This window comes from Camelus ferus, chromosome 4, assembly GCF_009834535.1.
Source record: "Camelus ferus isolate YT-003-E chromosome 4, BCGSAC_Cfer_1.0, whole genome shotgun sequence".
NCBI lineage: Eukaryota > Metazoa > Chordata > Mammalia > Artiodactyla > Camelidae > Camelus > Camelus ferus.
The window spans coordinates 55551052-55672947 of NC_045699.1; the positions used below are offsets into that span (position 1 = coordinate 55551052).

The following is a 121896-nucleotide window of genomic DNA, read 5'->3' on the forward strand; positions in this document are numbered from 1 at the left end:
GCTGCCTCCCCACCTCCACTTTTGTGACGATAATGCTGCTAAAGCTGTTCCATGCCTATTGGCCGAATACCCCAAGCTTGTACTTTACCCTATAAAACCTCATGTGCACGTCTTGGAGGTGCTCAGAGCTTCGGAGCAGAAGCCCCTCTGAGCCCGCCGGCGTAATACATCTGAGTACTCCAACCCTCCGAGTGGTGCTTGTTTGTTGACTGGCCTGTCGTTTCCGTAACAATCATGCAAAGATGTTTAAAGGACACTTCCCCTTCATCTTTTGAATTATCCTCTCTGTAATGTGACCAGTCCAGTATTTACCCTTTCCCTCTGGTCACCACAATCATTCGGACATACACTTAGAAGATTCCCCACTCTCGTTTTCACAAAACTGGATTCATTCTAAAGATGGTACTCTTCACAATTTTTCAGACTGCAAATCTTAGGCGTGCGTTATCTAAACCAGTCGTGTTATCTAGGATAGGATTCCTTTTTTTCTCCTTGCTTGGCTTTCAGTGAACAAGGCAGTGAGTGAAGGATTCAGAACTCCAAGAGACAGACTTGGTTTTCCACATAAGATAGCACTGGAAAGCATTAAGTACTAATCAGATGTTAGCTATGCAGTATTGCCAGTTTCATGGAAAAGACTTTGTTGGCTTCAAAAGCTTTCCACAAAGAGTTGAAAGAAATCTGGGTGTCTCTGAGAGAGTATATATTGGATTGTTAGGGCTGTCATAACAAAATACCATAGACGGGATGGCTTAAACAACGGATTTTCTCATGGTTATGGAGATGGAAGTCTGAGATCAAAGTTTTGGCATGTTTGGTTTCCCCTGAGCCCTCGCTCCTTGCCTTGATGAGGGCGGCTGTCTCTGGGTACTTGCATGGCCTTTTCTCAGTGCACATACATCCCTGGTGTCTCTCTTCTTTAGGGACACCAATCATATTGAATTAGGACCCCACCTAACAGTCTCAGTTGAATTAATCATCTCTTTGAAGGTCCTGTCTCCAAATACATGGATTAGAGGCCACTCACATGCTCTCATTTAAACTTAATTACCTTGGTAAAGACCTATATCCAAAAAACAATTACATTCTGAGACACTGGGGTTGGAACTCCTACATATGAATTTTGGGAGAACACTATTCAGCTCACAACAGAACGTATGGGTAACATGTGGGGGACGCATCCTGGGAGGTATTACACCGCAGTCAGAAGCACTGGGTTAGATGGACCTAAAGCAACCTGGGTGGGTCCTAAAAACGATGCTGCATGAGGAAAGGAACAGAATGAAGCATGTGACCCCATACCATTTCTATAAATTGAAACTATGTGCCCTTGGTGCACATTATGCAAGAACATTTACGAGAAAGACAAAGCACATGAAATACATCCCAGTAGCTGCCTATGGTGTCAAGGAGAAAAGAGTAGAGAATTGGGATTTTTTTTTTTTTAAAAAGGCGCATAACTAAATGCAAGAGAGAGTGGATTTAGTGGACCAGTGGTGATAATATACCATAAACTTCATGAGTATGAAGAACTCAACTCTCTGGCCCTGAGGATCAAAATAGGAAAAGAGGCAACCAGGACGCCCCTCCCCCATCCTCTTAGCAGAGGGTAGACAGATTTTGCCATGGTCCAGCTCCCTGGACACAAGACAGCCTGCTTCCCTCTTTTTTATCTGAGACATTTGGCCCAAGAAGTGACACCCTCTGCAACATATCCTTTCCCATTTGGGGCACAGAGAATTTATGATTTCCTCTATTCTCTAATGGAAATATTCCAAAGTAACAAGTATGTAACCTTAACAGCAGAGAACCAGTTATAAAGACTTTGAAAAACATTTCATGTCTGCTATGTCCCGTGGCAGAGCATATTGGTTGTCTGTACTATATCCAATCTCCCCTTCCTGTTTCCTATATACATACTGTTACGGGACACTTGGCGGGGCTGGTGATGCGGGTTGGTAAAAAGAATTTACCCAAAAGGGAGAAGTTTTAAGAACAAAGGAAAGTTTAATAGTGATGATGCCATAGGCAACAGCGGGCCACACAGACAAGAGGTGCCTGCGTGACCACCGAGCGTGAATGCGCAGGGTCTTTCATTGCGGAAAGAGCTGTGAACACAAAGGGACGGGGAAGAGATATCTGATTGGCGTTAAGTGAGGTAAGGGGCTTTGGTATATGTGTGGATAGTGGATTTACAACTCCAGTGAGATGGAGCCACAGGCTGACACGGCAAGGCAGCGGAATTTATGATTCCGAGGAGGAGGAGACATGGGCTGAGACAAGTCAGCCTGAGCTACTGGCGAGGCTGGTCATTTCCCAGGGCTGTTCATTCTGCTGAGGCCAACGCCTGGCTCTGCTGGGGAGTTTATCTCCCCAAGAGGAGCAGGCAGACGTCTAAGGGCTGGAAGTTTGGGGGCCAAAGGGCTTAGGCTGGCACCAGTTGGCACTGCACATACCCCAATTCTGTTCAGGGTAGCAGTGTGCCCAGTTAAAGAATGCTGCTTTCCAGGCTCCTTTGTAGCTGGAGTTTTAACACAGCTCTGGTCAATAAGACGTAAGCAGAAGTCTAATCGGTAGGGCTTTCAGGAAAGTTATAGTTTCCAACTAAAATAAGAAGGGCCAAACTCAATAGACATGCATCTTTTGTCCTTTGACTTTCTGCCTGCCTGGAATACTGAGATGCTACCCGGTGTTGCAACAAACGTTTTGTGTCCATGGAGCCACTCACTACAGATGGCAGCAGAGGGAGAGAAAAGAAGTCTGGTTTCATGAGCCCTGGACGTCCTATTTTGGACTCTTTGTCACATGGGGAAAAAAAGTGCTTTTTAAGCCAGTGTGGTTTTGGTTTCTGAAACCAATGAATCCAGCCCTGACCTGTGGGAATGGAGCAGGTTCAGCCTTTGACACCGTGTTTCCCTGGTGAGGATTTACCAAGTTATCTCTCTTCTAGAAGAAGAGAGGACTGTCATGGCAATTGGTCAAGAAGTCCCCTCTGCCTCTGGGGTGTGCTGCCAAAGCTTACCTGCCCTGTTTGGAGTGGATTTTAGGGAAACATCCGTCACATCCACTATACTATTGAACAGGATTGTTGTAAAGCTTAAGTGTGACATGGGGTATGAAGTACTGGCAAGTAACGAGCACCCCCCAGACATCTTCATTTCTGTCCCTTCTTCTCTATTTTGGTTTTTAAATTAAACATTTTAAAATATACTTACTGAGTTGTGAACAGAGCGTATTACAGGTATATCAGAGAATCAAAGACAAGAAAGACACTTTTCGCTGTTTGATGTTGGAAGAGCTAACAAAATCACAGGCGTGGGAAGTCTTTGCAAAGCAATAAAGAATCATAGGGGCAAAGTGCTTGGTACAAAGCATCTCTCAAATATTTACTCACTTGATACCAAACAGAAGGTATGAATAAGATTTGGCCATGCCAGGTCAAGCAGGCTCCCAGCTGTGACTCGGTCAGGCTAAATGCTGAAATTTGCCAAGTCATGGTGATTAAACGAGGTCACACTTGTTTCACCATCCATGATGTGGGGCAACAGTCAAGGAAAAAGATTTTCCCTGACTTTGCTCTGAGACAAAACCTTATTCAATTCAGTCCTCTGACCTTAGGTTTCACAGAGCTCTGATCTAGCTAGCTGTTTTAAAACAATTCAATCACCCAAGTCATAAGAGAATGCATCTCATCAAACAGTTCAGACAATACAGATGTGTACAGTGTAAGAAGCAATAGTCATTGTAATCTGTTTTGGGGGATTCCTTCTGATGTTTTTCTGTGGCAATGCCCTTTTAAGATAGACATTCATCTCTTCTCCATTCTCTACCACTTCCATTTCATTGGCCTGGTAAGATAACCCTGTGAAATAATTATAAAACTGGGTAGAAATACTATTCTCATCATGGAAAGCCTCCCTTAGTACAGGTAGGACACTGCATCTGGGGAGAGGTTGCCCTAGGAGATGCTCTGGTGCAGCACCAACTGTGAGCCTTATGCTCATGAGAAGCCCTTCGTACCTAGTATTTCTAGTCGTTACAACAGTCCAGGGAAGCACGTGTTACTGTGATCTTCCTCACAGCCTAAGGAAACTGAAGTTCTAAGAGGTAAAATAACTTAGACACAATCACCTAGCTAGTCAGTAGCAGGGCTGAGATTTGAATCTGAGTTAGCGAGCTCCAAAGCCCTGCACTTTCCACTGTTTGATTTTACCTCCCAGTACAGGTGAGACGGCTTCCCTTTTGTAGTTAAGGACACGTTCAGGAAAGGCCATCTGTAAACAACTATTAGGAATGTTATTTTGGACATGCAAATATACTGAACGCCTTGGAATGTCACTCTCCCATCCTGGCTCCCCTTCTAGTCCTTCTCCCACCATCCTGTTCACTTGGCTGGTGTCTGATAAAGTTCTGTGTAAGGGCTCCTCTCTGCCTTGTGATGGCTGGTGTTGGGACTGGCGCAGAGAAAATACAAGATGAACCTGAAACACCGTTTTGTACCAGTAAGTAAGAAAGTGCATAAAAAAGTCTACCAGAAAGTAAAAAAGCGATGGGGACAAAAAAAAAAGATGTGGACTATGTCAAAAAGACATAGAGACTCTCTTAAAGGAGCTTCCAGTGGCTGAATCTAAGACAATTTGGACATTAAAACGAATTCTGAAATTAACATAATAGCATCCACATGATTGATAATAAGAATTATACGTTAATAGAATTAACATAGTTTATCACCCTTAAAATAAGTTACTGTGAGTACATAAATGTAGAGATAAGGAGATATCTTCCTTACAGTACAATATCAACTAATAAATGTGAATGGAATGATGGAATTAGAATGTCACTGTTTTGCAACCAGTGTATTAATAATTGATTCAGGCAAAAATCATGGAAGCTAAAATAAACAGGTGAAATTGATGAACAGAATAAGTCTAAAAGTATTTCTTCACAAATTACTTATTAAAGGGGAAAAAGGTTAATGACAAAGAATATAAAAAGGAATATATATTTATATATAATATATATGTAATTGAGTCACTATGTACACCAGAAACTAACACGACATTGTAAATTGACTATACTCCAATTTAAAAAAAAAATTATTTTAAGAAGGGGAAAAGGTGGAAAAACCAGACAGATAAGTGGTCAAAGTCAACATTACCAACTATGAGACAAACAGACATTATCTTGTGCTTTTGATACGGAAACGACAGGCCAGCCAAGAAACAAGCACCACTCGGAGGGTTGGAGTACTCAGATTTATTACGCCGGCGGGCTCAGAGGGGCTTCTGCTCCGAAGCTCTGAGCACCTCCAAGATGAGTACATGAGGTTTTTTATAGGGTAAAGTACAAGCTTGGGGTATTTGGCCAACAGGCATGGAACAGCTTTAGCAGCATCATTATCACAAAGCAGAGGCAGGGAGGCAGCAAACCAACATTCCAAGGCCAGACATGTGTCTTTGAAAATCTAGCTGGCTAGCAAAAAACATGATCAGGGAGTCAGCAAACCGCCACTTATTAACTTAGATTTACGAGTTAGCCCAGCAGAACTCAGGTCAGTAATCCAACACTTGTTACACTTAGATTTACTGAGTAGGCCCAGCCTGGGTTTTCCTTCACACTTTCTGATAGGATGCATTGATAAGGACACAAGTTCTGTGGTCCTGACAGAAATGCATAACCTGGATTCCATTGTGAGGAGCTGTCAGACGAACTCCAGTTGCAGGATCTTCTACACAATAACTAGCTGGTAATCTTCAAAAGTGTCCAGGTCATGGAAGTCAAGGAAAGACTGAAGAATTGATTTTCTAGATTATGGGAGACTAAAGGGACAGGACAATTAAATGCAGTGCAGGATTCTGGATTGGACTGGGGGCAAAAGGAGCTATAAAAGGGCATGATTGAAACAACTGTGAAATTCTTCTGAATATGCCCAGTAGATCAGATCAGGAGTTGGCAAACTACGTATGGCTCTCCGGTCAAACCCAGCCTTACTCTTTTTGTGTGGCTTGCAAGCTAAGAATATTTTTTACATTAAAAAAAAAATTTATGGTGAAAAGCATCACATAAAATTTACCATTCTAGTCATTTGTAAGCGTACTGTTCAGTAGCATTCACAGAATTATTGTGTCTAGAACTTCATCTTGGAAAACTGAAACTCTGCACCCACTGCACAACAACTCCCTATTCTCTTCTCCCCACAGCCCCTGGGACCACAATTCTATTTGCCCTTTCTGTGCGTTTGACTACTTTATATAAGTGAAATCATCTAGTATTTGTCTTTGTGTACAATAAGCACCATATGAGTGTAGCTACTATTATCTTTGTTGGGAGACAATTCTCCATATTTCTGCATGTGTTGGGAGCAGGGGCACTGACCACCTTTGTTCTGAACTAGCTTCTCCAGGATGTTTACATAGCAAACAGCCTGGGGCCATATAGGGTCTCCCTCCAGAGCAGGGGGACAGGTTTTATTTTCTATCTAGGGTAAGAATGTCTCCCTTTGGGGCAAATGTCTGCTATAAGAGACTTGGGCTCCCTAAGCTCAGAGCTCCTCAGCTCTGATGCAGGTTCACTGCCAGCAGGGCGTTCACCTGGGCCCCTCTGTCTGCCCCGGTGGCCTTGGGAGTACAAGAGGAAACCTACATGAACAGGAACCTCAAGCTGCTTGCTGTGCCGTAAGTAATAAAGTCCTTCATCTCTGACCCCGGAGAGTCTTGTGTCTTCTGCCAGCAAACATAAAACTGTGGCAGGCTAACTTGTTAGCTTGCAAAGGAAGGTAAGAATCGTAGCCCCTTTGCAGTTCTCGACAATTACAGAACATGCAGCTATGTTTAAAGAAGCACAACTTGGCATCCAAAAGTAATTAAAAAGTAATTTCATTTTCACTGCCATCTCTAAGTTAATTTAAAGGGATTCAGTTAAAAATTATCTTATTGCACAACCATGGCACCATCCAGCCTCTCCCACGTGCAACCCATGGTCCCCATGTGATCGTCTAGTTTACAGGATACTGTGACCTTTGGAATCTAAATCCACATGGCCATTGTCCAAAACCACTAATCAGTGGCCAAATGGTAGCGTGGCAGAGGGTTTCCATTTCTGAACTTTCTCCAGGATTTTAATTGACCCCTTCCTCACCCTCCCAGCATGTGATGCAGATCATCTCATTGCATAGCAACTGTCGTCTTGTCCCTGTTACTTCCTCAACTCCCAGGATCACTGACACCCTGACTCGCTCCTAAGAGAATACAAGCCACCAAAGAGGACCTCTGGGAAACCCTCTGGAGGGGCAAACACTATTAGAAGAATGATGACTGGTACTCTTCCCAGAGAGAAACTCCAAGTGGTGTACCCCGCCTGGTTCTCCCACCAGGATTTACATATGGCCGAGCCTGAAGCTGGAGGACAGTGACTCAGGTTCTTTCCAAGGATGCAAGTTGTCAGGCCAAGGCCCTTTGGGCCCCAGTGTATCTACTCTGCCTTTTACCATTCTTTGGCATGCCAAATTCTATGAGGGCACAGGATAGATAACTAGAGGATGCTGTTCAGGAGAAGCTGGGCTCAGCGTAAGTCCCAGCACACAGAGGACTGGTCATGGGGATGGATCACCGTTCAACGTATTGGACCCCTGCTCCTCCACGAGTGGTCCCTGGACCAGCAGCGTGGCATCAGCTGTGAGCTCGTTAGGAGTGCAGGACCTCCGGTCTCGCTTTAGACCTACTGATTCAGAAATTACATTTTAAACAAGATCCTCAGGTGATTCAGATGTACATGTTACAGTTTGAGAAGCATAGTGTTAAAGCTTTCAATGTGGGGAACCCAGGAAAACACTAGTTCTGCTTTGTTAATGGTGATCTGGGTGTGAGTGTGGATATATGTGTGTGTGCGTGTGTGCGTGTGTGTGCGTGTGTACATGCGTGTGTGTGTGTGTGCGTGTGTGTGTGCGTGTGTGTGCGTGTGTGTGTGTAATCTAAATGGCCTTGTGCCCCCTAGTGTTCTCTTCATTACACATCATTTGGGGCTGCACTCCAGCATCCCAGGAAATGTCTCCCGGCCACTGCCTGGCATTCTGAAGCCATGAAATTTGTCCTGGGGTCTCTGCTTGTCATCTCATTATCCTGTCCCTGATGCTTAATATAATAAGCGCCACATAATTCCATCCTTGCATTTCCTCATTCTGCCTGTGTTCCACAAGCTCCACGTTGGCCCTCCCACATTCGTCTTGTGGGGTTTAGTAACAAACACCCAATTCTCTGCTAGATTACTCCGTGCCCAGCTGGAAGCTTTTGGCCGGGGAAAAAGTGGGTCAGTAAGAAAGTGGTCTGTGTTCTTTGATCTTTCTGAAAGGCTCAGGAGAAGAGACATTGCTTCATTCGGTCCTCAGAGCAGAGGCTGAGGGTTCTGCCTGGACACTTCTGGGCATGCGTGTTTTGGCTGAGACTGGAATGCGATGCTGGCGTTTTTTGCTCAAGGCCTCGCTGCACTTACCAGGCCTGTTGAGAAGCCTCTTGCCTGGAAAGGAACAAGCAGTGAGGAGCTGGCAGAGCACAAAGCTCAACTTTAATATCCTTATTGAGGATCCTTTATGGGTCTTTATTTATGTACTCTTCTGTCCCTGGTTTTGACTTTTGGGCCCTTCATCACCATTAACATGGTAGGTATTAATTTTTAGTCTAATTTAGTTCAGATAAGATTCCAAAGTGCTTCATTATAATTACTCCCTGGCCAATGCCTTCAGCTCCTTGCTTCTCTCTTCCTCCATCAGTCACCTTGGCACGATCCTAACCCTGAATAAAACCCACCATTACCTTTTCCGCTCCTTCCCATGAACAGCTGAACATTGTAGAAAATCACACAACCAGACTGACTGGTTTTCCTTTAATTGTCACAGGCAACGTGCAGGCACACTCAGCGCTGCCCAGCAGCTCCAGGATTCACCAACTTGCTCTCTCACACAGTGCGGTAACAGTCTCGTACTTCCACTTCTGTGCCCAAACCTCAGCCCTCAAGAGATACTCTTACCTTCATTGAGAAAATAGAAGCCATTGGACCAGAGACCTTGTCTTTTTCGTGGTTAAAGTCACCAACTTCTCTGCATCTGCACCCATCTTTTCTTTTCTTCCTGCGATGCCAGAGGAATTCTTTCTCCTCCTACGAAAGTGTGTTGACCTAACGGGAGCACATCTCTTCTAACCTTCTTAAGCTTACTTGGGTTATTTCTTCTCTCCTGCAAAACCAGCCTCTGCTGTATCTGCTGGATGATTTTCACTGCAAATGAAAAGACAAAAAGCACTGGTAGACTAAAGGCTCCAAAACGTCTCCCTCCTGCCCACAGTCTGGAGCCGGACACCTGAGTGGGCATCATGTTAGTAGGTTCACATCCTTAAACTTCCCTTATAAAGCCTCATTGTAGAGAGCACTTCTGAAATGACTGTTTATCTAATTTCACAGATTATTTAGACAAAAGGTACATAGGTGTTAGCCTGCACATCGGAGACTTCTCTTTGCAAATGTTTTTCTTCCCTTTAAAAATAAAGCTAAATGTGTTCATGTTGTGTTTGGCTCAGAATCCTCTTAAACACCATCCTGCTGTGAAGCACGCCAGGGGGCTATTCACTGGAGCTATGTTTAGCTTTCTCCTTTTGTCTAGGCAACCAATCAGACAGGTTTATCTTCTCTTTGCAGATGCTTGGTTTTAAAGAGCATTTCATTCATGAATTTTGAAGGAAGGCTAAGAAAAATTGGAACCGTTGTAAGTTATGGAATTTAGCCATTAGACACCTGTAACAGACTGTGTAGGAATGGGCAGCATTCTTTGGTGGATGATTTTGGAACTGGCAGTCTCTGCTGGGTGCATTGAATCTGGTCAGAGAGATGGGGCCAGGATGAGTTCTTTCCAGAATTTAGGCTCAACCAGATTTTATCTGTGGCTCTCTGGGGGTCAGCAAGTAAGAAGCTGGCTTCTGTCTCCCTGACCACCTAGTGGGTCCAGGATATAAACCCACCAGGAGTGGGCCGTGTGGGTTGTGATGTTTTCCACTTACTCTAAATAAGAATGCTGGAGGAATGGGAGAACTGTACAGTGAGGTTCTCACAGAGTGACTGAACGGGCTGGACAATGAAGGGCAAGTGGATGTGAATAAAACCTGGAACGACTACAGCCAGAACCCCGTCCCCGCTCCATTCTTCAAGTGGATGGCTGATAGGAGAGGTAAGGTTGGGGCAGATATTAACTCTTTTTTTTTTTTTTTTTAAAGGCATATATCAAGAAAGCAGAAGAGAGGTTATATACAACCAAGTCTGACAAAATTAAAAAATGGGGTTGCCAATGAAATTCATGGCATTTCCACTGCATAAACCACCTCACTCACACAAGCAGACCTCTGGGTTAAAAATATGACCAAAAGGAAGTTCAAGAGCAGTGCTGGCTTTGAGTTAGCTTTCTCCACCCCCCTCTACCCCTACACCTCCGTTTTAAAATATTCTCTATTTTAATAAACTGATCTTGTAACACCAATTCCTTGCCATGTAAGTGTAGTGAATTTAAAAATACTATAATATCCCAAAGTCATATGTGGAATGGTGGTTTTTCAGTGATTGATTTGTGGGTATGTAGGTGTAACTTTTGCTCACTTACTACAAATCAGCCTTTAGGCCAAGCAAGTCAATGGAAGTATGAACAAAGTACACTCAGTTTGAATGGAAAGTCCTTTTAAAAGTCTTGTACCCTGAAATTATAGCAAGAGGTCTTCTCTCATTTCAGGTAAATGAGATTATAGATACATCTGCATTAGTCTATGAATTTTGCCTAACCAATTAGTAGTCACCGGGCACAGTGGTACAAATGTCAGCTACCTGGGACTGTAAACTATGACAACCCTACTGCTCTAGCTGGACAGCGTAGAACCATTATGTTAAAAATTTATAATTAGAGCAGGGTCTTATATTCACTGTTTTGCCATTGGGTATGTAGACAAAGCCCAATGACTCCAAGTTATTCTACCCAGATCATTCACCGGGTAGATGAGTCAATGTATTCATCATTCAGAAAATACTTATGCAATGCTAATTATGTACAAGGCATTATGCGAGTACAAAGGACTGCAAGTCATGGCCTTAGTGTTTATTTACAGACTTAATTTTGTTAGAGCAGTTTTAGGTTCACAACAAAATGGAGGGGAAGGTACCGATCCTTCCCATATGCTCCTTTCCCCCATGTGTGCATGGCCTCCCCCATCATCAACGTCCCCCACCAAATGGTACATTTGTTACAACTGATGAAGCTACAGTAACACAACATAATCAACCGAAGTCCATAGTTTATAATTAGGGCTCACTCTTGGTGTTGTACGTTCTATGTGTTTGGATGAATGTCTAATGCCATGTATCCACCATTATAATATCATACAGAGTGTTTTCGCTGTCCTAAAAATCCTCTGTGCTTTGTCTAACCATCTCTCCCTCCCCCCACCCCTGGCAACCACTGATCTTTTTACTGGCTCCATAGTTTTGCCTTTTCCAGAATGCCATATGGTTGGAATCATACAGTATGTAGTCTTTTCAAATTGGTTTCTTTCACTTAGTAATATGCATGTAAGCTTCCCCCATGTCTTTTCATGGCTTGGTAGCTCATTTCTTTTTAACCCTGAAAAACAAACTGTTGCCTGGTGGTACCATATTTATCCATTCACTTACTGAAGGACAACTTGGTACTTTCAAGTTTTGGCAATTATGAATAAAGCTGTTATAAACATCCGTGTGCGGGCTTTTGTGTGGACACATTTTCAACCCCTTTGGGTAAATACCAAGGAGTGCAATTGCTGGATTGTATAGTAAGGGTATGTTTAGTTTTGTAAGAAAATGTCAAGCTATCTTCCAAAGCGACTGTACCATGCTGCATTTCCACTAGCAGTGAACGAGAGCTCCTCTCACTCCACACCCTTGCCAGCATTTGGTGTTGTGAGGGTTCCAGATTTTGGCCATTCTTATAGATGTGTAGTGGTATCTCATTGTTGTTCTAATTTGCATTTCCCTGATGACGTATGATGTGGAGCATCTTTGTATATGTTTATTTGCTATCTCTATATCTTCTTTTAAGAGGTATCTCTTAAGATCTTTGGCCCACCTCTTAATTAGGTCGTTCATTTTCTCACTGCTGAGCTTTAGGAGTTCTCTGTATGTCTTGGCTAACAGTCCTTTATCATATGTGTCTTTTGCAAGTATTTTCTCCCCCGTTTGTGGCATGTCTTCTCATTCTCTTGACATTGTCTTTCACAGAGCAGAAGTTTTTAAATTTTAGCGAAGTTCAGCTGATCGATGATTTCTTTTGTGGACTGTGCTTTTGGTGCTGTAGCCTTAAAGTCACTGCCATACACGAATTAGGTTTTTAAACTGTAATTTTATTTTTAAAATATATATGCATTGGAGCATTTTTTTTCTCTACTTGGAAAAGAATGATTTTTTATACTTTCTGAAATGTGTGTGAATTAATGAGAGTGTGCTTGCAAATTTGAAAATGGTACTATTAATAGAGACTTCTATTTTGGAATAAGTATGTGTGCTTGGTCTGTGACAAGTTAAAATCAAATGAAACAAAATTCAGTTCATGGAAGTCTTAAGTCCATGTTGATACTAGAAAATTAATAATATTCCATATGATGTCCCAGTCACCAGAATCCAGAATCAGCTGTGATCAAGTTGCTAGTCACAAACTCTATAAGCTTGTATCTACTAACTTGCTGAGGTCATTTGACAAGAGGTTATCTGTGAAGAAATCACTGTTTACTATGCTAATTGCTTCTCCTTTTATATCCCTGATAAGAAATTCAAGGTACGAATAGATAATTAAGGAACAGAATGTAGAGGCTACATCTCAAAATTCCATGCGTGATCATCTAATCTTGAACTTTGGGCTAAAAGAAATAGAGTCAAAGGGTAGAGATTAGGTTACAGGGATGTTTTGGCTTCAGACGTTCTTACTCAATAATTTAATACTGGACAACACAACCCACCCAGGAGATTGTTCTGATTTATTGTTCCAATTTCTTGAACACATTTTTGCCTCATGAGTTGAGCCACAGGGGTAATAGCGCTCAGACCCCAGTCCTTGCCTGGGTTCTCATACAAAATGAACCAGTGAGTGATAAGCCTCCCTGCTTCCTCCTGTACTGGCTTGGGAAAGAAAGCCAGGAAGGAAGAAGCTCTGCTCTGTGGTCAGGGCTTGTGGGGAAAACATTACAAGTCGGGCAGCCCTGCAGCTACAGTAAGTGGTACATCCATTTCTACAGGAGTAAGATGTAGGGCTTTTTACAAACACTGCTAGATTCAATGAGCTGTTATTATTTTCTTGTATTGCTCTTTTCTGGTTTTGGAATCTATGTAACATTAACCTCAGAAAACCAGTAGGCAGGTTTTGAAAGTCTTCTTTTTTTTTTGTAACAACTTATTCTTTTCAGGAGAGACAGTCTGATGACTTTTCCAGTTTCCTTAATATTTATTACAAGCACCACTTTGGGCATTTTATATATTTCAAGGAACTTTTGCATCCCATCCAAGTTTTTCAACGTACTGTGTATTTGGTAGTTTTCCTAATATTTTGTTCCAGATTCTGTTTCATAGAGTTCTCTACAACGAGAGATCAAACGAAACTTGGACTTTTCAAGCACATGGTCTGCTTCTCTGAGTAGGGTAATTCTGTCCAGGATGTAGCCCCGGTGACTAGTCTATCATCTGACCCCGCCTGGCTTGGCCCTTCTCTGGTCCTCCCTGGCTGCCCTCTAGTTTATCTTCCCTTAGAGTTCTAAGCCCAGCTTAGGCATCCTCTTTGATGGTGCTGGCCATGGTTAACAACTAAAAGGGGTAAAAGAGAACTCTAAGGGGTACAGAGCAAAGGTAGTAGTAAATGCTTGCTTAATAGGTACAGGATTTCCTCATGGGATGATGAACTAGATCTTGGTGATGGCTGCACAACATTGTGAAGGAACTTTATTATATGAATTAATATGAATTTGTTACGGAAATGACAGGCCAGCAAGAAACAAGCACCACTCGTAGGGTTGGAATACTCAGATTTATTACCCCTGCAGGCTCAGAGGGGCTTCTGCTCGGAAGCTCTGAGAACCTCCAAGACGTGTGCATGAGGTTTTAAAAACATGAGCAGGGAATCAGCAAACCGATACTTATTAACTTAAATTTAGGAGTTAGCCCAGCGGAACTCAGATCAGTAATCCAACACTTGTTACACTTAGACTTACGAGTTAGCTTGTTAGCCCAGCCTGGCTTTTCCTTCTCAAACTCACTGAATTATGTGATTTAAAATGCTACGCCTGACACTGATATAATATTGTAAGTCAATTACATATGAATATAAAATAAAAAAAACAAAATGGTTCAGATGGTATGTCTTGTGATGTGTATTTTGCCACACAAGAAAATTAATCTCAGACTTGGGGCAAGAGCTTCCTCTGAGTTTTTAAATTCCTTGTTTACTTTTCCGTCAGTCGCAAGAGTAGTAGCTACACTTTGCATTGACCATTTCTTTTAGATTTTTTGTTGTGTACAAACATAGCTTAAAATCCACCATCTTGGCCATTTTGAAGTGCACACTCACTTTTGTCTCACAGTTCTAGGGGTTATAAGTCTGTAATCAAGGTGTTGGCCTGGTTGGTTCCTTCTGGGGCCCCTGAGGGAGAATCTATTTCATGCCTCTCTCCTAGCTTTTGATGGTTTCTGGCAGTCCTTGGCGTTTCCTGCCCTGTGGCAGCATAACTCCAGTTTCTACTTCTGCTTCCCTGTGTGCACATCTCTATTTTCTTAGAAGGACACAAGTCATTAGACTCAGTGATTTTCATTTTAACTGATTACATCTGCAAAGACCCTATTTCCAAATAAAGTCATATTCACAGGTACCAGAGGTTAGGACTTGAACATATCTTCTTGGGGAAACACAATTCAACTCACAACAGGAGCCATCACTGATATGATGGCAAAGAAAATCAACAGGGAACAGGGAAACCTACACGTTGATCTGTTTACATCTAGGTAAAAAAAAAAAAGTCCTCTTTTCCTTTTCCAGATTTGCAGTGTGCTTCAAGCGCCCTCTATTGGCAGAGTTTAACATCCAGCCAGCAGGCAACAGGGAAATGCAGTCTGCAGAGTACTTATCCTCGGGGATGATGGCCTCTGCAGCTCAGAGGCAATAAATCAATAACAGCCACAGACCAAAGTTCTGTCTGCTTTGAAGTGAGCTTTTCAAACTTTAGTTTTATCTTGACTATGGAGCTCTAAATCAGCTCTGGGGCCATGACCTGCGAAGGGAAGAGTCCAAATAGAGGAGACGCTTAGGCTAGGTCGGGTAGGAAGGCCTTGAAGTGGGAGATGGATGGTATTTTAGGCAGAGGGACTAGCATGAGCAAAAGCAGAGCATGTGAGACTCTAGGATGTCACAGAATCCTGAAAGCCAAGCTAAGGTATCTAAACTCTGAGAGTGAAGTTGGGTAAGAATAACATGACCAAATCTGTGATGTAGAAAATTTCCTTTATCTCAAGGCAGCATGGGAATTCCCTCCATTAGGGAAGGAGAGCCCTGAAGTGGTAGCAATGAGCTGCCATGGGAGGAGACTGCATGAAGGAAGTGGACTGGGAAACATAGCTGAAGAGCCTCCTGGGAGGTAAGGTTCAAACAAAATCATCAAATGTTTCAAATATGGAAACAACATGATCCAATGTGGAGATGGCTGGCATCTCAAACACAGCATGTCTCAAAAGAATGCCTCATCTTACAACGTAAGTTTACTTTCCTTGGGGGCAGGTATAGCTCAAGTGGTAAGAGAGCATGCTTAGCAAACACAAGGTCCTGGGTTCAACCCCCAGTACCTCCTCCAAAAGTAAATAAACCTAATCACTTCCCTCCACCAAAAAAAAAAAAAAAAAAAAGTTTACTTTCCTTCTGTGTTCCGTATTTCAGGAATGGCACATGGTTTCCTAATCCGGAAACCTGAGCGTTGATTGTCATGATTGGGGTGCTGGTGCTAATGGCATCTAGTGTGGAGAGGCCAGGGATGCTGCTAAACATCTTACAATGCATAGGACGCCCCTACAAGGCAAAGAATTATCCAGTCCAAATAGTGTGACGGCTGAGAAACCTGAAACTAGATGGCCATGAACTTTAAGGTGGATGGAGCCTAGAATGCCTAAGTTCAGCTTCCTCTTGGAAAGGCAGGATGGGGTCAGTGAGAGGGAATCTGGGGCTGGAGACCCGGCTTTAACACCCTGGGCACACAACCAGATGACAAGAGAGCCAGACTAACCAGTCGCAGCAGGTGAAGTCACGATGCTGGAAAGTCCACGATGCCTGGGAAGGGCATTGTGGATCCTAATGCGCTCTGCACCCACTGGATAAGTGCGCCTCAGACACAGAGACATCCTTTAGGTATGTCGGCCTGAGAACAAATCCTCAGGCCGCTGAGACCCGAAACGCGTTCAAAGACATGCCGGAAGCGGCCGGGCGGCTGAAGCGTCCTGCTCCCCTAGCAACGGTCGCGAAGGAAGTGGTTGCCGCAGCCCCACGCGATGCGCCTGCGCGGAGGCGCAGCCTGCTGATGTGGAGCTGGGCGGGGCCGCCGAGCCGGGCGCGCCGCGGTGTGCGGGAGTGCGGGAGCGCGGCTCGGGTGGCGGAGCCGCGGCCGAGCCGGGATGGCGGCGCCGCTCGCCCCGCGCTGGGGAGCCGGGGCTGCCCGCCGGCGCTGGTTGGTGCTGCTGCCGCCCCTGCTGCTGGCGCTGCTGCTGGCGCGGCCCGCGGGGGCCCTGGTGGAGGGGCTCTACTGCGGCACGCGGGACTGCTACGAGGTGCTGGGCGTGAGCCGCACGGCGAGCAAGGCGGAGATCGCGCGGGCTTACCGCCAGCTGGCCCGGCGCTACCACCCCGACCGCTACCGGCCCGAGCCCCGGCGACGAGGGCCCCGGACGCACGCCGCAGAGCGCCGAGGAGGCTTTCCTGCTCGTGGCCACCGCCTACGAGACTCTCAAGGTGAGGCCTGGGGGCGTGGATGGGCTGCGAGGACCCTCCCGGGAAGCGCGTGGCGCGGCTCCTCCGGCCCTGGCCCGAGAAGCGAGGTTCCCCGTGATTCCCGCGCCGGGTGCGGCCCCCACCACCCCTAGGACGCTCGCACTTTCCCACGTAGCCCGTGGGAGAGCCCATTCGGGCCACTTACAGAGAGGGAACCCCATCGATCTTGGGGTCACAGCCAGCCCCTTCCTTTTTGTGACAGTCTTTGTTGTGCACAGGTTTGGGCTTCTTACGATTTAGTGAAAGCGTTTTAATAACGTGCAGCTCACACTTGGAAAGCAGGGTGATTATCATTAGCAGAATCTGTGATAGAACGCAGGGTTGGTCTCCAGTGACAGTGCGATCGCGCCAATTTGACATGACAGAATGGGGATGGTGTCAATTGTGACATTTAGCTTGGGTTTAAGCATATTAAAAAACAAAACAAAACACTAAGAACACCGGATGTTTGACTCTTGGCTCTGACACCCCTGTATGACCTTGGATGGTGACTTAATATGTCAGAGTACCTGTGTCTTCACATGCACAATTAAGGCCATGATACCTGCTCCCAGGGTTGTTATGAGGATTAAATGCTAAACGAGAAACCCCCCATATAGGACCTGCAAATAGGTGCTTAATGACTTGGGTTTCACGACTGAGAATTGCTAGTAGGAAATACTTTGTGAATATATGTGCGGTCATTTGACAAAGGTTTTATTGAGTTCTGTGGGGATGGGGAGATTTAGCCTGATCCTGTTTTCTTCTACTACTGCAGAAAATGGAACCACAAGAAATCACAAAGTATAAATCGTATTTGGTGGAAGTGCTCCTGCTTCAAGAGCCCCATCATGCTAATGGAACAGCAGCTGCAGTTGTAGAGTTTTTCCCTAGCATTTCTTTTTTTTTCTTTTTGAGATAGCGTTTTCCATGTCTGCTTTTAATGACTACTTTGGGCATACTATAATTTAACCATGGATTATTTTTCCAGGTTAGATTTCCAGAGCTGAAAATACTGAGTCAGGGAGTTAATGGCTCGTCATTCTTGCTTTCCAGAGCAGTTTGGATAAAATGGAGTTATAAAATTCACTAAGTTCTCACCAGCATTGGTGAGATTGTAATTTTTATTGGCAAGTAACTGAGGAATGGGAAAGTGCTGAGGCCAGAGAGCTTAGTTGCCTGTTACTTAGGATAAAGAGTAATTGAGGAAAGACTTCAGAAAAATGGGAAAGAACTTCTCCATCCAGGGAGCCCGGCATCTAAAGCTCCAACCTGGGTTTTTCTGCAGTGAGGAAAGACAGTAGTGCAGACAAGTAGCCAGAAGGCCTGCTGCTCCAAAGCCCCAGTGGCACATGAGGGAGCAGTGGGCCGGCGGGGAAGCAGCAGAGACACTGGCGACTGTTGCCTTATGCTGGGGTTGGAGATGGGTAGATTTGGCATGAAAATGGTGAGCACGATAGTAAGAACTTTGAAAACAAGTGCCAAGAGATAGAGGCAGTACAGAAAGTCTTTCCAGGGGGAACCCCAGGACTCTATTCTTGCCAGTTTCTCGAAGAGACAAATTCAGAGGCTGATCTAGTGGATCTGTAATGGTTGCCTCTAAAGGTTTCTGCAAGTTTAGCACTGATTTGTCAGCTAATAAAAAGCTCGATAAAATAAGCTGTCCACTCAAGAACACAGAACTTTGAGGCAGTTAAAAACTAGTATGTCTGGAGAAAGGAACACTCTTACTCTTGACTGGGACAGACTCGCGGTAGCTGCACATGCCTCCAGACAGGAAGCTGGAATTGGAGTTGCACTGATGGAGGAAGGAAAGACCGAGTTGTGTAGTTTCCCAGCCCCACTTAGTACTGCTCAAGAGAATGGAAGTCATCTGTGAGAGAAGAGGGGTATCGGAGTAGTTCAGATGCTCGAAAATCAGACCTGGCTGGGCTCTATGAAAAGTCCCACTTTAAATTTATAGTGATTGATATGGATTCCAATTCCATATGGAACACCTCCAGAAACTTGAAAAAAAAATTCATTGCAGATGCCCTCTCCTGGAATAAGGAAAAGGACTTGGACTTGCTGTGTGTGGAAGAAGCTATAAGAAACAAACAGGGTGGTCTGATTTTATTTCTGCCATAGTGGAGAATTGGGAGAAAGTTGCCAGAAGGTATCATTTCTGTCTAAGGCAAAGATCTGATACACTGGGGTCATCCCCTTGAGGCAACAGGGTTGTAACCACTGTTTTGCTTAGATTGTATCCGCGGCCTGGAAAGAGGCCTTGTGAGGGTTAAGCTGTCCATATGACTCTTACTACGAGTAGGTCAGACAGAATAGTGGGGAAGTTGATGAGTTCCAGTGGCTCTGGAAAAGGACGAGATGCAGAAGCCGGCTGGAGTTCTCACATAGCATCTCACAGAGGCAGCAACTGCAGACCTGGGACCACATTTCATTTCTGTTTGCTTATTTTGTTACACGCCATATCTTTCTCCGTGAAGAGTAACAGTGAACCCTGTGAGAGTCGAGCAGGGGGAGGGACCTGGGAAGACTGTCCTCCTTCACAGTCATGTTCAGTCATTGCTGGCGTATGGACGGAAAAGTTGATTCTATATTTGCTTTGTAGGATGTCCAGGTAGATTCCGTCTCTGGAATAGTTTATCAAACAGAAATTGTTTCTTTGGTGAAATCTGAAATAATATAGTTGTAAATTCACTGGAGTCAGGAGCCTTTTTTCTCCCCTCCTAATTTTTTGATAACCTTAATTTCTCTTATTCTTGGTCTATTCAAGTCTCTTAATGTTTTTAATATGTATGGTACAAGAAGCTATATTATATCCTTATTATAATCTTCCAATGGTATTCCATTGAAACTTCTCTAACAACCAGGCATCTCTGAATCACCAAAATGAGAACTGTATTTGTGGAAGATATAGTGGCTTTATGACTCTGAGTTTGTCTTGGTTAAATAAGTGCCTCTTTGAGAGGTTATTTTTAGGTGATGGTTGTTAAAAAAAAATGACGCTAACATGATTTAAATGCAATTGGTCAGACAAGGAGGTGCTATCACACTTGGTCATTGATTTCATCGCCACAACGATTCTACCTGTGAATAGAGAGACTGAGAAAAACCAGAAAAAGAAGGATGGGTAACAATGGAAGGCAGAGGCACGGCCAGATGCTTTTACTAAATCATGCTTAGGTCACGTCCTCAAATAACTTAAAATTCCAGATCTCAGCAGGACTTGAAACCATTATGACTTCACACACTGCTTTATATTTGTTTCATAACATGAATTAAGACAGGGAAATAGTATTTGTGTATTTGACCACTGGGGATTCAGGGAAGCTCGTGGACTTTGGAAGTGAAGTAAACGGACTCTCACTCGCTGTGTCAACAATGGATCTTTTTACGTGGCTATAGCACTTATCACACTGCGCTGCAAACACTGAGTAGCCCTTCTCCCCTCTCCACTAAACGGTGCTCCTCATTTTTGTGTGTATATCCGTGGTGGCACCTAGCACAGTGTCTGGCACATAGATAATGAATACTTGTGAAATGAAAACTGCTGTCTGGAGATAGAGTCATAGTGGATGGAAATCGAAAGTGGATTTCTGGCATTTTGACACTGTTAGGTGAAGCCTGCTTTGGCATTTTACTCCAAATTAATTGTAGCTTTAAAGAGTGGTACAGATGAAGTAGATTGGATGGGTATGAATGAAAAACTTCTGTATGAGAAAAAAAAATCGTACTTCTATTTTTAGGGAGAAATTATGTTCTGAGGGTTTTTAAGTGAGACCACTAATCATTTCTGAATATAGATAAGAACTGGATGAATTAGAAGCAGATGAGGGAAAGGATGCATTTAGACCAACTGTGATTGGTAGACAATGGAAAAACAGTAGAGTCTGACAGCATTTTGCAAGGTCACAAGAGAAGAAAAAGTCTTGGCGGTACTACTGGTGTGCAGGTTATCTGAGAAGTTGAGGGATGTGCAGCGATACGCTGCTCCAGCCTTGTGTTGGCAGGGAAGTCACAGAACATTTCAGTTTCTTTTATTAATCTGATTGCTGTGGCAGGGCTTTCGTCCTTAGGAATAATTTGGCAAAAAGGAGATTCTGAACAGCCTGTCCTGTAATGTTACTGTTCTCCCTTTGTATATTCTTAATCAACGCTTTCTCTAACTGGTACGGACGAAGGTGCCGGGGGAGGAGACCGTAACAGTGGAAAAGGCACAGTTCCTGCCTTTAAGCTTTAATGTAACAAGGAGACAGATACGTATTGTTCGGCTGCTGCTTATCTAAGTTATATAATAACGTGTAGATTACACTGCAGCACAAGAGGACACGATTGTATCTTCCTGGGGGGCTGGAGAAGAATGCACTCTTTGATCTGGATCTAGAACCGTCCCCACATTTGGCTGTGAAGGGGCATTTCGGGTAGAGAAGAAACTTGATCAAGAAAACGTGGAGCCACGAGCGTGCAAGGCTTGCTCCAGGAATGAGATGCAGGGTCCCCTTTTATTATGTTTTTCCCAGAGACTCTTTGTTTTGGGGGGAAAAAATGAACTGCACTTACTGGTACTGCTGTTTTCCTTTTCCAGCATCGATCCAGATTTTAGTCATTTATTCATTCATAATAATTTGAGTGTTCATAAAGCTAATAGAAATGATGTAAATTTCTGTTGCAGTTGTAATGCTGATAAACAGCCAAATTAAGTAAGCTTGATGGCAGATAGTTTTCATTTCAGATGCCACCTCTGATTGGTCAAGACTCTGTGAAACGCTTGTAAATTCGGGGGGGGGGGGCTTGTCCGGGTTCAGTTGAAAGGATGACATGGTAAACAGTTCTCCCATGGGCCCAGAAGAAGGGTGTGGCACCATATGTGCCGCATTCGCTGTTTCTGCTGTGAACCCGTGGGTGTCACTTATTTTTTCTCATCCCTGAATGTCACCTGTTACTCCTTACCTAAGGCCAAGGCTGATGACACACCAGCTGTGCCAATGCTCGTGCTGTGACCACCTGACACATGCTGTCGTTCACAGCCCGTCAGAGCCTCTGAGTAGCACAGAAACTACTGAGATGATATAATTCTACCCAGTAGCTGAGCACTTGACACTTCAATTTTGCTGATGCAGATCTGTCGTGCATGGACTGAACACTCTGAGATATTCACGGCACCAAGACCCTTACTGCATTTTTCATTGACTGTAGGGGATGTACTGTTTCCAGGTTAGAAGCCTGTCAGGTGCGTGGTAGGGAGAATGTCTGAGGAGACTGGAACATAGGTTAGGATCGCTCCTTTAAGCTGTGTTCAGGAATGTGAACTCCATGTATTGAATAGTTACTAGAGGTTTTAAAGTGGAGAAATAACACAATCTGATGTTTGTTTCAGAAAGTTCTGGGAACAGTATTGAGGATGGGTTGGGGAAGGCAGGAAGGTATTCTTGACTGAACTCATTTTATAGCCACCTTAGTCTTCTGGAATCTCATCATTCCTCTCCGGTAACCTGAGAATCTCTTGGTTCATTTCTCATTCCTTAATTTTTCTTCTTTTAAAGCTACAGTCACACTTTTTCTTTCTTCACTGCTGGCTCTCCTTACTTCCTCATCCCCCTTTCATTTAAACTGTAGTAGAGCGACATGTGCACCGGCACGTGTTCTGGAACGGTTCTTCCTGAGATGAACAGTGATGCTCTAAGCGTCAGGTCGGAGGGCCACTCTTCCTTTTGGAATTAATTGTGGTATTGATTCTGACCATGTAGTTCTTTAAGCTCTTCTCCCTTGATGCAGTTCTCTCCCCTTTCTCCTAGCTTCCCAGCCATTTCTTTCAGTCTGTATAGTCTTCCTTTCCTCTGGCTACAGCTTAAACATTGCTTTTCCTTAGAATTCTGTCCTTTGGGTATTCTTTTCTTTTAATTTTTTATTTTAAGCTCTTCCTGATGAAAGTCAACTACATCCTTGACAACCCTGAAATCTATGCATTCTCTAGGCTCATATTTTTCAGTCGTCTCTCATTTGCAGCACAAGTACCCAAAATTAAACATGAAACCCATCTTAGTATCTTTGTTAAAGCATAAATTTTAAAAGGGGATATAATTATGACTCTCATACAAATACAAAATGACCATATGTCAGATTTTATTTAACTCATTAATGAGGGAACTAGTAAGATATTAAAACTGGTGCAAAAGAGAAAAAGTGTTAACACACTTAACAGTCAAGACAAGGAGTGCTGAAGTGCCTGTAGGACCAGTCAGTGTGACAAGGCAGTTATCAGTTGCCTTCATCCCACTGGACACAATTTGTCTTTCTGTGAACAAGAATTATTTGCATCACTTCCAGTTTCCCACAAGTTACTTCTTTACAAAGTTAAATTAGACTTTTCAGAGACAAAAAGGCGCACCCCTTCCTACAGGAATAGCTAATCCCTGGGGCTCCAGGCATTGAAAAGATACCCGGTGATTTTTTTTCTCTCGCCTTTTCAAAATCTTCCACAGTTTTCCGCTGCATCTTTTCCAAATGTGCTGTCCTCTTTCTTTATTCTTAGAATAACATGGTCCACAGAGTAACTATAGTTAGAAGCACCACCGCCACGCTCAGCATGGTTGATTCTTGTACCCTTCAGTAAGTCCCATTTATGAATCCTCTCAGTCTGTTTTCCCTCTCTCCGTTCTTCACAACACTGTCAGAGTTATCGTCCAGAAATAGGCCCTTCTACTCAGTGCTATTATTCTCATACTTTAAAACATTTTATTGTTGAGTAGCAGAGGCAGTGACACACTGACACTTAGCATAGCAAATAAGGTCCCCACGGTTCTTGTCCAGACCTATCTTCTTGGGGCCACATTTACTACTCCTGTCTTCCTGAACTTCCCCAGTGCCTCAGTTTCCCTGAATCCATTCTGTTCACTGATGCTTCTGTACCTTAACACGTGCAGTTTTCCTCACCTGCAACAAATGTTACCGCACCTTACTGGCTCTTCCAGCTCCAGCCCTCATTTCATGTCTTCTGTGAATCCCATTACCAGTGGTCCCAGGCAGTGAGTCGGTCCTTAGCATGTCAAAGTGTGTTTTTCATGCTTGCTAGATTCTCCTTCCAGATGGGAGAGTTCTTGAGGCCAGCACCTTATTTTATTTGTCTTTTTATCCTCCTCTGTGTTCAGCACATGGCTTAATGCCCTGCATAGCTATTTGCTGAACCGAAAAGAACTGAGGGTTTTAGAAACTCAGGTAACCAGGTGGATGGTGATACTGTTAACTGAAACACAGAAACAGATTTGGGTCTTGAGTATGTTGAATGAGATATTTATGTTACGTTTAAAAAATGTTCAAGAGATGTCTGAAAATTGGATACAGGAAAAACAGATCTGAGTGTCACTGTACATAGTATATAAGTGATACTGCCAGTCATGGAAGTTGTGACCACATGCAGGCTGAGAAGAGAGGACATATGAGAAGACAGTTGCACAAGTGGCTGGTGGGCAGGGAACAGGAAAAGAAGTGAAACTCAGAGCAGTTAACTTTCTTTTTCTTTAGTAGGATGTGATGGCCTGGGAAAAAATTCAGGGGAACCGATGTTATTTTTTTAAAAGATCATTTGTGTGTTGTGTATTTCTCTTAAAAATAGGATTAATATATATATTTTTAAGAGTGAACAAACTATTACCACTTTTCCATATTTTATTGATTCTTGGCCATTACCATCCTAAATGGTTTCTATTATTAGTGTAATAGGAAATTTTTAATGTGAAAACTGGCTGCAATATCAGATTATTGCAATTCATGTTTATTGAGCTCAAACAATTCATTATTTCTTTCTAGGGCGAGAACATAATATATTTTTACCTCTGGGGAGGGGGGGAGGATCATTTGCATAAGAGAAGGAAGGATCCAGTGCTCTCTTTGCTTGTGGGTTTCCTCTTGTTCACTTTTGCTCTAGATATTGGTGGTTATGTTCCAGTCCTCCTGCATATGCCCAAGAGGATTGGGAGTGGAGTGGACACCAGCAGAAGCACCATTTTTTCCTGTAGAGATTAGAAACAAGGAGCTAAATGCCCTGCTTGTCAAGGCTCAGGACAGAGAGGAGGAAGAAACAAGTATAAAGGTTTTGGTTTTGGAAAGAAGTTGGAATCTCCTGACCCTGGGACCTTAAGATCCACAAAATTGCTGAAAGAAAAAGTCCTACCTTATTGAAAGGTAAGATATTACACTGTTTTAAGGTTTAAGCTATTTTAGCCACATGAGCATATTTTCATGAGCTGTGAAATCAAGCAGTCATCGCTTCTACCAGGCTGAAGTTTTTGTGACATAATCACGCATCCTGCCTTCCTGGTGAGATGGAGATCTGTGTGGCTGGAGAGGTGTTCACAGTGAGGGAGAGCCTTCACAAACTTTCGCTCAGTTCTGAAATGACATTCATTGAATGCCAGGCACTGTGCTAGGCCTTGGATATACAGAGATGAATGAATCTCCCTACCTGCCTTCCAGAAGTTCTCTTTCAAGGAGAAGAAAAAACTGATGATTACAATGTGATAAGTGCTATAATAAATAGGTCATAAGTGTAATAAGAGTGGTCTAACTCTGTCTACTAATGTTTACGTCCTAAAGGATTAATAGGAGCTCATGAGGTTGGAAGAAAGGGTTGGGCACATGAGTTAAAGAGAATCATATGTTCAGGCATAGATACAAAAGAGCATGCTGTGCTGGAAGAACACATCAAATTCCAGAAATTGCTATCTGAATGTCTGCTGTGGGCACAATGAGGGAGAGTGATAAGATGTTGCGAAGTAGGTAAGTTGGGGCCGGTCGCGGGGGCCTTGGTGCATGCCCGGGGAAGCCCTGGAGATAACAATTAAAACGCCTGTGAGGCTACTTCCCCAAAACGGGTAGGAGAGAAAATAAATATATGTGGTAAAATAAGAACGTGCCTGCAGCTCTCTGACTGGGTCCCTGCCTCTGTCTTTTTCTCTTTCGCTAACATTCCTGGTATCCTTTCTTCTTATTAGGTTGATTTGAAACCTGGTAGGTTACTAAAGGGTAGGAAATTGATCTAGACTGTTGAGAATTCCTAAGTTTTCAATTCGTGCCAGCCTTGAACACCTTGTAAAGTGTATTTCATGCCTCAGCCAAAAATCCATTTTCTTCATTCTAGAGAGAAAGCTGTAAACCCATTAATGAAGGACGACTTTGGCTGAATAAATGCTACAGGGAAGTGGCTGACTTTGTCTCTAATCATGACCAAAACAGGGTCATGAAATCATGGTGCCCCAAGAAAAGAAAACCACACTAAAGAAGTCACCCTTGACTCTGAAACTGTTGACAGGAGTGAGGGAGTCTGAAGACTCATCACAGGGGCCCCGAGTGGACCCACAGGCTCTGGCTGCAGCAGAGAGGCCAGACAGAAGGGACGTGTTTTGGAGCTGCTGGTGCTGGAGCATTCGTTGGCCATCCTGTTAGGGGGCTCTGTACTTGATGATGTCACAAATTAGGGACCAGTGAGAAGACGGTGACCGTGGGGGAGGCTCTGGGTGAAGTGCTGGAAGAGGGACATCTGCATTCCATGGGCTGTGACCTTCACTAAGAGGAGGGAATATCCCCCGGTCACTGACAGAGCAGTTTCAGAGCCGCTCACAGAGCCTGCCGTGCACTCCCCCAAGAGGAGCGCAGTCAGTCAGGCTGGCCGGAGGGCTCCGCAGACATGCTCAGGCTGCGGGATGGCAGGAATCTGATCTCGGTGGCAGTTAGTTTCAAAGTTATGTGTAATCTAGTTGGAGCAAGGAGAGGAATCATGTTTGAAGGAATACATTTCAAAAAGCCTCTGCGAAGATTGGGAGGCTGAGTTTAAAAGGCAACAGTTTCAGGCCAGAAGCAGAGCATACCTATAAAGTTAGCCTGGAAAGCAAAAAATGGACGGAGAATAGAAAAATACTCAAAGGATGTCTTGAAGTACTCAAAATGAGATACATCAAGGGATGTTACTGGCTTTAGTCTTCAGGGCTAGCTGTATACCTACAAGGTTTTACCTTCGGGTTAGCATCTGAGAATATGATGGCTTATAGGAGGGATGGTGGACTGACAGCTGAGGCGTGTGGCAGTTGCCGTAAGAAAATCTTTTCTGATAGAAGAGAACATACAAGTGAATCTGAAAACAATGTCAACCTGAGCTCAGCTTTCCTTATGTAACAGATGATTCTCATACTGGCTCTCCATAAAGTGCATGGAATATACTTTAAATGTATTTACATCTAATTAAACTAGATACCACTGCCTCTAGTTTCAAATTCTAGTCGGAGGTAAAAACTATTCTGAATGTATTGAATGTAAGAACTGTCACAGAGAATGTGCTCATTCAAGTTCAGAATTCGTAATAGAAAATACATGATTTTAATGGACTGGGAGGGTTTTGTCAATTAGCAAACTTTTCACTTTAAATCTAAGAAACTGCTTATTGGAAGAGTCAGGAGACCATGCACTGACCCCAGAGACCCCAGGCAGCAAAGCACTAAGTGGAGATCTTGAAAGGGTTTAGCTAATAATCTGCATCTTTATGAACAGTGGACAATTAATTCATCCTAGAAAGAAATCCTCTAGGTTAAAAAAAGATTTTTGTTTTCATGATGGTTTCTGTTGTACTCACTTATAGAAAGTAAAGAATTTGTTATGGTTTTAGACTTCAACAGTTTTTGGAAACAAGACAAGTTGAAAAAAAAAAAAGAGAATATCATAACCTAGTTTAATAGCTTTTCAACCTATGTAGCTCAATAAAAGACTGGTATTTATACCTGTTAGAGTCTGAATAAAATTAGAGGAGGTTTTAAGAAATGTTTTATTTGTGAACATTTGAGCAACATTTCAAAATGCTATAATTTTTTCAACATGTTTGCATGATTAAGAAAGACCTATATATTACCTTATTTATGAACTGGGCTGTGACGGCGTGTTATAATAGTAAAGCACTGCATATTTTTAACATGTTTTTGTATAATGTCATTTGATATTCAAAACAACCCTGTAAAATTAGTAGGGCAGCTATTAATATCTCTGTTTTACAAGTGAAGAAGAGTGAGGCTCAGAGAGGCTAAACACTTTGCCTGATATCACAAAGCTAGACTTTGACGATTAGACTACCTTGGTGTCTCAGTGTTGCCTTGAGATGAGCATAATTCAGTTTTGAGGGCACAGATTGGTTTTGTCTACTTTTTGTCGTCTTAATTGTTGCTTTCAAAAATAAACTTTCTATACAAGGTTGGGAAATGAACAGAGATAAACATTTTGTTCTATAAACAGTCATTGAGAGTAGGCGTCAACACGCTCTTAAGTTACGAGAACAAGATGACATCCTCATTAGCACCCCAGCACTGGCTAAAAAGGCATGGTTCATTGCTGTTAAAGTGTTTTTTATTTTTCCGGGAGGACCAATAATACTTAAGAATTCGAGGACATTTTTTCATTATGCTTTACACCTAACATTAAAGTTCTGGAAACAAATTTATGTGTGCCTTTGAGGAGTTATGGGAAATTCTTCGATTCCAGTTCCTTTACTCAGATTGATTACATAATTCTAAAATTCTAGATATGACTTAACAGATTATTAACTGTTTATAGCCATTTTATGAACTATCCTATGAAATGGGGTATTTTGTCATTTTACAGGATGAAGAAACTCGAAAAGATTATGACTACATGCTGGACCACCCGGAGGAGTACTACAGCCATTACTACCACTACTACAGCCGGCGCCTGGCCCCCAAAGTGGACGTCAGGGTTGTGATTTTGGTCAGTGTGTGCGCCATTTCAGTGTTCCAGGTGTGTACTGATGGACGTTATCTACGTGCATGTGCCGGAGAGCACACTGCCTACTGCTGGTCACTAAACCTGAACTAGAAGTGCCTTTTTGTAGAATTTTGCTGCCAGTTGAGATTAATTTTTTACATTAGAAAAATATTCATTTATTTAGCCAATTGATAGCATTGGAACCTTTGTCGGCAGGAAATCTAAGAAATTGATCACGAATGTCATTAGGACCAAAACCAAACACCCCCGATCTTTTTTTCATTGCCCTGTCTGGGGTATTCTCCATGTAACAGCCAGAGTGAATGTCACCTAGAGCGTATCATTTACAGGCGACCCTTGAACAATGTGGGTTTGAACTGCACGGATCTGCTTACACGTGGGTTCTTTTCAGCAAATGTGGGACTGTGCAGTAGTTAACACAAAATACAAGGATAGCTGAATCTGAGGATAGGGAAGAACCACTATGTGGAGGGCCAGCTGTAAGTTACACTCAGATTTGGCGGAGGGTGGGCGCCTCCGCATTGTTCAAGGATCAGCTGTACTTTAGTAGGGCTTTTCAGTGATTTCCCATTACACTTGGGGAAAAATCCAGACTCCTTAACAGAGCCTGACAAGTCGTGGCACCCAGCCACCAACTGCCAGGAGCGTAGCACTTGCCTTCGTAACAAACAGAATGTCTCACGCACTTCCCTGTAGCTCATCGCACCCCTGCTCAGGCTGAAAACCACTGAAATGGATGAAAAGTGCTATGGTAACTTTTTATATTGTCTTAAAATATCACAAAAATATAAGTTCAGCCTGAAATGGGTTTTCCCCACTGTTATTCCTAACCTAGTCACACGCATCATATCCTCCTCTAGAGTTTAAAAAAAAAAAAAAGTGGCCAGAATGAAGCAATTTGCTAGTTTGAAAATTACTTCTCCAGTTTAATTCCCAGAAATGAAATTCTGTTTATATGACAAAAGAATTCCTATTGAAAACTAAGCTATATGTTTTATTTAAAAAAAAAGGGGGGGGGAGATTAGGGTTTTTTTTTTTTTTTTAATTTACTTATTTTTTTTTTAATGGAGGTACTGGGGATTGAACCTGGGACCTCATGTATGCTAAGCACTCACTCTGCCACTGAGCTACACCCTCCTCCGAGGCTGTACATATTAAATGTATCAGCTTTTGTAGTACTACTTTTGAACAGGGAGAGGAAGGGCATTTTACTTTTCTGTTTTGGATAATGTAATAACCTAGTCAGTTTTTTTCTTGCTGTTCCTAATGGATTTTGCTAGCGCAGCATTTCAGGTTATTAGTGGTTTTGCTGCTGTATTTATTCTGTACAACAGCAGCTGAAATATGTGGCGATACTCTGAGGAGCAGGACTTTTTCTCACAATAAAACCCTTTGTGGCTGAATATATTTATGAAGCAAGTTAATGTTTTCCTGTCCAGATAAGTAAAGAGTTCAACCATATTTGAATCTTTCAGTTCAGAATATGATGAGCATTACTATGGTATGTGTAGATGGTTTAGGAAAGAGATGAATTTAGTTGTCTTAGTCTATATCCTGTGATTTTTTTAAAAAATAAATTCCTGACCAGCTAGTTTTGCCATTAAACTCTTCTTCCAGTAAGTAGATTGCAATCTTTAAAAAAAAGAAGAAACTTCTTAATTGTGATCTCAGAAAGAGCCAAATGGTAAAGAGGTGAAATCAGCAGGTGTGGTGTGATCCCACTGATCCCTCCTTGGATCCCGGGCGTCTCTGGTCTGAGTCAGTGGCTTTCTGGCTCAGCTCAGGGCTTACCCGACCTGCCCGTCCTGGGGCTCTTATGTCCACGTGGGCATCATTCAACTGTATCTTTAACTTACAGAGTAAGATTTCTGAGGTCCTTGTTTTTCATCAGAATGGGTTTGGGGTGGGGGCAGGATTGTGTTCACCAAGATGAATTTTGGTGATAAAAATGACCCGTTTTTCTTTGTTAAATATTCCAGTTTTTCAGCTGGTGGAATAGCTACGACAAGGCAATCAGCTACCTGGCCACGGTGCCCAAGTACCGCATCCAGGCCATGGAGATTGCCAAGCAGCAGGGACTGCTCAGAAAAGCCAAAGAGAAGGGCAGAAACAAGAAGTCCAAAGAGGAGATTCGTGACGAGGAGGAGAGCATCATAAAGAACATCATAAAGAGTAAAATCGACATAAAGGGAGGCTACCAGAAGCCCCAGATATGTGACCTTCTCCTCTTCCAAATTCTCTTAGCTCCTTTCCACCTGTGCTCATACATAGTCTGGTATTGCCGGTGGGTCTATAATTTTAACATCAAAGGCAAAGAATACGGGGAAGAAGAAAGACTGTATATCATCCGTAAATCTATGAAGATGTCAAAGTCTCAGTTTGATAGTCTAGAAGATCATCAGAAAGAAACTTTTCTTAAACGGGAGCTTTGGATAAAGGAGAACTATGAGGTGAGTAGTAGCCGTCACAACTCTGCTGGGGTTTTACTGGCATCTTCCCTGCCAGGTTAAAGCCAGGTGTGTGACAAGGGGTCAGAGAAGTGTGCTCAAGTAATAAACATCTTATTTTTATTGAGAGTATGACTTTACTTATAGTGGAACAGTGGTTTTTAACCTGTAGTTTGTCTTTTAAAAAATGAACTTCAAATACTGTATTAATGCTAAAAATTTTAAGAATGGTCTAATTTGTTGTGCTAAGCTGCAGTGAGATGATACGTATGTTTGCAGGGGTGTCATAACTTTTATGTTAATTGCAGCATCCAAACTTTGGTCTTCTCACAATTTTCTGCCAGTCATGTTTTGTTTTTTAAATTCTGTGGTTCTTAAGAATTCTGAGAGATACATGTATCTTATTTTCAATTTCATAGACATTTCTCTTTATAAGTGGTGTCCGAAATAGATTTTACTGAAAGTAAAGTTTAATCTGAACTTAAGTAACTTAACTTACTATGAATTGCCAGGATGGTTTGGCAAGTAGCTATATTCAGCCTGCTTATAAAGACATAAAAGTGGACGGTAACGTGGTAGCTCCTAAATTACTTGAGAAGTTTTCACTTTTAAGTAGTTTAAGCGGCCCGCTCTACAGTAAACTGTGTCTGTCATAGAGCGCTATCCTGGGCTGATACCATGTTATTACGTGAGGTCGTCTTAGTTATTACTTCCTCAAATTTGGAAGTGAAATAATTTCTTTCTAAAATTTCATGCAGCTATCAAATTGGTTATGAAAAGCTTGTCCATTTAGCTTCAGCTGACATCCCCTAATGGTTACAGAAATGAAAGATGTTCTTTGTTCTTAACCTTTGTGGTTTATTTAATCATCTTTGGTAACTTTAAAAATATTTTGAAAAACCAATAATTATCTTTGAAGATAAAAGTAGTTGTAAGTTCAGTTTGGAGATAAATGTATCTATAAGGTCACTTTGTTCTTTGGTTAGGATCAACAAAGACTGAAAGGCATCAGTTAAATTTAGAGTATCATGTTAAAAAAATAAAGTGTTGATTCTTTAGTACTGGGCAATTTGTTGTAAGAGGAAATGTTTAAACACTTTAAACTCAGCTTATATATGATTTCAAGAGGGAGGCGAATGTTTTCTGGGTGACAGAAATCAGTGAAAAAATTACTAGTCCTTGTACAAGTTGTTCTTTTTTGTTTAACACTGAATGTTGAAGTGCTTAATTTCTTAGTGTTTTTAGGTGCATGGTCTTCAGGAGACAAACCAATACATTCGTTGGAAACTTTTACCTAAAGTTACGTTTGAAAAATGTAGACGTGCCGTAAAGCTAATGACAAATGTTTCTCTCTGGATTGTAAAGTCAGTTTGTGTTATTTATATTTATAGGTCTACAAACAAGAACAAGAAGAAGAACTAAAGAAAAAACTGGCAAATGACCCTAGATGGAAGAGATACAGGAGGTGGATGAAGAACGAAGGGCCTGGACGGCTGACGTTTGTGGATGACTGAAGACTGCTGGAACGCTACTGTGCCAAACCTCAATTGTGACGTTATTTTCATAACTGAATTATTCTAGCAATGTATCGGCTGCTCTTTAGCAGTAACTAAAATTCCTCAAATATCTGATTAAACAGAATAATGTAGAAATGTAAACCTTCCCTTAAACCTTTATACCTAAGACATTTATGATTGTTCGATTTTTATAATCAATTTGTGGATTTTGTTAAAAGATTTGACATGGAGATTTATTAGTTGCCATTTAAAAATTTTATATGTTTAGCTAAAAAATTTGACATGCAAATTTATTAGATACCATTTAAAATTTTTACGTGTTAAGTGTTTATTCTTCAAAAGTGTTTCCTTATTCTTTGTTACAGTGCTACATTTTTCTGCTTTCATGGCCTCTAATGCTTTCACAAAACATAAAAAATTGTAACAGCATTTAATTACATTAGTGAGAGTGTCTTTCTAGACACAAATTTCTTCAGCAAAACGATTCAAGTATCATGTCACCTTTATGACGGTCATTATAGGATTGAAATATGTTCCAAATATCTCTCTAGGAGAGTCTTCTGCCAGACTGTCTTTCTAATATCTCCCCCCAGTCATAATATTCTTAATAAGATCAGCAACTCTCCAGGAGAGTGAATCTACCTTCATATCCTTGTAGGATGATCTTGATTGCAGTCATTATAGGACTATAACTGTATTCGCAAACCTCTCTCCAGAAGGGACCTTGCAAAAAAGGTCTTTTGTACCACAATACTGCTTTTTAACCTCCCTTCAATTAAAATATGACAGAGCAGAGAGGTTCATATATTATGAAGTCCTTGAGTGGTGAAAAATCCATTGTATGTGAGCCCATTTACACGCATTTAAACCAGAATGAGGTGCGTGGCTGTGTGCTGTTCTGTCCAACAATGAAATATAAATGTTTTATACACGTGGAAGGGAAAGTAATGCACACCTCATCTGACCGAATCGAGTACAATACCGCTGCAAAGTATCGGAACACATTCTTGGTAGTGAATCAATACTCCTGTTAAAAGATTTATCCCAGTCCATCATATTAATAAAATGGTTGCAATGTATCACAAGCTTGTTGGTATGACATTTAAAGTCAAAGATTAACCTATTGCTTTTGAATTATATAATTTTAAGAGATTAGTATAACGTAATAGATACGTAGTCTGTTTCTACTCAGAGCAAACTAGTTCTTTCAAGAGTCAGACCAAAAATGTGATGCATACAGAGAGGCTGGAGGGAAGAGTACCATCCTTGCTAACATAGCAACAGACCCGAGGCGGGTTATTTGATCTGTGAGTGATGGCCTCAGTTACTTCATTAGACAATTAGAGGAGTTTGACCAGATTATCACTCAGGCCCTTTTGCAGCTCTAGAATTGTGAAATGATATAACATTTATATTTTTGTAAACTTTAGATGAAAGTGTTTTATGCATCCATCCTTTTTTTGGAGGGTGCAGAAGTTACAGAGCTAAATTATAGGGAGCTATGTTTTAAGCCTCAAACGCCCAACTCTTAACCAGAGATAAATGCCTTTGCTAGGTGCTGTGGTCGCTACAGTCAGCAGTCCCTGTCTCAGTGAGTGCGTTATCACACATTTAACACACAGCAGTATGTACCATCTAAGAACAGACGTACGTACCATTTGTTATGATGACCAGAAAGAAGTGTAGACCCTTGCCCCTCTTAAAATTTCAAATAGATTTATGATTAACTGTATTTCTAACCTAGTGATAAGGAAAAATAAGAGGACTGGATATGTTAGCATCATAAAGTTTGGGTGATAAAAACACTGTATCTTTGGATATTATTTTGCATGTATGCTAGAGTGCTGTATTTCCTTCTGTCTTTATATAGAACTCTCATTTCTGGAATTGCTCCTGGCAGCCTGCTGACTTGGTAAAAGTTTGGTCGGGCTCTTGGAATCGTGGTCATGGCATGGGTGAGATGAGTGGACTCTCCTTAATGGAAGGACAGTGACTCTTCCCTTCCTTCAACAAAGTGGCTTATGCTTCAGAATCCTGGAGCAAAGGGAGGGCAGTTAGTCATCACAGTGTCATTCAAGTATTCTGGGTATTTTTACTGTCTCCTTGCGCTGCCCATCCCCCACAAAAAACCAAAAGCTCCATGTTAGAAACATCTGGAGAAGAATCCTGGGTAGAGGGTCCCAGAACCCCACTAGTTAGAACATTTTTCTTGTGCTTCATTTTAGGACTATCACCATTTCCTTTTTGCGTGGTATTCGGGGGTTTATAGAGCATAGCTGCTCATTGCTTTCTATTTATTATCACTTCATATGAGTGAGGTCAGTGCTAAAATTACTCTTAGGACAATATTCATGTCAGATATCCTCATTGCAGATTCCACTACTGACTCTTCCCTCACTGGTCTTATTTCCTTATGAATTCTCCAAGTGCTACAAATCGCAGGTTGTAGTTTCATAGCACATCTGTCAGCGTGGGCCATGCCTAGAATTTTAAACGTTACGTGAAAAAATGGTTGAGTTTACAGAATTAACAACTATTTCAGTACTACTGAATTTATGTTTAGAAAATCATAGTTCATTTCCTTTGAGATTCTTTTTTGGAGGGGGAGGGACTGAAAAGTCAGTAAACTTTTAACACCCACACCTTGGAAATATTTTGCTTGAGTGGAAGGCAACTTCTCAGCTAACTTTCAGCAGGTGTTTTGAACCAGTGTGCTAGCACCAAGCTGAAAGTTCTGTGGAAGCTGAAGAGAAATGGCTTTTATTAGACACTAGTATAAACAGATCCAGCTACTTAAAGACTTTAAATCAGACATGGTCTCTGTTGAGTTATAATTGTGCACTTGAGGCAGGTAAATGTTGGTATTGATACAAAATAGTTGTATACATATGAATTATAATTCATTTTATTTACAAAATGTGGTACTCTTCACATTTAAATACGGGTTAAGGCTAAATCTAGAAACCAATAACTAAATAAAATTTGCTAAACAAATTGAACCTTTCTGGTTTCCTCATCTGTGAAATGAGGGGATCTATTTAGAGACTCAGGACTTAAAAATCTATAAGCCTGCAGATGTACACAGATTTAGGCAGGTTAGGCTGCCTGCGATTGAGAAATGTTATGAATATTTCAGTAAAAAGGCTCATAATTTGTCATAAACTTTAATCAGCTTCTTAAAGGATTCAGACAGTTGTGTATGGAGTGGATCACATGGTCTTAGGTCAGTGACATTTGGGATTTCCTACAGACTGCTTCTCCCCAGTTTCATCAGGGGATGGAGAAACTTCCTCCCATTTGACAGTGTCTCCTTTTATAACCTCAAGGGTGGAACGGCTCAGCCAGATAGACCAAGGTTTGGTTCCTGGCCCTGTAACTGACTAATAGCTTGACTCCGGGCAAGTTAGCCTCTGAACCCCATTTTTTCATCTCTAATTGTGGGGATACTAACTACATCACAGGATTATTATGGAGAATTAAACAAGATGGGGTGAGATGCCTGGCATATATTAAATACTCAAAAAATGAGTTCTCTTGCCTTCAGAGGAACAGGAAGGAGTCTCGGTAAAAATCCATGGTAATAGAGTGTTTAGTAATGATTACAAACCTGTTGTTTCTTTATTCTTTTAGTAGGTATTTAAACCCCTCACCTTGTGCAGAGTACTGTGCTAGACTGAAAACGTGATGCTCCTTGGGGCTGGAATCGTGTGTTTTAAAAGCAGCTGGCTGCCTCTTGTCTCCCCTGGGGTACAAGGTGAAGCATCGGAGATGACAGCTCAGGGAAGAACGAACTTTCAGAAAGAGTAATCTGCTACTCACGAGTTCAAGGCCTACATTTACTGAAGGGACACTTTCAGTGAGATGCAGAGGCATGCCTGGAACGGTTGCTCAAAAGGAGATCAAGTATCCCTGAGGTGCACTGCCTCCCAAACTCTCGAGAAGCCTGTAAAACTCTCTCCAGAGAATGGAATCTACCAACCTGCTGGTGAACCTTTCACTCCTGATCCATTATTCTAAGTTCCAACAATAATGCAATGGGTGTAAGCAAGTGAAACGATTTTGGTACATTCTTCTGCATTACATTAAATATAGTTGTGAATGTCTTTTCCTGTTTCTTCCTTAGAAAAGCAAAGGCAGCACCTTCCCATTATGGCATTACCTTTATGGGGAAGAGTGATTTAAAGCCCCCTTTCTGGGAAAATAACCCACTGTTGGTAAAAAGGTGACGGAATACACATCAGGAGTGAAGAATTATAGATTGTAACAGGGAAACAAATGAAATGTTTGTCTTTACAAGGACACTGACATTTCTAAAAAGTACTGAGATTCTTAGAAATAGTTGAAATATATAAGATTTTGTCTTAACCAAGAAAAAAATGTGTAACAAATTCTTTAAAATAATACACTAGTGGTCTGTGCATTTTAGCTGGGGTGAGGAAGAAAGGATACTGTGTCCCCACGTCTCAGCTTTCAGAGCTCTGAAAATTGTATCTGCGGGGACAGGCCCTCGTCCTCCCGCGGAGCAGTGACTTCAAGCTAAAATGGAAGCTCTCTCCCTGACTCCCACTGCATGTGATATACCAGGCAAGTCACTTCCTGTGTGGGTCTTGGTTCCCTCTTCTCTAAAATCTGCAGGTCTCTTCCCACTCTGAAGTTCCTGATGCAAAGATCAAGGGTGAGAAGGCATTCTGGTAAAGCATAAAGCGAAGCACAGATGGTCTGCCCTCCTCAGTCACAAGCAGCACCCAGGCTGCTCGTTCATGGCTCGCTGCGGGAGGCTGGAAGCCCAGACCCGGCTGTTTCTTTCAAAGCCAGACCACACCTCTCCAAGAACAGCACAGTCAATCATACAGAAGTGGGCAGGGTGGTGAGTGTGAACGGGCAGGAAGGAGGGAGTGGGGGCGCACCCCTAGACCTTTTCTGCTACCTCATGGCTGACACACAAGAATTACTGAGTGTTCCCTCGCTGTGGTCACTCCCCACGGCAGCCTTTTCTAACTAGAGATAATCTCCTTTCTTCAGCTGTCATTGCGCTGTGCAGATGTCTCCCGCATCGCCGTCCGCCACTAAACATTTTCAGCAGCCTAGAGGCACGAGGCAGTTAGTTAGCCTCCTAAGCCAAACTCATTCTTCACTCCTCCCTTCTAACCCAGTCCTGTTTCCTAATTTCTGTGACAGGAAGCAGATCTGGCCTATGCTCTGCCTCAGAAGACTTTGCCCCCTTCCTCTGCATTTCACAACCACAGTGAAGTCCTGACTGACTTAGTCTTTCGAATTTGTTCTCCAGCTCCCCCTTCACAGTCCTAACCAGGGCCTCATTCCAGCCACCCTCTCCACCAAAAGGACAAAACTATTATTAAAGTCATCTTGTCTCCCCAACTTCAGTTCCTTTTGTATCCTCATCCCAAACTAACATTCCTAAAACGTCTTACCATGTGGTTACCGCACTGTTTGCCACAAACTGCTCTGTTCCTTTTGAGGTTTTCTGTGACTTGTCGTCCTAACAGCTTTGTATCTTCTGTTACTCACTGGAACCTTCTTTATTCATTAATTCATTCCATGTGTTCTCTGTGCTGGAATGCCTTCCCCTTCCTCTCTGCCGTCTGCAGACACATATTTCCAAAGTTTAGGTCTCACCATCTACGATGAACTTTTCCTAATCCTTCCATTCTATAATCTTTGCCCAGAGTCCTTTGCCACATCTTTTTGACATTCAACTATTCTATTCTGTCGCCAATTTTGTAATGTTTCCAACATATACTTCCATTTTTTGATTACAATACATATTAAGTTCTTTGGGGTGAGGGAACTTGCCACTAGAGAGGACTTTAAAATTTGCAAATCTGCTCTTATTACGAGATAAGAAAAACTCTTTAACAACCCAAAGACTGAACACATAGCTCACAAAGTTAATAGAAGAAATGTCCAGGCTCAACAGTTAAGACTTTTAAAAGACCTAAGACACCATTTTTCATCGAAGAGATTGGTAGAGATAAAGAGCCACAATGTAGAATTGTGCAGGTGCAGAGAAAAAGGCAGCCTTCTGGTGGGAAGAGCAATTGCTATCACCTTCTGGAGGACAAAAGTAGGGAAAAGTTTGGGAAAGTTTATATTCTTTGTTCCATCAATTCCACTTTTAGGAGTACATCCTAAAGATAAAACAGACATGGCACAAAGCTGTTAGTTTAAGGCAGTCATCATGGTGGTAAATAATAGGGCAGTAGGTAAATAAACTATGATCCAGTTGTACAATGGAATACCATGCAGCCATTAAAAATAAGAGATGTAGAGAATATCTTTTTTTTTTTTTACTGTTCCTGGCTCCTTTCTAGTACCAGCATCCTGGTTTTCCTTTGGGGAACCTGTCTTTCTCTTTCAATCCACATGGTTTGGGTGAGTGTCTTAGTTTGGGTTCCCCAGAGAAACAGATTCTGAGATGGAGATTTTTGTGCAGAAAGTTTGTTGGGGAGTGTGAAAATCAGCACTTGTCGGGGAATCCAGAAACTGGAGATTAGGCAGAGGGAAGAGCTAAAATGTGAAGTGGTTGCTCTAAAGGCCTCAGATGACCCTGTGGGGGTGGGGGCAGGGAGCTGGGATCATTCTTCAGCCATTGTGCCAACTTGAGGCAAGGGGGTTGGGAGTTCGGATCCTATACAACCCACATCAATCACTGGGTGACAGCTGACACCGGGAGGGGTGGCTCTGGCTATGGGGAGTTTCCAGAGGGACTCAGCTGAGAGGCGTTAGCTGCTGCTGCTCCCAGCAGGTGGGGGAAGGGGTGCCTCAGTCCTAAATGGGGAAGTTGGGCCGTATACCACCCCTCATCCTGCTCTTGGCCAGCTGCACTAATCTGAGCATTCCAACACCACACAACCCCACCTTCAAGTAGTGATTGGTTCAGGGGTCGGCACATGACTCAACAAGGGCAATGAGATTCATTATGGGGCTTTTTGCCAGAACAATTAGAAAAGAGGTTTTTATTGCTCCCGGGTTTGGTAGGCTGGGACAATGCAAGCATGGAACCTTCCTTCACAGCACTAGAGGGAGTCTATTTACCACTGAAGAAAACAAGGCCAACACTCAGAAAAAAGCAGAGCCAAGAGGAGAATGAGCCATGTGGGCCATTAAATCCACTACTTTAAAGTCCCTGGGCTTTTCAGTTACACAAGCCAGTATATTACCTTTTAGCATCAAGTTAAGTGGGTTCTCAAAATACAATGGCATACAAGAATAATAAGGATATGCTCAAAATACATGAAGTGAAAAACATCAACAACAAAAAACACACATTTTACATAGAGTAATGATGCCAGTCTTGAAAAACAAACTAATGTACACAATAAAAAAAAATCGCAGCGCAAGAGAAACAATGGTTATAGTTAAATGGCGAGATAGGAGCGAGGGGACTGAATTTAACTTTCTTCCATATGGATCTCCCTACCTTGCTTACCCTACAAGTCAGCCGGTAGCGTTCCCGTCAAACAGTAACAGGCCAATAACGTTATGAACCCGTTTCTGTACCACGGAAATCCCACCAGTGGTCCCTCATCTCCCTGAGGACAGCACCTGCGCAGGGCTTAGAGGCCTGCACACCTGGCCCCTTCCTTCTCCAGCTCACCTCACACCTCGCGCCAGCCGCCCAGTCACAGTTCTGAGGCACGAGGAACGCGACTTCGCCGCCTCCGCCCCACAGCCCCTCCTGCCCCTTCTAGAAGCTTCGATGAGGAGGTGGGCGCCTCTGTGTGGTGGGGGGTGGTCCCTACACCTCCAGGGACAGGTGTAGCCGCCAGTGTCCTCTCGGTTTAGAACGCAGAGCCAGGTGTCAGTCAACCCGGGACCGCAGAGGGTCGCTCACCTGCGGCGTCCGCAGCAGCACCTCGAGGCGCGGCCGCTCGGCGGGACCGGGCGGGCGGGGGGCGCAGCAGCTTCCCCGCCCCGGGGCGGCGCCGGGGCCTCGGGCCCTCGCGGCTCCCGCGCCCGCCCGTCCGCCCGTCAGTCCGCCCGGAGCCCAGGCCGCCGCCATGTCGTCCGGGGCCAGTGTGAGCGCGCTGCAGCGCCTGGTGGAGCAGCTCAAGCTGGAGGCTAGCGTGGAGAGGATCAAGGTGAGGCCCGCGCCGGCGCCTGGCCCGGGGAGCCGACACCCCCCGCCCCGCCCCGCCCCGCCCCGCCCCGCCTCGCCCCGCGGCCCGCCAGCCCGAGAGAGGAGGCCGCCGCCCGGGCGCGAGCCCGGCGGCCGGACGCGGTGGGCCGCCCGCCTGGGGACGGTCCCCGGCCCGGCCCGCGGCTCGGCCTCGGCCTCGGCGGGTGCGGGTCCGCGCGGGGCCGGGCCCGGACCCGGGCGCCCGGGGGAGGCGGGGACGCGGGCCCGAGCCGGGGAGGCCCGGGCTGGGGGGGCCGGGGAGACGCGCCTGTGCCCGCGAGGGCGGTCCCGGGCCGCGGGAGGATGGGGTCCGGAGCTGCGGAGGCGACCGAGAGGACGGGCTTTGGTGACCGTTGACAGGATGAGGGAGGAGGAAGGCGCTGCTCGGGTCTCCGGCCTGGTGACAGGATGGATGGCGTTGGAGAGGAGAGGAGAGATGATGCGTTCAGTTTTGGATACGTGGACTTTGAGGGGATGCCCGGGAGGTGCTTGGCTACCTGGGCCGAAGCTCGGAGAACAAGGCTGAAAGAACATACGGGAGTGAAAACTGTATGAAGGGACCGGAGCATGGAACCCTGGAACCAGTCGAAAGAGGTGGCCGAGAGGGGAAGCAAGAGAAAGCAAGGTTACCGAAGCGAGGAAGGAGGGGTTTTCAGAACTTTGGGGCTTAGTCAACATGTCCAATGTTTAGTCAGTTGATTAAAAAGCATCTGTTGTGTAATTGTGTTTAGCAGCTGGGATATAGTATTATTTGTAGAATGTATGTATGAATGAATGAACACTGCTCTGATAGTCCGCGGACTTCAGTGGTGGCTTTTCTCTGTACCAGGCCCTATTCTAGGTACTGAGAGTACGGAGATTCTAGTTGGGAGGATAAACAATAAACACATTAACCGATAAATAAAATGACTGAAGAGAGTAAATGATGTGACGATTGTAAAACAAGATCAAGAGAGAGCTGTGAAATGCAGAAGAGGTTTCGGTGACATGTAGCAGTAGGAGCAGAATCTAGGTTACAAGAGGGTAGGCAGACTTTTTTGAATAAAAGAAATCTGGTTTTAAAGAGGATTTTTTAAAAACATTTTTTATTGATTTATAATCATTTTACAATGTGTCAAATTCAAGTGTAGAGCACAATTTTTCAGTTATACATGAACATATATATATATTCATTGTCACATTTTTTTCTCTCTGAGCTACCGTACGATCTTGTGTATATTTCCCTGTGCTATACAGTATAATCTTGTTTATCTATTCTACAATTTTGAAATCCCGTCTATCCCTTCCCACCCTCCACTCCCTTGGCAACCTCAAGTTTGTATTCCATGTCTATGAGTCTGTTTCTGTTTTATATTTATGCTTTGTTTGTTTGTTTGTTTTTTTAGATTCCACATATGAGCGATCTCATATGGTATTTTTCTTTCTCTTTCTGGCTTACTTCACTTAGAATGACATTCTCCAGGAGCATCTATGTTGCATCAAATGGCGTTATGTTGTCTGTTTTTATGGCTGAGTAGTATTCCATTGTATAAATGTACCACATCTTCTTTATCCAGTCATCCGTTGATGGACATTTAGGCTGTCTCCATGTCTTGGCTATTGTAAATAGTGCTGCTATGAACATTGGGTGCAGGTGTCATCCTGAAGTAGGGTTCCTTCTGGGTATATGCCCAGGAGTGGGATTTTTTTTCTTAATTTAGGAAATGAAAAGCTGTATTTTGAGGTTGAAAGGAAGGAACAAACTGTTTTTTTAGGTTAAGGGGGAGAAACAAATGGAGAAGGAGAACTGGAAGTAGAGACAGGAAAAAGGAGGAAGGATATGTGTAAACATAGATGTTTCCAGATACGGGCTTGAGGACTTGTATGACGACAGTTTTCTTTGTGAAACAGGAGGCCAAGTTTTCTTCCAGGGCAGGAGAAAGGGAACTAATGGGGTCACAAGAGCTGAGGATGGAGGCGAGCGCTGTTGGGAAGGGGAGAGGACTCTCCGATAGGCATCTCCCTAGGCACTGTGATTGTGATATTGGAGACTGACTGTCCTGTTATTTTCATTTTTTCTCCAGCAGCATTTGGCCGCCCAGGAATCTGAGTGCCCAGAGTGAATGGTAGTTGATCCAAGTAGTGGGTTAGCAGGAGAGGTAATGCCGGAGAGATGGAAATGAAGGCGGAGAGCAAGGAGTTTGTGGTTCTGGCCAGAAAGAGGCTGAACCGAGGCTGGATAGAGAAGGAACAGAGCCAGCCTCCCAGGGATGGGCAGACAGAAAATGGGGAGGTGTCCCCCTGAGGTCCAAAGAGCAGGTGTAGTGAGAAGAAAGGAAGCACCCTGAATGGGAAGGAGAGATTGTGATTGGAAGGTAGGAAGATGGAGTGTGAAATTTTAGATGTGGAGCAGTTAGGAGTGTTGGCTGTAACTCTTGGCATTGAGGAGAAGTTTATTTGAGGAGAGGAGGTCAGGGAACTGAAACTAGGGTTATTGAAAATGTTCTCGACAATGTTGGGATCCGAGGTGGAAAGAAAAACTGTGAGCCAGATGCTGGCCTACCAGAAGGGCTGGGGAATATGTTCTTACCTACATTTAAAAAATAATTACCAGTGGGATCCCAAGACTCTTGCCGCATTTCTGTGCCGCTGTTTTACACGAGGCTGAAGGCGTCCCAGACATCTGACCTGTTATCCTGTGAGAATATCATTATAAAGCACATTCATATAATTTGTGAGCTTTTCTTTTACTTGAGTGGGCAGGAGCACCCGTAGCACTGAACTCATTTTGTATCAAAGCAATTTTGCTTGCAGAAAGCTATGAAATAAAACATGTCCCTTAAGTTAAAAAAAAAATTACGGTTGATAAAACTGAGACTCAGAGAATTCAAGTGAATTGCTCAAAGTCACACAGATGAGCTTATTTGCGGGGTGTCCTCATAGGAGTATGGTTTAGGGTGCTTGGCTGAGCTTTTCTCAGGCAACCCCTTAGGGAGTCACAATATTCCAGGGTCTGGCCTGCCTCATTTCAGGGCTCAGTGATGGATGTTCCCAGCACACCCAGACATGCCTTCTTTTTTAGCAGACTTGCTAACTGGTAAATTAACCAGAATATGTTTCCTAGCATATGTTGGAGGCCACCTCTTCCTAGTGATTAAAATACTCAGTATCCTTCCAAGGACCCCTTCTTTGCTTTGGGGAAGTCTCTCAGAAGTTGGTGGGTCAGCCTGGCTCAAACCAAGGAAAGTCATATAATTTGAGTGGGGACTATCCCACCTCCGCTGGCAGGATACAGCTTCTAAGTGTTGGGTCCGCATCTCTCTCCCTTGAAAGGGCTAGAGATATGCTGACCACTTTTAGTCTTCTCTTCTTTTCTTTACATATCCCACACCTTAACTTTTTGACCATGTTCTTCAGGTGATAGCGGTCTTAGGGTTCCAACCACAGTAAGGGAAGTAGCTGCAGAGACTTTTGAGGCCTAGGCTTGGAACTTGACCATCATTTCTGCCACATGGTCCTGATGAAAGCAAGCCACAAGGCCAGCCTAGATTCAAGCAGTGGATCAAGACTCTACTTCCTGGTGGTAGGAGCTGCAAAGTACGGTGACCATTTTTGCAATCTGCCACAAATGATTGCTGACTGTATGTCAGAGCTATTCCAAGTGCTTTACATGCATTAACTCATTTAATCATTACATCAACTCAGTGAGGTAGGCACTGTTAGTAAATACATTTCACAGATGAGAAAACAGTACTGAGAAATTAAGTAACTTGCCCAGAGGCTACATTCTTAACCAATAAGCTATCCTGCTTCAAAAGCATGGTGGAGGAACCTTGTCACTTATCTTAAGCAGACTAGATAAAGCTCCATCCAGCCCTGTAAATATTAAGACAGTTTGTTCACATGGCAAACCTGGATGTATCAACACATACTTTATAAGTGAAAAATGTGTAAAGGGCACACTACAATAAGCTAATTCTTTACCAATTCAGTGGCAAAAACTAGGATTCTAATTGGATCAAAGATACGGCTTTATCTTTCCTTTATTGAATTAAGCCACTAAGCCAAAAATACCCTAAATCACAGTACATTGAAATTATAACCTTTCCTCTTTAGAATTCAGTTATTAGAACTTTTGCACAGACATAGAAAACGAACTTATGATTACCAGGGCGGGGAGGGGGATGGGAAGGGATAAATTGGGAGTTCAAGCTTTGCAGATACTAACTACCATATATAAAATAGATAAACAAGTTCATACTGTATAGCACAGGGAACTATATTCAATATCTTACAGTAACGTATGGTGAAAAAGAATATGAAAACAAATACATGTATGTTCCTGTATGACTGAAGCGTTGTGCTGTACACCAGACATTGACACAGAACATTGTAAATTGACTGTATTTCAATTAAAAAAAAAGAAACTTTTAGCAAAAGAGAGACTTTCAGAGGTTGTAGGAAGTGTGACCTTTCTCAGGTTCTATGATCATTTTTCAGTCTCAAGTAGCTGCTGGATGGATCTGGCTGTGAGCAGCACATCAGCTCTTGTCCCTGTGTTCCAGGTCTCTCAGGCGGCTGCAGAGCTCCAACAGTACTGCATGCAAAATGCCTGCAAGGATGCCCTGCTGGTGGGTGTTCCAGCTGGGAGCAACCCCTTCCGGGAGCCCAGATCCTGTGCTTTACTCTGAAGACTGGTGAGTAATGATATACCAGGCCGTCTTGGGGCCACGGCATCACCACAGGCCTTCCCAAAGGATTTGGGCAACTGGGGTTTAAATATCAACGATTCTTGGGGGAATTAAAATAAAACTCAGCCAAATGCACAACTTTCCCTGAAGGGTGACTTTAGTTTGTCTGCCTGTGGAATGCATTTAATGCGGAGAGTCTCAGCCCTCTTAGCACTAACTCATGAGATGATGATATCCTTACGTGCTTGAGCGCTTGAGTCTAGTTGGCCAGCAGTAGTTTCTTGACCTTAATCCCACCTTCTCTGTCCTTACACCGTCCCAGAGATGTGATTTGCTGCTTGGTGGTATCAACTGCCTTGTTACTCTTAGGGCTAAGGGTTCCCCAGAGGAGGAGACTTGTTCCTACTACCAGCTGTGATCTCTTTCCTCGAGGTCTTCAGAATGTATTTCTGTGTTTTAGTAAAGAAATATAGCTACTGGGGAAAAGTGTGAGTTAGGTTAAAAGAGCCTTAAAAATTGATTGCGGAAATGAAAACACCTCTTTGGTAGCTTACGATAGATTTCCTGAGGCCTTAATGCATTGTATGGGATCTCACTCACATTTTCACTTTTTTTTTTTTTGGAAGAGTTCAGGGCATAGATGGTTGGAGTCTTTGGGGCCAGTATATTTCAAATTATGTGTTCTAAGGATTGTTCATACAAGAAGTTATCATCTTAGGTTTTTTCCCACATACTTGAAAAGGAAATTATTCACATTAACAAGAAGGAAGTAATCATACTATCAGGTACTATTGTACCTTTTAATGGAAAATGTCCACATTTATTGTATTAAAATAATAGTCTTAAGCTCGCATAGCATTTTTCTTTTTACAGAGCACTTTCATGGGTGCTACGCACTCAGTGGTATAGTTTGGAATTTTTGGTATTAACCTGTTACTTCCTACTTTGAGAACCTTAAAGTGACCTATGAAATGATGACTAGTTAATTTTATGCATAAATCTTACTAAGTGAAAACTTACCAAATTCTCTGTCTGGTAGGGAAGAAGTTCGCTGAGGAATGCTTTCAAGCACAAAGTGATGAATGACTGCCTCCAAATCTCAAGAAAACACTCCTCTAGCCAAATGACTTTTAGATATTTCAGACCTTTCCTGTGGCCTGGTCTTTTAGCCAAATTCTATGGAAACTGATGAGTTTCTACTCAAGGAAACTGGGTGAGGAGTAGATTTTAAATAATAATGACCTGGTTCTTTTGTTGAAGTGCTTTATGCTTAAGACAAACAAAAACCTTACCACCAAATATACCAAAATACACCTCTTTTATTAAGTGAATTACTAATGTTTCTATACCTGTAATGTTATGTATGTTTTATTTACTGGATGTTTATATATCAGGAAGGAAAACAGTTTTGTTGGTTAAAAAATCGAATATTTGTAATTTGCTGTTCTTAAGGTTTTTTGGTAATGTAACAAAATTTGTTTTCTCATGAATTTACAATTTCTAAATGAGGACAAGCAAGCATAAAATTAGGGGAAAAAATAGCCTTTGTTAATCAAATGATGTCTTGATTTTTCTAAATGAGAATATGGTTTTATTTTTCACACTAAGCATCTCACACTAAGCATGTTTCTTAGCAAACCCTTTTGGAAAGATTAATGTTGTATTGTGTATTAGATTGCCCCACCCTGTATATGAAGTAGATTTCATCTTTGTCTTCTTAAGTTGCTCTACTTTATAGTTGTGGTTATACTTAAAAAACAAACAAAGAAACAAACCACATTGTTTCATGTCTTTAAAACAGTATATAAATGTGATTTACAGAACATTGCAAATGAGTAAAAAGAAAGTAGTGTGAAAATATTACAACCTAAAGGAATTCTTAATGTCACAAGTGTTTTACTTTGATGATGTGCCTTTGATTTAATTTGGGACATTTTTGAAAGGATACTTTGTGTTTGTAATAATCTTTGAGGAACTTGGAAATAAAATTTCTGCTTAATTCATCATTTTCTATGACAGCAACCCTTCGTGTCTGATTTTGTTTTAAGGCTTCATAGATTTTTCTTTGCTTGTGAGATTGAGTGCTGGAAGTGAAAGGTAAAATTTTTGTTTACAAACCCTTGTAGAATTTTGTCAAAATAGATATATTTATAATATGCAGAAATATCTCAGTTAGTGGCAAAATTTGCTCTTTGAAATAGCTATGTATAAATCTAAAAATAAATAAATGAAAATATCTTTGAACATAAGTGGTATTACAGTAGAGAAAATAGAAGCCATTAGATGGGAACTCCCTTAACTTCTGACCGCTACACTTCCAAATTAAGTGATCTGAATCCCTTCCATTCGATCAGAATTTAGGTGTCCCCCCCACCCCAAATTTAGGTGTCCCTTTTCTAACCCTCTTATTCTGTGGATCTGTTTTACCTTCTCTGAAATGACACACTCTCAATTATCCTTTCTCTCCTTTATCTTCAACTTCTCTATTGGATCCTTTCTGCCAGCATTTGAACATGTTCCATTCTCCATCTTAACAATAAGCATTAAAAAAACTCCATTAAAAAACAAATTTTCAGTTATAAAAGGTGAAGAGATCTGTACAGCACAGTGCCTGTAGTTAACAGTGCTGATTGTATACTTAAAAATTTGCTAAGAGGGTAGATTTTATGCTAATTGTTTTATGACACAAAATAATTAGTAAGAAAGCAGGAGGAAATTTTTGGAGGTCATGGGTAAGTTTGTAGCATAGACTGTGGTAGTGGTTTCATAGGTATATACTTATCTCCAAACTCATTCAGTTGTATACGTTAATTATTTACTTACAGCTTTTTATGTGTCAAAAAAACCCTCTTGATTTCCCTTTGCCCTTTGGCAAAAACTTGATGGGATATTACAAGAAAACTAGACATCTCAGTTATGAATATAGATGTAACTGTCTTAAATATAAGCAATCAAATTCAGCAGTATATCAAGAGAAGATACAATCTGACAAGCTAGTTTGGTAGAAGGAAATCTATCAATGTCATTCATTACATGAAGGTTTTAAAGAAGAAAATCTACGCCAAGTCATTTGATAAAATTCAATAACTGTTCTGAATAAAAACTAAGTGGATTAGTGAAATAAGAAGAGAAAGAAATTAAAGACAGTAGAGACAGTTTATCAAAGCCAACAGCAAATTTCATATTATATGGTGAAATGTGGAAGCATTCATCATTCTAGGAACAAACAAGATACTTTTTATCACCACTGTTATGAAACCACTTTGGAAGTCTTAGCTAATGCAGTAAGATGAAAAAAGGAAATGGTGTAAACATTTAAGAAGAAATAATAACTATTTATGGATTATATAATTGTACACTTTGAAAACTCAGAGTATAGTAAAAGAAATACTTGAATTTATGATACAGTTTGGAAGGCTGGCTGGATACAAAGTATATATGGAAAAATGAAAAGCATTTTCTGCACTGGCAATAGCTAGTTAGAAATGGAAATGGAAACTGTATCCCATTTCCACTTTAATGACAAAAAATACTTGAGAATACATTTAACGAAAGTGCAAGAGTTATAAAGAAAAGATTTTACTGATGTTTATAGAACAGAGGACATTAGGACAATTTCATTAAAATGTAATCTTACTAAAATTCATTTATAAATTTAGTGGAATTCCTCATTTCAAAAGGAAACTGATTAAAACATCTGAAAGTTCATATGGAAAATCAAGTGTCCAAGAATAGTTCTTAAAAATCCATGTGTATAAAACATGGGAGGGTGAAACTTGCCTTACTAGATTCCAAAACTCACTTTGAAGCTGCTGAATCAAAACAATATGATTTAAAAGAACAAAAAATTAAGAAAAAACATCCAAAACAAACAATATTATCGTGGTGTAAGAATAGACAAATAGATGATTGGATGGATCATAATAGTTCAGAAATAGCCTTGACTTTTTTTTTTTCTATTCAGTGGGAAAGTGTAGTTAACATAATAAGTGGTGGCTATCCATTTGGAAGGATATTAAAGGCCTGTATTATACTATGTAAAAAAATTCCACATAGGTTAAAGAAAGGTAATACAGAAGCAGCAGAAGAAAGTTAGGAGAATAGTTATGTAACTTCAGGGTGAAAGAGGTTTCCTAAGCAAGGCAGGAAACCCAGAACTCAAAACAGAAAAGAATATGTATGCTTGACGATCAAATTAAGTAATTTAAGTATTGAATTTAAAAACTCTTGTATGATAAAAATTGTAAAACACAAATAGAAAAACAAAAGGCAGAAAAGTGACTTTTTTTCAGCCCTCATTGTGGATTGCTACAGTTTGTACTTCTCACCCTCTCTAAGCCAGGCTGCTCTATCTATTAAAATTGTTGGATCCTTTTCTTTAGGGTAGGCTTATTATTTGGGGAGAATAACCAGGCTCTTCCTATGAGAGGCAAGGGGTGGGACACCCTGGTGTTGACCCCCAGTTGTACACTGAGAGTCAGTGACAAGGGAAGGGGTATCCTGTGTGCATCCACAGTTGGAAGGGACAGCTGATGTTCTGGTGGGTCCTACAAAGTTTGGGTTGGGCCTAGGAGCTGAGGTAAGGCCGCTCAAGAGCCCTCAGAGGTGAGCATCACTATCAGCAGCCATGCATCTCAGGGCAAGTTAACACGCTTAGGACATGAGAAACCTCGTGGGGAAATGCTGTCAGAAAAAGAATCAGTTTCCATGGCAAGAGCCAACCTGGGAAGTTGGGGCTGTTTCAAATAATTCCATGTAATGGGGTATATGGGAGAAGATGTTGGAGGCTTGACTGACACTTTTGGTTCCCTAACAAGGGCCTGTCCAGACCCTCCAGGTTTCTCCTGTGAACCAACCCAATGTGTCACGTGACATTGGCTCCCGGGGAGTGCTCTGCTGGAGCAGCGCTCACTGACTTCATCCACTGTTCCCAGGCCTCCGACACAGGACTTGCCGCCCAATAACACCTCTGATGGGCCGTAGCACAAGAGGCTGCTCCGGGCCCAGGGAGAACGAATGTGCCCTTAGACACCAAGCATCACTGAGAAATGCCGGCAGGAGGACTCAGATGCTTTCTCTCCATTCGGTGAGGAAGCAGGGAGGTGGGTGTTGGCAGCTTGGCCTGAGCTTGCCCCATTCCAGGGCCTGTAGAGAAAGTCCTCTTCTCTGGAAGCTGATTAAAGACGGGATCAAGGAGATCTGCAAGCTGGGAAGACTTAGCTTTACCTTAGTTTGGGAGTAACCCTGCCAAAACTTAAAGTACAACAGAAATTCCAATAAGATTTCCAGAAATAGTTTCTCTTTAAAGTCTCCACCCTCTACACACCCAAGTGAAACCAAACATCTTATAAATGAAAGTGTAGTAGAAAGAGAAGAGGAAAGGCAGAGAGCTGATGTGAAGTCAAGTCTGTTTCAAAAAGGAGGATGTGATTAACAGTATCAAACGCTGAAGAGAAGTCACATAAGGTGGTGTCTGAAGGTCCTTTGGGTCCAAGAAAGTAGAGGTCAATTTTGGTAGCAACCAGGTGATAATTTCAGAAGTCAGGAAAGTGAGACAATATGCCTGTGGTCTTCAAACATTTTTGCTAAAATAATGACAAAAATCATTGACATATAAATGTTTCATCATAATTTTGAACAGTTGCAAAGAATAAAATTTTATTAGACATTCTGACATTTAAAAATGAAATTATTACATCTTTCTTTTAAATGTATTCAGTGGAATACAAATACTATAGTAATTAAAAACCTATAATCATCCATTTAAAAATATGCAAACTATCCTCCCAAAATGTTGTGCTAACAATATAGGAAAGTGTTCTTCCTCCCACATGCTGACAATGGATATGATGAATTCTCAAAAAATTTGCCAATCTGATAGGTGAAAACACAGTAACTTATTGTTGTGCTTTGCATTTGCCTAATAAGTAATGAAGCTGAAAATTGTTTCAAATGTTTATTGGCTACTTTGTTTCTTATGTGTTTAATCTGTTCATATATTTTGCCATTCTTCTATTAGGTTGTCTTTTTCCTATCAATTTGTAGGAATTCTTTGTATATTAGGAATGTAAGCCCTTTTTCTATCATGTGGGTTGCAAATATTTTCTCTTAGTGATTTGTCTGAAAATTTTGTTTATGAACGCAGCATTTTAAACTGGAAGTTCTCTAACTTCAGTTTTACCCTAGGTTTTAACTCTGTTGGTGGTGGAGGGTTGACTGTGGTGATCTTCAGTTCAGACTCAGGGGGTCAGACTGAGATGGAGGCTCATTTGAAAGGCTTGCTGGAGGAAAGCTGGGAGGCAGTGAGCCCTCAGGAGACAACAAAATAAGCCTTTTACATACATACAGTGAGGTTTTCTATTTCTCTTTAAAAAAAAAAAGGCTGGGTGAATCTGGGAAAAATCTGGATCTTTTAACAATATTATGCTAATTAGAATATTTTACTTAAAAAGATATAAACTATAGGGCAAAATATATACTATGAAAATTTAATATAGAATCACCACGAACATCTAAGAACAACTGCATTTTCTTCGATATATGAGTACATCTAAATCATTTTGTTACCAGTTTAGCAAAAGAAACAATGGAATGTGGCATGTAGCACAATATTCTTTCTTTCAAAAAAATCTTAGACGAGTTTGTCCATCAAGTCTACCAGGGACTTTTTCATACACTAGACGACGTTTTTTGAATTGCGGTAGTGGTGAACACGTGAAATCTGTTAAAAGGAGAAAAAGGAAAACCATTTTATTGCTGAGTAATAAGTGTAGCTATTTTTTTTCCCAGCTGTTCAAATGGATCCTGTCTTTTCACCATCTATCTATACAAAGTGTTAAAATTTCCAAACAAGATAAAATAATGACTATTAAAAATTATGTTTTCTAGCATAAATGCACCTGTTCCTAATGGCCCAATACTAATTAGTGTTAGATACATATATTTGTTTGCTCATGTCTTGTACAAACAATTAAATCTCCTTGCATTTAAGACTCTTGCTTTTAAATTTCCCTTCATTAAGCCTATTCCTTAATGCATATCTGTATTGTTGTGGTGTTTATCCTGAGCTCTGATATATGTAGGTGGTGATCATGTCTAGACTCACCTTTTATGACTGTATTATATGTGACACATTAGTCTGAAATATTCTAGATTTGGATACTTATGGGGCTGATTGATTGAATTAAGGAAAGGGGAGGCTAAAGTATTTTAAATGATTTTAGTAATTATTCCCAGTGATAAAATCTCATAATTGCAAGAGTTGGATGCCATTATAAGCAAATTAAAAAGGCAATGCAGTAGATAATTTTATCACAGAGATCACAAATATACATTAAGGACAAATGGAAAATTTTCTTGAGTTTATATCAGTGGCTTTAAACAAATTTCCTAGGGCTGCATCAATATTAATTCAAAAACTGTTACATCTTAAACAACATATTTGGGGGTAATGATGTGCTATGGAAAACCACAGTAAAAAAGTCAAAATTTGCCATAGTGATAGTGAAGATACTAGCCTCAAAGGTTCTTGTGAACTGTTTGAATGCAATTATTTTATGAAAATAATTGGAAAGTGGACAAAACCCAATATTTCTAAACCAATGCTATTTATATATAATTTTTATATTTATAACTATAGCTAAATTAATAAATTGAAATATAGATGGACATTGACTATTCCATCTATATCCCTAAAAGCTTAAATATTAAAATTTATTAAATAATTTCTTGGGTCTCACTGAGAAAATGGGAGGATTATCTCCTAGATTGGGAAGCCTTATGCTAAGAGGTACATAGTAATTCACATGCTTAATTTGTTCCAGAGTGGGAAAAAGATGGAATTTTAACCTAGTTCATTTGTGAAGTTAGAATAACCTTTATGTCAGAATGTGACGGAGTCCAAATAAAGAACAAAATAAGTTAATTTCATTATGAATGTAGGTATGAAAATCAAATAAATATTAGCAACCATAATAAATAGGATATTTAAAAAAAAACCACTCCTCAAAAGCCAATTAGGTTTATCACAGAAATGATAAAAATGATATATTATTAGTAAACCTATAAATATTGACATTAATGTCAATGGAGAAAACATGTTTGATTTTTTCCAACAGGGGACCAAAAATAGTTTGGATAAAATTCAGCATCTGTTCCTCACAAAAGTTCTTATAAAACTAGGGATAGAATATTTCCCATTAAAATCAGGAGCAAAACAAATTATGACCATTAAGTGGGACCAAATCCAAGTTCTGTGAGTCCTGGGACTTATGTACTTTGGGGGGAAGTCCTTTTTTAATAAAACAAAGAATATAAGATTTTCTGTCCCCTCTCAGGACTCACAAAATGGCCTATGCAAAAGAGGAGTTTTGAAGCTTCCAGCATCTTTCTTTCTCCACCCCCCCACCTCCCAAATCATAGTAAGGCCATCGTTATATGGCCATTAGAACTTAAGATTTTGTTTTAGATCCTCAGGCCAAAATAGTAAGAAATGACACAAAGAAAAAGTATAATTATCAGAAATGAGAAAATAAAATTGTCCTCTTAAAACACTGATATGATTAAATATGTTCAAAACATCAGTTACAAAAGAGAGAACTAATAATAGTATCCATTTAATAGGATTGTCGGAATTAAATAATCCACATAAAGGGAATATAATAAGCTCTTTTACATGTTAGCTCATTAAATAGCCTTGCTTGACAAAGAGGCTAATTTTCTAATTCATTCATTTTTCTAGTCTTTGTTAATTTAGTCTTCTGCTTTACTTAGATGTCGTCTGTTTTTATTTTTAACTTCTTAAGTTGAATGCTTAGTTCATCTAAAGCTACAAGAATTTGACATATTTTCTTTGCACTTATTTTCTTAAGAGTCTATAATTAGAATTTTGATTATACCTTTGATCCCAAAGTTTTTGAAGATTCTTAAGTGTAGTAATTAAACAACTTTTCAGATTTGGAAATGGTTTTATCTTTTAAAGTTACATTAGAGAGTAGTTTTATCAACTATTGGATAGTGTTACCTGTTAATGGTTTCTTGTCTCCTGAGTTGGATGAAGATTCAAAGTGCCTTTTCTGTTCTAAACATTTTCCAGCTCTCTGGTAGGAATAAAGATTGTTGAATTCTTTTTCATTTACATTAGAGTCAGAAGCACAAAATAAATCCAAACTGGGGACAGACGGTAATTCTCTCCAGAAGGTCTTTTTAGTCCCAGCATTTGAACTTTCAGAGATGAAGCCTTCTAACTCATCTGATAGACATTTTTGCTGATTAGTGAATAAGCTGTCTTTCTGAGAGTACCATTTGTCACACGGAGTCTGCTCTGCACCATACTGTAAGTTGAATGACTGATTCTGTTGTTCCCATACATTTTTCTTAAAGTTCCAACAAAAAGGAGATTGAGACCCCGCTAGTGGAAGGGTAGGGGCAGATAGTTCTTTATTTATAGGTCCTTTTGCTTCATGTGTTCCCTTTTTCTGATAATTTATAAAATTAGGGGCAACTCTCTTCTGAGTGTCAGTTGGTGATATTATGGTTTCATAATTCATTTGTGTTATACCCAAAGAAAAGACATCTGATTCTGAATCATTCTGATTCAGAAAGGAATTACCAGACACATTCCTTGATTCTGTATTAGCCAGGAAGGAATTATTCTGCACTATGTTAGGGTTACAACTGGACTCTTCCCAGTAGCTGGTCTGATTATAGGAAGTCACAGGAGGTAAAATGCATGGCATCTCTTTTAGTTCCATAAGGGAAGAGCCATAATTTGAAGCGGTGTTTGTGTCTTCATGCACTGTCTCTTGTAAGTCTGAACAATGGTCATGTTCATTATGTTCTTGAAAGACAGAATCTGAAGAGCCAGCAGCTGAACTCTGAGGAGCAAAGGTACTAGTCTGATTCCTATTTTCCTGAGGCGATGAAATTTGAGGTGATTTTGTTATGGAAGGACTAATCTTGAATAAGGCAGTGATGCCACAAAAATGCTAAAAAAAAAAGTTTAAAAATTAATTAATATAATACAAATACAATACAAACATCAGTCAAGTAAATACAAATAATGATGCTTGTCTAAATGGAAAGAAGGAAAATATAAATAAGTAGTTCATTCAAAGGTATGATTTTACTGATCCATGTAATAAGAACATAACATAATTAGGTGCCATTAAAAGAAAAACTTATGGTAATTTGCATCTATTTTCTAATCACTTATTATAGAATTTTTAGTTACACAAGTTATACATGAATACCATTTCCTTCATAAAAATTAAAGAAACTTACCAAAAAGGCTAACGTTCTCTTTAGCTACTACTACAATGAAGGGCATCAGGATTGTTTGGAAGGGATGTAGAGTGTGTAATTGAATATGTGTGGGCACTATAACACTTCAAAATGATTTAAAGTGTGATAAACAATCTGTACTGAATTATCTATGTAAGATAGCTTTAAAACGTATGTGATTGACAGCTAATGAGAATTCTATATTAACATTAGTGTAAGAAAATGATTTCTTTGCCCTGTGAAGTCTAAAACAAACTTGGATACCTTCCTTTTGAAAACCCTTATGGCAAACATAGATACTCAAATGGAAAGGGAATAAACTCATATAAGGATACGGATCTCAAGTAACTAACCTTTAACACTTTTTCTGGAACTTCAGGTAGGAGTTCCTGAAGTTGACAAAGAGTTGCTGACAATATCCAGTGCAGTGAAGGTCCTTTATTTAACATGAGCTGAGCTACCAATGGATTAATACTTGGAAAATCAAGTAGGTACATTTCTTCCTAGAAAAGAGTGTACAGAATAATCAGCCAGTGGTCTTTTTATTCTGTCACTCCAGCAGACTAAAATTTTTGTTGTTGCTCCTACCACTGAATTTGAGATGGCTAGAAAAAAAGTATGACCAGGAGAGAAAGAAAATTGTTTGGCAGTAAAGATTTATACACCCAGAATTGGGAAGGATCTTAAAGTTAATTCAGTCTAATCACTCATCCAAAAAGATTCATTACAGTTTGTTCCCTTCAAAGGACAACTGTTTTACCTAATGATAGACTTTCTAATGAGAAACCTTTTAGGGGACTTAGTTGCATACCTCAAGATTTCTTTAGGTCTCCCTTTGTAGGCCGTATACTATCATGATTTGATTGAGATGAACCATGTTTATGAGATCTAACAGATGTTATGATTTCAGGAAAGGCTTATTGTGAAATTGAGAAGAGTACTACAGGAAGAACTTCCGTCAACCAGAACTGACCTTGACAAACATGTTTTTGGGAGATTTCAAAAATGTCTAGAAATGTAGCAGCCGTTTTTACTGCCAAGCTCTTTTTTATTTTTTCTGGGTTATGCTGGCTTTTCGCACACTCTTGGATTTTATCAAATGACAGACATGTGAGTAGCTTGGACAGGAAGGACAGGAAGATATGTAAGTAGTAGGAAGGAAATTGCAATACATTCATACATGTCATAATTAATTATACCCGTACTTGCTGATAGTACTATGTTCTGTTTAGACGTGTAACAGTCCTGTGATTTAATATGTATGAATATTTTATTTTATTTGTTTTATAATTTTATTTTTTGAGTAGCTGAAATAGTCACATGGTTCAAAATTTAAAAGGCACTAGAAGTTATACAGCGAGAAGTCCCATTTCTACTCCATTTCCTCAGAATCTTTCTGGAGATAATCAATGTTATTATTTCTTGGATCCTTCCAGAGATATTTTGTTCACTTACAAATGAATACATACAAATATTAATTTCCCTTTATTTTACACACTTAGGAGTGTACTGCATGCTCTGTGCTGCAACTTTCATGTTTCACTTAACAATATAAGATACAGGTCATTCCATGTTAGTACATAAAGATCTTTATCACTTTTTTTTCATGGGTTCAGGATTTGAATATATTTTAAAATAAAGGTAACAAAAACACTAGGTTGGTATGAGAACCTCGAAATATTTATGCTTCAACAAAATGAATTTCTAAAAATTAACTGTTTAATCTTATAACTATTTTGTAACTCTACTTTCACTTTCAACTATATAATTGAATTACCAAAAAATCATGAAATGATAGTATTTTACTATTCTTCTGATATATCTACATTCTTAAATGTTTAAATTTAGGAATTAGAAAAATAGTTACGTTTTTAAAATATTAGACACTGAAGCCATTAGCTCACTCTATAAGTTAGGTTTGAAAGTTCATTATGAAAGATCCCATTAAAATAGTTCTATGAAATTTAAAAACACTTATAATTCTGAAAAATTATCTAAATAGATGTTGTGCATCATGGTTATTGTTATACATGTTCATAAAACTGTGACAGAACAAGAATATGCTACCAGAAAGAGAATTCAAGTACATGTATGTATATTTGCTTTGCAAATATCTAAGTTATATATTTGGAAATAAACCTTAGATGGTGAAACTTCAAGCCAGGATTTATCCAGCCATTCATGAGGGTCTCTCTTCGAGGTCATTAAATTGTGGTCAGCGATTTGTCGAATTATCAATGCAGTCTCTTCCACTCCTGGGGAAATTACAAGCTAAAATACATGTTATATGTTAGACTATAGGAAATATTAGGAAGCAAAGAGTATCATTCAAAAATTGTTTATAATTAGAAGAAAAAACCCCCAGCAGATTCTAATCTTTGAACACTATTTTATATATAATTTATTAATTTATGTATTGTGAAATCCAGGACATTTTTGTGTGTGTGTGAGGATAAACAATTTTCTTTCCTTCTTTAAATATGATTTCCTTGTAGTTTGCAGTTTTGGGGACTAAATTGTTTTTCTTCACTTCCATTTGGCATTTATTAATAAAGTTTAAAAAATATATTTGGTGCTTTATAGTTCCTCTATATTAGAATAAAAAGCAACTTGGATGTCACTAGTAATATTTAATATTTTGCTTTTTCTACGTTAAACCTAGTAGTTCTCAAATGAAAAGAAGAATTTTTAAAATGTAGTACAAGATTTTTCAAAAACAAAGTTGAAAAACCAGGATATTTACAGATTAATTTGATTCTGTATTCAAAAGTAAAAATATATTTTGATTTGGAGGTTTTTGGAATTGTTCATCTAATCTTGGCTTATCTGATGTTAAGATACCCATGCCAAAAATGTGTGATGTGATGTACGTAGGGATGTGTGTGTGCATGTGTGCAAAACTTAACTCTAAAAAGAATGTCTTAATATCCCCTACTTCCTGTTTGCTGTGTTTTCCTCCATGCCCTTCTCTCTTCTGAAATGCCACCTTTTCCTTCCCCTTTCATTTCTATTTTTATCTTCTTCATCTTTTAGATTCGGTTGAAAGAAAGATGGCTCATGGGTTAGCAATTTAATTTGGATAGAGAATACCGTCCTAAACGATCATATCTTAAAAATATAAATATTCTGTATTCTGTCCTGTAGTGGAAATTTAAGAAACAAAGACTGTACAAAGTAATTATGATTTTTTTTCTTTCACAAGAATAACAGATACAAAACTCTTAACACATATCTGGGGGTACATGCATGCTAAAGAAGGATTTTCTTTATATTATATTAAATCTATACAGTGCACAGAAACACACTGTTAAATTCCAAATTTATTTTATTAAAAGTTTTGGGAAGTTTTTAGAAGATTTGACACTTTTATTTAAATATAAATTTTATTTAAAGGGCATAATTTTATAATAGTAATGAATATTACCTTAATTTATTAAGGCAAGGATTCTGGAGCTTATGGCTAGACTTTGGGAGATTCAAGAACCCTCCCTAACATTGTTTTAAAAAATTTGCATATGTGTGTATCTATGCATTTTTCTGCAGAGTTCATAAGAAATTTATAGAACTTTTTTTTTTTTTTTAGATTATAGTAAAATATGGCATGACACTACTGGTAGTATTTTCTTTTAGTTTAAGAAAATATACTTAAATTTCCTAGTACTTCCTTTATGGCCAGGCTATTCAGATGATTGGGGAAAAAAAGATCAAACTGATGAATTTTTTTTGCCTAAAAGGCCAAAAGCCATATTAGTAAATATATTCTAAAATGATATGAGTTTAGGGAACCCCCTTTAATGTAATAATGTCATCAAGTTAGGAGAATGGGAGGCTTGAATATTGGTGACATACTGATAAGAGAGTAAGAGCAAACTGATCCTACTTGCTTCTCAAATTCCATGGGTAAATGGACCTACTTTTAAGATGATTATGTAAACTTAAGACGCTTTTGGAGTAGTTTGACCCAGGTGGGAGCAGACTTCTGTTTGGAATGGACCGTGCCTGGGCAGTACCTCCTATTTCATCCCCAAATGCCTGCCTTGGAACATGTCCTCTATGGGCCCTGTCGCTGTTTCTGAACGCAGTGTCACTCACTACTGTCAGATACCCCATGTATAGAGGAATAAAATGATTTCCTAAAGCACATTTTTGCATGTGATTGCTTACTAGTAGCTGAAAAGAAAAGAGTCTGATTAAGTGGTGAAACCTCACTCGAATGAATAAATGAGACAAATTTACATTTGCCATTCATTTTGTTTAGATAACTTTTCCAAGAATTTTATTTCTATGTTTAATATGCATCACAGGATCAAAATGATCTGGATTCTATTTCAAATAGATGATTTGTTGATTTTCTTAACAGGTTGTGCCTTCATTTAACTCTATTTTGTAGCTGTTTGTTGAGTATTTTTACTGTGTACAAAACACTGTGCTAGATGCTATAGGTTTTATAAAGAAAAGGGCCTAGTTCTCACTCTCCAGGGTGGAGGATATGTGAATAAACACCTTTTATTATAATAAAGATATAAAATGTTATTGGAAGAATGGGAGAACTCAATGGAAGGCCACTATACTTTGAACTCTGAACTCCTCCAATGGACTCTTTGTTTACTATAGCCCTCCCCAATGTCCTTTTCCTTTCTTTAAAAGAGTTCACCTCTTTGAGCTGTGTTGTGACTCACATAGGCTCACCATGGCTGCAGACCCTGAACTGCAATTCTTTGTTGATTCTGAACGAACCCATTTTTGCTGCAGAAATAACTGGCAGTCTATTTGTTTTAGGTCAACATAAGTTTGGGGAAGGATGAGAAGTTGTGTTTTGGACGTGCAGAGTTTGAGATACCTCTGGAATGTTCATGTGGATATTTCTGGTAGAATCTAGAATATAGGTGCAGGCCTTAAGAAAAATTATGAAAATTTTAAGGATTTTCTCAGAAATGAAAGCTAAATTTGTGGGAATGTCTGAGTTTATCAAGGAAGGAATATAAAGTGTTAACAATAGAGGACTGAGCCCTAAATTTGGGGGGAATATATAAACTTCAGAGTGGGTCATTGAAAAAAGGCAAGAAAGGAGACTGATTAGAGATCACCAAGATATTGCTCTATTAATATGTCATAAGATTTTCATTTTATAGTAGATAAATATGGTATATCTTTCATAAGTGAATATTTTTCATCAAGGGATATTTATTTTTATTTATATCCTGCCATGTTTCAAAAAATCTAAGTAATCATGATAAAATATAATAATTCAAATTCATTAAATTAAGTAAGAATTTAAATTCATTAAAGGCTTTTAGAACAGAAATTTAAGTGGAAATAATATTTGTTAATTTTAAAACTATTCTTTATATGGCTTTTAAATGTTTTTTAGTTTACCCATTTAATGTTTCTCCTCACTGGGCAGTAGAGTTTCAGGATAATTTTGGTTTATGAAAAATACTTAGGAACAAACATTTAGAAAAAGAATACCTTTACATCCAGTTCTTCTGATTTTAGCCCAGATGAAACCAAAGCTGCATATATCAGTGCTAGGTGATGAAGTGCCTTTTCTGTAAGATAGTACCTAAAAAAATTATATTACTATTTTCTACTCATTTGATGTCTGGTTGTACTTATTAAAAATAAGTGTAAATCTCCTCTTATTCTCCCTTGTACTTCAATTGCACCCCTAGGCAGGTACCAATCCAAAAACAAATTTAAAAAATTCCAAATCAATTATTTATCCAGAACACTTCCTAGTTCTTTATAAAGTTTAAAATGCTTTACAGCATTTATTAACCTTCAAAATGAATATTTAGACCTAAATTATTATTTTTATTTTTCAGTTCTAGTAGAAAGGAAAAACTAGATTCAATGATCATTAGAGGTTATCATTAATAGAAGAAAGATTAAAACCCAAGGTGTCTGGAGTCTCACACTCTAACTTACAGTTATCCCCACGTGATAATAATTGTATACTGTACTGCTTGGTACAGCAAGATACAACAATGGAGTCAAACCAGAAAGTCAATAAAGAAAAAAAATCACACAGCAAATGCCAAATAAGAAGGTATCTGTACCTTATCTAATAACTAAACTATACAATATTTTTGAAATTTCCACTATGAGTGATGTGGTGTTATGTAGTATTGTAGAGGTTAAAGAAATGAATAAGACAAATTTGCAATTTAGTAGGAAAGATTATTCATTCAATCGAGGAATATTTACCAAGCACCCATCATATGAAAGCAGTGTGGTCAGCGCTATAGGGCAAGTGCTCCAAAATGATAATACAAAACAAAATACAATAAATATCAAAGACGAGGAAAAAGCAGAGAGCTAAGGAGTCCAAAGGATTGAAAGGTTACAACTGACTGTCTGTTTGTATGCATGGGTGGGTGGTACTGAGGAAAGGTCAAATGAAAAAGTAATATTTGAGGATAGGTCCTGAGAAATAGGCACAATTCTACCAGACGAAATAGTTGGAGGAAGCAGAGAATATCGTAGGAAGAGAGAACTGTATGAGCAGAAGTGGAAGGAGGAAAGTGAGGAGCATGTTTGCAAGCCAAGGAGCAGTTCTTTTGGTTGAAATGGAAAGCAGTGAAAATTAAACCTGAAAACACATGTTGGGATTATATTTTAAAGACTTGTTAGGGTGAGTAGTCTGTATGTATTCAGTAAATAATGGGAAAGTCAGTGAAGGTGTTTTCTCAGTGTTCATTGGGTTTTAGGAATATTAATTGAGTGTATGACAGATTATGGAGAATAACACTGAGAGCCATCTGGAGGTGGGGAAACCATTGGTAGTTTGTTGTAATAGTCCACAGAAAATAATAAGAATCTGAACTAAGATATTGGTAATACAAATGGAGGGAGGAGACAGATCAAAGAGAAAGTCCAGTGGTTGAATCTGTAGGATTTGTTTTCTAGCCTTGGTGACTAAACGCAAGGCAATGGTCATATATAGCTAGAGGGCAGAGAAAAGGAGACACGGTTTTGGAGGAAACAGAGAATATAATGAATTCATACTCTGTTAAGTTTGAGAGCCTGTGGAATATCAGGCTGGGAATATTAAAAAGAAAATTAGAGATACCTGTCAGGAATTTCAAAGAGAGACTGCAGCTATAGATATACGAATTGCAAAGATGACGACTGAAGCTATGAGAGTGGATAAGATTTCCTATGGATAGAATAGAAGAAAGAAAAGAATTCAGATCTATTTGGAGACTGGGACAAGGAAGAAGAGGTAAAGACAAAGAAGGAGTAGTTAGGGAGGTAGAAGATTCAAAACACTGAAGTGCTGTGGAAATGAAGAGTTTCAAGACAGAAAGCACTGAGAACAGTCTTAAATACTTCAGAGCAGTGAAAGATAACATTATTTTTGGAGATGATCACAAGAAAGTCACAAATAAGTGGCCTTTGAAAGAAAGAGATCAGTACAGATGTAGGGAGAGAAGTCAGATTGTAAAGAATAAAAGGAGAACGTAGAAGCAATAGGTTCATAAAATTTAGAGATGAGGGAAAGGAGAGACATATAATGATAACTTGAGCCAGTGTCTTGGCATGGATGTTTTGGTTAATTTTTCAGTTAAGCACATCAATGAAATAAGGTAGAGTAAGATGCTATTTAGTTGGTATATTTAATAAGATTTTAGAGAGGAGTGCTGTAAGAGTATCTTTTAACAGACGAGTCCAGAATTTAAAATTAATGAAAACTCAAACACTTAAAGCAGCAATTCTTACTGAGGTAGAGGAGAAGCAAATGATTTGAACTACATTTCTGGGGAAAATATACCATCTCTGAAAGTCTGATTTGTTTTCCTATGGGCATGCCTCTACATTGAGAATCTCTTACTTAAAGCAAACTAGATGAGCAAGAGGAAAATTTGCACAGCTAGTTTTATTCAAAGAAAAAGACTGAATAACTTAACAAATATAAATGTGACTTTGGATGAAGGAATGTTTATTTACTCTGAGTTCAATGGTTTTTTGGCATAAAAGATCATCCAACAATAGCTGTACTGGAATGATAATGCCATCAGTCTCATAACGATATTGTCTGATGCCTTCTCACAATTTAATTCTTCTAGGTCCTGTCAGAAAAGAAAATAAAAAGATTCACTAAGTTGACCAGTTGTTATGAAATGATTATTACCACATTTCCAGAATCTATAATATATAAGTTATAACTTGAGAAGAAGCATGGGAATGGATTCCCATTTTATGGAAAAATTAAAATCACACTGGAAGTAGTAGGTGAAAGGTTACAATAGATATAAAGCAGTAAATAATAGCTTCAGCAAGGAGGGTTCATGAACCGTCCAAAGTCCTAGATACGAAGAAAGCAGCCTACAGAGCGCCTCCTTGGGCAAAGTCCTTTGCAGACAGGGATCTGGCTACTCATAAGGGCAAAACCCCATGGGATAATCTGCACTGAATGATTATTTAAGGAAGATGAAAAAGTAGCAGTTAATGGACTTCTAGGAATCTCTCTAATGATCTAGAAACCCCTTTTCCCTTTAACAAAATTTATTTTTGATAGAGTGAATAATTCAAGAATTGTTTTAGTCTGACCGTAACTTATGTAACTATGGATTAAAACTGTTTTTCCAAGCAACATTTCCCCCTAAAGAACTTTAGAAAAACCTTAAATATGCAAGACACAATATCCGTTAAGAACCTTCCTAACAGAGCTTTTTATTTCTGTCATACAATTCTTATAATGTTTCCATTTGCTCATCAAATCAGACTTGTACCTTACCATAATATGTGCCATTAATTTATACTCAATACCATCAACCCTGGCTTCCGCTCCTCAATTTTACCCTATTAAATCAACTGCTTTGTAATCTGTATTCCAGTCAGGCAAACATATCAGAGAGATTCAGTTAAGAATTTATACATCTTAAATTCTAAACTATATGGATTTTTAAGAGATTTTTCTGTCTCTTTTTAAAAACCGACTCACTTACAGGCAATCCCTGCTTATCTTAGAGGAAATCTCATATTAACAACTATGGTTGATATGTCACCCCCTTTTAAGAAACGGAGTGGCTAAAATTTGAGTTTTAAAGTTTTCAACTACAAGTATTTTATAAACATCGTTAAAAATAGGTCAATACATAATATTAAAGATTCTATATTTCCTTTAACTCCTTAAAGTATGTTAAAAATTATAAGGCATCAAAGAAGCTTGGTAATAGTCATTTTCTACAGTGATGATTTTAGCACTTATGGCCCGTTTGCAAAGTTTTGGAAGAAATCATGAATAGATGATAGTTAAGCTCTCCGTAGTAAAGCTAATAATAAATTACATGACTACATACATATTTTTACATATTTGATTTCAATTTTTTACTATGTAGTTTTACCTGCAAAATTATGGTTGTGTGCTCATCAACTGTCACTACCACGTAATGCTCTGTACCTCCAAAGAGTTTCAATGACTCACTGCAGGATCTCTCCACTAGTGTAATATTATAGCTGTAAAATACAATGTTTGGGGGTGAGACAAATGGCTAAGAAAAATTCTCTAAGAAAAGTTGTATTGTCCTCCTGTATATTAAGTTATTTGAACTACTGTGCAAATTTCGTACATCAATTTATTCTACTTTATAGATTTGAGAAATAAAATTATGAATTATTCAGTATGATAAATTGAGATATGCATTGCCTTAGGTATTCTGGTAAATATTAGTGTACATAATACTATTACAAATGTCTCTACCAATTTGTTCTAGCTCCTTAAGTAATAATTCATGAACTTAAAACATTGTGTTATGAGACTAAAACATTCTACATTTATCAGAACTTTATTTTCTTTCTCCTTAAAAGTGGCCTAGATTTTAACTATCTTTTATAAGCTCATAGTTTTCTGTGAATGCCCCACAGCCTTAAGATATAAAAACAGAACCAGGGAAAACAGATCTGCATTTTAACCAAAATCACAGCATAATTATCCTTCCTTGATATATAGCCCAAGGTCTAACCTTCTCGTGACAACTTATGTGCTATGATAAAGTGTTTTATATCATTTAAAAATGCTCACTGTTGATATGACCTTAGAACTAAAGGTCTAAAACCTTAATAATTCATTTAGAACTTCATAATCTTGTTTCCTAGGCAGTATTTAAAGTCCTCGAAATAAGAATACTCATTCTCAGCAATAGCAACAACACAAAGATATGACCATATAATTCACACAAAAAACCCCCACATAAAATGTTCATATTTGCTGGTAACAAAAGAAATGCAATTAAAATATAAATTGAAACAATAATGAAATATTTTTTCTCCACAAAATTGATATAAACCCCAAAAAGACAATATTCAATAACTATGATGGTTTACTATAAGGAAAGAAGTATAAATTGACATAAATCCTGTTGAAAAATATTCATATGTGGTATTATTCCAGGCGTCAGTCAGAAAGAAATGGTGCCACATTTACAGCATAATACTTAGCCAATTGAGATATATATATACCTTTGCTAAGGTTATGAAATTAGTAACTTACTTGGATTCCAGCAACTGAAGTATTTCTGGAGTATTAAGAAGTCCTTCAGATGCGAAAAATACATATGGAATTTGAATTTCCAAAAGAAAACCACCAAAACTATCCGGCAAGGTGCTTTCTAAATAAGAAAAGAATTATAAATATTTCTTTTTCTCATCCTTCAGTTCTTTCCCTTTTTTACTGAACGTGAGAATAACAATGTATGTTCAAGGAGTAACATAAAAAAACATTCATGGTAAGAAAATGAATTCAGAATAAAGTCTGAAGAATAAAATAAAAACCGTATTTATCCAACTACCTAGAAATAAAATATTTAACAGAATGTAGTAACACTACTATACACTAAAAGCAGAGTTTAGTGCATACTTCCAGACTTTTTCTATATATTTTCTTGTCTATACTCACACATGTACATGCACTTGAAAAAATAAGGAAAAGGAAATAACCAGATCCTACTCTACCTGAATATTAGTATCTGCTTTATTCACTTAGTATATATTGGACAGTTATTGTGTAAATATATATACTGATTTACATCAAAATTTTAAATTATGCACAGTAATCCATAGGGAATGATACAGATCAATAGGAAAAGAACACATACTTCAATAGGTAAGTGGACAAAGGACAGAAACAGGCAATTTATGAAAGAATGGCTATACAAATTCAATTCACATATGAAATGATATGGACAATCAAAGACATGCAAATTAACGCAACTATAAAATATTTTCTGCCTCTAATTCTCTCAAATATTCAGAAGATTAATAGCACCTACTCATAGTAAAAAATTAAGGGGAAGGATACTCTCACACTTTCTGCATAAATATAAATTGGGATAGCATTTCTGGAAAGATATTTGGCAATATATGAATGTGTGCATACCTTTGACCCAGCAATTCATTTTACTTTGGAATTTTTACTTCTTAGAACAAGTACATAAAGATACATAAGATACATAAAGTTCTATAAATCTTGTGGTATCATAGTGGAAAACTGAAGCGTTGTAAATGCCTCAATTCAGAAATTGGTTGAATAAGTTCAAAGAGTAATGCTTAACTTCTATCCTTTCTTGGGCCATGTTTTAATTATTTAATCAATTTAACATTTAATTCTATATATCAAAGATTCCAAAGTAATAATTATGGTGACTATTTTTAGAACTGAGTTGGAATGTCTCAGAATTCTAATTTCCCACTCATACTTGAGGTGGATAGAAAGTAACTTAAGGGCAAGTTTTGAAAGAGAGTTGCACTGGGACTAAAAATGTACAAGCTTTTAAATTGAATAGATTTGAGAATTCACAACCTTATTCATATGAAGCCTTACTGAGAAATACAAAGAAACCAAAGGCTACATGCAAAGTGGTTTTAGACTCTTTTTTAAGCACTTGTGCATAATTTTGTTGCATATTAAAAGTTTTCTGTATCAGTCAACATACTTTTCCCTAAAATTCAATTAAAAATTCTCTTGCATAAAAGTATCAGATTAAGATTAGACATAATAAAATTGTGCTATTGTAAGTAAAATTCAGAAGTAAAAGGGATGAAGACAAATTAAATCAGTAAAGCCTACTTTACAAATGAGGACTGTGAGGTAAGAGACAGTTAAAGGCCTTGCTTAAGGGCACAGAGATGGTGGTAAACTTAGAGCTTGAATTCAAGTCTTCTATTTTATGGCTTGTTCTTTCCCTAGATCAGAAACAGGAAACAAAATTTCCATGCTCGTAGGAAAAATAAAACAATTTTAGTTTATATCCTTACTCTTTAAAACTGTGTCTGGAAGAATCACTTTAAAGGCCACATAAGGAATATTCAGTTTTTCACAGTGTCCAGTCCAACAGGAGTGTTCTACAAAATTATATTCCACCACAAATGAGAAATAACTCCAGGGGAAATCCGCTCCAATATATTGATTGTGCACAACTACACAGAAACTTGTACTAAAGACAAAAGAAAGCCAAGAAAATAGAATTAGACTTGTGTTACTATACACTTGGAATGCTAAAAGATGACTATTTTGACTATTTTATTCTTCTCTAATCTGTGCCTGCTTATCTTGGAAAGATACTGGCATATTTTCTGTCTACTTGTTCTCCAGATGTGCTAATTAATCTTCTTTACATTTCTCTCTGATGGTCATACTTTTTTTTTTTAAAACCAGGATATAAAAAAACTGTGGACTATTTCACATCTTCAAATGCAAGGGTCTGTTTCTGTTTTGTACATGAGTTCATTAGTGTCCTCTTTTTTTCTTTTTTTCAGATTCCACATACTAGTGATAGCATATGGTATTTTTCTTTCTCTTTCTGGCTTACTGGGGGAAAGGGTGTGGGAAGGGATAAATTCGGGAGTTTGAGATTTGCAAATGTTAGCCACCGTATATAAAAATAGATTTTAAAAAACAAATTTCTCCTGTATAGCACAGGGAACTATATTCAATATCTTGTAATAACATTTAATGAAAAAGAATATGAAAACAAATATATGTATATATATGCATGTCTGGGACATTGTGTTGTACACCAGAAATTGACACATTGTAACTGACTGTACTTCAGTAAAAAAAAATGCAAGAAGCCCTATTTTTATAACCTGAGTCTTATCAGTGATGCATAAATCACTATGAGGAATCAATCTCATTTTCTCACAAATGTGAGATTTTCATATTCGAAACTCTATACAGTAGAATATTATCTGACAACTCTAGAATGGGTTTTTTTCCTTCAGTGGGCTCATAATTGATTTGACAACAACAAAAAGATGGATATTTAAATATCATATTTATCTTTCCTACCTTCAAATTTCATATAACATAGTATTTACTATAATTAAAATTCTCTACTTCTGCTTTCTATCTGGAAATAAACAATGTCTACATAAAATAAGGTAAAATAAAAACATTTTTAGACCAGTCAACATTAAATTTATTATTAGCAGGCTCTCAGTGAAAGAATTTCTAAAGGATGCACTACAGAAGAAGGAGAACTCAAAAAGAAGGAAGAGAATATAAGAAAAAATGCTGAAAAAAAAAAAAAAAGAATGCTGAGCAGAAAACTTGGTAAAAACAAGGTAAGTCTAAAAAGGTACTTCTTGTACTGACACTAACAATAATAATGATAATTTTAAAACAAGATTGAACTAAAATTCTGGACAATAACAATACATAATATACAAGGCAATGAACTTAGTTAAAATGTTCTACGTAAAGCGTTTTCTCAGAAAGAGGGTAGAGACATTGATTAATTTCAGATTTTATTAAATCTTTCTGAAGAGTTAAGTTCTAGGAGAAATTGTGCTTTTCCTGTGGAACTAGTATGTCTACTCCCCAGAAATGAACAAATAAATACATTTTACCCATTTAAAACACCTTCTGATTCCAGAAAATCTTTTCTTTTGTTTGAATGTAAGACAGTGAGTGTCAAACCTGTTGAAAAAAAAGTAATACAAAAAAGTTTTTTCAGTATTTTGTTCATTTATATTTTTAACTGTGTCGTATGTTTCACTGCCACAAAAATGAATTAAAGATCTGTGAACAAGGAAACTGCTTAAAATACAATTTGTTAGATTATTTTTCTAAGTCTAGAGTATCAGAAAGTTTGAACCATGGGCACTATTTCTGGTGTGTGTGGATGTTGTGTGTTTATAAGCATGGAAATTCTTAATTTCTTATGTAGAATAATAAAATAGATCAAAAACTTAATTTTAAAGTCACTAAATTAAACACTTTCCAATTCTGTGCAATTCATTTTATTTTGCTAAAAATCATGATAGATTTTCACCTTTTTCTGTAGCCAAAAATTTAAGTACCTAACTAACCAGTAAGAGACTACATTTCAGTGTGGTAGGAATGTTTTTATTTTTCCTTCCCACTAGCTGTATAAGAAAAAGATTTATTGGACACCACCTGTTTCGTAGATTTATTCCTGCCTTAATTATGATTTAAATTACTTTCATTACTAATTTTTTAACAAGATATAATAAATTTCAAAAAATTCTGTACCCACACATGCAGTTTATTTTTGGTAGATATAATTGATTTAAGAATAGCTAATTCTAGTTAAAATAACTTCTATACTCTATCAGTGTACTTCTGTCAACTGTAAAGTTCTCAAAGGTGTAATGTAATAATGACAGAGTATACTTAGTAATTTCATGTATACTTGATTTGAATGACAACAGTTTTGGAAGCAATTAGAAGGGAGTGAATACTATTTCTCTTTTATAATTTATAAGGTCATATTATTTAAAACCTAATTTCCTTAAGTGATTTGTACTAGCTATGATCCCAAAGCAGATTACTTGCTGAGCACATTACTAGGATCTTGTAAACACATGGAAAGATGGGACCACATTGTTATTTTCTACCACTAGACAAAAAAAAAAAAAAAAAAAAAAGGCCTAGCTCCTAGATAACAGAGGATAGTAGCTGATTACAAAGAGAGTGAAAACATTTTTCAGTTTACAGAGTCAAAAATTGTGTCAGTAGACCCTGTTGAAATAAAATAGTAAGAGTAGTAATGATATAATCCTGAATGCCAAAAGAAATGGGATATTCAGCATAAAGCCTAGATAAATTCGGAGAACATGATTTTTGTAGTGGTACAAATCTATTTTATTTTCTCCAATAGTGCTCAGCAACTCAGGTGTAGGAAGAGAGAGGTTAAATGTCTTAATTGATTCAGAGTCGAGGTTTAAATAGAGGGTACAACAGAAGGACATGACAGATTAAAGTGATGGTCACATCATCAAGTCTGGAGGGAAAAATGAAATTAAAAAAGGAGTAGACAATTTATAGATCTCCAGAATGCTAAAGATCATGAATGAGCTAGAGGTAGCTATAGACAGAACAATATATCAGAGTTTAAAGTTCAGAGGTAGGACAGTTCTGCATTATCACACAGTCGATGGCAAAGCCAGGGTATGAATATCATATTTGTCGTGAAGGCCAATGAAACTATAAGGTCAGGGTGTTGAATGACTCATTCACCTTAAAGACACCTAGGATAATGGCAGGACTAGGAGTAAAGAGAATACCATGAGCCAGGGGCAAAACTGTCCATGGGTGATGAGAAACGTTCAGGTGGTTACCAGAGGATAGTACTGTGGAATAGTAGAGAATGACATGACAGTATCATATCCTCAAAGGATGGAGGAATAAAGTTTTGAAAACAATCATGGAGAGAAAGAAATGGCCTTCTCATCCCTATGAGGTATATATACATAGAGAAAGAAAAGTATAAGCTCTATATGAAAGGGATACAGCTGAAGCATCACCATCTAGAAAAAGTTGGGTTTCACTTAAGGAGGTGAAGAAGGAGAAGAGTTTATATATAAGCCACAGGTTCCACTGCACAAAGTAGAAAGTTTTGGAAGGGGAACAGAGTTGAAGAATGACCCTGGAACAAGAGAGACCTAGGTTCAGATCCTCGTTCCCTCACTTATTATCTGTGATTTTGGCATGATACGTAACTTTTACGAAGTTTAGTTTCTTCATTTGTAAAAATCTAGTTAATAAAACCTATTCATAGAGTTGTTTAAGTAGTTAGTATTATTAGTGACAAGTAGACAACAAAAGGTGTCAATTGATAATAATAACAATAATGTACTTATAAGTACATTGTATTTTATTAATATTGCAGACAAATAGTCCAGATTGATTTAAAAACTGATTAGATCCCACTGAGTTATATACTTTTAAAGCATGATTTTATGGTATGTTAATCACATCCTAATTAAAAACTTGGTTAGATCAACACATTTTTATATGTTTAAGCATTTGTTATCAAATTAAGCACAATTTAGAGCTCCTTACCTTCTATTTTGTTAAGGATTTTTACGAGTGAATGTTTTTCACCATCTGAGTCCATTCTTATTATAATCAGCACCTGATCAAAAATAAGAATTTCATATATATGTATATCTGAATGTTTATTCTTTTTCATAGTCTTTTGCTACAATGACACAACAACAAACTTCATTGGTTACATGAACTAATGACAATAAGATGACAAAGTAAATATTGTGTTGTAAAAGATGTCAGTGCTTAAACATAAAGGAATAAATTCTGATAAGGTCAAAAATCAATGAGGTAAATATTTTGGGGTAGAGCATTCTTAGCATTCCTCAAGTATTCCCATATAGGTGACTCTATACATAAGCTGTCTCTGCCTGTGTTGTTAGTGTTAAATTTGGCCCAGACAGGTTTGAATTTGTTAGGGAAAACCAGTGATTTGTTGCTATTCTCACTTACCATTACATTTGGTGGGGGGCTGTTGGGGTGGGGACAACAAATCAACCATTGGTTGTTTCTGTATCTTGCTTGTTGTAAATAATGCTGCAGTGAATATAGGGGTGCATATATCTTTTCAAATTAGTGTTTTTGTATTCTTTGGTTAAATACCCAGCAGTGGGATAGCTGGATCATATGGTAGTTCTGTTCTTAATGTTTTTGAAAAATCTCTATACTGTTTTCCAAATACACACCAATTTCATTGCCACCAACAGTGTATGATTCCCTTTTCTCCACATCCTCACCATATTTATCATTTCTTGCCTTTTTGAAAATAGCCATTCTAAAAGGTGAGATGTGATATCTCATTGTGGTTTTGATTTGCATTTCCCTAACAATTAGTGGTGCTGAACATCTTTTCATGTGCTTGTTAGCCATCTCATCTGTATGTCTTCTTTGCAAAAATGTCTATTCAGCTTCTCTGTCCATTTTTTAATAGGGTTTATGTTTTTTTTTTGTTGTTGTTGTTGAGTTGTATGAGTTCTTTATATATTTTGGATATTAACCCCTTACTGGATACATGATTTGCAAATATCTTCCCCCATCTAGTAGGTTGTCTTTTCATTTTGATGATAGTTCTCTTTGCTGTGCAGAAGCTTTTTAGTTTGATGTAGTTCTATTTGTTTATTTTTGCTTTTGTTTCCCTTGCTTGAGGCGACATATCCAGAAAAATATTGCTAAGATTGATGTCAAAGAGTGTACTGTCTATTTTCTTATAGTAGTTTTATAGTCTTAGGGCTTATATTTAACTCTTTAATTAATTTTGAGTTGATTTTTGTGTATGGTGTGAGATAGTGGTCCACTTTATTTATTTATTTATTTATTTATTTATTTATTTATTTATTTATTTATTTGCATGTGGCTGTCCAGTTTTCCCAACACCATTTATTGAAGACACTATTCTTTCTCCAATGTATATTCTTTGCTCCTTTGTTATAAATTAATTGTCCACATATATGTGGGTTTATTTCTGGGCTCTCAATTCTGTTCCATTGATCTTTGTATCTGTTTTTCTGCCAGTACCATCCTGTTTTGATTACTGTAGCTTTGTAATATAGTTTGAAATCAGGGCATGTGGTACTTCCAGGTTTGTTTTTTTTTCTCAGGATTGCTTTGACTGTCTAGGGTTTTTTTTATCGTTCCATACAAATTTGAGAATTTTTAAATTCTATTTCTGTTAAAAATATTGTTGGAATTTTGATAGGGATTGCACTGAATGAATACATTATTTTAGGTAACATGGACATTTTAACAGTATTAATTCTTCCAATCCATGAGTGTGGACTATCTTTCCATTTATTTGTGTCTTCTTCAATTTCTTTCAACAATGACTTATAGTTTTCAGTGTACAGGTCTTTCACTTCCTTGGTTAAATTTATTTCTAGGTATTTTGTCTTTTTCTTGTGATTGCAAATGGGTTTGTTTTCTTAATTTCTCTTTCTGTTAGCTACTTGTTAGCATATAGAAACATAACAGATTTTTGGATGTTAATTTTGTACCCCACAACTTTACCGTATTTATTATTTTTGATTGATTTTTGGTGGAGCTTTTAGGGTTTTCTATATGTAAAGTCATATAGAAATCTGAAAATAGCTACAGTTTTACTTCTTCCTTTACAACTTGGATGCATTTTATTTCTTTTTCTTGCCTAATTGCTCTGGCTAGAACTTCCAATACTATGTTGAATAAGAGTGGCAAGAGCGGGCATCCTTGTCTTTCCTGATTTTAGAGAAACAGATTTCAGCTTTTCACTACTGAATATGATGTAAGCTGTGAGTTGGTCATATATGGCCTTTATCATGTTGAAGTACATTCCTTCTATACCCATTTTATTGAGAGTTTTTTAAAATCATAAATGTGTGTTGAATCTTGTCAAATGCTTTTTCTGCATCTATTGAGATGATTTTATTTATATATGTATATATATGTATATACACACACACATATATATATATATATAAAAATATATATATATTTTTATCTTTCATTTTGCTTACTTGGTGTATCACATTGATTGACTTGGGAATGTTGAACCATCCTTGCATCTCTGGAATAAATCCCACTTGATAATGTTGTATGATCCTTTTAATGTATTGTTATATTTGGTTTGCTAACATTTTGTTGAGAATTTTTGCATCTATGTTCATCAGAGATATTGACCTGTAATATATATCTTTTTGTATCATCTTTGTCTGGTTTTGGTATCAGGGTACCGTTGGCTTTGTAAAAGGATTAGGAAGTTTTCCCTCCTCTTCAATCTTTTGGAAGAGTTTGAGAAGGATAGGTATTAATTCTTCTTTGAATGTTCGGTAGAATTCATCTGTGAAGCCATCTGGTACTGGATTTTGTCTTTTGGGAGGCTTTTGATTAGTGTTTCAATCTCTTTACTAGAGATTGGTCTATTCAGATTTCCTGTTTCTTCATGTTTCAGCATTGGATGAATGTATGACTCTAAGAATTTTTTCATTTCTTCAATTTGTTGGTGAATAGCTGTTCATAATATTCTCTTATAATCTTTGTATTTTTGTGATAGCCATTGTTATTTTTCCTCTCTTTTCTGATTTTATTTATCAGAGCCTTCTTTTTTTGCTTAGAGTAAGTCGAACTAAAGGTTTGTCATTTTTGTTTATCTTTTCAAAGAACCAGTTCTTACTTTCATTGATCTTTTCTATCTTTTTGTCTCTATTTCATTTATTTCTGCTCTGATCATTATTATTTCCTTCCTTCTACTGACCTTGGGCTTAATTTTTTCTTCTTTTTTCCGTTTCTTTAGGTGTAAGGTTAGATTGTTTATTCTAGAGATTCTTCTTGTTTCTTGAGATAGGCCTGTATTGTATAAAATTCCCTCTTAGTACTACTTTTGCTGCATCCCATAGATTTTGGTATACCATATTTTCATTTATCTTCAGGCATTTTTAATTTCTCCTTTGATATCTTCATTGACTCAGTAGTTGTTCAGTAGCATGTTGTTCAGTCTTCACATATTTGTGATGTGTTTTTCAGCTTTTTTTCTTGTAGTTGATTTTGTCTCATAGCACTGTGATCCAAAAAGATGCTTGATATGATTTGGATCTTCTTAAATTTACTGAGACTTGTTCTGTGCCCCAGCATATGGTTTATCCCTGAGAAAGTTCCTTGTGCGCTTGAAAAGAATGTGTTTTTTTTGCTGCATTTGGGTGGAATGTTCTGTGCCAATCTATCAAATACATCTGGTCTAATATTTCACTTAAGGCCACTGTTTCCAGGTTGACTTTTTGCAAAATTCCATGACTTTAAGTCTGGTTGATGGTAAGTTGTCATTTTGTTTTTGTGATACAGGGTTACTGTGCTCCTTCATGGTACTTGATAGGTTGTTCCTCAGCTGGCATATTTGAAGTAGTGAACACCTTTTTTCTTTAGGTAAAGACTTTAAAAAAACTTGACTCTAATGATTCAACAGGTTAGAGACTAGAGGCCTTTCTTTTGCATTCCAGTAGGTGGCACTATTGCACAAGTTTTTGGTTTCTTTTACCTGAGCTGCCTCCGGTTATATTTAAGAATTGGCACTTTTCTGCCCTCCACTGTCAGAGCTGTCACTCAGTGCCCTTTTTATTGCTACTTGTGCCTTTGGGGTCATCAGTCCCTTGCTGCTGCTGGTGACACTGGTGTCGTCGAGTGGGGTGCCGGGACGGTGGTCTCGTCTGGGATCCCGAGTCACAGGCTCTGCCACTGCGGAGAGTGTGGGGCAGAAAGGCGGGAAGGGTCACGTGGGTTTCCGCCTTGTCCTGTGCTGTCCGGTTGCTGGGCTCCAACGCTGTGGGTGGAGGGCGGGGGCCCAGACTTGCAGGTGCTTCTGCAGCTGGAGGGACAGGGTCACAGGCCTCGCTGCTGCAGGCTTCGCTGCCACTGCTGTCCAGATATTTGTGGCTGCAGGCCCCACTGTGGGTGGGAGGCTGGAGTCATGTGCACTGTCACCCTTGCTGCTACTGGGTTCTCTAGGGCTGTGGATTCACCTGCCAAGGCCCAGGGGCCAGAATTGCAGGCACTGCCTATGCTGATCCCCCAGTTCCACTCCTCTATGTGTTCCATTCCACTCATTTTTAGATGTTCAGATATGTGGAATTCCCCCATGTCCTGGTATGTTGGGTAGAGGCATCTTTGTTGAGTTGTGAATATTTTACTGGTTGTAGATTGAAGGGGAGAGACAAAGAGAGTATCTCATGCTTCCATAATGCTGACATCACTCCCCAATTTTAAATTTCTTACTGATTGTTTTAATTTATTTTAGTAAATAAACTTAAGCAAGTTATCCAAGTAACCACAGAGTTGGAGATAAAAATATAGGAGGGCCAGGGAGGAAAATGAAGCTAAAGGCCAAATTTGTTTCCAGATTTAGTTTAAAGCATTTAAGATCTGTTCCTGCTTGAAAAGATTTTTTAAAGTATTTTCTTTTAAATCTTTACTTATGCAAAATTCATTCAATATTTGGGATAAGGTGGGCAAAATTTTCCAATATAATCCAAAGAATAAACAAAGTGCTTTTTTAATGAATTATATAAGGTGACATTCTGGCTCAATATCTAAAAATTAATTGTTGTCTTTCCATCATTGCGTTTATGTTCATAAACTTATAAGTAGCAGACAAAATTTTTGAGATTTGAAGGAATAATCCATAGAAAACTGTGTACAATAAAAATGGAAGAATTTTAAAACTCAAGACATATGAATAATGATGCAAATGATCCTTTCTCTGGGTCTGATTCTGTTCTGTTACTTAAGGAGAAAACTGTCAAGGGGCCAAATAGTATGTACTATTTCATAATTTCAAAGTTAAATGCAAAAATGTACCTTACATCCAATTCTTACATAAGCTGATTACTATTATCTGCTTTATTTCAGTACTTACCTTAATTAGCTGTTCACTTTGCATCCAATTTAGTATCTGAGATTTCAATTCTTGTATCTTGTAGTTGGTTTCAGGCTTTTTTTCCCGAATAAACTGTACAATCTCTAGTTGTCTCCAAACGTCATCCAAACAGGAGCCTAAAATGCTTTTGTAGATATCTTTTGCATTGGACAAATATCCTGTTAAAAATAAAAGTGTGGGGGGGGGGGAAGCACATCTTTCTGTTCTTTTGGAAATTCCACAGTAAAAACCTAAAAGGAAATGAGTCATTGCAGAGACAATTCAGTTTTTCTTTACTCCTTTTCTGATTTTGATCAAAGATGTCAATGAAAGAAAACTTTAAAATTATGTGAACCTGGGAAATATGTACCAAATGTCTCTTTTTAAGTGACGTAATATCAACATAACTCGATATGCTCTACGTATTCTCTGAACAATTCCCATCCTTTCCTGCCTTCTGGCTTGTTAAGTGCTATTGTCTTCTTCCTAAACCCCATAATCTATACTTACACCAAGTTCTGTATTAATGCATTTCACTGAAATTTTCTTGTTATTCCATCAATACAGCTTTTGTGCTAGATTTCTGCTTATTTACATATATGACTTAACAACCTCACTAGTCTATAAGTTCTCAGGCTTTAATCCATGATATTTATGCACAATTAATTTATGTAGGTGCTAAAACAGCAGTGCCTAAATGCAGACTCACTAAGAGCAATTTTTAAACACAAAATCCTGAGACTTATCCTTGAAGGTTCAGATTCGGTAAATCTAGATTGAGTCCCAAGGATTCCTATGTCTAAAAACTCCCAGTGATTCTACTGCACAGTGAATTTTGTGAATGACTGAAGTAGAGGACCTGGCATAGTAACTTATTTAGATTGGATATTCAATGAATATTTGGGCAATGAATACAATAATAACTCAAAACTTTAATGCTCATGTTTATATTTTTATATTATGTGCATACTAATTCTAATTTTATATTAATACAGCTAAAATGATGGGCAATTTAGAGACTGACTTATGTTCTTTCTGCCTCCTCATCCCCAAACGTCCCACTGACTCTCCATACTCATTAGACTTAACCTTCTGAAAGACAAACCTAACACAGTAGCTTCCCTGTTTCAGTGGCTCCCTATCGTTTACAGAATAGTGACTGAACTCTTTTGTGTAGCTTAAAAAGCTTTTCATGATTTGGCTCTTTCTTACTTCTTTAGGTTTGGCTCTCACTGCTTTCCATCTTGTACTCTTCAATTCAGCCACATGGAACTGTTTGCAACATACCCACTGAGTCATTCTTCTGGGCTCTTAATTCTGCCTACAATACCCTTTTATACTTGAATTTACCTGGCAAACTCCTAATTATTTTAAAAAAATTATTCAGCTTGAAAGGGTAACAGTCACCATCTTTTGTGCCATTACAACACATATCTACTCTAGTACCTATTACAGAATATTGAATTTATTTCTGGGTTAAAGCCCAGAAATGAACTTCTATACCTTTAACCTTGAAACTCATTGCCTTGCTAGCTTGGGAGAGGAAGCAAACTGGAAGCTGGGAGAAAATACAGAATTCTGGGTCCAGGGTAGGCAGCTAGACCCCCATGGATCTTTCTTCCTCTGCCACTATTTTCAGAGAAAGAAAGGAGGACAACCTAACGTACTCTTTGATTTTGAGATGTTTAGAGGAGTGAGAAAGTCTTCTACTAAAAATGCCCAAGGCAGCAAGGTTATTCATTATGGCTTGGTACCTATGGTTTAAGAAGTTAAGTTTTCCAACAAGGATTTTACTTTTATAGTATTCCTCAAAGTAGCCAAATAGTAATGCCAAAGTTTGATTTAGTAAATACATTTCTTTGAAGAATAAAAACAATTCAGTCCAAGTATGTAGCTCTCAATGGTCTCAATCCTAGAGTAAAATGTAGATTCACTTAAAGGTGAATATACTTCAAGCAATCCCCCATAAATACTTGTCTAATTCAAGGTTTTGGTAAGTACTGAGCAGCAGTGAGTGTCACAACTGAACTCTCCATGGGAGCCCAGATAGTCTAGATTTTGATATTCTGCCTTACTGTTATGCTGTAACGGTCAGCCTAGCTGTTGGTAGGGCTGACAATCGTTTATAGAAATCAAAAAGTATAATGAAGACAGGTGACTAAACAGAAGGACGTGTGACACTACACCATTACACTAGTTCCAGGTGCTGTAATCTAGGGCTATAGTCCCCAGTCCTTACTTGCCTGGGAATGGAGATAAGACAATCTGATAGAGCGTCAATACCCAAATGTTTTAATTGGAGACGGAAAAAAAATCACCATGTTGGGATTTCTAAAGGTAGCTGTAACTTAGTTCCAATACCTGGCCAGATAATACTAATATAATACTTGGCAAAGTATTATAACTCCAAGTGTTGTAGAAGGAGTACAATTGTAACTCATCAAAACCTTGGATTAGAGAGAAATAATATTTGTCTGGGTTGTAGATAAGAGAAAATTTCTGGGTCATTGATCAGAAAAAAATTATTTTCACTTTATATTTTAAATATGTTCTGGAAACTCTAAATTATAAAACATAATCCTATAAATATACCATTACTAAACAAGTCTAAATAATCCTGTAATAAGAAGCCTAAAGCAGTAATGTAGTAAGACAGATGTTTTAAAGATTTTAATAGTTTAGAAAATTTTCCAAAATCTTTAAAATTTTCAATATAATCAAAATACCCAACTAATTCACATCCTAATTTACATGCACAACTGAAAAAGAAATTGCAAAAGATCTTACTGCTAGTAATTTAGCTATATTTCATCTAGCAAAAATCCAAAGCCACAAATATTCAACAAGGACCTATATGGCAAAGTGTCACCTTACATTAAAAAGTAGTGCACGATAATAATTACACAATAAAATCTGCTTAAGGCAGATTAAGCAGACTCTGTAATTCAGGCCTAGAACAGAAGATCCTAAACCTATTTTTGTAGGTGATGATAGTTGCTACAGAAGATTTCTTTTAATGAATATAAGCAAAATAAAATATATATTCCATTATAATTATGTCAAAATGTATATAATGTTTCACGTGGAAGGAAGAGAAGCTATATGATTTCTTACAAGGTGCATCTTTTTCAGAAAAGTAAAAGTTATTTCAGATGAAAAATTTCAATAATAAGAAAAGAGGAAATAAAAAACTTTCCCACCAACCCAATGCTGTGTCCAAGCTACATGTTAAAAGGACATCTCTAACTGTTACCAAAAGGTGCAAGAGAGCAGCATACTTGAAGGTCATTTCTCTTTCATCATTTGTACCTAGGTAAGCAAAAACATATTTAAAAACATAGGGTATAGATTAGAATTTTAGAATATGTATCAGAATGCTTAACAATAATAGCTAACATTTATTATCAAGTGCTTACTATGTGCCAGGCTGTTTATAAGCTGGTTGTCTCATTGAATCTATAATAATGGCCTTATCAGACAAGTTTATTATGATCTTCATTTTATGGATGAGAAAACAGTCTTAATGATGTTAAGAAACTGTCCGAGATCAATTTGTGAAGAAATGGTGGAGCTGTTATTCAAACCCAGACAGCTAACCTTAGAGTTCACACTTTTGTTGCTGTCAAAAAAAAGTTCAATTATTTCTACTCTTGGTGAGGAAAAAAGTCAATGACTCCCAGTTATGAAACAAGAAGAAAATTAAACTCATAATTTGCCAACTGGTTAAGATAAAGGTGGAGGGTCATAACAAAGCAATAACTTGAAATGGAGGTGGACACGTGGGAATATTTGTCCAAAGATATGACTCAGACAAGACGGGTACTCACAGGGACAGGCCAGTTGTCTAAATAATACGTTCCATGTAGTTCCAGAGCTAACTGAAGATAATAGATTGGATTTTACTGCGTGGGACCGAGAAGACAGGATTCTTTTAATTTAACCTGAGAAGCTCCACTTTTCTCTGTTTGACATAGGGTATGCCATGAAATATTTATTTGAACAAACAGTTCCGCTAAAAAGTTTGAAAACTATTGATTTAATCAATGAAGATCAAGGACAAATATGCAGTGGTCATTGGCAATCAAGCAGCAACAGAAGAACCAGTTAATGGGTAGCATACTGAGCCCCTGTGGAAGCAAGTCAGTCATGACCAGCAGAGAAACCAGATCTGGTATCATTTTTCTTCTGTCTTTAGGAGAACATTTCTTTAACATTTCTTATAGAGAAGGACTGCAGCTAATGAATTCTTTCAGCTTTTGTATGCCTGAAAACATCTTTATTTCACCTTTGTCTTTGTAATATATCTTTGCTGAGTATAGAAAATTAGGTTGATGTTTTTTTATTTCAGTATTTTAAAGATGTTATTCCGCTGTCTTTTCACTTGCACTATTTCTGACAAGAAATCTGATGCCATCCTAGCCTTTGTTTCTCTTATGCAACATATCTTTTTTTACTCTGGCTGCTCCTACAATTTTCTCATTATTACTGATTTTGAGCAATTTGATTATCATATGCCTTGGAATAGCTCACTAATGCTTCCTGTGCTTAGGGTTCATGAGTTTCTTGGATTTGTGAGTTTGTAATTTTCACTAAGTTTGGAAGGCTTTCAGTCATTGTTGTGCTTCATTGCATGATGTCTAGGGCCTTAAAAATTAGTTTCATCTATTTTGTCTTTGCCTTTTTGTTTGGTGGTTGTTATTTCCGGAAGGAGGATAAATCCAATCCCTGTTACTCCAGGACTGACTTTAATTAATTTATTTTTGACACCTCCCCCTCCACTTATGGGAGGGAACTAAATGGTTTAAATGCTAACAGTAATAGGGTTTATTTGGTTTCTGCAATCTGTCAAGTAATATATATCAGCTGAGAACTTAATTGAGAAGCAGTGCCAGATGATACAGGTTTCTCCCACTATCAGAAAACAGAGTGTTCCTATGAAACTTTTCATAAGCTGAAATGGAGTAAAGTGAAGAAGCAACTACCTTATTTTGTAAAAATGAAAATTCTCTTCAAGTCTTTGAGTTAGTGAAAACAGGCACTAATGTAGGTCTTTCACGAAAGCAAAGTGGCGTAAAACAAGCATGAAAAGCAGGGGGTACCTGTACTGCTCATCTTTTCCTCCTTGCTTAGCTGATCCTCCAGCATGGGTTTGTGGGCGCCATATGCTGAATCACAGTTATGCCCCCAACCATGATTAATTTCTGCATCTTCCATGTTCAATTCTTAGTAATTTGATATAATAATCCATAAATTTATATCCTTTTAAACAATAACTTTTATTTGTACTCACCTTGGTGAATAGCATCATTTATTACTTTTTCTTGTTCTTTTAAGAGAAACCTTGTCTGGTCAAAAATGACAGTGGCAAAAGTCCAATTAGCAGCAGGGAGAGTACAGAGGCATACAAGTTTTTTTAAGATAGGAGAAGCTGCTGCTTCTAGGAGACAGTATGCTTGGCACTGGCTATCTGCAAAAATAAAAGCAGTAGTGGCAGTGTTTTTATAAGGGTGGTCTGCTCTTTTTTTGACAAACCAGTTATACATGTTACTTCATGGAAAATGAACTCTATCCAAATTCTTTTCTGAGTTAAAAATCTTGAGATTGTACTAGGCTTACTTTAAGATATTTATTCTCAATAAACTAGTAAAAATAAAACAAAACAAAACCCTTTGTAGCATCTTTATGATTATCTTATTTATTAAAAAGGATTTATTTAGTAACTAATTCTACAGGGCAAATATGAGGAGCCATGTAAAGAGAATCACACAATTTTCCCCCTTTCCCTCCACCATTAGCTTACAACCTTAAGCTGATCATATTTATAACAATGACAAATTGTGTCTAGTTTTCACAAGAATATCAATAGGCAAAGATTGGCACTATCATCTAAAGGTCATAAATAAAATTTAACCAAAAGAATGAAAAGATATTCAAGAACTAGTGTCATACTTCCTTATTGATTTTAATAATGAGCATGATGGTCTTAAGCAGACTGTTCTTTAGGAGTCAAAGAATATTTTTCTTTACAGTAGAACAAATAGTCGTAATCCGTATAGGAATGAATACAAACTTATTTGCACCGCCCTGATAGTGGGTAAGAGAAGAGATAAAGCGACCATTAGCAGTTCATTTTTCCAGACTGGGCAGAAAAGTCTCAGTCTGAGGAGTTGCAGTTTGCTCTTCTCTGACGAATGCAGGGAAGCAGCAGTTTAAACGAAGAAGAAATAACACTTAGAGGACGGGAGAAGGGCAATGGGGAGGGGCAGAGGCAGTGAAGAAGGCATTCCAGGTTTGGAAATAACTTGAAAATAGAACTGGAATGAAGAAACATCTGAAACAAGTGAAGAAATTACATGGAAAATAAGGTATATTCCAGTTACCCAGGAAAGGGCTTTTAAATTTACTTAATTTGAATGCATTTAAAAAGCATATTGCATACCTGAAGCTGGAATTTCAATGACATTATCTGCTCTCCTTTCCTGATTTACTTTGTCTAGGGTTTTGTTAGTACAAACAATAGGACTTTCTTCTTGAAGAGTCAAAGAACGTTCTTCTTTATCTTGAAATTTGAATAAAAAATTAATTTAAATTGTTCAGGGAAACTTAATGTTGATTAAAATGCTTTCTTGTAATGTGATCATAATTGTTAAAGTTCTTCCTTGAAACACATCAGTATTAAATTGAACATCTATTCAGGTCAATGGACTTGACACTGTGCTGTGTAGGAAGATGAATGGTAATAATGGAAAGAACTCTGGTATCAGATCAGTGTTTCAACCCCAGTTCTGACACCAGCCTCAGTTTCTTCATATACAAAATGTGAATTAATACAGCTACCCTGAATATTGTTATAAGGTGTTATGATACACCAGGGATGATTCCTGACACCTAAAAGACTCATACGGCTCTACGTTATTTCTCTGAGACTTTCCACATACCTTTCCTTCTGTTACAAATCCTTTCCTAAGCCCCAAGCCCTCCCTGTCTCCATCCTTTCTTAATAAGGTCATTTCTTACTAGTTACCCTTTAACTCTCAGGCATTTTCTATAAGAAATCTTATCTAACTGCCCACTCTACTTCCAGGCCAGCAAAGTGCCTCTCCTTTTTGTCTCCTCACTACTCTGTGCATACTCTCTTGGCACTGACCATGTTGTATTGAAATTATCTGCATGTCTGGCCTATTCCATTACACCGTAAGCTTCGGAAAGATTCATGACATAGAAAAGCAGAGGAGAATGCCTGTTACTTGTGGGCAGTTCATTCCAGCATGCTTCTGACCAATTTATTATTTTTCATATTTACAATACAGATAATTCACTCCAACTCCTCTCAGAGTTCATTAAAGGGCAAACAGGCCAGGAGCATAACACTCATTGAGGAAACATCATGAGTACAGAAGCATTCCCTTCCAACATCGATATTCCTTTAATTGTTTGGTAAATTAATGGCTAACTTTTTTTTTGATAAAAAATTCTTTTTATCTCTTCCCTCTTTCTTTCTCTCATTTTCTGTTGCCAATATACCTTATTACACAACAGTATAATAAGGATGACAATCAGAAAAGGATATCACTGCTACTTTTGGAATTGTTTCCTTTTTTTTTAAACCCCAAATATGAGTAGAATCTGAAAACATCTGCAAACCTGAAAACAACAAGTCATTTTAAAATTCCTATTCATGTATCACATTCATAAGATGTTCTTTATATTTTGCTCATTCTTTCATGTAGAAATTATGCTCTGAATTATGGTGCAATTTGATTAAAAAGACCTCAGTTACATATAGAATTGTCACCTAGCAAGACAAATTATAAGATGGTCAAACTATTACATAAAAAGAAACTTAAAGGTGAATATATATACAAAGATGATCACAAAATTCTGAGATCTTTAAATACTTTTCTGCATTTTCACTGAATTTTTCATTGTGAAAATGCACTGATTGACAAAGTAATATAACTTTAAATAAGATCTTTAAAAGGCTGTCATATCATACTGCTCACAAGGAACAAGCATTCTTTTCTGCTTTTCTATGTCATGAATCTTTCTGAAGCAGCACCTCCATCATGGGGAATCCCAGCCCAGTCCAGTATAATCTGGGGCTGGGTAGGTAACTCTGCCCAGTTCTGGTGTTTAGTTAACAACAAGCTCATTTGACTCTCAAACTAAGCTTCATTTGAGTAACTTATGTCAAACACATTCTGAAATACTAGAATTCTAGAATATATTTTTACCAGAAGTAAAATGCTATGACACTTTATACTACCTTTGATATGGTGATAAACACCGAATGTAATACAGTTACAACTCAAACAGAAACACTTTCATAAAATTAAAAAGAGTAATAAGCAATCAAATGGGCAAAGTGCTCTTACGTACACATTAGAATATAAGTTAAAATACTGAGATAGAACTGTGAGCCAAAAGAGAAAAAAAGAATGGCAGAAAGATCAGAAAAAGTTAGAAATATGATGAATCTGTATGACCAAGTTGTAGAAAGTGAGTTTTTATAAATAGTGGCTTTTCTTACAAGTCCAAATGCAGTTCTAAATATTTTGGAAAATACATATCTACACCTGTATCTATATATCTGTTTCTATCTCCATACACAGTAAGTATCATGAATCAATGGCATTTTCTTTGACCTTGAAAAATAATGTATTCTATCTGGAAGAGCTTTATTTCTTTATCTTCTATTACATTATACATTTAGTCCTTGAAGCTACCTTATCTACACCAAAATATTATGAAATTACCTACCATCTTTTCCATCATCGTCTGTGACTTCAGTCTTTGAGATGTAAGTGTTACATTTATTTCGCAGCATAATAAAGTCGCTCAAAAGATCCAAATTACTCTCTAGCTTTTTACTGCGTTGAGAAGTTTCTTCTTCAGTTTTTGAAGAGGAAGATGATTCAACAGGTGGTACCGTGCAGTCCAAGTAACCTGTCTTTTCTTTATTTTGGATTACTCTGTGACCTAGTTCTAAGTCATTCTTTGGTTTTTCTTCTTTCCTTGGTCTTTTAGCAGAGACATATTCATCAGAAAAATCCAGGTCTGGTACGTCTTTTACCAGAGATGGAGTCTTTTGTGGAGGTGATAAATGATCATTTGTAGATTTCTCATTAATAAGTTTACTAGGTGAGGAATAACTTTCTTGCTCTAAACATGCTGAAAACAGAACATAAAAATATCCAATGACTTTCATGCCTAAATGAATGTTCTACAGGGTATTAAGGTAACTTTTAGTTATGGGTTCCAATTAATATAATTTGATCCTTAGGAGTACTTTGTTTATGGCTTTTAAAATCAATTTTTGGTCTGAATGAAATAATTTTTTAAAAAGGATAAAAATTCAGTACTTCTTTTTCCTACTGCTGGAACTAGGTTACCGGGCAAAGAAAGAATTCCAGAAAATCCCTATTGCCAGTAGTCTTACAATAAGTCATGGCCTTGGAGGGAATAGTTATTCGAAGTGTCAGTTCCACTCCTGGGTATTTATCCAAAGAAAATGAAAAACACTAATTTGGAAAGATAAATGCATCCCTATGTTCACTGCAGCATTAATTACAATAAACAAGATATAGAAGTAACTTAGTGCCCATCAAAATATGAATGGATAAAGAAGATGTAGTGTGTACACACACACACACACACACAGAGGAACATTTCTCAGCCATAAAAAAATGAAATCTTGCCATTTGCAGCAACATGGATGAATACAGAGGGTATTATGCTAAGTAAAATAAGTCGGTCAGAGAAAGACAAATACTGTGCGATTTCAATTATATGTGGAATCTAAAAATAAAACAAATGAACAAACACAACAAAACAGAAGGAGTTACAGAAACAGAGAACAAACAAGTGGTTGCCAGAGGGGAGTGGTGTGGGGGGAAGGAAAGAAATAGGTGAGATGTTATGAGCAAAATATGAATGGATAAGGAAGATGTACAGTGTGGGGAACACAGCCAATAATAACAACTTTGTATGGTGACAGGTAGTAACTAGACTTATTGTCGTGGCCATTTTGAAATGTACAGAAGTATCCAAATCACTATGTTATGTAACAGGAACCTACATGGTGTTATAAAGTCAGTCATACTTCAAAAACAAACTTACAGAAAAAGAGATGAGATTTGTGGTTACCAGGGGCAAGAGTTGGGGGAGGAGGAATTGGATGAAGGCAGTCAGAAGGTACAAACTTCCAGTTGTAAGATAAATATGTACCAGGGATGCAATGGACAGCATGATATATATAATTAACACTACTATATTTTATATATGAAAGTTGTTAAGAGAGTAAATCCTGAGAGTTCTTATTATGAGGAAAAATATTTGTTTTCTATGTCTTTAATCTTGTTATCTATGTGAGATGAGGGATGGTTACTAAAGTTATTGTGATAATCATTTCATCCTGTATATAAGTCAAATCATCATGTTCTCCACCTTAAACTGAGTCCTGAACATCAATTATATCTCAATAAAAAGAAAAAGAAAGAAAAAACAAATCAACCATATGAGGACAGAAAAAAGAAAGTGAAAATTATGAACATAAATATAAAGTTCCTAAATAAAATACTAGAAAAAGAAAAAAAATTAACTCAAAAGGGATACTCAAAAGACATTTTTGCCTTCTTACATTGTATAAGTAAAAAAAGTTAAATTAGTAAACTTATTGGTAACAAAGTAAGATTTTCTGTTGTTGAAGAGACAATTACTAGATATTAGACACAAATCTCAGCTGTCAGGTCAAAAAATAACAGTGCTGGTTTGTATTTAGGCTGATGTAAACAGAAAATGGGCTAGAAATTAATCGTTTATAAAAGGAAACAAAGTCACTCACTGAAAATGGCTAGAAATTTAAAGCTGAGACTATAGAATTTTAGGACAGAAGGAGATTTAAGGATTAGTTGATCAAACCTCATTTTTTCAAGGAAGAAAATGGGGCTTAGTGAAGGTCAAAGTAATAAATTCTGGCAGAGCCAGAGCTAATATTGAATGCTGAAATTTGGTTATATTTTCCTAGTCACCTAATGGAAAGCCAGTATCTAACATTTTCTCATTCTGAAAATGTTTACACCAGTGATACTTACTATTATGTACTTACATTCTAACTGAAGTGCGTTTGTAGGCAAAAATATCTCCAGAACATAGATTATTATGAACATAGATTATTATGATACAATCATCATCATCAGAACATAGATTATTATGATACAAACATGTATTCAGATGCTCCAAAGTTTCTGTCACAGTCAGATTTAGTTCTGCTTGTTTCCATCCCTCCGTGCTTTCAGGATTAACCATAAGATTTTCTTCTCTAACAGAATAGAGTTTCAACTCTGCAACCGAATGTTGACTGTTGGGATCTTCAGTTCTTGGTGCTTAAAAAACCATAACAAATGAAAAAACGAATAGTGAGAAACAGTCCACAGGGCAAAAAAGATGAGAAAACACAGTAAACAAAACCACATTGGAAATTTCTTAAAAACAGATTTTTTTACAAATTAGAGGAAAAAGTGAAGTGATGTGTTATCTAGTATTTCATCTTTAATATGCTAATATTTGTAAAAGTCCAAAGTATTATAGTAACAGAGGTCACATAAAGGATTGATTTGAACATATTGAAACATCATGAAGTTAAAACTATTCTAATATTTAGTAGGAGATGAAACTATTATTTTGTTTGACAATTTTAGTAATTATTAAATACATTTCATAACATTTTGAAGAATGAATGTAAGATTTATTCAATCAGAAATTTTAATTCATTATAATGAACTTAGACAAGAAGATATATTTGATCAGATTTTATCATAACTATCATTTTAGACACTGTGCTGCAGAGCTTTCTGCTTCATTACTTTTTAGTCTAAATAGGGACAGAGAATATTATATGGAGGAACTGAAATAGCACAACTGCATTATATTATTATCTGCATTATAAGTAGCAACTCAAAATAAAGACTAAATTTGAAATCCTAATTTTAGAGCTATACTTTTTATAAAGATAGTGCTTTTAATAATAATAATAATAATAATGATAATAATAATAATAATAATAATACTGACAATACATTTCTACCAATTGTACCTTTTCATCTATACTTTCTACTTAGCATTCAAAATCAATTAATCCTTACCATTAAGCAAAAATGGATTCAAAGAGTTTCTGCAGCTTTCTGATTGCCACATCATACGGTGTTTGTTAGCTGATTCTTCAGCAGTAGGCAAACTACTGAAAAAGAAGAGTTAAAGTTTAATACATTAATTATATTGAGTCTTTTTGCATAATACAAATTTAAGAAAAGTATTTTTAAGTATTTTTTACACTCAAAAATTAATTTTATCTTATAAATATGTAAACGGAAGTAGAGAGTTCCATAGACAAAATTTCAAATGCTTACTTCCTTCTCTCCTGGGAAGGTTTGGCAGTTTGTCAGCACCTTAACTGTTCCTGCTTACCTGTAACTTCCTCCTAACACTATTTCCTTCAATAGAACCTGGAGCCAGAGGGGGCTGACTTGGGAGGGTTTTAGTATTTCCTTCCATAATCCGTGTTAGCACCAACCCTACAAGCCATCCACAATAGAAGTACAATTTACATAAAATTACTGTGCTTACCATACAAAATGGCAGCTTCAACACAAATTTTTACAAAACTGCTGGTCCCAAGTCCATTCTAAACCGAATTTCTGGAGCTTCTACTGGCTGAGGATCAGAACTATGAAAATATTCTGTCTGCTCTACCTTCTCAAGAAGTGACAGGTCCTAAAATTTAGTTCAGGTCCTTCAATCTTGGTGTGTGTGTGTGAGTGAGTGATGTGTGTCTGTGTGTTCTGGGGTGCCGAGGGGAGAAGGGAGGAAATATGCATGACAATCAGTGTAAATCAGTAAATACAGCTCATTACCAGCTATGAAGTTACTAGCTTTGGGAGGGACGAGACCACTAATTCACAAACCCTTTAATCTATGCCCCAAACCTCCCACATCCTCCTAAGTGAGAATTGATAGTATCCTGTTTCTCTGTTCACACGGAACATATATGAACATGCTAATTATTAGTACTGCTAGCTAAATTGACAGTTCTAGGCAATAGTAGACTGCTAGGTTTTATGTCTAAATCATCAATTTACCTACATAATCTGGTATGTGGTGGCAATATTTGAGAATCTAGACAATTCTTGAACCTTACCAAGCTCTCTTTGACACCTAGACACCTCAGATTGTAGGCAATTGTTTTAAAGTGAAAGGAAGGGGAAATGTTTAGACAAGCTACGTCCAGCATGAGACCACAATATAGACAAATACTCTCATTCTTAATGAAGCTCTCTGAAGATATGTCTGAATTTGATACATTCTTCGGTTATATATAAAAATATGTTCACAGTTCAGTAATCAGTTAGTATGGAAATAAAGACTTATACCACATAGACGTTTCTTTTTAGCACCATAAAATCTAGCATACAGTTTAACATGCAGTAGGCACTAAAAATATTTGTTAACTGGGTATATTTCCAGCCAAAACGTTGTGTTCTGAAATAAAAGTAATGTGGGCCATAGAAGCAAGTTAAGAGTACAGTAACATTACATATTATTTTTCCTTTCAGTTTTTTCCCCTCTTTTTTTGGGGGGGGGTAGGTAGTTAGGATTGATTGATTGATTTATATGGAGGCACTGGGGATTGAACCTACGACCTTGTGCATGCTAAGCACACTCTCCACCACTAAACTATACCCTTCCCCCCCATTTCTGTTTTTTTAAATACTTTTTCCCTTTGTTTTTATTTTCATAGTTGAGGTGTAAATCTGTTTTTAAAATAGGGATTTTTAAGTTTTTATATTCATTAACCAACAGAAATGATTTTCATCTTGCCAGTGATGAGACAATTTCTTTTAAATTGTTTCAAATGACACTAGAACTTTTGGCTTATTTTAAAAGCCTTTTTGTTCTAACTTTGGCATATTACAATTCACAGATAAAAAGTTTAATAAATTCTAATTAGATATTTGAATTATAATAATAGATATATAACTTGTGTGATTAAAAAGTTTATTATATAGTTTAAGTAAATACTTTCAGTATCAGATTGAAATTCAAGATTATACTAATTTCTGCTGGTTTCTGTTTCTAATTGCCAATCTGCCTTAACTGATGGATTAGGGTATATGGAGAAAATAAGAGTAAAAGAGCACACCAAAAAAGTATAGGTCTTGCAAATAAACATCTTGCACCTTAGCAAAGGGACTAAAAATATTTAAACAAATTATAGTTTCTTATTCATTCTATGCTATTTTTTTAGCACTCATGATCTGATATGGGCAGTTCTAGTTCACGGTAGATGTCTGTATAGCACAAATTTACCCCTCAAGGGAAATACCCATTTGCCATAAGATGAAGCTAACTGGGGCCTTCCGTGCCAGGCTCCTCCATCTTACATTGTGACACCTTCCTGAGACCATTAAAGAAGCCTGAGCAGCTAGTGATGAGATGCTCCAGTTGCTTCTGGTGACCCAACAGCATTCTCCTCTGGCAGATCAGCCAATCATAGCTAAGAACTCAAAACCCCGCACACAGCTCCCACAGTGTCCACTCTGGGAATAATGTATTTGTAGACTTGTAGTTTTCCTTAAAATGTGTTATTTTAGGATACATTAAGTTCCAGGTTTACAGTAGGGGAGAAGGGGGCTGTTCTGGTTGTGTTCTTAGTTGTGTAACTAGTATAAGAAGTAGGGGAATGGGATGACTTTATTCTAGGATGGCAGACTAATCTAACATAAGACATTAAATTGCAGGTATGCCATATGGTATAAGATAGCAACCAAAACTATCTCAGACTCTATCAGAGGACAAAAATGCTGGGTTATTATGCTATGCAATTTTGCCTCAAACGATAATATGATGATCCAACCTTGCCATATCAATTCTGAGAAGATTACAGACCATTCTGTGCAGTAACAGTAGGGTACTGAACAGATTTGTGGATCAAAATTTGGTTCTACATGTCTGGTTTCCCCAACACCAATAGCACACTGACAGAGGTAAACAGTGTCAGTGAATGTCCTCTGTTAGAGATGGGATGTGATCCCCGGTACTCTCAGGAGAGTAGGTTGACAGTCAAATCTATTAAGCAACCACTGAACACACTGCTCTATGATTCTTGACTATTCCTGGTCAAAGGGCTATGACAAATCTTTTTAGAAGACCTCAGAACAACCCCAGGTATGTACTATTATTATCTCAGTATCACACATAAGGAAACTGAGGCACAGGGCAATTAAGGTCACATCACTGGTAAATGATAGGCAATCTGGCTCTAGCTCAGGGCTCTTAACAACTTATTATGGGCAGAATTGTGTCCTGTCCAAAATTCATATGTTGAAGCCCTAACTCTTAGTACCTTAGAACGACTATTTGGAGACAGGGCCTTTAAAGAGGTAATTGAGTTAAAATGGGGTGATTAGGGTAGGCCCTAATCCAGTATAACTGATGTCCTTTTAAAAAAAAAGGAGATTAGGACATAGACATGCATGGAGGAAAAACCATATGAAGACAAAGGGAGAAGACAGCTATCTAAAAGCCAAGGAGAGAGCCTCAGAAAGAATCCAACCCTACTGATACCTTTATCTTGGAGTTCTAGCCTCCATAGACTGCGAAGAAACAAATTTCTGTTGTTTAAACCACCTAGTATATGGTATTTGTTATTGCAGCCCCAGCAAACCAATATACCACTATACTGTATTTCATGGCAGTGAGTGCCAACAGAGGCGGTGCCATTGTCAAGCACCCAGTGGCAATGTCCTAAACAATTGTTTAAATTTAAAATTTAAATTTTCAAGTTGGTTTTTTTTATTTTCATTTTTATTTTTTAGAGTGAAGGTATTTTTATTCAGGGAGATACATACTCCATAAATAGAGTGCCAGCTGTATTAGAAGGCAAGAGAGAGCAACAGAGGGGCCTAGGAGATACACGTTCCATAGGCAGAATGCGGGTCATTTTACTCAGAAGGGAGAGCAGCTCAAGTTGTTTATTTTTAGTGGTAATATATTCACATTCAAAATACTCAAAGCATAGAAGAAGCTGGCTCTAACACTTACTAGCTCCCATAATGCTGGGTTACCCAGTATCCTTCTGGACTCAACCAACGTTACCTGATTTTTGTGTTGCGCGCTTTGAAAGCTATTTATGCACATAAAACCAATTATGTACATATACATTCATATATTCTTTTCAGTTGTTTACTATAGACTCTGTTCTATCTCTTACTTTTTTCACGGAGATATCTTGGAAATTGACTTTATATGGAGAGATTTAATTAAAGATTGCTTGTTCTGAATTGCAATTTGAGTTCTAGATACAATCTTTACTTACATTTTACAAACAGCTTTACTTACATTTCACAAACAGGAGAAGATGGAAATGTCTGAAGTTCTGTACATAATGAATTCACTGAAGCATGTTGGTTTGTTAAGTGTAGATGAGTTAATGGCATTGCTAACTCTACTAGAATACACAAAAAGTTTACAAATTATGTTACATAAACGTTGAATAAAACTATGTATAATTCATAACTCTTTGTAAGCAATAGATAAAAGTGATATGTTTGATCATTCTATTACAACAACAAATTTCAATCAAAAGAAATTTGGGTTAAATTTGAAATACAAAATAAAAACTTTAAATTTCCATCTTTATAAAGGATTACACATATATCACATGGTATTTCAACTATGATAGTGGTGGTTTTTAAAGACTACACGGACAGCTAAATTTTATTAAGTTTACCATATAAGTTCTAAGACTTTATGTGTAACAATGTTTTTAATTCTGACAACTTATGTTGTCAGTACTTAGGAGACAGTGTTATTTTTGTCTTCATACTGAATACTGATGATGTTGAGCAAATAGTATTAAGAGAGTAATCCTTCACCTTAATAAGTCTGGGGTCTAGAGAGAGAGTTATATTTTTATAAGGTAGGCTTGAAAAACTAATCCTCATTTATCATAAGTAGTCAGTGTGTTTTTATCACTTTCATAAATAAAGCAGTAAACTTCCAAATAGACGATTTATATGATCCAGTTACAAATATAACTAAGTAACAGTATCATCAACCTAGTTAGGGAGCAACACAATCTGGCATTACACTGGAACAAAAAATGATTCTGAGATTCCAAATTGGTAGGACAGTAATCTTCACAATAACAATGATAGGATTGCTTTGGGGTTTAAAAAGTTAAATTTACAAAAGTGTAACAAGGGTCAGCAAGATTGCCAATATTGAGATAAAACAAAATTTTATTTACTGAGCTATAAAATTCTAAGATTTTATTTTTACCATTAATGCTATGTCCTCCATTCCTCTTCTTCTATCTTTGTAACTATCCTCTATATATTACTCAGTTTTGATGCCAGATGGATGTTAATAATAGTAACAAATGTAAAGGGATAAGTGAGAAAAAACAACTTGGATTGCAATAATGAAGTTTTAAACATTAAAACTGTCTCATAGTAGATTTTATAGGTGAATGTAGTGTACTTTTACATCATATATAGGTATCCCCTGATAAACTCAAGGATTTATTCAAAATTTCTACCTGGTTCACTGCACTCTGGTTCACATTGGCTTTGAATGGCCAAATTTTCTGTGGAGCTGCATTTCATATCCTCAGTATCTATTCCATACTTCGTAGTAAGATCTAAAAAGAAGAGGAAGACGTCTACTATCAGCAAAAGTACTATGATAGTAGTTTTTCTGTAATCTTGTTCATTCCTCTGTAGCAATGACTCTGTTTTATTGAGTACACCATCAGAGACAAGTGATGGCTAGGACTGTAACACTACAGCCATTCAGTAGAGTTACCTGTCCTTTCCATTAGCATTCACTTGTGTTCTGCTAACATAGGCCACCTGCAATTTTGAGCTCTGCTAGATTTTCAAGTTCTGGTCTGAATTTGATCCATTTACTCAGGTTGGCTTTTCATTACTTTGCTTGACTTGTAGGCTGATCAGTAATCCCCTTGATCTAGTCTTGTCTGCAAGATTTCCTTCAAGTCCATGGTCCGTTGATGGCAAGTATCCCTATTCTCAATGGAAATCACAAATCCCCTTTCACTCCTCCTTTATATTATATATCTTTGATCATTTCAATTGGAGTTTATGAGAGGACAGTTAAATATCTGGGCTTAAGTTATGCTAAAAGACTTCAACAACATTTACTAAGTCTAACTGGGAAGAAACCATCTAAATTCTATGTTGTGACTCTCCCAGTCATCTAATTCCATGAATCATAACTTTATTCTGAGCCTCTGAAGTCAGCATAAAAGTTCTTAGTGTTTTGTCACTGTATATAAGAAAACAACTCAAAAAAACTAGTATAGTGCTGGTGTTTTAGCTCTATTTGTATAATTATTTTGAAATGGTTAGATTAATTTCAGAGATGTTTTAAGCTTGCAATGTATAAAGAGAAGACAATGAGAAAAGAGTCTCAGAATTTTTATTGATGTGGGATATTTTTAAAAATCTGGAGGTTCAGAAGAAAGTTTAATGAAAAAAGAATTTTTATAACTAACATTATTAAGTAGTTTTTACAAGTAATAGATTTTTAATTTAATTCTCACCTCTTTTGAAAAGCTTTTCATTTTCATCTACATAATATATTGTTTCTGGTATTAAGTTTGATGACTCCTTTATTTCTGAGAGTGATGGAATATCAACTTCTTGTTTGAGGCTTGTAGGCATTAAGAATTCACACTCAGGCATAATTGATGGCTGAAATAATATATTGGTAAAACAAGTTTTTAGTGAGGTACTCCAAATAAATATTTCTGTAAATAGACATATTTGCTTAATTGATGTACCAAATTTTAAACTAAACCCACACTTATAAATTTTAATCTACATACATTTTATTTAAAAAGTAAGTGTAGCAGCTACAAATCTATTACAAGCAATGTTCTAAGTAATGTCCTTCATGGCTACCAATTACATTAGTGGTGTACACTACCCCTAGATGCAGAAATATCTTCTTTTGAGCTAATAACAAATTTTCAAAATTCTAAATTAAAAACAATCACTGCAACAAATGACAGACGGTGAATGAGAAGTAAAAAGAGTAGATGGAATGGATCTTTACTACATTCCATGGAATACATTTTTCTTTCATTCCTACAGAATTGGATTCTTCAACAAGTGAGAATGCATGTGCATAATTCTCAAAATTAATGGGGGAGGGGAAGGGGGACAGGAGAAAAGGGGCTAATAGGTGAATTAATATTTTTACCATGTGTGTTAAAATTTTTATTTGTCAAAAAAGAACCTTTCAATGCCTTAAGACTAATACATACATGGCCACTTAATGTCCTATACCAGGTATATTAAAATAATTGGGAGAGGTTTTAAAATTCCCTGTACCTGGACTGCATACTAGACCAATTAAACCAGAATATATGAGGGTATGATCCAGACTTCAGTATTTTAATAAAATTTTCCAAGTAATTCTAATGTGTAGCCAAGGTTTAGAACCACCATTTTGGAAGTAAATTTGACTCCGTAACTGATACATGTTTAATCCATTATTGAGTCTTTTAAACTTTACAATAGTAGATGGTAAATGTATATTACTACAATTTATAAAAGCGTGATTTACTAACTTCTATTTTAAAATTACTGAAAGCAAACATTACAGCTTCATTTAAACCTACTGTGTCTTCTAGCTTCTCTGGAAAAAAGTTTTCCTTATCCATACAGAAATCTTCTTTCACAAAATCTTTCAAATCTCCTTGAAAAGAGAAACTCTCCCTTGACAAAAAAATCAAACATTAAATTAGTATTTACTAAAAGCAAGGGACGTACTAAATGTAGCCAATTAAATGCATAGCAATTACAATTAAGAGTTGAGGTAAAGCAATGATAAAATATTATGACTGACAACATCTAGACTTGTGAACATACAAAGAATATTTTCTTCTCTTCAAAAATATTTACAACATCGGGTAATCAAATACCTGAAAAAATTAGTGTCTTTGAAGATCTGTCCTTTGAAATCTAACAAAGGATCTTTTACTAAATATTGCTTTAGCCTACTCAACAGAGTACGCACAGTTGGCAGCTGGCTTTTATAGGCCATCAGATTATTTACAAAAATTATTTCTTCAGCATCAATCAAGAAATCTGAAAATAAATAAGAAATACAAAGGAATAAGAAAAATTCTAAAGGTTATACAAGAGGATCTAGATAGTTACTGTAGTCAGCCATTAAATACAGTTGGGGTTTGCAAACACATTTTAAATTATTTAGTTCTTCACTGTATTATGCAAATAAAGCATGTTGCATAGTACTGGTACATAGGTAAAAGCTCAGTAAAGTTTAGTATTATTTAGTACACTGAGTAGTAACCAAATATCCTGAAAGAGTTGTAATGGCTCATACTTTTTTCCAACAAAATTAATGTAATCAGTGGAGGAAAATCTCTTGTGGTCTTATGTCTCAAAATAGCCAAGGTTAGCCTCAGCAAAACTGTAAAGAAATAAAATTTGACTTTTGATGACCTTAGTCTTTTCTTTATGCATAATTTTATCTCTTAGGTCTCCAGTTTATCCCCAGAGACTGACATGTAGGGACTGGAGATGATCTATAAAGCCCACAAATGAGACCAACTCTGATTCTAGCACTCTAAAATTATTCAAATATGCTTGTTATAAAATTAATTACATTGAAAGTTATACAGCAAAGTGTCTACTAGAGAAGTGTGATATAGCTCACATATTAGGAAACACTGTTGCTAACAGCTAATTGCTGGAACAGGTTTCTTCTCTGTATCCCCAACCTACCATGTTTGGGCTACTTTAGAATCTTAGCTAACTGTGTCAGTGCTTTAACAGTTTCTGAGCCAAAGAAGGGTATATAAAACCTACCCCCATTCTCCAATAATCTCTGAATGGAAAGAGAAAAAGGAAAATGTAGGCTCAGATGAAGAACTACTCAGAAAACCAACCTCCCCAAAGCAAAAGCCAGCTCCAAGGGGAAGCAACGGTCTTCTGTTCTGGGCAACGTCCTTTCAGCTAAGTAATTTTAGAATGGCATGAGAACGGTATGGCATGAAGTGATGTCTCCCATGACCCACTACATCACTGGTATGCATGTGCTTAATAATTATGTGGTGTAAAGCAGGCAGGCAGGGACCATTCCTTTGCCTGATGCTAACTTAAAATGCCAAAAGAGAACTAGTTATGTAAACTAGCCTCAGAGATTCTTTATCAGAACCTGTAAGTTCCTGACAATCTTGTGGCCTAGAGCTTCCCATGATACACCAGAGAAAGGTAGCCAATCAATTCCATGTCTAAGCAGGGTTTAATCTGAGACAATTTAAAGATGGTTCATTTGTACAGTCATTTTGTAAATATTAATGAAGTCATATTATAGCAAAACCCAAACAGCATTCATCTGTAACCCCATCTCCACCTTCCACTTTCAAACATAGACCATCTAACAGTTTTTCCTTCCTACAGGCTCATCTTGGTATTTCTGGGAGTCCATGGGGACGTCTCATATCAGTTATGAGGTCTCATTTTCCAACCTCCCCTTTTCAACGAAGCCACTTGAGGGCAGCATCCCACCACAACCAATGTTCTTTAAACTATACAAAAGTGGTTCTAGCAACGGTGCTATGTATATTCTTATGGCTATAAAGTATGCCCTGAATTTCTTACTTTATTACCACTAGTATATGTACCAACTCAGATATGAGGAGGCTGTTTTCTTTTATTGTAGAGGAGTGTTAAATTGTCATGAGCAAACAGAATTTTGGCTAGTTAACTCTGAAAATAAGCAGAAAAAAAGAGGTCTACTGACAAAAAAGAAAATAGGTTTATTCTTTGCAGAAGATACTTTTGTCTACTTAGAAAACCCAAGATAACTAAATGAAAACAAATACAGGATTTCATTAAAGTGTCTGATAAAAATTATAAAATCAGTGGTTTCCAAATATATCTAAAGCCCTAATCATAAATTAATGGAAAAACTTATTCATAATAGCCATAAGCTATGAATATTGAGGAATAAACATAATAAAAATGTGCAGAAAGTATATGGAGAAAACCATAAAACACTAATGAGGATCACTACTTAAAAAAAAAGGCAAGATAAACTATTTTCCCAGCTAAAAAGACTAACTAAGGTAAAAATTTTAAAAGGTGCCAGTAACATTTCAATTTCTTAAGAGCTCTGTTGGAAACTTGAAAAACTGATTACAAAAGTAAATCTGAAAGAATATAAATGTGAGAGTAGGAAAAAAAAGAGGAGACTATTAATACATGTTATATCTGTGTACTAAATAGTTAAACTGTATAATATTTCGACATAATAGGAAATCCAGAAACAAACTATAATGTGGCTAAAGATATGGCATATGATATAAGCGGCATTTCTAATCAGTGGGGAAAGGAAAAACTATTCCATAAGTGGTATTGGGACAACTGCGAAAACATTTGGAAACAAACATTTTTATTCTTACTTTTATACATACACCAAAACCTTAAAGAAAACATTAAATAAAATATGAATAATATTTATCTAATTCAAGGAAGAAGTTTCCAAGTATAAAGGTAATGAAAGAAACCCTAAAAGAAACACTGACAGGATTGGTTAGGTTCAAGTTAAATACATTTGGAGTTATTGATATTTTTGATATATAAAAATAAAATATAAGAATAGAAAAAGACAAAAAAGAATCACTTCACAATATAAAAATACGCAAATGAACACCAGTAATTTAAAGAAGTATAATTTTGCAGGTGGGTATCTTTAATACAATAAAAAATTTTTTAAATCTAATAAAACAAAAACATCACTGAAATGAAAATCTGTGTAATAGTAAGAATGTTTTGTAACAGTGGAAATAACAAAAGTTTTACCTTGCTCCTGTTTTTGAAGCGCTGGACACTTTTCTAAGCAGCTGACAAGTGTAAAGGCTTCACTGTAGTCCTTATGGGTATGTAAGCTGACTTCCTCTACTTCAGTTTGGGAGTTTGGGTTTGAACTTGGAACAATTTCCTCAAATTCACAGTTAAACTGGGTCATCATTCCTGTAGCTGTTTTTCTATGACATAAAATTACTGATTTTATGTATCTCCTATTTTAAAACATTTTTATTTATAAACAGAAATTTTTCATTGTAGAAAATTACCAAATTCCAACAGTTAGAGAAAAATTATCCATAGCCCCACCATTCAAGAGAAGAATTTAAAAATTACATATTTTCTCAATTATTTTTGAGTATTTTTAAACAAAAGTGTATGAACATAGTATACTGTAACCTATTCTTTTCTGCTAAACAAGAGGCATGAGCACATTTACATGTCAATCAATGTACATTCACTTCATTTTTGAGTGGATGAACAAGATCCCATTGTACTGGTAAATAATATTTACTCAATCAGTTCCCTATTATTGGAAATTTAAATTTGTTGTAATTTTTTGCTATTATGAACAACAGTGCAAGGAATATCTTTGTGCGTTTGTTTAATCATTTTCTCAAAATAAGTTTCCTAAGAGTGGAAATGAAGTTAAAGATATAAGGATTTTGAGACTTTGCCATGCATTGCCAAATTGCCCTTGCACTGAATATTCAATGTCTGCTTTTCCATATCATTATCCAACCTTCTATATTCTTTTCTGCAACCTGGGAGACTGAGCTTACTAAGAACCAACTAAGTAAGCTCCCTTTCCCTGGCTTCCGGATGGGTTCAGCCAATAGGAAGCATTTGCAGGAGATCAAGGTGGGAAAAGAGACAGATGGAAACATTATTCTTCCCGAATCTTTCCTCCTGGGCCACAGTTTGGAGACGTGGCTGCATAGTTCCACCAACAGTTACATCTTTTATCAGCCTCTCTCCCATAGTTGCAGTTCTTACTGTGCTGTTTACTGCTCAGTCCTCTTGCTCCTTCAAGTTTAGGGTGGTAACAACTTCCAGCTGTTGCTAGTCCTGGGATTTTTGTGTTTTTTTTGGCTTCCTTGACCTTGCCTGTAACTTGCCTGTTTCCTGATTGATCCAGATATATCAGCCATTGTCTACACCATTGGGATATTCTGACTTACAAGAGATCTTTCTACTGAATTTTCCAAAAGATAAATATATTGTTGGCAATTCAGGTACACATTATTTTTTTCCTGATATCCTAAAATATTTTAGACTTAATAATTCCCTACAGAGACTGAAAAAACCAAAATCAATATAATTCCCCAATGTAATTGGAGAAAATAATAAATATTTCATACTTAAAACTGTATATAGAAAAATCTCTATTATTTACTCTTTAAGAAAATACAATGTACAAGAAAAAAAACATTTCAACTCACCCAGGCCCATAATACTCATGAGAACATTGATTCCTATGTGGATCTTTATAGACTTCTAAATTTAGTGCTTAGATAATGCTGTTTTTTAAAAAATAAATGTTACTGACAGAGTCAATATTTTATAATAAATATAGTTTTGAGGAAACTCCATCAATTCACTTTCTCTAGGTATAAGTGATTTACAAAGGCCAGTATTTCCTGGAACCCCTCCCTCCTTCTCATCCAGTATTATCTATTCTTACTTCACTGGTGCCTCCTCTGCCTGACCTGTAGATAGTGATATTTCCCAGGTTTCCAATCTAGATTGTCTTTGCTTTCTTTCCATATCATTCTTTCTTGGATGAGTTCATCCACTCCCATTCATTAATTCCTTTACTCAAAAGAAATATTTACAGAGTATCTACAATGTGTTGATATCATTTTAGGCACTGAGAATGGAGAGGCAAACAAAACTAAGCTCTTGCCCTTATGAAGCTTACCTGCTAACAGGACAACAGACAAACAAATACATAAGTAAGTAACAATGTCAGGTGGTGAAAAACTGCTATGAGTGAAATAAAATAAGGTATTAGGACATCAAATAACAGACGGAAGGTTGGTAAGAGGTATATTTTAGAGAGGGTAGTTAGTGAACAGCCCTCTGAGGAGCTACAACTACCTGAATATTAGTAGGGAGTGAGCCATACAAAGGCTTAAGTAGAGGAGCAAGGTTGACAGAGTCTAAGAAAAGCAGAAAGGTCAGGGTGACTGGAACTGAATAAGGTTAGAGAGGTGGGCAAGGACTCCATCATGTTGGATCTTACAGGACTTGGTAAGACCTGGTCGTGGGTTATAACAAAAATATTTCACGATCTGATTTGTGTCTTTAAAAACAAATCAAAGGCAAACTTTTAGAAGAAAATACAGGAGTAAATCCTCGTGACTTTAGTTTAGGCAAAGCCTTCTTAAATATGACACCAAAAGCACACGTAACAAAAGAAAAAGTAGACGAATTGAACTTCATCAAAATTTTGTGCTTCAAAGGATACCATCAAGGAAATAAAAAGAATCCACAGGAGAAAGTATTTAAATCACACACCTAATAAGGGACTTGTATCTAGACTATGTAAAGAACTCTTAAAACTCAATAATAAAAAGACACATAACCCAATTAAAAATCAGCAAAGGATTTGAAAAGACATTTCTCCAAGGAAGATAAATTAAAGACCAATAATTACATGAAAAGATGCTTAACATCATTAACCAACAGAGAAATGCAAATGAAAACTGCAATGACATACAATGAGCCACACACTAGAATATAGTCAAAAAGATAGATGATAACAAGTATTGGCAAGATGTACATAAATTGTAACCTTTTTATCAGCTATGGGAACATAAAATGGTACAGCTGCTTGGAAAATAGTCTGGCAATTCCTCAAACAGTTAAACACAGAGTTACCATAAGATCCAGCAATTCCATTACCAAAGAAATGAAATCATGTGTCTGCACAAAAACTTGTCCACAAACATTTATAGCAGCATTACTCATAATAGCCAAAAAGTGGAAACAACCCAAATGCCCATTCACATGGTGAATGTATAAATTAAATGTGGTATACCCATATAATGGAATATTATTTGGTCATAAAAATGAAGTGCTAATACATGCTACAAAATAGATGAACCTTCAAAATATTATGCTAAGTAAAAGAAGCCAGTCACAAAAGATCACATATTATATGGTTGACAATGTGATTTATAATAAGAAATAGAGATTTGGTCTTCATGTCTGTTTCTGGCACAGAGCTCCAAAAGCCCTTGGAAATTCCTAAGAGATGAGAGCGATAAAGTTATCTTTGGTTATGTTAATAAGGGACTTTTGGAAAGCTTAAGGAAGCCTTAAGGAAGGCTTCATTACATAGGCGATTCATTATATCATTGGTCATTGGCAGTTGATTCAACCTCTAGCCCTTCACCCCACCTGGGAGGTCAGATGGCTGGAGAGCTCTTTTCACTATACTTTTCTGTTTCCTTAGTGCTCTGCAGTTTAGTCATGTGATAGATAATTTGCTTTGGCCTTATACCTTGTGATAGACCTTATGACAGCCATTGTATATTATCATTTAATTCTTAACATTGTTAATTTTTTCTGTTTATACATTATCTTCGTAGCCTGATTTTTAAATTCCTATAAACCAGGAATAGTATATTGGGCTTCTCTATATTTACTGTCTGCACACATTTAAATTGGTTGTTTATTTCAAGCGCAACAAAGGAGAACTTATGTCACTGAAACTTGAAAATATGAACAATAACTAAATCCTTCCTGGGTCTGATCAACATTCTTTCCACAAAGTGATGCAACAGAGTAAATTATTTATATTTGCACTGAAATCTCTACTTTATGTCTACATGAACAATGTAGAATGGTTTAGATGTTCTTTCTCATATTACGCTCTGCATTTCTATCTCTGTCATTGTATTTTCCATGTTCTATTGTAATTGTTTATTTATAAAATTTGATTCCCTATTTTCTTGTGTTCTTTAAGAGCAGAGACTGTGTCTTACTCATTTTTTTATCCATATCCAGCCCACAGAATGATATCCAATAAATATTTGATGAATGACTGAACTAATAACAAACAACATTCTGACAAAGTATGTTAGAAAATAGCCTTAAAACTGCATTTATACTACAGGAAAAGACACTGATTTTAATATAAAGAATTTTCTGTAGACACTCTCTACAGAAAAGTTCACTTATTGTTAGAAGCATAATAGCATCTTTGCTTTATTTCTGTCTTTTGTGATACAAATGCATAGAGCACTGTTAATCTGTGATAAATGAGGGAAAAAGATAAAAAAGAGGATGTAAATCATTTCTATTAACCTCTCCTTTGTGGTTCACATTAGGGCTTCTTCTTCAGGTGAAAGAAAACCTGTGAGGATATAAAGGGTGGGATATTCTCTCTTTAGGTGTCTGGAGAACTTACTGTTCATCTTCTAGACGTAAAGGGGAAATTTGCAATTAGGGACACATACTTCTCAAGGAAATCCTCCACAGAGAGACTTGCTTTCCATTGGTCCGAGACTGAGATACCCGTCATTCCCGAAACTGAAACAGCTGAGACTAGAAAGGAGAATGACATTAACTTCTAGAATTTTCTTTTACACTTAATACAAGGAAGCCAAACATTCACCTTTTACATCATGGTGTTATCTTTATTTGTTCACAGCTGTAAGTTTTTCCAAAGTTATACCACATTCCAAACATTTAAATCATCATTCTCATTATTATGAACCCCTGTCCCCTGCAAAAACCCTCAACTACAGTCAGAACAATATCACCTGAACATACCACCCTCATTTTACAGCCTCTCTTTTGCTTATACAGCACTACCATCCCAGATAATCTTGTTCAACAGCTCATGTGACTCCTCATAAAGCCTTTATTTACCATTCCAGCTCACTCTGATACATTCCCCTTGAAAGGTCATAATATTGTCAGTAGCACTCACTCAGTACTTAATCATACACAGTCATATTTAAAAGTTCTATGTATATCGATAGCTTGGCTCCTAAATTAGACTCTTAGTTCCTTACGGAGAGGGATCATGTCACACATTAACTTCAGAAGAAGCAACTGGGTGAATAGTCAAAGGACCCGTGTTCTACCTAAGTGTTAGCTCTTACTAGTTTTGTTACCTTGAATAAATCCCTTAACATCTGAGTGTATGCCTCACTGAAAAAAATATGAAAGTTTAGTAGTTAAGAATGTAAGTTCTGGAATCACCTGACCTAGATTTTAGTACTTGTACTGCTTCTTATTAACTGTATTATCTTAGGTAAATCTCTTAACCTCTTTTTACCTCAGTTTTCTTATCTACAAATTAGAAATAATAATGGCCTTTCCATAGTGTTGTTGTAAAGGTTAAATGTGTTAAGACATGTAAATTGCTTAGAACAGTGCCTGACATAGTATAAATGCCCAATAAATTTTGCTTGTTATTGTCATTATTATCTGTAAAAAGAAGAAAAGGAAAAGAAATAAGAAAAATTATTAACTCATTTTTTCCTTCTGTACGTTTAGAGAAGCAGTTTGATGAAATTTGCTCTTTATCTTATTTCCAACCTAAGTGAGACCTTCAATCCATTGACCCTTCCATTTTTACAACATTCATCCTTTTTATGTCCTCACTTCCTTTCTCATACAGTTTAGTTCCATAACCATCCCATAATCACTCCCTTACAAAGACTCTTAATTCCCTTGCTTCTCTTTCCGTCATACTAACTTAGGAAAACCGCTACTCTCCACTTTGTGTATGTACCCTAGAACAGCTGAAAATTATTTGGAAAAAAAAAAAATCACCCAGCCATGCTGCATGAACTCATTTCAAATTATGACCATAAATTTAAAATGGGCATCTAACATTGACAGATGATAATAGTATACCTTCCTAACAAAACTGACTTTCTCATTCTTCAAGACAACTATCTGACACTTTCAACCGTCAAATATTGATTATCATTTCCCTACCCTCTCTCTGTCTGTGTCCTTGCCTCCACAAAGAAAATCGATATATGCAGAGAAGAGAATCATCTTCCACCACTAACTCTAACATCTCACAGGCGTGAGTACCTACAAACCCTGCCTTCCTATCCATCATAGTGGAAGAACCATCCTGGCTTCTAATATCAGCTCCTCCAACTGTGCTTTGGATACTATCTCCTTTTATAAGTTATCCATTTTCTTTCCTGCATCATCATTTTCTCTCTTTTTATCAAGATTATTTCCATTGGCAAATAAACACTTTATAGTCTCTTTCCTTATCACACATATATTTTTTTTAATTGCGCATCTAAAAAAACCTCTCTCTACTCTACTTCTGCCTTCAGCTAGTGCACCTCTATTTTTCTATTTACCTTCATAGCAAAATTCTTCAAAAGAGTTGTCTGTAATCACCATCTTACATCCCACTTCTCTCTTCTCAACTTACTCTGATCAGGCTTTCGTACACAATATTCCAGTGAAACCACCCTTACCATGGTTGTCAATGACCTACAGTTAGTTAAGCTAATGGTCAACTCACTTACTTGTTCTAGGGCCCTGTCCTAGGCTCTCAGCTATCTATACTCATGCTCTCAGTGCCTTTATCCAGTTCCATGAAATTTATGTGCAAGCTATATATTGAGGCTTCCAATTTGAAATTCCAGCTGTGCTCAAGACTACTATAACCAATTGCCCTCTTGATGTTTCCACTTAGATGCCTAATAGGCATTTTAACCTGGCCAAAGCAGAGCTATTGATTCCAGCCACAAACTGGCTTCCCCATAAACCTTTCCTTATCTTAGGAAATAAAACTGCCATTCACTTAGTTGCTCAGGTCAAAAACCCAGAAGAAATTATTTATTCTTCTGCTTTTTAACCATCTTACTTTTGGGTAAGTAAATAATCTAAATTACTTTAGATTATTTTAAAATCTAAAATAATCTCAATTTCAACCACTTCTCACTTCTTTATTATAAGCCTGGTCCAAGCTATCATCCTTTATGTATGGATTTGCCTAGTAGTCTAGATCCTGAACCATTACAGTAGCTTCCTGACTGATTTTCCTATCTCTATTTTTGCCTCCCAGTCCCTACCCCTTCCAGCTTCCAAACAACCAGAATGATTTTTCCAATGTATAAATCAGGTTATGTTACTGCCTTTCAAAAAACTGTCCAATGACTTTCCACACCAACCATAATATAAACAAACAAACTCCATATTATAGCCTGCAAAACCTTTTATCTTTCGAAAGCGGCCTACTTCTCAGATCTCCCCTTTTTTCATTAATCGGCCACAATGGCTCAATTTTCTGGTCCTTACACACATCAAGTTTACTCCTGAGTCAGGAACTTTGCATTTGCTTGAAAGGCTTTTCTCCTGTATGTTTTTATGATTGCTGCCATCTCACCATTCAGATCTCAACTCAAATACTCACCTCTCCACAGAAGCCCTACCCTAACCATCTTAGGAAATAGCACTCCCTACTCCTGAAATTTCGTATCACATTACACTGTGTATCTTTGCTGTACATTTACCAATACCAAATAGTAGTCCAATGTACTCAGTGGTTTTATTGCTGCATTCTCCTTACCAGTCTGAAAACCCACTGAGGGTAGGGACTATTTCTATGTCTTAATTAGTAACTGTGTTCTTAGCACCTGTATCAGTGCCTAGTACATAATACAGGATAAATAAATGTTGTTAACTGACTTGACTCCTCCATGGAGGCTACTTTTCCTTAAGTTTTATGACATGATAAAAGCAAAAGATGGTGCTTTGTACATATACATTTAAAAATAGTTCCATATTCAGTGTACCATTACAACTTAAAGAAGCCCTCTTACCATTGAGCAAGATACTGTTCTAGTACAACAAATGTTACAATGTTAGAATTTTTAAGACTTCATCATCCACATATCTCTTATTCATTCTATTCATACCTAGTATAAGCTTTCCAATTCCTTATCATCTAAAGTCTATCATAAAAATATTAATTTGTAAACTTCTTGGAATTCTGATATGAATAAATGAATAGGTTTTTTAAATAATGAGAAAAACATTGCATTTTCTTAATAATTTATTGTGCTAAACTCTGAAATATTTTTAAAAATAGATTTTTGAAAAATAAAACTAAAACATACCTCTTGTCCATGGCCTCCTAAATTTATCATCAGTGACTCTTACATGATAATTGTCTTCTTGATGTAAACATGAAGGGATTCGAAGAAATAAAGCGTCTCTGCGAAACTTCTCTCTAATTACATTCTATGCAGGAAAGTGAGATTATAAAATCTTTTAATATATGTATTGGATTTAAAATATTTATCTGTCAATATTCAGAATATTAAAATTCTCTATTCTTTCAAACTTCTGTTATTTTTATTGAAAGGTAATACATGCTAAGTATAAAGAATCTAACACACAACTACATAACTGAGAAAAATCAAGCTTTCTTATCATATCATTATAATTTGGTATATTTTCCTACATACTTTCTTTTCTAGGTTAGCCTAACGTGTGTGTGTGTGTGTGTGTGTGTGTGTGTGTGTTTGACCAAAAAATGGGATCACATCATATACCATTTAGCAATATGCTTTTTTCACTTAACAGTATAATATGGCTGTCTTAACTTTTGTTTTCTATATCCTTGCACTATTTCATTTGTGACAACCAGCAAATATGTTTCTAATTTAAAAAAAAATCTAATAATTAAACTTTAAAAGGCTGTTAAATCAGCTAAGCTTGTAAATAAAAGTTCTCTATACTTTGGTTCTGCCTTTACTTTCCAGCTTTATCTTCCATTACTCTTTAATACTAACTGTTCTTTTTAAATAGAATAGCCACTACACCCTTAACATTTAGTGGCCACTTCCTCAACACTGTGGTCTACGCTGTGCCTCTGAAAAATGCCTCGCTATTCTTCTCCAGCTATGAAAATCCTATTCATCTTTTAAGTCCCATCTTAAGCAGTATTTCCTCTATGAAGTCTTACCTTGGTGACTCTCAACTTCCCACAGAATTTGTTATTCTATGTATTTGACAAATGATAGTTTGTTGCATTATTTCCCAAGAATTTTATGTTTGCTGAAGGTATTACATTAAATAAGAGGTCCTCATCATCCAAGAATAAATGGTATAAAGAAAAGATTAGTTAAAGTAATTTGTATAAAATGAGGAGCAAAGGTTCATAGTAAAAAAGGAAAAAAAAAAAAGCCTGATTGGAACTTTATCTTAAAAGATGAAATAAAATTATAGAAATTAAAATTTACATTTAATAAAATTTTGTTTATAATTAGCTTATAACTGCTTTCTTGTCATAATTTCCCCCAAAACATATGATATGCATATCAGTCATTACTTCACCTTTGATCATAAAGAAGATATTTCTAGAAAATATTTGAAAATTTAATCAAATTTTCCCAAGGCAGCTCTTAATCCCTTTGATATTCAAAACATTCTTTTCCCTTTAACTGTTAACTGATCTAATTTTGTAGGCTCTTCATCTGATAATAGCTTTGCCTGTTATTTGGGTGGTTCTTCAACACTGTTTTTATGAACTTTACAAAACCCTGCATCTTTTGCAAGGTTTGCCATTGATTACTATATTTGTATTATATCATGGGGTGTGGTACACCAGCAAGAAATTAAGATACCATGGACAAGGATAAAAATTTGAGGATGTTTGAGTATAGACTAATTTCCTAAGTGGACAATACATTCATAAATATATTTGTGTAACAGTGACCTCTGATGCCCTACGTGTGTATGTTATGACACATTTGCCTCCATCAATTATGAGGGAATAATAAAACCTGAAGATGCCTATATGTCTTTTTTATTTCCTGTAAAATATAACACAGTTTTAGTTATAGTGGAGTAATTTTTTTCCCTGGTAGATGGGGGTCAAGGTTATAAAGAAAACAAAACTTTAACTTGTTAATTAAGATCATAAGAACAATGAACTGTTGTATGACAACTAGTCTAATTAGTTTCTTAACAATGTGCCTGTCTTAAATCTCAGCTGTGTGCAAGCTACTTAACTTCTCTAGACATCATTTCCTGTAAAACGGTAAAACCAGTGTAATAATAGTATCTTCCTCATGGAGTAGTTGTGATCATCAAAATGACATAATCCATCAAAAGAGCAAGTGATCAAATGATATAATCCATTAAAAGTGCAAAGTATTTGGCCCACAGTAAGTGGCCAATACATGCTGTTACTGTCATTTTATAATAAAGATAACTGGGATTGCTTTCCCCCCACTCCTTTCAAGAAATATCACTCAAGATTATTCATACAAGCAGCCCAAACTTGCCCACAGTTTTTCCATTTTTTTCTGCTGGCAGCTTCAAGTTCATGTTAAATTGTCAATTATTTCCTTCCCAAAGTAGCATTTCTAAGTTATATTAAAAGTGGGAAGTAATTTTAAGTGAATTTCAAAGTAACTAGACTAATGATTACTCTAAGGACTACTAAAAATTATCATAACCATATAGTGACTGCAGATGACACTTTCTATATCATAATTCTTAGTAAATAGGTAGTGATCTGGTAATACTCTACCTCATGTAAATAGTCTATTGCACAATATTTGAATGTTGGAAACATGTCTTCTTTGAAAGCACTACAAATTTCAGCATCTGGGAATATAAAAATTAAAAGTAAATGTTAGTAAAATAGCAAGCCAGGAGCAGAAAACTATTCTTAATCACAAATATTGGTTCGTTCATTTTTAAAAAGGCTCTGAATGATAAAAATTTAACAATAAAAATAAGTTTTATTGCTATGATTTAAATCTAATATGAAAATAACATACATTAGTATAAAATTTTTCGTATCCTTTTCATACTGTTTTATTCATACAATTCCTAGATGGTGGATTACAATATATTTAATGTGATCATTTTGTTGCAAAAGAGGCTGGGGTTCATAAGACTGGTAGAGTGTTATTCTTGGGATAACCGTATTTCTTAAGTGGTCTTGAAATCGAATAACCAAGGGTAAAGCTGTGGAGTAGGATTTGGAAAATTCCACTCTGTTAGAAAATAAAAAGCCTGAAGTTAGAATTCCCTAATAGCAAGCTTATTTGGAATAAAGTAACTATGGCATACTGTTTTTAGGTCATTGGGTCACTATTAGTAAATCAACAAATCCACTCAACGAAGTAATAAGTAAAACTTAGAATGCTGAATGAATCCAGGAAAGTTCTCATTTATGTGAGAATCAGAGGAATCGCAGCTTCGAAAAGCTACTCTAGGACACAACCCAGTTTATCAGAAAGTTCTTAGCATTTTGATCAGTCTTTAAAATGTTTTGGGGAATTCAGATGTAAGCTAGAAGTTTTCCTACTAGTAGTTTGTCAATATGCTTTCAGTAAATGAAATATACATTTTAATGCAAATGGTCTTGCCCTAGTTTCATTATCATTTTAAATTTGAGGTCTACCTCTTTTCAAATGGTGAAAGTGCTACACCAGAAGAACTGAAGAGCTCATCTACTTTAATTGGCTATGAATTCATTCCTATCTTTAGTTATCATCAAGTGAACATTCTTAACTACTCAACTACTGAATTCAAAAAACTAAGGGCAAACTTCTCAATATAGAGCACAATTATTTTATTTCACTAATCAATCAGAAGACATTTTAGATATTATAATAAGCATTCCAATGAAAACAAACCCAATAAGTTGTCTGAATTACTTTTAATATTGTTAGATTCTGTGACATTAAGGAATGTGGGGAACACACAGTGTTGGTGCCCTCTTCCACTCTTACTTAAACAATGCCAACATAGCATTCCTAACTAGTGATTACTTATCTGGAAATATTTCCAGTCATTGTACTTCCATATCTTTTTCATACAGTGTATCACTGCTCTTCGAAGCAAATATTAACTCTAAAATTTCCACCTCTTGATATTTCACTTTCAGAAAAACTTATCTGATTGTGCCTGATACTAGAAGTCATTTTTAAAAAGTTAAAAACCAACAAATTCTACCTAGTTTATACATTCAGTTTATTATCAGCATTTATCTTAAATTTTCCTTTCTTGAGAAGCCTAGTATTCTATCAGCTTCAGATTCATCACTCTCAACTACCATAAACAATACTGTTGTATTTAAGTTAATCGTTTAAATTCATGTTAAATATACAGTACTTAAATAAGATACCGTACATCATATACATTCATAAACTGTCTTTCATCTGTCAACTGTATTTCATTGCATTACACATATTTGAATCCATCTTATAGTGGTAGGTGGATAAGAGAAAGAAAATGGCCTTTACTTCTAAAATCTAAGACAAGGGGGAAAACAAGCAAAATCATGGTTAGAGAGAAAATAATCACCTTTGAATTGCAGCAATTTCTGATATAGATGTCCTTACCTGTCCCTAAATATTTTATTTCTCCTGTGTTACCTCCTGACAGGAGTCTACTGGGCCAAAACGGTCATGCATATAAATAATTAGGTCAGGCTCTTTTGCACAATGCTAGAAAAGTTAGGTTTCCCGAGATTTTTTTCCACCCAGCTTTACTGAGGTAAAATTGACAAATAAAAATTGTGTATATTTAAGGTGTACAAATATAAAATGGAATATTTTTTCCAGATTATTTAAAACCATAGACAGGCGAGTGAGAATTTCGGGCTGGCTTCCTGTCTCCTCCCACCGGCCTCAGGCATCGGGAGATTTCTCCCCTTCCTCCCTCCCTTGCATAAAAACCACACTTTAACCACGTCAAATCACAGAGGAGGTAAGGTTTACACATATTCTCAAATTGTTTAATCTACGCAACCTCTCATTTGTGGCTAGAAATCCCACTGGCTTTTCTGTGCCCTTCACACACTCTGTTCTCGCCCAATTACGTGAGGTGGTTCTGGGGTCTTGTCCCCACAGGGCCACATCAGCCGGGCCCCACAAAGCTGTTTTCCAGAGATTTCGTAGTTGCCAACCCGATCATTTTCCCCCCCCCTCGGCTCAAGAACACATTGCCTCCTACCGAGTCTCTCCAGCCTCTCAGGGCTTTTACCTGAGGTGAGATCGCCTCCTCCGGGCTTCGCCGGAGAAAATTCCCGCCCACTGGACCCGTGACCTCTGACCCTGGCCTCAGCGCTTCCATTGGCCAGCCAGGCCAGCCCCGCCCCCGTCCCGCCCTCTCACCCCCGCCCCCGGGCTCTGGGCGTTTCCGTCTGCCGTGGCTCGCAGCCTCCGGCGTCCAGGCGCGAAGGCCTGAACGACGGACGTGGTCAGCACCGAGGTCCTTATGGGTGAGCAAAGCCTCTGCGCACAGGGTGGAGGGTGTCCGTGGAAACGATGACGGGAAGCCCGAAGGAGCCAATGTGAAAGGTCGCGACCATCAGTCAAAGGAGTCTGAAATTGGCAGCTTCGAGGCTATTAGCTAATCCTGGCACCACGCGCCGCAGGGCCAGATGGAGGGCGAGGGCAGAAGCGTTCCATAGGGAAAACTGAGAGGATGTAGCAACCAAACAGATTCGGGGAAAGAGAAAAGCAAAAGGGAGGAGGCAAAGATGACTCAGGTGTGTGGCTAGGTGTTGGCCATGACTTGATGGCTGAAGAAGAACATTTGAGGAGGGCCAGGAAGATAACCAGGGATGTGCAAATTTATGCCTTGACTGGCAGCCACCCCTTCACCAACAGACTCGGGAATCCCTAGACCCACTGGAGAAGGAAGGAGAACTGTCTCTATTCCTCAACTCCTGTCTTCCTTTCTGTGACATAACTTGGCATTAAATTCCTTGCCAGAAGATTGCAAGAAGTAACATGCATTTAGTTATTTTACTAACGCATGGGTTTCTTTCAAGTTAATTATTAACAAAATGCTATTTATGAAATGTCAGTGAATAAGTCACATTATTTTCTTAAGCTACCTACCCCATTCTATTTTATACAGGTTTACGCAGTTTGCTACAGTGATACGAATTTAATGTTTGGGAAGAATCCATTGTAAAGATGTTCATCTGGCATTGAGGTACATTTGGCGTTGAATACCTTTTATTAAAACCAATTTTAAATCAAGTAATTATGCAAACATTACAAAAGTAACCCATAGTTATTGTAACCAGTAAAACCATGCGAAGATGAATACAGAAAAAATAATCTCTATTACCGCCTCAGCTCCCAGGTAACCAATGTGAACAGTCTGGGATGTATCTTTTCACACCTCTCTGCATGTTCATACAAACTTATAAATAATGCGTGCACAAAATAGGCTAGCCAATTACATAAAAACGCGTGACCTATTTTCCTTACTAAACAATACCTCATGAACAACCTTTCAGATCAAGACATAGAGATTTAACTCATTTTTAAACAGTTGCATATTTCATAGTAAGGATGTGCTATAATTTATCCAAACATTCTACTACTCATGGATTTAACAAATTGTTTCCAGTTTTTTACCTTGGAAATAATACCACAGTAAGAATTCTTGGACATGCGGACTTGAGTATTATTGCTGTTATTTCTATGGCATAGATTTGTGTTGTTTCACTGGCTCACATAGTAAGAGAATTTCAGATTTAAAAGATATTGCCAATTTACCTTCCAAAAATTTACAGCATTTTATGTTAACAATGCCTGAGAGGAACCATTTTCCTGAATATTCAACAGGAATGAATATATTGCTCTTTAAAAATATTTGCTGATCTGATGCATGAAAGATATTATCTTGCTTTAATTTGCATTACTCTGATTACTACTGAGATTAAACACTTTTTAGAAGTTGATGAGCCCTTTGGATTTCTTCTTCCAAGAATTAATTGCCTAATAATTATATTTACATGTATATATGTGTGTGTGTATGAGATCAAGCAATTTTTTTATTGAGTAGGTTGTCTTTTTGAAGACCTTGTAGATATGTATATTAGTTAATATCAGTTTCGATTTGGCTATATAAGTAACAGAAATGTTCAAAATAATATAAAATTTATTTCTCTTTCATGTAAATGAAGCATAGAGGTAAAAGGTTCAGAATTGATATGAGAGCTGTCCTGACAAAGTCCTCAGGGACTTACCTTCAGTTCATTACCCTGGTATTCTTATGTTGTGATCCTTGCTCTCATAGTCTCAGGTGGCAGCATCTACGTTTCAGGCAACAGGATGCAGGAACAAATGAAAAAAAAGGAGAGGCCAAGGGCACAATGTTTCTTTATATATCTGGAACTAAACTTATGATACATAATGTTCAGATAGGAAAGTGCATTAGATAATGTCCAGTTTAAAAATTATTTTAAAGAAACATCCACGCAAACTCCACTCGAGTGAAGAAACAGAACATTACAAGAATTTCAGAAGCTCTCTATTTCCTTTTCTAATCACAACTCTCCCTAGAGGAAGTCCCCTCCTAGACCTAGAGATTACTATAATCCTGACTGTATGGTAATCATTGCCTTGCTTTTCTTTAAAGTTTCACCCAAGTATGCATTTCTAAATGATATGGTTTTGCCTATTTTTGAATCTTACTGTTTGTGTTAGTTTTGTTCTTGCTTCTTCTATTCAGTGGATATTGTATGCACATCCGTTAATTCAGTTTCATGGTTGAATAGTATACCATCATGTAAATATAGCTCAATTTGTTTATCCATTCCATTGTTGAACCTTTGCATTATTTACTTTGGGGCAATAACAAATAATGCTGTTATCAAAATCCTTGTACGTGTATCTTAGTACACGTATACCTTTCTCTAGAACACAAATTTAGGAATCGATTTCTTGATTATTGAATATGTGTATCTTCACATTTATTCAGTAATACCAAACCACTTTGTAAAGTGATTATACCAATTTATGGTCCCATCAACAATGTTTGGGAGTTCCTGTTGCTCTGTATCCTCACTGACCCTTAGTAATTTCATATTATTCAATTTTGAGAATCTAGTGAGTATCCAGTTGTGTCTTAAGGAAGGTTCCCATAAGCTGCCACATGACTCTTCTGCTTACATCTCATTGTCCAGGCTGTAGTCACGTGGTCAGTCCTCTCTGTAATGAAGCCTAGAAGATTCAAGGTTTATTCTGGACAGTCATGTCCACAGTTACAACTTGGAGATTCTATTATTAAAATAAGAAGAAGAAAACCAATTTGGGGACATAGTAGTCTCTGCCACATTAAGAACAATAATTTTAAAATAGCTAATTTTTATTGAGCACTTACTATTTGCCAAACACTATTATAAACACTCTAACATTACTTATAAACTAGATACTATATTACAAACCCCAGTTTACAGAAAACTGGGACATTGGGAACTTAAGTATCTGCCCAAGATTAAACAGCCAGAAAGTATGAGACAGAACTGCAAAATCAGGCAGTCTGGTTCAGAATCCATGCTTTTAGCCAGGTGATGTGCTTATTAACGGAAGATTTGTTCTTCGTCTGCTTTATGTTTTGCAAAAATTTTCTCCCTGCTTATGTTTGGAAATTTCTAAAAGTTTTCTTTGTATCTCTATAGTGAATTTGACCATTCCTAAATCGTCTGTATTTTTTCTCAGTAGTTAATGTTTCTGCATCGTTTCTAAAATTATGCACATAAAGAGAATCTTAGAACAGTTACTTTTCCCTGTAAGTTTTAATTCACCATTGTTTGCACTATTATTATTTTGAAACTAGGTAGAAAGGAAACACCTTTAGCTACACTTGAATATAAACTAAGTTTATAGGAAGGCAGGGGAACTCCTCTTCTATCCAGATTAATTCCACACATCGGTGGAAATCTCTTGTGATGATATTAAGCCTCATTGTTGTATTCATGTGCTGTGCTATTGAGCCAATAGTAATAATGTTTAACGTTTATTGAGAACATACTTTGTGCCAGGTTCAATATGAGGCATTGAAGATGCAACGTAAGGAAAACAAATCTTTGCCTTTAAGAAGCTCACAAATCCTTGTCTGAAGTTGCTCTTATTTTTCATCTCTTCAGACAATTCTGTACACTGCTTCCAGGATGATATGTCTAAAACAACTAAGTGAGAATATCATTCTGCTGCAGACTTTTTCATCTTTCTATTACATACAGGGTAAAATCTGAAATCTTTAGCATGGGACAACTGCTCATTTAACCCCACTTACTTTGGAACCCTGAACCACTGGCCATTCTTTGACCATATCCCAAATCCTCCCACTTCCAAGTCTTTGTTTCTGCTGTTTTATTTTGTTTTCTGATCACATGATGAAACTCTGTTTATTCTATAAGGTTCAGTTCAGATGTTCCCTCCTCCTACTGATAATCTTAGAATTAGTTGTTACCTTTTTGGCACTCTTACAGTTTTTATCAATATCCCACTTTAGGAAGTTTTCGTGCTTTGCATTGTAATTGTTTTGTTTTGTCTGCCTTCCCCACCAGACTGCAATCTTCTTGAGATGGTGGACCATGAACCATGTCTTAATTATATGCTTTGTAACTAGCACAATGCTTTATCTAGAGTAGGCTCTGAAATGAATATTTAATTTACTTCTTAAAATGTGGCACTAGATCATTTTGAAATAGAAGCTATCACAATTTTTTTTTCCATTTTGGTGTTTTTACAGGAGCAATAACGTGTCTGAAATATTCCACATACACAGACACACACACATCAACCAAAGTGAACATGGCATGAATATGGCAGATAATCAGCTTGAAACAGAATTGCAGGTTAGTCTCAACCCGATCATGCAGAAAATCTGGATATATGGAATGAAATAATATTGCACAAATGTGTTGCATAAGTAGCCTGTCTTGTGGTTGCTAATTTATGGGTGTAGCCTCACATACTAATCTTCTGATCAGTAAGGGGCTATTTTACATAAATAGACTGAGAGCAAACATTTTAGCACAACGTATTTAATCTACTTAAGCTAGATAATAGTGCTAGAAAAGAGCTGGTAGCATCAGCATGTAAAGAAATTTTCACAAGCATAGAAGAGAAACATTACATATTCATGTAGTTTACTTTTTCCCCCCAAATAAACAACAAATGTTATTGAAGCTTATTTTTGCAACATTTGTCTCTATAAACACTATCAATACTTTTTCACATTTTCCTCTGTTCCACATGTTCAGCCCCTCAACATTTTTCTGATTATGGGCCATCTCATACCTCACATGTTTATTGGATCTTTTACAGGCATTGAAAGTTCACAAGCTAAGCTTCTGGCCAGGGTGAAAACTTTATCCATATTTACACTTGACTGTGTACCCCCACTAAAGAAGACATAGTCTGGAGCAGACAGTTATACTTGAGTGTCCATTTCCTTGGGAAAAATAAAAAAGCTGACTCTACGCTTGAACATTTTCCTGGGTAACATTTACCCTAATACTTTTCATATTTTATGGTCCAGTGAGGATAAATAATTTGCCCCAAATTACATAGGTAGGTCTAGAACACAAGTCTTCTGACCTTCACCCAGTGAGTTGCAGTTGTTCATTCACTGATTTATCTATCAACTATTTTACTTTTGAAAGTGAGAAATAAAACTCTTTATTCACAGGTAGTAATGTGTAATAGAAATTTTAAAGAATCTATACACATCTACTTGAAATTATGAGTAAATATGGAAAATCAATGAATCTAAGGTCAATGTACAAAAATCAATTGGATTTCTAGATACTAACCACAAAATTAGACAATTACATTTAAAAATTAAAATTTATAAGAACATCAAATACATAGAAATAAATCAAATAAAAGATTTACAAAACTACTACATTCAAAATTATAAATCATTTCTGACTATCAACTATTTTAAAGGGCATGTTGTGTGTAAGGAACTATGCTGGTTGGGGAGAGCAATTGATTCTACTCTGTCAATATGGCAGGGAAAATAAGACATTCACATAAATATCTAGTTATTCCCAGAGGAAATTAATGTCCTGAGAATTATGGAAGTATAAAAAGGAGATAATGCTTTGCTATTTTAACAAATAAGTTGTAAAGATACAGAAGCATAATTGATTAGATAACTAGTTTAGATATTTAGATATTAGCTGTTTGAACCACAAAAGCCATAACAGCACTACTGTGTACCTAATGAAAAATAAACCAACCTGTGAAATAAGTAACCTTCTAAGGTCTTAACTTGCAAATTCAAACTGTAATTAGTTATAGCAAATGTCACAAATATCTAGACTAGCCAACATCATCCTAATAAAAGGTAAGAAAACTGTTATTTCTCTTTTTCTCTCCAAAAGAAGTCTTAATGTTGTTTGAGGCCTCCTTGATTGTATTTATGCTTTATATTTTAAAAATAGAGATAGACATTGAACTAAATTTGGGAAGAAGGGTATTACATTAATAATTATATTTCCTTATGCAGGAAATTACCTATCTATCTATCTATCTATCTATCTATCTATCTATCTATCTATCATCTATCTACCTATCTACCTATATATATATCTCCGAGTATTGCTACATCAGCTTTCTTTTATGTCCATTTGCATGAAATACTTTTTATTCATTCCTCACTTTTACGCTGTGTTTGTTTAGATCTGAAGCGAGTCTCTTCTAGGCAGCATATGTATGGGTCTTGGTTTTGTATCCGTTCAGTCACTCTGTGCCTTTTGATTGCAGCATTTAGTCCGTTCACATTTAAAGTACTTATTTGTAGGTGCACACTTATTGCCATTTTGTTCATTTTGGGGGGATTGTCTTTGTAGTTCTTTTTTGTTCCTTTCTTCTTCTTATGCTTTCTTCCCTTGTGGTTTGATGACTATCAGTAGTGTTATGTTTGAATTTCTTTCTCTTTTGTGTGTGTGTATCTATTACAGATTTTTGGTTTGTGGTTACCATGAGGTTTTTATATAGCTAGCTAGCTAGCTAGCTAGCTATTTGTGTGATTATTTTAAGTTACTGATCTCTTAAGTTCAAACACATTTTAACAAACCTTCGTTTTTACCTCCCTCCCACCAACATTTACTCTTTTTGACATCATAATTTTCATCTTTTTGTTTTGTGTATCCTTTAACTAGTTATTGTGGATATAGATGATTTTACTACTTTTTTTCTTTCAACCTTCCTTCTAGCTTTCCATGTGGTTAAATTACCTCTTTGACTGTATATTTGCCTTTACCAATGACATTTTTTCCTTCTGTAATTTTCATGTTTCTAATTGTGACCTTTTCTTTTCCACTCAGAGAAATCCCTCTAACATTTCTTGTAAAGCTGGCTTGGTGGTGCCAAACTCTTTTACTTTTGCTTTTCTGTAAAACTTGATTTCTCCTTCAAATCTGAATGATAGCTTAGCTGGATAGAGTATTCTTGGTTGTAGGTTTTCCCCTTTCATCACTTTAAATACATTCTGGCCTGCAGGGTTTCTGTTGAAAGGTCAGCTGATAGCCTACGGAAGTTCCTTTGTATGTAACTTGTTACTTTTCCCTTGCTGCTTTTAATATTCCCACTTTGTCACAGATTAATTGCCCATATAAGTGTGGGTTCATTTCTGGGCTCTCTATTCTGTTCCACTGATCTGTGTGTCTGTTTTTATGCCAACACCATACTGTTTTGGTTATTACAGCTTTGTAATATTGTTTGAAATCAGGAAGTGTGTTGCCTCCAGTTTTGTTCTTCAAGATTGCTTTGACTTTTGCTTTTGAGAGCAACTTTCTTAAACCCTCAAATCTTATTGAGGTTCTTATTTCCCCTCTTCTTGCATCTTTTTTCCCCTATGTTTTCATATCTTATCCCTCCTTTTCTTAACATTTAAAAATTTTTGCTACTATTCCTCATCTTCCTTCTTTTGACTTTCCCCCCTCATAGTCATGTCATTTCTTCTTTTCTATATTTATGTAACACAAATGATGGGTTGTTTCTAACTTTAGCAGCAAAGGGAGAATATTGACAAATACAGTCTCAGGGAAACTATCTATGGTACCAGGGTACAAATGTCTAAGAGTCTAGGGAGAGTGATGAAAAATGCAATGAAAAAATTGGGTTGCCAATACATATAATGATGACTGAGACAAGAGGAAGGTGGGAAGAGTACAGCTTTTCCCGAAGGAAATATACACTAAATATCTCTGGTAAATACCTCAATGTGGCTGAGATATTGTGATTTATTGTGAGAAATATATATATTTAGTCTTTGTCTTGGTTCCTGGCATAGAGCTCCAAAAACCCTTGGAATTTCCTGTGATGAGAGAGATAAAGGTATCTTTTGTTATGTTAATGAAGTGACTTTTGGAAAGCACAGCAGTGGAGCCAAATATGTGACTTGAGGGTTGAAACTTTCAGTCCCATTAACCCACTCTCCCAACCCCCACCATCCCCCCTCCCCTACCACTTGCTGGGAGAGGAGAGGGGCTGGAGATTGAGTTCAATCACCAGTAGCCAACGATTTAATCAACCATGCCTATGTAATGAAGCCTCCATTAAAAACCCAAGAGAATAGAGTTTGGAGAGCTTCCACCTTGGTGAACATGTACAGATCCTGGAAGAGTGATGCACTCAGAGAGGGCATGGA

The 121896-nt window shown here is 37.4% G+C and overlaps 3 protein-coding genes and 1 long non-coding RNA gene across 9 annotated transcripts; 3 read left to right on the forward strand and 1 right to left on the reverse strand.

Moving 5' to 3' along the window:
- Nucleotides 1-16600: 16600 nt before the first annotated feature.
- LOC102523047 (dnaJ homolog subfamily C member 25) lies at nucleotides 16601-34591 on the forward strand. The gene is given in 5 exon segments (XM_032478177.1): nucleotides 16601-16941; nucleotides 16943-17026; nucleotides 28682-28834; nucleotides 30802-31272; nucleotides 32661-34591. Coding segments are annotated over 5 exon segments (1080 nt in total). The 5' UTR covers nucleotides 16601-16692; the 3' UTR covers nucleotides 32784-34591.
- A 6138-nt stretch (nucleotides 34592-40729) lies between these two features.
- On the forward strand, nucleotides 40730-47618 carry GNG10 (G protein subunit gamma 10). 2 transcript variants are annotated; one of them, XM_032478179.1, is made up of 3 exons: nucleotides 40730-40888; nucleotides 45471-45602; nucleotides 46641-47618. In XM_032478179.1, exons 1-2 carry the CDS (start codon nucleotides 40808-40810, stop codon nucleotides 45594-45596), a joined length of 207 nt encoding a protein of 68 aa, XP_032334070.1. In that variant the 5' UTR covers nucleotides 40730-40807; the 3' UTR covers nucleotides 45597-45602; nucleotides 46641-47618. The 2 variants fall into 2 exon arrangements, with proteins under 2 accessions (XP_032334070.1, XP_032334069.1); XM_032478178.1 differs by having other exon boundaries at nucleotides 40733-40888; nucleotides 46636-47618.
- A 4296-nt stretch (nucleotides 47619-51914) lies between these two features.
- On the reverse strand, nucleotides 51915-113585 carry SHOC1 (shortage in chiasmata 1). 4 transcript variants are annotated; one of them, XM_032478183.1, is made up of 28 exons: nucleotides 113470-113585; nucleotides 111002-111078; nucleotides 108579-108702; nucleotides 104931-105018; nucleotides 100462-100646; nucleotides 97554-97719; nucleotides 97251-97347; nucleotides 96168-96318; nucleotides 95145-95246; nucleotides 93944-94049; nucleotides 89692-89786; nucleotides 88771-88932; nucleotides 86309-86719; nucleotides 83988-84107; nucleotides 82839-83015; nucleotides 80753-80857; nucleotides 77549-77727; nucleotides 72187-72259; nucleotides 69729-69798; nucleotides 68136-68314; nucleotides 66373-66490; nucleotides 65228-65339; nucleotides 63828-63949; nucleotides 61347-61440; nucleotides 58017-58148; nucleotides 56231-56380; nucleotides 54619-55582; nucleotides 51915-52317 (listed from the first exon to the last, which is right to left on the reverse strand). In XM_032478183.1, the coding sequence occupies exons 2-28, from the start codon at nucleotides 111044-111046 to the stop codon at nucleotides 52217-52219; spliced, it is 4428 nt and encodes a 1475-aa protein (XP_032334074.1). In that variant the 5' UTR covers nucleotides 111047-111078; nucleotides 113470-113585; the 3' UTR covers nucleotides 51915-52216. The 4 variants fall into 4 exon arrangements, with proteins under 4 accessions (XP_032334074.1, XP_032334071.1, XP_032334073.1 ...); XM_032478180.1 differs by having other exon boundaries at nucleotides 93944-94052; XM_032478182.1 differs by having other exon boundaries at nucleotides 93944-94052; nucleotides 113440-113585.
- LOC116663228 lies at nucleotides 56305-118481 on the forward strand. 2 transcript variants are annotated; one of them, XR_004319407.1, is made up of 5 exons: nucleotides 56305-56364; nucleotides 69309-69443; nucleotides 102332-102419; nucleotides 114352-114429; nucleotides 117985-118481. It is a non-coding gene; the product is annotated as an uncharacterized LOC116663228 (long non-coding RNA). The 2 variants fall into 2 exon arrangements; XR_004319406.1 differs by lacking the exon at nucleotides 56305-56364 and having other exon boundaries at nucleotides 68985-69443.
- Nucleotides 118482-121896: the final 3415 nt, after the last annotated feature.

Excerpts from the sequence above, each read along its gene's own strand:
- GNG10 (XM_032478179.1), top strand. The coding sequence starts at position 40,808 with ATGTCGTCCGGGGCCAGTGTGAGCGCGCTGCAGCGCCTGGTGGAGCAG. Across the intron at positions 40,889-45,470 it reads CTAGCGTGGAGAGGATCAAG|GTCTCTCAGGCGGCTGCAGA; the intron begins GTGAGGCCCGCG and ends CCTGTGTTCCAG.
- SHOC1 (XM_032478180.1), bottom strand. The coding sequence starts at position 111,046 with ATGTTTCCAACATTCAAATATTGTGCAATAGACTATTTACATGAG. Across the intron at positions 97,720-100,461 it reads GCTTCAAAAACAGGAGCAAG|ATTTCTTGATTGATGCTGAA; the intron begins GTAAAACTTTTG and ends ATTTATTTTCAG. Across the intron at positions 69,799-72,186 it reads AATCCTTAACAAAATAGAAG|GTTTGACACTCACTGTCTTA; the intron begins GTAAGGAGCTCT and ends TTTTTTCAACAG.